This window comes from Pseudophryne corroboree, chromosome 10 (assembly GCF_028390025.1).
Source record: "Pseudophryne corroboree isolate aPseCor3 chromosome 10, aPseCor3.hap2, whole genome shotgun sequence".
Taxonomy (NCBI): Eukaryota; Metazoa; Chordata; class Amphibia; order Anura; family Myobatrachidae; genus Pseudophryne; species Pseudophryne corroboree.
Window position 1 is genome coordinate 365,617,218 of NC_086453.1, and position 144,179 is coordinate 365,761,396.

General features: G+C 43.5%; 1 protein-coding gene, 1 long non-coding RNA gene and 1 pseudogene across 2 annotated transcripts; 1 reads left to right on the forward strand and 2 right to left on the reverse strand.

The window, feature by feature from the left end:
* Positions 1 to 12,681: 12,681 nt before the first annotated feature.
* Positions 12,682 to 68,014, reverse strand: LOC134965384 (nicotinamide N-methyltransferase-like). The gene is made up of 5 exons (XM_063941848.1): positions 67,853 to 68,014; positions 65,634 to 65,699; positions 65,474 to 65,543; positions 64,791 to 64,998; positions 12,682 to 13,102 (listed from the first exon to the last, which is right to left on the reverse strand). Exons 1-5 carry the CDS (start codon positions 68,012 to 68,014, stop codon positions 12,682 to 12,684), a joined length of 927 nt encoding a protein of 308 aa, XP_063797918.1.
* Positions 66,063 to 66,182, reverse strand: LOC134967986 (5S ribosomal RNA; annotated as a pseudogene).
* An 11,066-nt stretch (positions 68,015 to 79,080) lies between the features above and the next one.
* Positions 79,081 to 80,744, forward strand: LOC134965676 (uncharacterized). The gene is made up of 3 exons (XR_010188490.1): positions 79,081 to 79,111; positions 80,391 to 80,477; positions 80,666 to 80,744. It is a non-coding gene; the product is annotated as an uncharacterized LOC134965676 (long non-coding RNA).
* Positions 80,745 to 144,179: the final 63,435 nt, after the last annotated feature.

The following is a 144,179-nucleotide window of genomic DNA, read 5'->3' on the forward strand; positions in this document are numbered from 1 at the left end:
ACGTGGGGTTATACCGACCTATCGTAGGTGAGTTGCGAACCCTGAATCCTCTAGGTATTAAATTGCTCCGATAATAATCGGACAGTGTAATTCCGTGATACAAGTAATCAATTTCTCTTTGTTTTAGTTTAGTCCATTTTCTGAACAAATCCTCATTAGTGCTTGTGGACGGTTCATCCTCCAGCCTTCTGGTTATCAAAATAGCACTTGCTTCAACATCAGAAAAGCTGAGACGTTCCCGTGCATCACGTTGTATCAGGTCCAGGGCTGCTTCTAAATCAGGATTAATTTCAGCCATAATGATATACTATATATTACACACTGTGCCCCAGTGTCCCATATGGTATGTAAACCAAGTGTGGTTAAAACCGCAGTCTGCACACTGCAAAAATATCCTGGTCCTGTGCTCAGGGATAAGGAATATAGATGATATAGATGAGAGGTGCCTTGGTAAGGGACGAAGCTAATCGGTCACTGGAACCTGCTGGCTTCACTCCCAATACAAACAAAATGGAACAGCCCGGCACTCCACTCCAACGATAAGCAACTGCTGCGGTGCCCTCCCGATGGGGAACACGAAGTCCCAGATAGACAAGCAGGGTGGTGAGGGCGGCACTCAGACAGACTTCTCAACATGTAAAAAGGTACTTTATTCGGCCAACATGTTTCGGGGACCAAACCCCGTCCTCAGGGCCAGACAAGGCGCAATGATTAACACAAACACTTATATAAGCAAATACAAAACAGACATTAGTGCAAATCGGACTCACCTGCTCCACGGCGCTGCCGCCCGCCAATCCGTCCGGCCACGCTGACACGTCGCCGAGCGATGACGTCACAGAGCGCTGTCCAGCAGGAGAGTAACCTAGGTAACCGAACGCTACCTCCGCTCGGTCACCTGAAAAGTGCAGAGAGTGCAAGATAAAAACAACAACGCAAGGGGTCTATGCTTTATATGGCCATTATATCAATTGCCCCTGATTCCTTAATGTAGTATGCACTTATGTTTTTATGGTATTCTTATATGTTGTTTTTATCTTGCACTCTCTGCACTTTTCAGGTGACCGAGCGGAGGTAGCGTTCGGTTACCTAGGTTACTCTCCTGCTGGACGGCGCTCTGTGACGTCATCGCTCGGCGACGTGTCAGCGTGGCCGGACGGATTGGCGGGCGGCAGCGCCGTGGAGCAGGTGAGTCCGATTTGCACTAATGTCTGTTTTGTATTTGCTTATATAAGTGTTTGTGTTAATCATTGAGCCTTGTCTGGCCCTGAGGACGGGGTTTGGTCCCCGAAACATGTTGGCCGAATAAAGTACCTTTTTACATGTTGAGAAGTCTGTCTGAGTGCCGCCCTCACCACCCTGCTTGTCTATCTGGGACTTCGTGTTCCCCATCGGGAGGGCACCGCAGCAGTTGCTTATCGTTGGAGTGGAGTGCCGGGCTGTTCCATTTTGTTTGTATTGGGAGTGAAGCCAGCAGGTTCCAGTGACCGATTAGCTTCGTCCCTTACCAAGGCACCTCTCATCTATATCATCTATATTCCTTATCCCTGAGCACAGGACCAGGATATTTTTGCAGTGTGCAGACTGCGGTTTTAACCACACTTGGTTTACATACCATATGGGACACTGGGGCACAGTGTGTAATATATAGTATATCATTATGGCTGAAATTAATCCTGATTTAGAAGCAGCCCTGGACCTGATACAACGTGATGCACGGGAACGTCTCAGCTTTTCTGATGTTGAAGCAAGTGCTATTTTGATAACCAGAAGGCTGGAGGATGAACCGTCCACAAGCACTAATGAGGATTTGTTCAGAAAATGGACTAAACTAAAACAAAGAGAAATTGATTACTTGTATCACGGAATTACACTGTCCGATTATTATCGGAGCAATTTAATACCTAGAGGATTCAGGGTTCGCAACTCACCTACGATAGGTCGGTATAACCCCACGTTTTGCCGTAGGTGGGTTGCGATCCTGAACAAATGTTCTATGGATCTGATCCTGCTGGTAGTGGAGGAGTCTACAAGGGAGCTGAACCTAATAAAGGAACAGATACAGGCGTTTGAGGGTGAACACAAGACGACTCTGTCATCTGATACTCAAACAGATTGGCCTGCGAAACTAGCCACCCAGCTGGAGTCATACCGGCAAGAACTTATACGCTTTAAGAAAGACAAACTCCTTACCGTGCAGAGGGACTACCAGCAGAGACAGGTCTATCCCTGGCTAGGAAGCACCAGACCAGGACAAGAACGACAATACTCTAACCGTCGACACCAGTCACGTCGACGAAGAGAACAACAGCAGGGAGCCAGCACATCGGCTAGTGACTCTGAATATACCTCTGAGGTAGTGTCCACATCAGAATCTCAGCCCCCTTTAGGGCAGGGCCCCCGGATCATACACACTCGTTCCAATCGTGTGCCCCCGCCAGGACGCGGACGCGGCAGAGGACGAGGAGGTCGGGGCAGAACCAAAGGGACATCAGGGCAAAAGCCTCCGAGGCCTTAAAGGCGACTGTTTTCAATTTATCCTCCACTCCCCTCACGGATGTTGAACATCAAGTGTTGGCTAAAGGTCTTTCTTTTATTCCCACTAATGCACCAGATGATTTGGAATGGAAGGTTGAGATGCTTCGCCTAAATAGATCTCTTAGACGAAGAGAATTCTTTAACAACAGACCACCGGGTCCTTCTTCTGAGCACATTCCTACACAACTTCAAGTAGTCACCCCTAGGTCAAATTTTGACCCGCCTAGCCTCAACCCGTCAATCAGGACTTTCGCACGCATGGTGGAGAAGGAGGGCACCATGGAAGTCATGAACCCCGGGCGTTCCAATATGTCTAAACCTGAGAAGCTTGCACTGAAGGATCTGTCTATCAGGAATGACATAGTGATCCGCAAAGCAGACAAAGGGGGGGCCACAGTATTGCAAGATCTGGGTGATTATATCAAGGAATGTGACCGCCAACTCAGTGACCCGGAGGTATACAAAAAATTGATTAAAGATCCTACTTCGGAATTCAAGAAGGAGCTGGACGCTTTGCTGAAAGAAGCTAATACTCATGGGACTATTGATTTACAAATTCTTAAGGCACTTACGGTGGAATCTCCTATAGCACCACTGTTTTATACAGTCCCTAAGGTCCATAAATCCTTGCAGGATCCACCTGGACGCCCTATAGTGTCTGCCAGGGGATCCTTGTACCATCCCATTTCCATTTACCTTGATGCATATCTGAATCCCTGTGTGCAAACCATCCCGTCATATCTTAAGGACACGACGTCCTTATTACTCCAACTCCAGGACCTAGGTCCTTTACCCATGGAGTTATTTTTGTGCAGCGCTGACGTTACTAGCCTCTATACCTGTATTCCACATGAATCGGGTATGGAGGCAGTAAGGTCATTAATTGTGGATAATCCTGCTTATCATGGGCCAGAGGTGGTTTTCTTTTTGTCCCTTTTGGACAAAATATTGAGACGAAATTATTTCGTGTTCAATGGGAAATTCTGGTTACAATTGTCGGGGTGTGCGATGGGGTCCCCAGTGGCCCCATCGTACGCAAATGCCTTTATGTACCAACTTGAGACACAGATGTTTTCTTTAGTCCCTGAAGTATCCTCACAGATTTTTTATTATAAGCGTTACATAGATGACTTGCTCATTCTATGGCAGGGCCCCAGGGATAATCTGGTGTCTCTTTTGGATAACCATAATGAAACTAGACACCCAGTACAATTTACCTACACTATACATGATGATGTCATTAATTATTTAGATGTGACCATAACTAAGAATAATGATCAATTGATTACATCTTTATATGTTAAGACTACTGATAGGAACACTACATTGAATTATCAGAGTTTCCACCCTGCCCCTTTACGCAGGGGCCTGCCGTACTCGCAATTTTTGCGAGTGCGGAGGATTACATCAGACCCTAGTGAGACACATAGGGCATTGGATGTCATGAAGCACAAATTTGCTGAAAGGGGATATCCGTTAAAGGAATTGGAAGTATCCAAAAAACGTGTTTTGGACATGACCCGCCAAGAAGCTTTGGAGCCCAACCATGCTCAGCATGAACATAGGAGGGAAGTTTTCCCTTGGGTCAATAAATATACCACTAAGAGCACACAAATAGTTAAAAAAGCCAAACAAATGTGGCCCATAATACAAACGGATGCAGCCATGTCCTCATTAGCTAACACCAGGTTATTACCAAGTCACACGAGAGGGAGGAACATTGGAGATCACATCATAAAATTAGATATAACTGATATGGCTAGTAGTGGGGAAGCACATTTTTTACGAGCCAAAAACGGGTGTTATCGCTGTTTGGGATGTGCCACTTGGAATACCCTGCTGGTGGGCACTTCATTTAATCACCCGTCCACTGGCCGAAAAATTCCCATTAGACACCGTTTAACGTGCACCACCACACATGTGGTGTATCTCCTCACGTGCCCATGTGGTCTAGCCTACGTGGGCAAGACCATTAGACAGTTCCGCGAGAGAATGGCACTACACAGGAGCGCAATAAAAAAAGGCACTTGAGAAAAGAGAAAGTGAACAACCCTTTGCCCGGCATTGTATGCGTATGGGACACGGGGTAGCCAGCATTAGGGCCATTTTAATAGATCATGCCCCTCGTAAACTTAGGGGAGGTAATAGGGACAGAGCACTTTTACAAAAGGAATCCAGGTGGATTCATAAATTAGGGACCTTGGCACCCGGGGGGCTCAATGAGAACCTTGGGCTCCAATGTTTCCTTTAAATTATTGTCATCTCAGGTTCTGTTTACCCATCATTTCCTTAACAAATTATTGTTTAAATGTCTAATGCTTGTTATATACTTGTGTGTTCCTTCATTATTACGCGGGCAAGGGGTCTATGCTTTATATGGCCATTATATCAATTGCCCCTGATTCCTTAATGTAGTATGCACTTATGTTTTTATGGTATTCTTATATGTTGTTTTTATCTTGCACTCTCTGCACTTTTCAGGTGACCGAGCGGAGGTAGCGTTCGGTTACCTAGGTTACTCTCCTGCTGGACGGCGCTCTGTGACGTCATCGCTCGGCGACGTGTCAGCGTGGCCGGACGGATTGGCGGGCGGCAGCGCCGTGGAGCAGGTGAGTCCGATTTGCACTAATGTCTGTTTTGTATTTGCTTATATAAGTGTTTGTGTTAATCATTGAGCCTTGTCTGGCCCTGAGGACGGGGTTTGGTCCCCGAAACATGTTGGCCGAATAAAGTACCTTTTTACATGTTGAGAAGTCTGTCTGAGTGCCGCCCTCACCACCCTGCTTGTCTATCTGGGACTTCGTGTTCCCCATCGGGAGGGCACCGCAGCAGTTGCTTATCGTTGGAGTGGAGTGCCGGGCTGTTCCATTTTGTTTATATATATATATATATTTTTTTTTTTTTTTTTAAATCACAATCTACAGTTACAGTGTTGCTCAAATGAGTCAAACATATGTAGAAGTATATTTTGTATCAAACACCGTTGGTTAAAGTGTCGCACAAATTAATCAGAAATATATATAATAATTAAACGCTGTGGTCGAGTACACCAACAACATCACACAATGTGTTCATGAGCAGGTAATAATATACTGAAGCCTGTCCAGCAGTGTCACGGTACAAATGAAATAAAAATAAAAGTTATATAGTACACTGGGGTACAGCACAAACAAAAAAAAAAAAAAATATATAATTATAATTTTAGGCTTTTTGTTTTTAGCTTTTATTATTTACATTTTACACTGGGTGAAGAACATGGATGGATGTACAAATCACCCCTTTAAAATACAGCTGACAGAGCTCCCCTTTCAAATATATAATAGAGATATATTTTTGGCTTTGGATCACACACAAAGGATATATAGCAGGAGTATACGGCAGCCGCTGTACTAGTAGTCAGAGTGAAGCACCAATAAAAATATATTTTTCGCTTTGGATCACATACAGAGAATATATAGCAGTAGTATAGGGCAGTACACAGCCCCATATAGACAGAGAACCACACCTGTTCCAATACACAGCCACAGTATGCTATATGCAGTGCACTGTCTACTAAGCAGAGCTCTAACAGAGTGACAGTCACAGCACACCTACACAAGCAGCAACCCAGGTTAACTCAACTCTCCTGCTGCAATCCCTCTGCTCTCTCCTGCCCCCCTTCCCTAACCTGTCTATACGATCACAACACAGAATACAGCACAGAGGGAATATGTCCTTACTGTGCACTCTCCAAGTCCGGAGTGAAGATGGCGCCGATCACCGGGACTATATAAAAAAAAAAAAACATGAGATCCGACAGCAGGATGATGAAGTTTTGCCTCATTTTTGGATCTGAGTTAGGAGCGAAAAACCGAGCCTGACTCGGATCTGGTCTTGGGTCTCAAAGTTCATGGGGTTCTGTTCTCAGGGAACCAAACCCGCTCATCCCTACTAATAAGCCACTTACCTTTACTGAAGCCATGGAAAAATATGGCATTTGTCCCCTTCATGAATTTCCATATTTTCAGGCTTCTCATTATTTACAATCCGTCCTGTCTAAACTACAAAAACAAGACTTTTTGAACCCTCTAGACATGGTTTTGCACTCTGGCACATATTCCATCTTGACCATATATGCCCGTATACGTACTGAGATTATCCCTGCATCTGACCTTACACAATTGGAATAATGGTCATCTCAAATTCCCTCCATGTCTCCTGAAACGATAATGGACAACTTTGCTGCGTCTTTGAAACATATTCTAGTGAGCATTTACCAAGAAATGTCTTATAAGATACTGCATAGGGCATACATATCCCCCAAAAGAAGTCATTTAATTGGCCTTTCTGACTCAGAAAAATGCATTAAATGCTCTGCACCAGATGCCGACATTATGCACTGCTTTTGGCACTGCTTCTGTATACAAAGATTTTGCAATGAGCTACAGACATATAGCACTTCTGTGTTGGGCATTCAATTTCACTGCACTGTCTCTTGAGCTCTCTTTGGCCATCCACTTGAGAAGTCAGACATCTCTCATTATGATAAAAAAACTAGTAACACTTCTTTCAGCTGTAGGGAGGAAGTCCATACTCCAGCAATGGATTCACGATACTGGTCCCACAATACCTATGGCGATTTCAAGAATACTTTTCCTGTTCTCAATGGACTGGTTAGAAACATCCCTTAACAAGGAGACTATGGGCGGGATTCAATTCTTTTCACCCCTTTCCACACTCGTTCTGTTTCTGCCCTCAGTGACGTTGTATCATTATTTCAGCTCGCTACCCCCGTAGTAGCGAGGCACCCACCCCTTTACACAGTAAACCTGATTACTATGGGCGCAATATGTGCGATAATGGAGATCATTTTAGAAAGGAAATTGGGCGTGATATATCATTTGAATCTCACCCTTTGACTCCTGCATTATTCCACTGTTGGGGCAAGTTTATTCATACATTGTCTCCTTCAAACAAATTAACAATAAAACAATGTTTCCACTCTACTACATGGTATTCTCATCAACTTTTAGATACTAGACCCCACATCTCCCTGCCATTGCCTCATCTCTATATGCTCATCATTCTTATATATTTTCTACTCTCCGTCACTTCTCATATCTGTCTCTTCCCTTTTCTTCCACCGCTTTTATTTTCCTCCTTTCATTTCTTGAATCTCCATCTTAAATGCTACTGTCCAATCAGTTGGTCTCTCCATGGAGGAAAAGGAGAAGAAAAAAAGAATGTATCTTTGCTGGCGCACAAATGATGATTAAAAATTAACCTTTAATAAATTCATTAAAATTGTCTAACCACGAAATAAAATAAAATAAATTTGTGTAATATAATTACCATATATAGTGAATGAAAATAAATTTATTAATACCAAGTTTCGCTACCTGTGTCGTGTCTTTATTGGTCCAAATTGAATGTATCAATTAGCCTAATATTGAATTACTAAATACTGTGTAATATTAATTGAATATGTATTAGTAATTCACTTGACAGATGTCAGAAATCTGGCAATGGTTCTACATATCATACACTACAGCATTCCTTCAACAATGATTCCCCTTAATCCAAGACAAATAATGTAATCTCCTACAGTAGCTATTCCTGTTATAGTACAATACAGTATGGTTACTAGGGACGGTTTTAATGAGAAGAAAGGGAGCATCTAATGTGTCTCCTTATGAGAGAAATGCTTGTAGACTTAATGCTATAAATAGCATCAACATGTAGATAAATGCTGAGTGTTGAATGAATAATGTAGATAAATAGGGATATCTGATAATTCCCCCACTGTTCTATCATTTTTGCACATTTATATATATCATCATAATTAGTGCAAAGTGTGTATTGTTCATGTGTCCCTACTATAACAATTATATGTGCATTTAAGCATGCCCCTATATATTTTCCAAAAAATGGGGCACTGAAAATCACAGTTGTATTTACTATAGAGATCACTTTAAGTGGAGAGAGATGTAGCTTTCCACAGTAACTGCATTTGTTACAATAAATAACATGTAGCTATTGAATTACTCCTGCAACAGTGACTTCCTTAATTGCAAGTCAGTTAGTATAGTCTCCCACAGTAGCTGTTGTTATTGTTGTAATAAGATACAATGTGGCTGCTGGGGAGAGCTTTTCATGAAAAGGGAGGAAGCACCAAGTGTGTCTTCTTATGAAATACTTATGAGCTAAATTGTTATTAAGCTGCTCTATGATGCAACCTGTAAATATAGTTGTTCTGCTGGAGAAATCACCTTAAGTAAAGGGAAATGTATCTTGCAACAGTAACTACATTTGTTACAATAGATACCATGTGACTATTGCATCACAATGTTGTGTGCAATCCCTGTAGCTCAGTAGCTATGCAGTAATTAGGTTATTCATATAGTTGATTTATGCTGATAGCTTGATACATATTAGAGCACACACATTTAAACAATAGATGGTTCTGATCTCTCATTAATTTTGATGGAGATCCTCTATTACAATAGTGCCCTATGTGCAATGTCTCCCATATATGATATGCTACACATTCACAACAATGATAATGCTTCAGTATCCTGTGTTTCCTATTCCTTCTCTACAATACATAAACTATGCCATTAAACATTGAATTAAATGCTATTTTAAATCTAGATACATTCATTTATGTTATATATAATATGACCAGGTAGCGGCCATGACGCCGCCGACACGTGTTTCGTGCAATTTAGACTTTTTCATGGCTGACCCGATTGTTTACCCTGGTTACCCTATATTGGCAACCGGTGTCCAATCGGTTACTTCCTAGTGAGTCATGTGATCCTCGTGGCCAATCGCGCGTCTCCTTGTAGGAAATGTATATCTATTTGTGTTATTGTTTATGTTTTTGGTTCTGTTCCTCACGTGGATGGATGCTCTTTCAGGTCCATCTTTTTGCTAACTCAGACCTGTCAATGACTTTTATGTTTACTACTGTGTTTTGGAATGGTTTATTTCTGTATATGTTGTATGTTGAAAAATGACAACATTTTGAGGTACTGGTTGATATTTATGGCCTCGATATATCTAGTATGCTATACTGTTTATTTATTGAATATGTCTCAAGTTCCTGTTTTTACTGCATACTGCTGTATTGTACGAACCTCAATAAAATATATATTGAAAAAAAAGAAAGTAGAAATAGAAAAGAAAAAAAAAGAGTAAGTTCATATTCAAATAATATAAAACAATACCTAAGAGATCACGGTGATGATAATCATAGTCCTTCAAATCTTCCAACTTGTTACAGTAGTTATTAATAAACCATAGTTTGGGTTCTCAGCTGTCTTTTTTTATGAGTGAAGATAAGTGTGCCCCTTACTGTTATAGCAACCAAGTATTGTGTTTTTTTTTGTTTAGTTTATTATGGTACCCCCCTCTTCCGTAATATCTTAGCCAAGTACTTGCTTTGCAGTTTAAAGGTGAGATCATTAGAGCAATTTCTCCATAATCTTATAAACACACAATTCAGGGCTTTTTGTATTGGTGGTGGAAAGTGATGGCTTTTGTAGTGAAGAAGGCTGTCTGATGCTCACGTCTATTAATTTACTGGCTCAGGAAGTCTGTTTATATTCACTAGGATACATTTATTTATATTACTCAGTAACCAGGATATCCGTGTTATTATATGATTGTTTATCAGCCTCAGGAGCTGTCATGGGAATGCAGGTGACCGTGACATTGTGATCATCTCCTAAAGCAGAATAAATCATCATACTAATTATTTTTTACATTTATATTTAAATATTGTAAAATATTTAAGCAAATTAATTAAAATATTTCTAGAGCAAACACATACTGTATACAGATATTGGGCCAGCCATTGTGGAATTCAAATTAAAAGCCATAGTCATTTGTTTGAAAAAAAAAATAAAGTTTGAAGAGTGAAAGAAGAATACTAATAATAGATACTGTAAGTTACTATTTATCCTCTTTTCTACTCCACTAGGTATTCAGATACTTGATGATTTAATTGGTTTTTCACACATTACCATGTCACATATACTGTATTGAAACGTTTTCTAATATTTTATTACGCATAGTGTTTCAAATGTCTGTACTATTGTTACATATCTTTTTTTATGTTATGATTGGCTGTAAACATTGAAATGATCAATACCATGTATCATTGTATATTACATCTTTCCATTATTCATTTTTAAAAAAAATTGCAGGAAAAAATAAATAAAGACGTGGGGTCTTGCTGTAAATGTACGTTGGCTGGAAGAACCGGGGAGTTACTTAGAAGAATCAAAGTTCTACAGTTTGTTTTGACAACATATTTCAATTGAAAATATTATAAGGTTACATTACAGTAATCCACAAACAGTCTCTTGTTCTCTGTGACATGAATCCTCACTATTGCTGGTCTCTATGTCATATATCAGCAAGGGTGGTCTTCAGGATGCCAAATGTCGGGATCCCGGCGCACAATATACCGGCACCGGAATCCCGACACCCAGCATACCGACACATATTCTCCCTCATGGGGGTCCATGACCCACCATGCCCGCAGCGTGGTGAGTGCAGCAAGCCTGCAAGGGGCTCATTTGCGCTCGCCAAGCTGTCGGTATGCCAGTGGTCAGCCTCCCTGCGCTGGTATGCTGGTCTCCGGGAGCCCGGCCGCTGGCATACCATACTACACCCATCAGGGGGAGAATAAAATGATATGTGGGTTATTGTAGTAACTACGAGTCTGCTGTGCGAATGACAACAATGATCCCTGGTGTTTGACAGGGGTCTACTATGATAACCCTGTTGTCGGGATGCCAGTGCCCAGCATACTGGCACCGTGATCCCGACCGCCGGAATTCCCGCATTGGGGTGATTTCAAAAGAGCCTATTGTGGGCTCACTGTGCTCGCACGCTGTGGGCACAGTGGCTAGCTATTTATTCTCCATTTAGGGTTGTTGTGGACACCCCAAGAGGGAGAATATTTGTTGGTATCCTGGCGACCGATATCCCAGCTCCAGTATGCTAAGCACCAGGATCCCGACAGCCGATTCCTGGGTTACCGAACCACTCACAGATCACACATGAATCTCAGACTCTTTAATCAAACAGTAAACATCAAAAAAATTATGAATCACTTTATCTGTTGATCAGCTCAATATAAATGTACAGTATTCTATGTTAAAGTTTATCATATGTAAATTGACAAGAAGAACTAGTATATCTATGTCAATTTGCATCTCAGACTTACAGTAGGGGCTGATCTGAGTCACACGCTGCGGCCGCTTCTGTTGGTGTAGTTGTATCTGTGACTATATGCTAATGCGGGTAATAGCCCTTCCCCTGGTGTACAAGCTGCGTCTGACTGTGCCAGGACTGAGACGCTGACCTCGTGCATCTGTAGACGCTGTAACACCGCTCAGTACATCATTACATGTCACCATCAGTCACACCATAGACACTTACCCCAGCCCCATGCTAAGTGCAGAGTTTCCATCGAAGTGTGACTTCCAATGTGAGCGACTAAATGTCTGTGTATGCTGCTACTTTAGTAATATGCCTGCAACACTTCCATGACGCTCTCATACATACCATCCAACACTCTCCATGGTGAAGTAAGGACTTCTGCACTCAAAAAGGCAACATGGACTGGGCAAAAAGGGGGCATGGCTTCACAGGAATGATGTGATCATGAGCCACGCCCCCTGTTTTCAAGCCCACACACCGCACACCCTGCACCCATATAATTATACTTATCACTCCCCTATCCCCGCACTGGCTGCAGAGCTGCAGAAATCACTGTGAAAGTGTCCACCATGGCCATTATCCTTGTGATTTGCGCACGCACAGTAGAGATTTTCCCTGGGAACAAGGCGCAGGTGCCATGTTCCCAGAGACCTATGCATGCAGAGTAAATTAAGGCACAAAGCCAGAGTCTACTGCACTGCCAGAGAGGAGGTGTCCCACACAGAAGCTGCACACGGGCCCCATCCTCTCTGAAACCACCCCTGGGAAAACCCAATGCATTTTCAATACACTTCTAAGTGTGTCAGCGCTACATCATCTCTGTACAAACACAATCAGGATGTATACACAGTGCAATTTAGACACATGCACAGTATAAAGAAAATGCTCAACTGCACCCGACACAGCATGTGACTCAGAATCAGGCCCTTATTACTCTCTGTGAGCTGTGATAAATATAACAGCCTCATAGTCTATATGGTCAATCACTGATGTTCTTTTCTGGACTGCACAGTGATCAATGACAAATCCTTCATCAGTGAGAACTTTTATTGCAAAGTTCTCATCATATTTGAACACATGTATCTTGTCCTGCCCAATCATCGCATAAGTTGTATTTAAAATCCCCAACAATATCAGGTGTCCTTCAGGTTTTAGCAGCTTCACAAATTTTCTGAAATTCCCTATATAATCATCTTCGTCTTTGCTGATGTAATCCAAAATCCATGCACTGATGACACAGTCTGCTGGTGGGAGCACCTCCGGGTCTGTGAGATTCTCATTGTCAATGACATATTTCATGATGTTTGTTATTGCCGTCTTCAATGTCATATGTTTATCCTGACACTGGTCACTGAAATATACAAACACAATAAGGTTGACTGGGATCTAGGACTAGACATGCCGCCATATGAGAAATATAATATAGTTTTATATGGAGATTGAATGGGTGGGAAGGTATAACTTAGAGAGGCATTGTTTGTTTTCTAGAAGGGTTCCTTGAAAGTGTCTGAGATTGGACATTATTCTACATTTTCAATCAGACACCCCTTTGATCTTTCAGGTGCATTTTATATGGCAGTGGTGGGAAACAGGTGGCCATTGGATACATCTATCTGGAACACTCATCTCCTTCCAGCTCTATTCCTTTGCTCAGACTTATTCTCTGCATAAAACCCATCTAGAATCAATTATAAAGCAGAGAATAAGACTGAAGATGATCAGAGCATCAGATTTCTTTATTGCTTAGCCTCATACAATACAAGGAGTGTATGTGGATCTCAGAGCATTTGTGCCACTTTTGGGTTAGTGGATGCATTTAATGGCATGTACAATTAAGATAGGCCTGTGGGTTGGTGTGAGGGTTCTAGGCACCCTAGACAAAGATTTACATTACTGCCCTAATTCCCCAATACAATCCTTCAGTCCATTTACATAAAACCACACTTCATCTATGACAGTTGGGGTGGAGTCATTTTTCATATGCACATCCATTTATCAACTCACCCTCACAGCACCCATTAACACATTTGTAAACACTGTCAGCAACCCCTATTCTACTGCTACCCAGCACCTACTAATCCATTCACCCTGAGAATTCATTAAGCCTCTCAAACCACAAATTACCTCCTACCCAACACCCTCCCAGCACATATTAATCATTTCACTCCAAGCACACATTAATCCCCCTTACAGCAAAAATTACCCCTCCCAGCACCTATTTATCCATTCATGCTCAACACCAATTAACCCTGTTATCTAGCACTTATTAATCAATTCACCCCCACCACTCATTAACTCCTCTTCTCACAGCAGCTATTAACTTCAGTCACTCATGAAGAACCCATTAAAGGTTCCCTTACCTGCCTAGCTCTGGCTGCTTATTCAGCTCCTCATTCTTTTACAGCCTATGGGTCAGAGTTTAACAATTGGCTGTGCGAGAGGAAAGGGGAGGAAAGGGAAAGGGAAGGAGGCAGCCTCAACAGGCTGCACTTTCAGGTACCAGTGCCCTTAGGCAGCTGCCTAAACCTGCTTAATGGAAGTTTAGCCCCTATATGTGGGGGCATTTGTGTTCAGTGGTGATTTGAGGGCATGTGGAAGGATTTTAGGGATAGGGCAGTGTCTGAGTTGCATATGAAAGATAAAGAAGATAGAGGATCCAATCAGGTTCCCAACAGTTGAGATCCCATTTGTCCAAAATACTGATGCCGGAATCCCCGACACTTCTCGGAATGCCAGTGCCAACATCCCGAATGGCATCACATTCCTGGTGCCAGCACTCTGACAGCTGGGATCCTGAAAGAGTAACTGCTAGGCCACCAGAGAGTTAAGGCTGAGGGGAGGGAGGGTTAGGTTTAGGCTGTGTGCTTACCTTGCTCCTGTCAGGATCACACCATTGGGAAGCTGCAGTTGGTATTCTGACTGCTGACATCCTCACTGCCGGCATATCAAACCCAAACCAAATATATTTTCATTTTGAAATGCAAGTGGCTGATGTGGGATTGTGGAAGTTATCTGGGAATTGTTTTTTTCCCCTGAGATTAAGGGCCTAATTCAGACCTGATCGCTCGCTAGCGGTTTTTTGCAGCGCTGCGATCAGATAGTCGCCACCTACAGGGGAGTATATTTTAGCTGTGCAAGTGTGCGATCGCATCTGCAGCCAAGCGGTACAAAAAGATCTTTTGCAGTTTCTGAGTAGCCCAGGACTTACTCAGTCGCTGCGATCACTTCAGCCTGTCCAGGACTGGAATTGACGTCAGACACCCGCCCCGCAAACGCTTGGACACACCTGCATTTTTCCAACCTCACCCTTAAAATGTTCAGTTGCCACACACAAATGCCTTCTTCCTGTCAATCTTCTTGTGATCGGCTGTGCGAAAAAGATTGTTTGTCAAACCCATCGCACAGCAATGATCTGCTTTGTACCCGAGCGACGCGCCTGCATATTGCGGTGCATATGCATGCGCAGTTCTGACCTGATTGCAGCACAGAAAAAAAATCTAGCGTGCGATCAGGTCTGAATTACCCCCTAAGTGCAGTCGCTGTCCCAGATCCGCACATGCACAGGAACCTGTTCTTTACACCATATCTGTGGCTTTTGTATTTTTATTTTTAGTTCATAAATGAATTTCCTTGCTCACTTATCTAGATTTCTGTGACATCTGCTGATTACATGGTAGTATCTTTAATTATGCAGTTTGCTACTTTGACATAATGCAATAATATCTTTATCTGAAAATGTATTACATAATGTAGCCTGTTGCTGAACTTGCTGTTCCACATGTGGTATTACATTTGCTGTGATTTTTTATTACCATCTGCAGTAACCAATTCAGTATATTTTCTTATGTTTGTCCCACTTATTAAATATTAAATGGCACTATTTACACATAGAAAATGTGAATACGTTGTGACAAAATATGTAGCGTTACCGGCGGCCGGGATGCCGGCTGCCAAGATACCGACAGCGGCATCCTGGCCACCATTATGCCGGCAGCAAAGCAAGCGCTAGTCAGCCTCTTGTAGAATTGTGATGACAGATAAGAAGCACTTGGCCCATCTCATCTGCCATGTACACACACACATGCACACACACACACACACACACACACACACACACACACACACACACACACACACTAGGGTTAATTTTGGTTTGGAGCCAATTAACCAACCATTATATCTTTGGGGTGTGGGAGGAAACCGGAGCACCTGGAGGAAACTCATGCAAGTACGGGGAGAACATACAAACTCCACAAAGGGCCGCAGTGGCAATCACACCCACAACCCACTGTCCACATTAATTGAGTCTAATATCTCATTTGACAGCTGAGGTATGTCATGAACCACAAGATTAGTAGTGTCTTCCATTCAGACAAGTTGCCTTTTATGTCTCTACAGAGTTCGGAAAAATGTGCCATATGGTATCATGGTAACCACAAGAGTGACCCCACTTAACCTCGCGGTCTACCGCAGACTGCAAAGTTCCCACCATTGGATATAATGTAGCGCAGCTACGATACATTGTATCCACAGTACTCCGCCTGACTGACAGTGCAGGAGCGCACAGCCAATCAGGAGAGTGCCATGACGTGGCGCTCCCTGATTGGCTTAAGGGACCCTCTTTGACAGGAGTCATGAGGGGTTCCGACATTCGGGGAAAGGGGATCCATGTGTAAACATAGATCCCCTTTCAGTTTGTGGGTCGGGTGAGCTGTTTGTTTTTTTGCCAAGTACGTGGATTATAACTTTTAAGAAGAGGAGCGATTTACACTGGATTCTTTGTAAGAATAATTTTATTTACAGGTACCCCGTGGATTCTACTGGACAATGGGACCGAATGCTTTCGGGTCAACATAGGTAAGTATGTGTGTATGTAAGTGTGCATGTATGTGCATTAAACTTTTACTTTCACGGTGTCTGTGTTTTGTTTTTAAGTATTTTTTGTAGTAGAACTACAGGTACCAGCGGGCCCATTCCCCGCCCGCATGATGGTATTTGTTGTTCTCCAAATACCAGCTTGTGGGAGAGGCTTGCTGGGACTTGTAGTTCTGCTACAATTTTTTTTTTTTTTTTACACAAAAGGCTATCAGCCTCCCATCCACACCATGGATGGGGGGACAGCCTCGGGCTTCATCCCTGGTCCTTGGGTGGCTGGAGGGGGGTACCCCTTGATTTAAGGTGTCCCCACTCCTCCAGGGTACCCAGGCCAGGGATGACTAGTTGAGGATTTAATGCCAGGGCTGCAGGGACCAATATAAAAGTGTCCCCCAGCTGTGGCATTATCTCTCTGACTAGTGGAGCCCGGTGCTGGTGTTAAAAATACGAGGGACCCCTACATCTTTTGTCCCCCGTATTTTTGGCACCAGGACCAGAGCCCGGTGCTGGTTGTTTAAATATGGGGGAACCCCAGTCAGTTTTTTCCCTGTATTTTTACAACCAGGACTGGCTCAAAGAGCCCGAGGCTGGTTATGCTAAGGAGGGGGGACCCCACACAATTTTTTTTTACATTTTTAACACTTTATAGACTTCTTTTAAGGTACATAATGATGCCCTGCACGGATCTCACTGATCCGTCCGGGATTCATTGTGTTAAGTCCGGCAGTGTTTTACTAATCACTCCCATAAAACACTGCCTGATATTACGAATGACATCGACATCAGAAAACACGAACATTCAGAATACGACAGCATAGTAAATGAGGCGTAAAAAAAACAAAAGTTGCAAATTCACACTACCGATGTCATTCGTGTTTAATCTCCCTCCAAATCCCGACAACTACGAATCTTAGTAAATATACCCATCTGTGTCTGAGAGACACGTTGAATGCTGGAAGCAATGGAGTCTCTGTGGCTGAGAAACACTTTGAATGCTGGAAGCACTGGAGTCTCTGTGGCTGAGAGACACGTTGAATGTTGGAAGCACTGGAGTCTCTGTGGCTGAGAGACACATTAAATGCTGGAAACACTGGAGTCTCTGTGTCTGAGACACACGTTGAATGCTGGAAGCACTGGAGTCTCTGTGGCTGAGAGACACATTGAATGCTGGAAGCACTGGAGTCTCTGTGGCTGAGAGACACGTTGAATGCTGGAAGCACTGGAGTCTCTGTGGCTGAGAGACACGTTGAACGCTGGAAGCACTGGAGTCTCTGTGGCTGATAGACACGTTGAATGCTGGAAGCACTGGAGTCTCTGTGGCTGAGAGACACGTTGAATGCTGGAAGCACTGGAGTCTCTGTGGCTGAGAAACACGTTGAATGCTGGAAGCACTGGAGTCTCGGTGGCTGAGAGACACGTTGAATGTTGGAAGCACTGGAGTCTCTGTGGCTGAGAGACACGTTGAATGCTGGAAGCACTGGAGTCTCTGTGGCTGAGAGACACGTTGAATGCTGGAAGCACTGGAGTCTCTGTGGCTGAGAGACACACTGAATGCTGGAAGCACTGGAGCCTCTGTGGCTGAGAGACACGTTGAATGCTGGAAGCACTGGAGTCTCTGTGGCTGAGAGACATATTGAATGCTGGAAACACTGGAGTCTCTGTGGCTGAGAGACACGTTGAATGCTGGAAGCACTGGAGTCCCTGTGGCTGAGAAACACGTTGAATGCTGGAAGCACTGGAGTCTCTGTGGCTGAGAAACACGTTGAATGCTGGAAGCACTGGAGTCTCTGTGGCTGAGAAACACGTTGAATGCTGGAAGCACTGGAGTCTCTGTGGCTGAGAGACACGTTGAATGGTGGAAGCAATGGAGTCTCTGTGGCTGAGAGACACGTTGAATGCTGGAAGCACTGGAGTCTCTGTGGCTGAGAGACACGTTGAATGCTGGAAGCACTGGAGTCTCTGTGGCTGAGAAACACGTTGAATGCTGGAAGCACTGGAGTCTCTGTGGCTGAGAAACACGTTGAATGCTGGAAGCACTGGAGTCTCGGTGGCTGAGAGACACGTTGAATGTTGGAAGCACTGGAGTCTCTGTGGCTGAGAGACACGTTGAATGCTGGAAGCACTGGAGTCTCTGTGGCTGAGAGACACGTTGAATGCTGGAAGCACTGGAGTCTCTGTGGCTGAGAGACACACTGAATGCTGGAAGCACTGGAGCCTCTGTGGCTGAGAGACACGTTGAATGCTGGAAGCACTGGAGTCTCTGTGGCTGAGAGACACATTGAATGCTGGAAACACTGGAGTCTCTGTGGCTGAGAGACACGTTGAATGCTGGAAGCACTGGAGTCCCTGTGGCTGAGAAACACGTTGAATGCTGGAAGCACTGGAGTCTCTGTGGCTGAGAAACACGTTGAATGCTGGAAGCACTGGAGTCTCTGTGGCTGAGAAACACGTTGAATGCTGGAAGCACTGTAGTCTCTGTGGCTGAGAGACACGTTGAATGGTGGAAGCAATGGAGTCTCTGTGGCTGAGAGACACGTTGAATGCTGGAAGCACTGGAGTCTCTGTGGCTGAGAGACACGTTGAATGCTGGAAGCACTGGAGTCTCTGTGGCTGAGAAACACGTTGAATGCTGGAAGCACTGGAGTCTCTGTGGCTGAGAAACACGTTGAATGCTGGAAGCACTGGAGTCTCGGTGGCTGAGAGACACGTTGAATGTTGGAAGCACTGGAGTCTCTGTGGCTGAGAGACACGTTGAATGCTGGAAGCACTGGAGTCTCTGTGGCTGAGAGACACGTTGAATGCTGGAAGCACTGGAGTCTCTGTGGCTGAGAGACACACTGAATGCTGGAAGCACTGGAGCCTCTGTGGCTGAGAGATACGTTGAATGCTGGAAGCACTGGAGTCTCTGTGGCTGAGAGACACATTGAATGCTGGAAACACTGGAGTCTCTGTGGCTGAGAGACACGTTGAATGCTGGAAGCACTGGAGTCCCTGTGGCTGAGAAACACGTTGAATGCTGGAAGCACTGGAGTCTCTGTGGCTGAGAAACACGTTGAATGCTGGAAGCACTGGAGTCTCTGTGGCTGAGAAACACGTTGAATGCTGGAAGCACTGGAGTCTCTGTGGCTGAGAGACACGTTGAATGCTGGAAGCACTGGAGTCTCTGTGGCTGAGAGACACGTTGAATGGTGGAAGCAATGGAGTCTCTGTGGCTGAGAGACACGTTGAATGCTGGAAGCACTGGAGTCTCTGTGGCTGAGAGACACGTTGAATGCTGAAAGCACTGGAGTCTCTGTGGCTGAGAAACACGTTGAATGCTGGAAGCACTGGAGTCTCTGTGGCTGAGAGACACGTTGAATGGTGGAAGCACTGGAGTCTCTGTGGCTGAGAGACACGTTGAATGGTGGAAGCACTGGAGTCTCTGTGGCTGAGAGACATGCTGTATGCTGGAAGCACTGGAGTCTCTGTGTATGAGAGACACGTTGTATGCTGGAAGCACTGGAGTCACTGAAGCTGAAAAGAACCCATTGGATGCTAGGAGCACTGTGAGACATGAGCCTGGGGGGTAGCACAATAGCGATGATACTCAGGCACCGGGTTTTGCCTGGCATCTCCTTTTGAACCTCCCACCCTCTTCTCTGATTACGTCACTAGCCCCCTCGGGGCACGCTGGAGTCCAGGAGACGGCAGTGAGAGAGACCGCCCGGAGACCAGCACACCCAGAAGGGTAAGCACGGCTGCTGCTGCTGTGCGGTCATGACATTGCGTAAGTGAGCTGACAGTTTCCATGCAACTCTGTTTGCACTGGGCATCTTTTTTTGCTGAAATGCATCTTATTTGCATCACGATCTGAATAGTACCCATAAGCAGACACTGCTGATTAGAATGATATGTGTGTGTGCGGCTGTATCTGCATACAAAATGGTATGTTACAGTTTTTACTAGGAAAACACTGTAATATAGCATTTCATGTGCAGATACAGCCGCAGTCGCACACAGAATATAGGCATGCTGCATATCATTTTACTCAGCATAAGCTGTTTGTTGCGGCATATTCACATTGGTTTAAATAAGATGCATTTGAATGGAAAAGCTACACATAAACAAACTCATTGCTACAAGTCATGCCACGGCATGGCGTGACTAGAAGGGCTGTTTAACATGCAGGGAGGCTAGATGTGAACAGGGCAGCCAAGAGAAATCCTGGGCCCCGGTACAACAATTTTCTGGGGCCCCCTGCCCCCACTGGAGGGGGTGTTACCACAGCATGCTGAGGGCATGGCCATTCCTCTTTGGGGTGTGTCTAGCACATCAGAAGCACCCACTCACAGGAGCATGGCATGCCTCCCAGCCAGGGCAGTAGAGAGCCTGGCTGGGCTCCGGTACTTTTCAAGGGGCATAATCGAATCAAAGGGGGCATGGACCTGGGATCCCACAGGGCCCCTCTATCAGACCTGGGACCAGTTAATTTGTATCCTCTCCCCACATCTCTTGACACCACTGGATATGAGTGGACACTTCTTTATCTCCTGCACTTCTGTAAGCAAGTAATGTAACTTGTGTCACGTCCCAGTTACAGTAAGATCACACTAGAGGACTTTATCAGCTCAGTACTGTGTTCATATTTCTCTGTCTCTGATTATTCCAGTATTTCCCTGCACATTAATACAAGCTATTCCAGTTCCTGTCTGTTACTCAGTTCCCAGTTCAGTTCAACCTCGCAGCACTTAAACTTTCTCAGCAATTCTGATCCTAGTTTAGATTTACTTGAACCATTACACCACTATACCCAGCAATACCCAGCATCAAGCTAATCTGGATCCAGTCTGGGTTTTGGCCATTCCAGTCCCAGTCCGGTATCCTGAGAGGCCGGTTTCAGTCTGATCAAAGTGTTCTCTCCATTTTCCAATGTATACCTGCTCTGTACTAGGAACCCAGGCAGAGGACTGCAACCTGCATGCTGGGCACAACGTAGTCAACACTTCCTTGCCGGGGACCCTGGCAAACACCACCAGCACATTAGATGCCGCGCCTCTGCACTGGGTTAAGCCTACTCCTAGTACAGGAAAGACCATATTTCCATCCAAGGACTGTGACATAGAAGATGGTATATTGTTCTGTCTATTTTACTCTCTAATCAAGAAAAAGATAAAAGTAAAAAAGTATCAGCAATAACACTTGAATACTACAGAGAAGCCTTGTCGAGGCCTAGTGGATTAACCATATATTTATAATCTCTGAATTTGCTATTATCCTGTAGTGTTCAAGTTATTTCTGATACCCCTTGGTGTGCTGGGAGAAACTTTTTCTTTTTCTTGTTTAGAATAACCCCTCCCTTCATGCACATGAAAATTATTACTAAATTGCTTGAGCAGCTTCCATTTTATATTCCTAGTTTACTCTCTACTGTGCATCATGTACAGTAAATGGTTGTGCAGGAACTATTGGTTGCAAAGGAGCTTTCAAAAGTATAGAGCTATCAAGTCACAAAGTAGAGTGACTCTTATCATGGAGAAAGAAGGAGGATCTGACACAACAACTGATGCTATATTAGTCCTTGCCGGAAAGAGAGTTATATTTATTTAAATGAAATCGTTTTGAGAATATGCCTTATAGGATAGGGTGTGAAATATTTGGCAGAGTTATTTTATTATTGACCATTTAAGTGTCTTACAAATTATTTACCCTAGATCAGAGGTTCCCAAACGCGTTCCTCAAGGCACCCCAACAGTCCAGGATTTAAGAATATCCATGGCTCAGCACAGATGGTTAAATCAAATTGACTGAGGTGCTAATTAAGTCACCTGTGGACAAGCATGGATACATTTAAAACCTGGACTGTTGAGGTGCCTTGAGGACCGCGTTTGGGAACCTCTGCCCTAGATGTTTCCACAATACTAGCCATGGTGGGATTCAGCCAATGATAACAATACCTTTAGGCACAAAGGATAGCTTTCTGAATAATTTTGAAGAAATTAGATTTGTTTATAGTTGAAAGCATAAATCAGAACCAAGGTAAGTACATTAGAGATGTAAAAGAAGAAGAGAGTAAGTAGTTTATCAATTTCTATTAAAGGTTTATCACTTTATTGGTTTGCACTAAAATATCTCATTATTTCATTGCTAAAACAGTGAAATATAAAATAAAGGATAGTGAAAAAGAAGAGAAAAGTGTGTATGATATAAAATGATCCAATATTTACTGATATCTATTTTGGGTTTTTAAATCAATTCTATGCGAGCACAGCGGCTATTATCTCTCACAAATTATCTTGTTGCTCTTATATTCCACTAAGTCCATATGCCTATTAGTGTTCTTCAGTTTTCATAAGAGGTAACAATTGTTGCAATTGATTCCGGTGTGACAGTTTCATACACAAACTCTATCTGAAGTGTTCTATTATCACACAAGAGATGCCGCCATTAGTAATCAGCATGGGTAGCATAGCTCTGCACTTCCATGAGAGCAGGCCTGGCCATGCACCGCACATCAGATTCATGTCTGCTCGCCCACTGGTCACTGCTGCTCCATGCTGCCTGTTTCCAAAGCTTCTCACTTCTCCCCACTGAAAGGGAAATATTCCAGGATACCTTTATACAGGTATATATATATATATATATATATATAAAAGCAGATATTGTGGAGCGGTGCTCACAGCATTATTTAGGAAGAAACAAGAAGGAAACTGTTACGCACACCAGTGCTAACAGTAGTATACCGGTGTATGAACAGAGAGGGATGCAAAGCAAACGAACTTACAGACAGTATAACACAACATACACAGGAGGTGATGGAATAACTAATAAACACAAAGTGAACGGGGAAGCCCAAGGGCTCAGGAATTGGGTGTCTCCCTAGTGTCAGGAATGCTCAGATGGAATAGAGCGGACAATGAAGCGAGATGTAGTGATTTAACATGTGGAGCACCCGAAATGATGTTGCTAAGAGCAACAGAAAAAACCCCAAAGGGTTACCAACGGGTGTGGGAATAAACTCCTTGGTCAGAGATAGAAATAAAGACACAAGGAGAGTATCCACAATCCTAACCTCCACTTGCAGGGCACACGTTCAGCTTACTGCCACTAAACTGACACCTGGACGCCCTGCACAGTGAGGGAGGATTAAGCAAGCAGGTCTGAGAGTACAGCCGCAAACCTGCTGGGTTCACAGAATAGCAAAAGAACCCCAGCAGGTTAAACAACTGACTCCAGTCTTACTGCTAGGTCCGGATTGGCAGAATGAAGTACCGAATCCCAAGGCCTATTCGCAGTAAGCAACAAGTAAATACAAAGTCACACAGTACTAGCTAACTCTCTGGAACTGACTAACAAACAAAGATTCAGCAGCATTTGCCTAGCCTGAGAGGATGGTTTATATAGCAGGTGCTGTCCACGCCCCACTCAGACCTCACAGACTGTGAGCAAAAAACCAGCGCCGGATTCCCTGCCGTGCACAGAGCCTGTAATCACTACACAGTAAAAACCCGGACCGGAGTATAATCTGCGCTCAGGTTACTTCGCTAACACTTGCCTCCCGGTTGCCATGGCGACGTGGCAGCACAGAACAGGAGATCCTAACAGTACCCCCCCTCTGACGAGGGGTCAAAGAACCCCTACCACCGGGTTTATCGGGGAACTGCGAGAAGAAAGAGCGTATCAGTCTTGGGGCATGAAGATCACAACTGCGCACCCACGACCGCTCCTCCGGACCATACCCCTTCCAGTGCACCAAAAATGACAGCCGACCCCGAACCATCTTGGAGTCAAGAACCCTTTCAACCACAAACTCCCTCTGACCCCGTATCAGAAGAGGAGAAGGTCTTCCACTGGAAGAAGGATTACTAACCACCAGTTTTAAAAGGGAACAATGAAATGTTTTATTGATACCCAATGAACGGGGCAGATCTAACTGAAAAGCCACCGGATTGATAACCCTGGTGATCTTATAAGGGCCGATGAACCGGGGGCCTAACTTATGAGATGGCTGTCTCAACTTCAAAATCTTGGTGGACAACCAGACGAAGTCTCCTAATTTGAAGCTGCAGGGTCTTCTCCGCTTATCAAAAACCCTTTTGGTCACTAATGACACAGACACAAGGGCTTTCTTAACTTTCCTCCAAATACCCCTAAGGGTCAAAACCACAGATGAACCACCAGGCGTGGAATCCAGGGGGTCAAAAGAATTGGCCTTAGGATGATGCCCATACACACAAAGGAAGGGAGAGATCCCTGTAGCAGAGTGAGCCGCGTTGTTATAGGCAAACTCCGCCATGGACAGATGAGCAACCCAGTCAGTATGACACTTGGAGACATAACACCTGAGGAACTGCTCCAAGGACTGGTTCACCCTCTCAGTCTGCCCATTAGACTGTGGATGGTAGCCTGACAACAAGCTCACATAAATATGGAGATCAGAACAAAATGCCCTCCAGAATTTGGCCACAAACTGGGATCCACGGTCAGAGACCACATCAAGTGGCAACCCGTGGAGGCACACAACATGCTGCATAAATAACTCAGACAGGCGTCTGGCCGATGGCAACCCAACCAGTGGAACGAAATGCGCCATCTTCGAAAACCTGTCAACAACAACCCAAATGGCTGTCATCCCCGAGGATTTGGGCAAGTCCACCACAAAATCCATGGAAATGTGGGTCCATGGCTTAGATGGAATAGAGAGTGGATGTAATGGGCCAACAGGAGTTTTATTTCGGGCACAAACGTCACATGCCCGAACCCACTGATCCACATCCCTAGCCACCGAGGGCCACCACACCGCCCTAGACAGCAACTCCCGAGTTCTGGCAATACCCGGATGCCCTGCCGACCTCTTGGCATGGAATTCCAGGAACACTCGCTGTCTTAACCTAGGAGGCACAAACAAGAGACCTACCGGAAGGTCTGGAGGAGCCTGCTCCTGTGCTCTAAGAACTAATGACAAGAGGTCCTGGGTAATGCCCACTTTAATACATAAAGGGGACACAATGGGCAATGGCTCCTCGGTTGTCTCTTGGACAGGAGCAAAACTCTGCGAGAGCGCATCAGCCTTGATGTTTTTTGACCCAGGGCGATATGTTATCAAAAAATTAAAGCGAGCAAAAAACAAAGCCCATCGTGCCTGCCTGGCATTGAGCCGCTTCGCTGACTCTAAATATGCAAGATTCTTATGGTTGGTGAGAATTGAGACCACAAACTTAGCCCCCTCAAGCCAGTGTCTCCACTCCCCGAGTGCATCCTTTATAGCCAACAATTCCCGGTTACCCACATCATAATTCATCTCGGCAGACGAAAATTTACGGGAAAAGTAAGCACAGGGATGAAGGCGATTATCAGACACCCCCATCTGAGAGAGCACTGCCCCAATACCTATCTCAGAGGCATCCACTTCTACCACAAAAGGACGCTCTGGATCTGGGTGTCGCAGCACCTTGGCCGAGACAAATGCTCTTTTAAGATGGGCAAAGGCCGCTTTGGCCTCACAAGACCAGTGAGCAACATCCGCCCCTTTCTTAGTGAGTGCCACCAAGGGGGCCACTAAAGACGAAAATCCAGCGATAAACCGTCTATAAAAATTTGCAAAGCCCAGAAAACGCTGAAGCGCCTTCAAACTAGTGGGCTGCACCCAATCCAGGACTGCCTGTACCTTAGAACCCTCCATTTGGAAACCTTCTGAGGAGATAATATACCCTAGAAATGCGATTTGCTGGACTTCAAATTCGCACTTCTCCAGCTTCGCCCCAAGCTGGTGGTCTCTGAGTTTCTGGAGGACTAAGCGTACATGCTTCCGATGTTCCTCCAGGGAATGGGAGAAGATTAGGATGTCATCTAGATAAACAACTAAGAATCTATCCAAATATTCCCTGAGCACATCGTTCATGAATTCCTGGAAGACTGCCGGGGCATTAGAGATCCCAAAAGGCATCACCAAATATTCATAATGCCCTGAGTGGGTATTAAAGGCAGTCTTCCATTCATCCCCCTCTCTTATTCGGATTAGATTGTAAGCACCGCGTAGGTCAATCTTAGAAAAAATGGTGGCAGTACGAAGCTGGTCAAACAAAACCGAAATGAGAGGCAGTGGGTACGAGTTTTTAATCGTGATACGGTTCAATTCCCTGAAGTCGATGCAGGGTCGCAAAGAACCGTCCTTTTTACCCACGAAGAAGAACCCCGACCCAACTGGGGACTGTGAGGGTCTGATAAATCCCTTAGCCAAGTTCTCCTGAATGTACTCTGTCATAGCCTGAGTCTCAGGACGTGACAGGGAGTACAACCTGCTCTTGGGAAGCTTAGCATCCGTCAACAAATCAATGGCACAGTCACAGTGGCGATGGGGAGGTAGTACCTCCGCAACTTTTTTGGAGAACACATCCGCAAAATCTGCTTAACATCCTGGCAATCCTGGCAAACTTAGCTGCGAGAGCCTGACTGGAAGGCTCAAGCAACTCCTGAAACAATCACTACCCCAAATAAGAATCTCCCCAGAGATCCTGTCAAATTGAGGGTTATGGGCCCTTAACCAGGGTAACCCCAAAACCAATGGGGCAAAAGAACAGACAGTCACATAGAAAGACAATTTTTCAGAGTGTGTGGCTCCAATAAACAAAGGAATTTGGCTGGTGCAGGAGGTAATTTTACCCTGGGACAATGGTTCCCCATTTAACCCACAGATCTCAATCTCTGATGCCAAAGGTACTGAGGGAACAGAGTGTTCTAGGGCAAATTGACGGTCCATGAAAACCCCATTGGCCCCACTGTCAACAAAGGCCTCAGTCTTGACAGTTTGACCGAGGATCTCCAAAGTCACCAGAATGAGAAAAGTCTTTTTGGGAAATTCTGACTTCTGGCCTGAGAGGATATTTCCCATCACCCTCAGGCTCTGAAGTTTTCCGGCTTTTCTGGGCATGATACTACAACATGACCTTTATTCCCACAGTACAAACACAAACCCTGCTGTCTCCTCCGCGTCTTCTCACGCGAGGAGAGGCGGGTAGCCCCAATCTGCATAGGCTCCTCGGAATATTCCTCAGAGTCTGAGGTTTCCTTGGGAAAAAAGGAAACTGCAGTCTCCCTTTCAAGCCTACGCTCTCTCAGCCGTCTATCCACCCGGATGGATAACTGCATGAGCTGATCTAAGCTATCAGGCGAGGCATATTGTACCAGTTGGTCCTTTATCTGGTCAGAAAGGCCCCTTCGGTACTGGTTTCTCAGGGCTGGGTCATTCCACTGGGTATCATGAGCCAACCTCCGAAACTCCGTACTATAAACCTCAGCTGGCCGTCGCCCTTGCTTAAGGACCGTAATCTGAGCCTCGGCTGAAGCCATCTTGTCAGGGTCATCATACAAAATGCCCAGTGCCGTAAAAAAAACATCAACACTTTTAAGCGACGGACAGTCAGGCTGCAACCCATATGCCCAGACCTGTGGGTCTCCTTGTAGCAAGGAAATCACCATGCCCACCCGCTGAATCTCCGACCCAGAAGACTGGGGCCTAAGCCTGAAATATAGCTTACAGCTCTCCTTGAAACAAAAGAACTGCTAGCGATCTCCAGAAAAACGATCAAGGAGATTTACTTTCGGCTCCTTAACCCCTAAACTTGCCGCTGCTGCTGCGGGAGCTCCGCTAGCGGCCTGCGGGGTGTTCATTTTAATGGACATCTCATTAAATTGTCGAGTCAGGACCTGCACCTGATCGACCACCTGTTGCAAAGTATTTTGAGGGGTATGCTCCATATTCCCACAAAATTTCAACAGGAGTATGGCTGCTGAATATGTTACGCACACCAGTGCTAACAGGAGTATACCGGTGTATGAACAGAGAGGGATGCAAAGCAAACGAACTTACAGACAGTATAACACAACATACACAGGAGGTGATGGAATAACTAATAAACACAAAGTGAACGGGGAAGCCCAAGGGCTCAGGAATTGGGTGTCTCCCTAGTGTCAGGAATGCTCAGATGGAATAGAGCGGACAATGAAGCGAGATGTAGTGATTTAACATGTGGAGCACCCGAAATGATGTTGCTAAGAGCAACAGAAAAAACCTCAAAGGGTTACCAACGGGTGTGGGAATAAACTCCTTGGTCAGAGATAGAAATAAAGACACAAGGAGAGTATCCACAATCCTAACCCCCACTTGCAGGGCACAGGTTCAGCTTACTGCCACTAAACTGACACCTGGACGCCCTGCACAGTGAGGGAGGATTAAGCAAGCAGGTCTGAGAGTACAGCCGCAAACCTGCTGGGTTCACAGAATAGCAAAAGAACCCCAGCAGGTTAAACAACTGACTCCTGTCTTACTGCTAGGTCCGGATTGGCAGAATGAAGTACCGAATCCCAAGGCCTATTCGCAGTAAGCAACAAGTAAATACAAAGTCACACAGTACTAGCTAACTCTCTGGAACTGACTAACAAACAAAGATTCAGCAGCATTTGCCTTGCCTGAGAGGATGGTTTATATAGCAGGTGCTGTCCACGCCCCACTCAGACCTCACAGACTGTGAGCAAAAAAACAGCGCCGGATTCCCTGCCGTGCACAGAGCCTGTAATCACTACACAGTAAAAACCCGAACCGGAGTATAAGCTGCGCTCAGGTTACTTCGCTAACACTTGCCTCCCGGTTGCCATGGCGACGTGGCAGCACAGAACAGGAGATCCTAACAGAAACTATATAGAGAAACCTTGAGTTTAGTTATTTCTTTCTAAATAATATTGTGAGTGCCGCTCCACAATATCTGCTTATACAAATTTCACTGAGGGCACCCGGCTACATTGAACCAGAGGAAAGGAGAGTGCCGAGTGCCGGAAGTATGTATATGTGTATATATATATATATATAATATATATATATATATACAAAGATACTCACTTCTCAAGCGATGCAGAAAAAGTAAACAATCCAGCACTCACGTGTAGATGAAAAGAAAAATAGGATTTATTCCTTAACCAAACGGCATGTGGAAGTACAGCAAATACAGCAAACACAGCCCGACAGCTGTTTCAACTGACTGGTCTTCCTCAGGGGTTAACTACACTGTTCTCAGAGTATGCATATAAACCTAAAATGGCGCCAAAATCAACACAGAAGCGTCATGACGTGGGCGGAGACAGAACAGGACATGCCTAATGCATCTCCTCCTCCCGCTCCGTGATGCTGGTAACCAAGGTACACAAACCCAGCGCTGTGCTTAGCAACGGCTCCAAAACACGGCATAAAAAGCAGCGGGTGGTCTCAGCAGCCTGGCTGTTGAAGGGAAACCCCACACGAAGCACAATGCCCGGTCCATTGTGGTATTAAGTGAGTGATGTACAACACCCAGTATTCCCAGACCGTCGCTAGAGCTGGTACTGACTGGGCTCAACATTGCTTCGTTTCCAAGATCGGCCGGAATTGGACGTTTGCCAGTGTGGTGTGGCTGTAAATATCACTAAACCAGCAAATATTTTGTGCTGGGGAACCTCATACAGGCTGCTGGATTTTGGTGCTACTAAATTGTGAACACCAAAGGTGGAAGACAGAAAAGACGGTTTTGACCAAGAGGTCCTTGAGATTCGGTCCTCGTCTATAAGCAAATCTTGGTATTGAAGATAAGACTTTTTTCAATATTGGATCACTGGAGATCAAGTGCCAATGTTCTCTGATTCGGTAACGAATAAAGGCTGATGCCGTGGTGAACATACAGATGTGTCCACAATTATCTTGACTAGTTTTCTGAGCCAAGTCACAACATGATTTATTAGCATAAATTCTTCATCTATTGTTCTCAACTGCAATACAATACAGAGAACAATACAGCAGGGGATTATGTCATTACAGCAGGGGATTAAGTCTGACTGGCCAGTCACAGTTAACCTTAAAAGTTGAGCCTATCCCGATCTTTATTGGTAGGGTCAGTCTTTGCATGTAGAAGTTCAGTTCTGTTGAGTTTCTCAGTCCTAGATAAAGCATTGTCAATTTCGTTCTTAGAGTACCCTCTGTTCAAGAATCTCTGGCACATAGATGCCAGGGCCCCTGGTAATTCAGTTGGGTTAGAGGTGATGCGTATCACCCTCAGCAATTGGGAGAAAGGCAAACCCTTTTTCAAAGGTGCTGGATGAAAGCAGGAATGTAATAAAAGAGTAGTGATGAGCGGGTTCGGTTCGTCGGAATCCGAATCCCCCCGAACTTCACCCTTTTTACACGGCTCCGAGGCAGACTCGGATCCTCCCGCCTTGCTCGGTTAACCCGAGCGTGCCCAAACGTCGTCATCCCGCTGTCGGATTCTCACGAGACTCGGATTCTATATAAAGCCGCGCGTTGCCACTATTTTTCACTCGTGCATTGGAAATGATAGTGCGAGGACGTGGCTGGTGTCCTCTCACTTTGTTTCAGGGGGCTGCAGTGCAAATATCTTTATTCTGGGGACCAGCAGTATTATAGGAGGAGTACAGTGAAGAGTTTTGCTGACCAGTGACCAGTATTATACGTTGTCTGCCTGAAAAACGCTCCATATCTGTGCTTAGTGTGCTGCATATATTTGTGCTCACACTGCTTTATTGTGGGTACTGGGGACCACCAGTATATTATATAGAAGGAGTACAGTGCAGAGTTTTGCTGACCAGTGACCACCAGTATACGTTGTCTGCCTGAAAAACGGTCCATACCTGTGCTCAGTGTGCTGCATATATCTGTGCTCACACTGCTTTATTGTGGGTACTGGTTACCACCAGTATATTATATAGGAGGAGTACAGTACAGAGTTTTGATGACCAGTGACCACCAGTATTATACGTTGTCTGCCTGAAAAACGCTCCATATCTGTGCTGCATTGTAGTATATAGTAGGAGTACAGTGCATAATTTTGCTGACCACCAGTATATAATATATAGCAGTACGGTACAGTAGGTCACTGCTCTACCTACCTCTGTGTCATCAAGTATACTATCCATCCATACCTGTGGTGCATTTCAGTTTTGCACAGTTTGCTGACCACCAGTATATAATATATAGCAGTACGGTACAGTAGGCCACTGCTCTACCTACCTTAGTGTCGTCAAGTATACTATCCATCCATACCTGTGGTGCATTTCAGTTGTGCGCAGTATATATAGTAGTAGGCCATTGCTATTGATACTGGCATATAATTCCACACATTAAAAAATGGAGAATAAAAATGTGGAGGGTAAAATAGGGAAAGTTCAAGATCCACTTCCACCTTGTGCTGAAGCTGCTGCCACTAGTCATGGCCGAGACGATGAAATGCCATCAACATCGTCTGCCAAGGCCGATGCCCAATGTCATAGTAGAGAGCATGTAGAATCCAAGAAACAAAAGTTCAGTAAAATGACCTAAAAATCAAAATTAGAAGCGTCTGAGGAGAAGCGTAAACTTGCCAATATGCCATTTACGACACGGAGTGGCAAGGAATGGCTGAGGCCCTGGCCTATGTTCATGGCTAGTGGTTCAGCTTCACATGAGGATGGAAGCACTCATCCTCTCGCTAGAAAACTGCAGTGCCACTCCTAGATGGGCCAGGTGTTTGTGTCGGCCACTTGGGTCGCTTAGCTTAGTCACACAGCTACCTCATTGCGCCTCTTTTTTTCTTTGCATCATGTGCTGTTTGGGGACTATTTTTTTGAAGTGCCATCCTGTCTGACACTGCAGTGCCACTCCTAGATGGTCCAGGTGTTTGTGTCGGCTCTTGGGTCGCTTAGCTTAGTCACACAGCTACCTCATTGCGCCTCTTTTTTTCTTTGCATCATGTGCTGTTTGGGGACTATTTTTTTGAAGTGCCATCCTGTCTGACACTGCAGTGCCACTCCTAGATGGGCCAGGTGTTTGTGTCAGCCACTTGGGTCGCTTAGCTTAGTCACACAGCTACCTCATTGCGCCTTTTTTTTTCTTTGAATCATGTGCTGTTTGGGGACAATTTTTTTGAAGTGCCATCCTGTCTGACACTGCAGTGCCACTCCTAGATGGGCCAGGTGTTTGTGTCGGCCACTTGGGTCGCTTAGCTTAGTCACACACCTACCTCATTGCGCCTCTTTTTTTCTTTGCATCATGTGCTGTTTGGGGACAATTTTTTTTGAAGTGCCATCCTGTCTGACACTGCAGTGCCACTCCTAGATGGGCCAGGTGTTTGTGTCGGCCACTTGGGTCGCTTAGCTTAGTCAAACAGCTACCTCATTGCGCCTCTTTTTTTCTGTGCATCATGTGCTGTTTGGGGACTATTTTTTTGAAGTGCCATCCTGTCTGACACTGCAGTGACACTCCTAGATAGGCCAGGTGTTTGTGTCGGCCACTTGGGTAGTTTAGCTTAGTCACACAGCTACCTCATTGCACCTCTTTTTTTCTTTGCATCATGTGCTGTTTGGGGACTATTTTTTTGAAGTGCCATCCTGTCTGACACTGCAGTGCCACTCCTAGATGGGCCAGGTGTTTGTGTCGGCCACTTGGGTCGCTTAGCTTAGTCATCCAGCGACCTCGTTGCAAATTTTAGGACTAAAAATAATATTGTGAGGTGTGAGGTGTTCAGAATAGACTGAAAATGAGTGTAAATTATGGTTATTGAGGTTAATAATACTATGGGATCAAAATGACCGCCAAATTCTATGATTTAAGCTGTTTTTGATGGTTTTTAGTAAAAAAACACCCGAATCCAAAACACACCCAAATCCGACAAAAAATTTTCAGGGAGGTTTTGCCATAACGCGTCCGAATCCAAAAAACGTCTGTGGAACCAAATCCAAAACCAAAACACAAAACCCGAAAAATTTCCAATGCACATCACTATAAAAGAGTGTTACGGTCAGAGTCATTGCTGTAAATTGAAGTTAGCAATGTATTATTCTCCTTTTTGATGGTTCCCCAGTGCAAAATATTTGATGGTTTAGTGATATTTACAGCCACACCATACTGGCAAATGTCAAATTCCGGCCGATCTTGGAAACTAAGCAATGTTGGGCCCAGTCAGTACCAGCTCTGGTGACGGTCTGGGAATACTGGGTGTTGTACATCACTCACTTAATACTAGAGATGAGCGCCGGAAATTTTTCGGGTTTTGTGTTTTGGTTTTGGGTTCGGTTCCGCGGCCGTGTTTTGGGTTCGACCGCGTTTTGGCAAAACCTCACCAAATTTTTTTTGTCGGATTCGGGTGTGTTTTGGATTCGGGTGTTTTTTTCAAAAAACCCTAAAAAACAGCTTAAATCATAGAATTTGGGGGTCATTTTGATCCCAAAGTATTATTAACCTCAAAAACCATAATTTCCACTCATTTTCAGTCTATTCTGAATACCTCACACCTCACAATATTATTTTTAGTCCTAAAATTTGCACCGAGGTCGCTGTGTGAGTAAGATAAGCGACCCTAGTGGCCGACACAAACACCGGGCCCATCTAGGAGTGGCACTGCAGTGTCACGCAGGATGTCCCTTCCAAAAAACCCTCCCCAAACAGCACATGACGCAAAGAAAAAAAGAGGCGCAATGAGGTAGCTGACTGTGTGAGTAAGATAAACGACCCTAGTGGCCGACACAAACACCGGGCCCATCTAGGAGTGGCACTGCAGTGTCACGCAGGATGTCCCTTCCAAAAAACCCTCCCCAAATAGCACATGACGCAAAGAAAAAAAGAGGCGCAATGAGGTAGCTGACTGTGTGAGTAAGATAAGCGACCCTAGTGGCCGACACAAACACCGGGCCCATCTAGGAGTGGCACTGCAGTGTCACGCAGGATGGCCCTTCCAAAAAACCCTCCCCAAACAGCACATGACGCAAAGAAAAAAAGAGGCGCAATGAGGTAGCTGACTGTGTGAGTAAGATAAGCGACCCTAGTGGCCGACACAAACACCGGGCCCATCTAGGAGTGGCACTGCAGTGTCACGCAGGATGGCCCTTCCAAAAAAACCTCCCCAAACAGCACATGACGCAAAGAAAAAAAGAGGCGCAATGAGGTAGCTGACTGTGTGAGTAAGATAAGCGACCCTAGTGGCCGACACAAACACCGGGCCCATCTAGGAGTGGCACTGCAGTGTCACGCAGGATGGCCCTTCCAAAAAACCCTCCCCAAACAGCACATGACGCAAAGAAAAAAAGAGGCGCAATGAGGTAGCTGACTGTGTGAGTAAGATAAGCGACCCTAGTGGCCGACACAAACACCGGGCCCATCTAGGAGTGGCACTGCAGTGTCACGCAGGATGTCCCTTCCAAAAAACCCTCCCCAAACAGCACATGACGCAAAGAAAAAAAGAGGCGCAATGAGGTAGCTGACTGTGTGAGTAAGATAAGCGACCCTAGTGGCCGACACAAACACCGGGCCCATCTAGGAGTGGCACTGCAGTGTCACGCAGGATGTCCCTTCCAAAAAACCCTCCCCAAACAGCACATGACGCAAAGAAAAATAAAAGAAAAAAGAGGTGCAAGATGGAATTGTCCTTGGGCCCTCCCACCCACCCTTATGTTGTATAAACAAAACAGGACATGCACACTTTAACCAACCCATCATTTCAGTGACAGGGTCTGCCACACGACTGTGACTGATATGACTGGTTGGTTTGGACCCCCCCCAAAAAAGAAGCAATTAATCTCTCCTTGCACAAACTGGCTCTACAGAGGCAAGATGTCCACCTCATCATCATCCTCCGATATATCACCGTGTACATCCCCCTCCTCACAGATTATCAATTCGTCCCCACTGGAATCCACCATCTCAGCTCCCTGTGTACTTTGTGGAGGCAATTGCTGCTGGTCAATGTCTCCGCGGAGGAATTGATTATAATTAATTTTAATGAACATCATCTTCTCCACATTTTCTGGATGTAACCTCGTACGCCGATTGCTGACAAGGTGAGCGGCGGCACTAAACACTCTTTCGGAGTACACACTTGTGGGAGGGCAACTTAGGTAGAATAAAGCCAGTTTGTGCAAGGGCCTCCAAATTGCCTCTTTTTCCTGCCAGTATAAGTACGGACTGTGTGACGTGCCTACTTGGATGCGGTCACTCATATAATCCTCCACCATTCTTTCAATGTGGAGAGAATCATATGCAGTGACAGTAGACGACATGTCCGTAATCGTTGTCAGGTCCTTCAGTCCGGACCAGATGTCAGCATCAGCAGTCGCTCCAGACTGCCCTGCATCACCGCCAGCGGGTGGGCTCGGAATTCTGAGCCTTTTCCTCGCACCCCCAGTTGCGGGAGAATGTGAAGGAGGAGATGTTGACAGGTCGCGTTCCGCTTGACTTGACAATTTTCTCACCAGCAGGTCTTTCAACCCCAGCAGACTTGTGTCTGCCGGAAAGAGAGATCCAAGGTAGGCTTTAAATCTAGGATCGAGCACGGTGGCCAAAATGTAGTGCTCTGATTTCAACAGATTGACCACCCGTGAATCCTTGTTAAGCGAATTAAGGGCTCCATCCACAAGTCCCACATGCCTAGCGGAATCGCTCCGTGTTAGCTCCTCCTTCAATGTCTCCAGCTTCTTCTGCAAAAGCCTGATGAGGGGAATGACCTGACTCAGGCTGGCAGTGTCTGAACTGACTTCACGTGTGGCAAGTTCAAAGGGCATCAGAACCTTGCACAACGTTGAAATCATTCTCCACTGCGCTTGAGACAGGTGCATTCCACCTCCTATATCGTGCTCAATTGTATAGGCTTGAGTGGCCTTTTGCTGCTCCTCCAACCTCTGAAGCATATAGAGGGTTGAATTCCACCTCGTTACCACTTCTTGCTTCAGATGATGGCAGGGCAGGTTCAGTAGTTTTTGGTGGTGCTCCAGTCTTCTGTACGTGGTGCCTGTACGCCGAAAGTGTCACGCAATTCTTCTGGCCACCGACAGCATCTCTTGCACGCCCGTGTCGTTTTTAAAAAAATTCTGCACCACCAAATTCAAGGTATGTGCAAAACATGGGACGTGCTGGAATTTGCCCATATTTAATGCACACACAATATTGCTGGCGTTGTCCGATGCCACAAATCCACAGGAGAGTCCAATTGGGGTAAGCCATTCCGCGATGATCTTCCTCAGTTGCCGTAAGAGGTTTTCAGCTGTGTGCGCATTCTGGAAACCGGTGATACAAAGCGTAGCCTGCCTAGGAAAGAGTTGGCGTTTGCGAGATGCTGCTACTGGTGCCGCCGCTGCTGTTCTTGCGGCGGGAGTCCATACATCTACCCAGTGGGCTGTCACAGTCATATAGTCCTGACCCTGCCCTGCTCCACTTGTCCACATGTCCGTGGTTAAGTGGACATTGGGTACAGCTGCATTTTTTAGGACACTGGTGACTCTTTTTCTGAGGTCTGTGTACATTTTCGGTATCGCCTGCCTAGAGAAATGGAACCTAGATGGTATTTGGTACCGGGGACACAGTACCTCCAACCAGTCTCTAGTTGGCTCTGCAGTAATGATGGATACCGGAACCACGTTTCTCACCACCCAGGATGCCAAGGCCTCAGTTATCCGCTTTGCAGTAGGATGACTGCTGTGATATTTCATCTTCCTCGCAAAGGACTGTTGGACAGTCAATTGCTTGGTGGAAGTAGTAAAAGTGGTCTTACGACTTCCCCTCTGGGATGACCATCGACTCCCAGCAGCAACAACAGCAGCGCCAGCAGCAGTAGGCGTTACACGCAAGGATGCCTCGGAGGAATCCCAGGCAGGAGAGGAATCATCAGAATTGCCAGTGACATGGCCTGCAGGACAATTGGCATTCCTGGGGAAGGAGGAAATTGACACTGAGGGAGTTGGTGGGGTGGTTTGCGTGAGCTTGGTTACAAGAGGAAGGGATTTACTGGTCAGTGTACTGCTTCCGCTGTCGGCCAAAGTTTTTGAACTTGTCACTGACTTATTATGAATGCGCTGCAGGTGACGTATAAGGGAGGATGTTCCGAGGTGGTTAACGTCCTTACCCCTACTTATTACAGCTTGACAAAGGGAACACATGGCTTGACAAATGTTGTCCGCATTTCTGGTGAAATACTTCCACACCGAAGAGCTGATTTTTTTGGTATTTTCACCAGGCATGTCAACGGCCATATTCCTCCCACGGACAACAGGTGTCTCCCCGGGTGCCTGACTTAAACAAACCACCTCACCATCAGAATCCTCCTGGTCAATTTCCTCCCCAGCGCCAGCAACACCCATATCCTCCTCATCCTGGTGTACTTCAACACTGACATCTTCAATCTGACTATCAGGAACTGGACTGCGGGTGCTCCTTCCAGCACTTGCAGGGGGCGTGCAAATGGTGGAAGGCGCATGCTCTTCACGTCCAGTGTTGGGAAGGTCAGGCATCGCAACCGACACAATTGGACTCTCCTTGTGGATTTGGGATTTCGAAGAACGCACAGTTCTTTGCGGTGCTACTGCTTTTGCCAGCTTGAGTCTTTTCATTTTTCTAGCGAGAGGCTGAGTGCCTCCATCCTCATGTGAAGCTGAACCACTAGCCATGAACATAGGCCAGGGCCTCAGCCGTTCCTTGCCACTCCGTGTGGTAAATGGCATATTGGCAAGTTTACGCTTCTCCTCCGACAATTTTATTTTAGGTTTTGGAGTCCTTTTTTTACTGATATTTGGTGTTTTGGATTTGACATGCTCTGTACTATGCCATTGGGCATCGGCCTTGGCAGACGACGTTGCTGGCATTTCATCGTCTCGGCCATGACTAGTGGCAGCAGCTTCAGCATGAGGTGAAAGTGGATCTTGATATTTCCCTAATTTTGGAACCTCAACATTTTTGTTCTCCATATTTTAATAGGCACAACTAAAAGGCACCTCAGGTAAACAATGGAGATGGATGGATACTAGTATACAATTATGGATGGACTGCCGAGTGCCGACACAGAGGTAGCTACAGCCGTGGACTACCGTACTGTACTGTGTCTGCTGCTAATATAGACTGGATGATAATGAGATGTAGTATGTATAAAGAAGAAAGAAAAAAAAAACCACGGGTAGGTGGTATACAATTATGGACGGACTGCCGAGTGCCGACACAGAGGTAGCTACAGCCGTGGACTACCGTACTGTACTGTGTCTGCTGCTAATATAGACTGGATGATAATGAGATGTAGTATGTATAAAGAAGAAAGAAAAAAAAACCACGGGTAGGTGGTATACAATTATGGATGGACTGCCGAGTGCCGACACAGAGGTAGCTACAGCCGTGGACTACCGTACTGTACTGTGTCTGCTGCTAATATAGACTGGATGATAATGAGATGTAGTATGTATAAAGAAGAAAGGAAAAAAAAACCACGGGTAGGTGGTATACAGTTATGGATGGACTGCCGAGTGCCGACACAGAGGTAGCTACAGCCGTGGACTACCGTACTGTACTGTGTCTGCTGCTAATATAGACTGGATGATAATGAGATGTAGTATGTATAAAGAAGAAAGAAAAAAAACCACGGGTAGGTGGTATACAATTATGGATGGACTGCCGAGTGCCGACACAGAGGTAGCTACAGCCGTGGACTACCGTACTGTGTCTGCTGCTAATATAGACTGGTTGATAATGAGATGTAGTATGTATAAAGAAGAAAGAAAAAAAAAGCACGGGTAGGTGGTATACAATTATGGACGGACTGCCGAGTGCCGACACAGAGGTAGCTACAGCCGTGGACTACCGTACTGTACTGTGTCTGCTGCTAATATAGACTGGATGATAATGAGATGTAGTATGTATAAAGAAGAAAGAAAAAAAAAACCACGGGTAGGTGGTATACAATTATGGACGGACTGCCGAGTGCCGACACAGAGGTAGCTACAGCCATGGACTACCGTACTGTACTGTGTCTGCTGCTAATATAGACTGGATGATAATGAGATGTAGTATGTATAAAGAAGAAAGGAAAAAAAAACCACGGGTAGGTGGTATACAATTATGGATGGACTGCCGAGTGCCGACACAGAGGTAGCTACAGCCGTGGACTACCGTACTGTACTGTGTCTGCTGCTAATATAGACTGGATGATAATGAGATGTAGTATGTATAAAGAAGAAAGAAAAAAAAAACCACGGGTAGGTGGTATACAATTATGGACGGACTGCCGAGTGCCGACACAGAGGTAGCTACAGCCGTGAACTACCGTACTGTACTGTGTCTGCTGCTAATATAGACTGGATGATAATGAGATGTAGTATGTATAAAGAAGAAAGGAAAAAAAAACCACGGGTAGGTGGTATACAATTATGGATGGACTGCCGAGTGCCGACACAGAGGTAGCTACAGCCGTGGACTACCGTACTGTACTGTGTCTGCTGCTAATATAGACTGGATGATAATGAGATGTAGTATGTATAAAGAAGAAAGAAAAAAAAAACACGGGTAGGTGGTATACAATTATGGACGGACTGCCGAGTGCCGACACAGAGGTAGCTACCGCCGTGGACTACCGTACTGTGTCTGCTGCTAATATAGACTGGTTGATAATGATATGTAGTATGTATAAAGAAGAAAGAAAAAAAAAACACGGGTAGGTGGTATACAATTATGGACGGACTGCCGAGTGCCGACACAGAGGTAGCTACAGCCGTGGACTACCGTACTGTACTGTGTCTGCTGCTAATATAGACTGGATGATAATGAGATGTAGTATGTATAAAGAAGAAAAAAAAAAAAAAACACGGGTAGGTGGTATACAATTATGGACGGACTGCCGAGTGCCGACACAGAGGTAGCTACAGCCGTGGACTACCGTACTGTACTGTGTCTGCTGCTAATATAGACTGGATGATAATGAGATGTAGTATGTATAAAGAAGAAAGAAAAAAAAAACCACGGGTAGGTGGTATACAATTATGGACGGACTGCCGAGTGCCGACACAGAGGTAGCTACAGCCGTGAACTACCGTACTGTGTCTGCTGCGACTGGATGATAAATAATGATATAAAAAATATATATATATCACTACTGCAGCCGTACAGGTATATATTATATAATGACGGACCTGCTGGACACTGTCTGTCAGCAGAATGAGTTTTTTATTTTATAGAATAAAAAAACACCACACAAGTCACACGACGTGTGTTTAACTTTTACAGGCAGACAGTCAATCACAATACAATATAGTATACTATACTGGTGGTCAGGTCACTGGTCAGTTACACTGGCAGTGGCACTCCTGCAGAAAAAAAGTGTGCACTGTTTAATTTTAATATGTACTCCTGGCTCCTGCTATAACCTAACTGCTCCCCAGTCTCCCCCACAATTAAGCTGTGTGAGCACAGTCAGATATTATACATAGATGATGCAGCACACTGGGCTGAGCACAGATATGGTATGTGACTGAGTCACTGTGTATCGTTTTTTCAGGCAGAGAACGGATTATATTAAATAATATAAAACTGCACTGGTGGTCACTGGTCAGTCACTAGTATAACTAACTAATACTATCAGCAAAATTCTGCACTCTCTGTCTGAGTACTCCTCCTAAGCTCCAGTAAATGAAGTGTCACTGTCTCACTCTGTCACTATAACTAACTAATACTATCAGCAAAATTCTGCACTCTCTGTCTGAGTACTCCTCCTAAGCTCCAGTAAATGAAGTGTCACTGTCTCACTCTCATTCTCCTATCTATTTCTTCTCTAAACGGAGAGGACGCCAGCCACGTCCTCTCACTATCAATCTCAATGCACGTGTAAAATGGCGGCGACGCGCGGCTCCTTATATAGAATCCGAGTCTCGCGATAGAATCCAAGCCTCGCGAGAATCCGACAGCGTCATGATGACGTTCGGGCGCGCTCGGGTTAACCGAGCAAGGCGGGAAGATCCGAGTCGCTCGGATCCGTGTAAAAAATCATGAAGTTCGGGCGGGTTCGGATTCCGAGGAACCGAACCCGCTCATCTCTACTTAATACCACAATGGACCGGGCATTGTGCTTCCTGTGGGGTTTCCCTTCAACAGGGCAGTCTGGAATTCTTGCACACAAAGCCTCTTATGTATAATGGCTGTTGCAACAAGTGGGCATTGTTCTTTAGTGGTTCCCTCCGTGTCACTTACTATTAGACCTTTATTCATTTCCTTTGTATATTTTACTATCTAGCATAATACCTTTAGGGAACCTAGTCCTGCTGAACTTTATCATTCTTCAACTTTATCATTCCTTCCCTAGCACACTTCATTTCATTCATGCACTATTCTTTGCACTGCAGTTTTGGCATACAGCATCCTTGTCATTCCCCTCACTATCTGCATGCCAGGTGACCAGCCAGGCTGCTGAGACCACCCGCTGCTTGTTATGTCGCGCTCCGGAGCCGTTGCTAAGCACGGCATCGGGTTTGTGTACCTTGGTTACCAGCGTCACGGTGACTAGATTGCTAGTGACTAGATTGCTTAGATTTTAAGTAGTGATCTCTCTGTGTGTACCTCTCACAGCAATAGCGATGCGCAGCCCCGCGCATCGCTATCGGTGGTGCTAGACTGGCCTGCATGCAGCCGCTGGATGAAATGAGCGCCCCCGCTCCCCCTGCACGCTCAGCACACATCTCTCCCCACATCTGCCAGTGAGTACTTGCCTTTAGCTGACTATATGATAATTCATCAAGTACACAGTACAATACCAATATCACAGTCAATCAGGGAACCCCTTCTCCCTTGCTGGTGCACATGTAAAGAATCCTTTGGAGGTTATTGGGGTCATACGCTAGCTATTTTTTGCAACACTGAGATCAGGTAAAAACTCGGCAGAACTGCGCATGCGTATGCACCGCAATGCGCAGGCGCGTCGTACGGGTACAAAGCAGATCGGTGCTGGGCGATGGTTTTAACGAAGAATCCATTTGCACTGCTGATCGCAAGAAGATTGACAGTAAGAGGGCGTTTATGGCTGGCAACTGACCATTTTTAGGGAGTGGATGGAAAAATGCAGGTGTGTCCAAGCATTTGCAGGGCAGGTGTCTGACATCAATTCCGGGACCGGACAGGCTGAAATGATCGCAAGGGCTGAGTAAGTTCAGACCTACTCAGAAACTGCACAAAATATTTTTGCAGAGCTCGGCTGCACATGCAATTGTACACTTGCAAAGTTAAAATACACTCCCTTGTGGGCGGTGTCTATGCATTCGCATGGCTGCAAAAAACAGCTAGCAAGCGATCAACTTGGAATTACCCCTTATATCTACATTAAATGAGTCTTATTTTCCTCTGAAACAGTTCCCGGTTAAAAGGCACCAGAGGGTATAAATCTACAGTGATTGAAGGGGTTAATGTGTTCTAGCAATAATAGCAGATGTAGCAATATAACCCTGCTCTATCTCTGCCTGTTCACTGAGAGAGTAGAAAAGGGAACAGTAAAGTAGCAGTCTCCTGACTAACACCGGTAAGTGCTGCTCCTCACAGGAGTATTTGAAGATGAATGGTTTATTAAGAGTTCAGTGCCTATTATCAGCAACTTTATAATCCTGACTGATAGAGATGTGCACCGGAAATTTTTCGGGTTTTGTGTTTTGGTTTTGGGTTCGGTTCCGCGGCCGTGTTTTGGGTTCGAACGCGTTTTGGCAAAACCTCACCGAATTTTTTTTGTCGGATTCGGGTGTGTTTTGGATTCGGGTGTTTTTTTCAAAAAACCCTAAAAATCAGCTTAAATCATAGAATTTGGGGGTCATTTTGATCCCAAGTATTATTAACCTCAATAACCATAATTTCCACTCATTTTCAGTCTGTTCTGAACACCTCACACCTCACAATATTATTTTTAGTCCTAAAATTTGCACCGAGGTCGCTGGATGACTAAGCTCAGCGACCCAAGTGGCCGACAAACACCTGGCCCATCTAGGAGTGGCACTGCAGTGTCAGACAGGATGGCCCTTCCAAAAAACACTCCCCAAACAGCACATGACGCAAAGAAAAAAAGAGGCGCAATGAGGTAGCTGTGTGACTAAGCTCAGCGACCCAAGTGGCCGACACAAACACCTGGCCCATCTAGGAGTGGCACTGCAGTGTCAGGCAGGATGGCCCTTCCAAAAAATACTCCCCAAACAGCACATGACGCAAAGAAGAAAAAAAAGAGGCGCAATGAGGTAGCTGTGTGACTAAGCTCAGCGACCCTAGTGGCCGACACAAACACCTGGCCCATCTAGGAGTGGCACTGCAGTGTCACGCAGGATGGCCCTTCCAAAAAACACTCCCCAAACAGCACATGACGCAAAGAAAAAAAGAGGCGCAATGAGGTAGCTGTGTGAGTAAGCTCAGCGACCCTAGTGGCCGACACAAACACCTGGCCCATCTAGGAGTAGCACTGCAGTGTCACGCAGGATGGCCCTTCAAAAAAACACTCCCCAAACAGCACATGACGCAAAAAAAAAAGAGGCGCAATGAGGTAGCTGTGTGAGTAAGCTAAGCGACCCTAGTGGCCGACACAAACACCTGGCCCATCTAGGAGTGGCACTGCAGTGTCACGCAGGATGGCCCTTCAAAAAAACACTCCCCAAACAGCACATGACGCAAAGAAAAAAAGAGGCGCAATGAGGTAGCTGTGTGACTAAGCTCAGCGACCCAAGTGGCCGACACAAACACCTGGCCCATCTAGGAGTGGCACTGCAGTGTCAGGCAGGATGGCCCTTCCAAAAAATACTCCCCAAACAGCACATGACGCAAAGAAAAAAAGAGGCGCAATGAGGTAGCTGTGTGAGTAAGCTAAGCGACCCTAGTGGCCGACACAAACACCTGGCCCATCTAGGAGTGGCACTGCAGTGTCACGCAGGCTGGCCCTTCAAAAAAACACTCCCCAAACAGCACATGACGCAAAGAAAAAAAGAGGCGCAATGAGGTAGCTGTGTGAGTAAGCTAAGCGACCCTAGTGGCTGAACACAAACATCTGGCCCATCTAGGAGTGGCACTGCAGTGTCACGCAGGCTGGCCCTTCCAAAATACACTCCCCAAACAGCACATGACGCAAAGAAAAATGAAAAAAAAAAGAGGTGCAAGATGGAATTGTCCTTGGGCCCTCCCACCCACCCTTATGTTGTATAAACAGGACATGCACACTTTAACCAACCCATCATTTCAGTGACAGGGTCTGCCACACGACTGTGACTGAAATGACGGGTTGGTTTGGACCCCCACCAAAAAAGAAGCAATTAATCTCTCCTTGCACAAACTGGCTCTACAGAGGCAAGATGTCCACCTCATCATCATCCTCCGATTCATCACCGTGTACATCCCCCTCCTCACAGATTATCAATTCGTCCCCACTGGAATCCACCATCACAGCTCCCTGTGTACTTTGTGGATGCAATTGCTGCTGGTGAATGTCTCCATGGAGGAATTGATTATAATTCATTTTAATGAACATCATCTTCTCCACATTTTCTGGAAGTAACCTCGTACGCCGATTGCTGACAAGGTGAGCGGCGGCACTAAACACTCTTTCGGAGTACACACTTGTGGGAGGGCAACTTAGGTAGAATAAAGCCAGTTTGTGCAAGGGCCTCCAAATTGCCTCTTTTTCCTGCCAGTATACGTACGGACTGTCTGACGTGCCTACTTGGATGCGGTCACTCATATAATCCTCCACCATTCTTTAAATGGGGAGAGAATCATATGCAGTGACAGTAGACGACATGTCCGTAATCGTTGGCAGGTCCTTCAGTCCGGACCAGATGTCAGCATCAGCAGTCGCTCCAGACTGCCCTGCATCACCGCCAGCGGGTGGGCTCGGAATATTGAGCCTTTTCCTCGCACCCCCAGTTGCGGGAGAATGTGAAGGAGGAGATGTTGACAGGTCGCGTTCCGCTTGACTTGACAATTTTCTCACCAGCAGTTCTTTGAACCCCTGCAGACTTGTGTCTGCCGGAAAGAGAGATCCAAGGTAGGTTTTAAATCTAGGATCGAGCACGGTGGCCAAAATGTAGTGCTCTGATTTCAACAGATTGACCACCCGTGAATCCTTGTTAAGCGAATTAAGGGCTCCATCCACAAGTCCCACATGCCTAGCGGAATCGCTGTGTGTTAGCTCCTCCTTCAATGTCTCCAGCTTCTTCTGCAAAAGCCTGATGAGGGGAATGACCTGACTCAGGCTGGTAGTGTCTGAACTGACTTCACGTGTGGCAAGTTCAAAAGGTTGCAGAACCTTGCACAACGTTGAAATCATTCTCCACTGCGCTTGAGACAGGTGCATTCCACCTCCTATATCGTGCTCAGTTGTATAGGCTTGAATGGCCTTTTGCTGCTCCTCCAACCTCTGAAGCATATAGAGGGTTGAATTCCACCTCGTTACCACTTCTTGCTTCAGATGATGGCAGGGCAGGTTCAGGCGTTTTTGGTGGTGCTCCAGTCTTCTGTACGTGGTGCCTGTACGCCGAAAGTGTCCCGCAATTCTTCTGGCCACCGACAGCATCTCTTGCACTCCCCTCTCGTTTTTTAAATAATTCTGCACCACCAAATTCAAGGTATGTGCAAAACATGGGACGTGCTGGAATTTGCCCATATTTAATGCACACACAATATTGCTGGCGTTGTCCGATGCCACAAATCCACAGGAGAGTCCAATTGGGGTAAGCCATTCTGCGATGATCTTCCTCAGTTGCCGTAAGAGGTTTTTAGCTGTGTGCGTATTCTGGAAAGCGGTGATACAAAGCGTAGCCTGCCTAGGAAAGAGTTGGCGTTTGCGAGATGCTGCTACTGGTGCCGCCGCTGCTGTTCTTGCGGCGGGAGTCCATACATCTACCCAGTGGGCTGTCACAGTCATATAGTCCTGAGTCTGCCCTGCTCCACTTGTCCACATGTCCGTGGTTAAGTGGACATTGGGTACAACAGCATTTTTTAGGACACTGGTGAGTCTTTTTCTGAGGTCTGTGTACATTTTCGGTATCGCCTGCCTAGAGAAATGGAACCTAGATGGTATTTGGTACCGGGGACACAGTACCTCAAACAAGTCTATTGTTGGCTCTGCAGTAATGATGGATACCGGAACCACGTTTCTCACCGCCCAGTATGCCAAGGCCTCAGTTATCCGCTTTGCAGCAGGATGACTGCTGTGATATTTCATCTTCCTCGCAAAGGACTGTTGGACAGTCAATTGCTTGGTGAAAGTAGTAAAAGTGGTCTTACGACTTCCCCTCTGGGATGACCATCGACTCCCAGCAGCAACAACAGCAGCGCCAGCAGCAGTAGGCGTTACACGCAAGGATGCATCGGAGGAATCCCAGGCAGGAGAGGACTCGTCAGAATTGCCAGTGACATGGCCTGCAGGACTATTGGCATTCCTGAGGAAGGAGGAAATTGACACTGAGGGAGTTGGTGGGGTGGTTTGCGTGAGCTGGGTTACAAGAGGAAGGAATTTACTGGTCAGTGGACTGCTTCCGCTGTCGCCCAAAGTTTTTGAACTTGTCACTGACTTATGATGAATGCGCTGCAGGTGACGTATAAGGGAGGATGTTCCGAGGTGGTTAACATCCTTACCCCTACTTATTACAACTTGACAAAGGCAACACACGGCTTGACAAATGTTGTCCGCATTTCTGTTGATATACTTCCACACCGAAGAGCTGATTTTTTTGGTATTTTCACCAGGCATGTCAATGGCCATATTCCTCCCACGGACAACAGGTGTCTCCCCGGGTGCCTGACTTAAACAAACCACCTCACCATCAGAATCCTCCTGGTCAATTTCCTCCCCAGCGCCAGCAACACCCATATCCTCCTCATCCTGGTGTACTTCAACACTGACATCTTCAATCTGACTATCAGGAACTGTACGGCGGGTGCTCCTTCCAGCACTTGCAGGGGGCGTGCAAATGGTGGAAGGCGCATGCTCTTCACGTCCAGTGTTGGGAAGGTCAGGCATCGCAACCGACACAATTGGACTCTCCTTGTGGATTTGGGATTTCGAAGAACGCACAGTTCTTTGCTGTGCTTTTGCCAGCTTAAGTCTTTTCATTTTTCTAGAGAGAGGCTGAGTGCTTCCATCCTCATGTGAAGCTGAACCACTAGCCATGAACATAGGCCAGGGCCTCAGCCGTTCCTTGCCACTCCGTGTGGTAAATGGCATATTGGCAAGTTTACGCTTCTCCTCCGATGATTTTATTTTAGATTTTTGAGTCCTTTTTTTACTGATATTTGGTGTTTTTGATTTTACATGCTCTGTACTATGACATTGGGCATTGGCCTTGGCAGACGTCGTTGATGGCATTTCATCGTCTCGGCCATGACTAGTGGCAGCAGCTTCAGCACGAGGTGGAAGTCGATCTTGATCTTTCCCTATTTTTGGAACCTCAACATTTTTGTTCTCCATATTTTAATAGGCACAACTAAAAGGCACCTCAGGTAAACACTACTAGTATACTTATGGATGACGAGTGACTGCCGAACAGAGGTAGCTACAGCCATGGACTACCGTACTGCGTCTGCTAGTATAGACTGGATGATAATGATATAAAAAAAATATATATATATCACTACTGCAGGACAGGTATATATTATATAATGACGGACCTGCTGGACACTGTCAGCAGCAGACTCCTAAACTACTAGCATGAAGAAGATAGAAAAAAAAAAACCACCACAGGTAGGTATACAATTATGGACGAGCACTGCCGACACAGAGGTAGCTACAGCCGTGGACTACCGTACTGCATCTGATAGTATAGACTGGATGATAATGATATAAAAAATATATATATATCACTACTGCAGGACAGGTATATATTATATAATGACGGACCTGCTGGACACTGTCAGCAGCAGACTCCTAAACTACTAGTATGAAGAAGATAGAAAAAAAAAACCCACCACAGGTAGGTATACAATTATGGACGAGCACTGCCGACACAGAGGTAGCTACAGCCGTGGACTACCGTACTGCGTCTGCTAGTATAGACTGGATGATAATGATATAAAAAATATATATATATCACTACTGCAGGACAGGTATATATTATATAATGACGGACCTGCTGGACACTGTCAGCAGCAGACTCCTAAACTACTAGTATGAAGAAGATAGAAAAAAAAAACCCACCACAGGTAGGTATACAATTATGGATGAGCACTGCCGACACAGAGGTAGCTACAGCCGTGGACTACGTACTGCGTCTGCTAGTATAGACTGGATGATAATGATATAAAAAATATATATATATATCACTACTGCAGGACAGGTATATATTATATAATGACGGACCTGCTGGACACTGTCAGCAGCAGACTCCTAAACTACTAGTATGAAGAAGATAGAAAAAAAAAACCCACCACAGGTAGGTATACAATTATGGACGAGCACTGCCGACACAGAGGTAGCTACAGCCGTGGACTACTGTACTGCGTCTGCTAGTATAGACTGGATGATAATGATATAAAATATATATATATATCACTACTGCAGGACAGGTATATATTATATAATGACGGACCTGCTGGACACTGTCAGCAGCAGACTCCTAAACTACTAGTATGAAGAAGATAGAAAAAAAAAACCCACCACAGGTAGGTATACAATTATGGACGAGCACTGCCGACACAGAGGCAGCTACAGCCGTGGACTACCGTACTGCGTCTGCTAGTATAGACTGGATGATAATGATATAAAAAATATATATATATCACTACTGCAGGACAGGTATATATTATATAATGACGGACCTGCTGGACACTGTCAGCAGCAGACTCCTAAACTACTAGTATGAAGAAGATAGAAAAAAAAAACCACCACAGGTAGGTATACAATTATGGACGAGCACTGCCGACACAGAGGTAGCTACAGCCGTGGACTACCGTACTGCGACTGCTAGTATAGACTGGATGATAATGATATAAAAAATATATATATATCACTACTGCAGGACAGGTATATATTATATAATGACGGACCTGCTGGACACTGTCAGCAGCAGACTCCTAAACTACTAGTATGAAGAAGATAGGAAAAAAAAACCCACCACAGGTAGGTATACAATTATGGACGAGCACTGCCGACACAGAGGTAGCTACAGCCGTGGACTACCGTACTGCGTCTGCTAGTATAGACTGGATGATAATGATATAAAAAATATATATATATCACTACTGCAGGACAGGTATATATTATATAATGACGGACCTGCTGGACACTGTCAGCAGCAGACTCCTAAACTACTAGTATGAAGAAGATAGAAAAAAAAAACCCACCACAGGTAGGTATACAATTATGGACGAGCACTGCCGACACAGAGGTAGCTACAGCCGTGGACTACCGTACTGCGTCTGCTAGTATAGACTGGATGATAATGATATAAAAAATATATATATATCACTACTGCAGGACAGGTATATATTATATAATGACGGACCTGCTGGACACTGTCAGCAGCAGACTCCTAAACTACTAGTATGAAGAAGATAGAAAAAAAAAACCCCACCACAGGTAGGTATACAATTATGGACGAGCACTGCCGACACAGAGGTAGCTACAGCCGTGGACTATCGTACTGTGTCTGCTAGTATAGACTGGATGATAATGATATAAAAAATATATATATCACTACTGCAGGTATATATTATAATATAATGAATGACGGACCTGCTGGACAATGTCTGTCAGCAGAATGCGTTTATAGAATAAAAAAAAAAAACACCACACGAGTGTTTAACTTTTTCAGGCAGACAATATACTGGTGGTCACTGGTCAGTCACACTGGCAGCAAAAGTGTGCACTGTTATGTACTCCTGCTATAACTGCTCCCCAGTCTCCCCCACAATTAAGCTGTGTGAGCAGTGAGCACTCAGCACAGTCAGATATACATAGATGATATTATCATGCAGCACACTGAGGCTGAGCACAGATATGGTATGTGACTGTGTATCGTTTTTTTTCAGGCAGAGAACGGATTTTAAATAATAAAAAAAACTGGTGGTCACTAGTATAACTATCAGCAAAACTCTGCACTCTCTGAGTACTCCTAATGCTCCCCAAAATTACTAAAATTAAATTACTAGTAAATCAAGTGTCTCACTCTCTATCTAAACGGAGAGGACGCCAGCCACGTCCTCTCCCTATCAATCTCAATGCACGTGTGAAAATGGCGGCGACGCGCGGCTCCTTATATAGAATCCGAGTCTCGCGATAGAATACGAGCCTCGCGAGAATCCGACAGCGGGATGATGACGTTCGGGCGCGCTCGGGTTAGCCGAGCAAGGCGGGAAGATCCGAGTCTGCCTCGGACCCGTGTAAAAAGGCTGAAGTTCGGGGGGGTTCGGATTCCGAGGAACCGAACCCGCTCATCTCTACTGACTGACTCTTGGTGTAAATAAGCCGATGGAAGAAGAAGCTGTGGGTAAATGACAGATGGAAATCACATCTTTTAGTGCTGGCTGCTGAGGAAATAGATTTATTGTCTGAAAATTCTCAAACTATTATAACTAGTGATGAGAACTGGAAATTTTTCGGGTTTTGTGTTTTGGTTTTGGATTCGGTTCCGAGGCTGTGTTTTGGATTCGGACGCGTTTTGGCAAAACCTCCATGAAATTTTTTTTGTCGGATTCGGGTGTGTTTTGGATTCGGGTGCTTTCTTACAAAAAACCCTCAAAAACAGCTTAAATCATAGAATTTGGGGGTCATTTTGATCCCATACTATTATTAACCTCAATAACCATAATTTCCACTCACTTCCAGTCTATTCTGAACACTTCACATCTCACAATATTATTTTTAGTCCTAAAATTTGCAACGAGGTCGATGGATTACTAAGCTAAGCGACCCAAGTGGCCGACACAAACACCTGGCCCATCTAGGAGTGGCACTGCAGTGTCAGACAGGATGGCAGATTAAAAAAATTATCCCCAAACAGCACATGATGCAAAGAAATAAAGAGGCGCAATGAGGTAGCTGTGTTACTAAGCTAAGCGACCCAAGTGGCCGACACAAACACCTGGCCCATCTAGGAGTGGCACTGCAGTGTCAGACAGGATGGCACTTCCAAAAAATAGTCCCCAAACAGCACATGATGCAAAGAAAAAAAGAGGTGCAATAAGGTAGCTGTGTGACTAAGCTAAGCGACCCAAGTGGCCGACACAAACACCTGGCACATCTAGGAGTGGCACTGCAGTGTCAGACAGGATGGCACTTCAAAAAATAGTCCCCAAACAACACATGAAGATAGAATTGTCCTTGGGCCCTCCCACCCACCCTTATGTTGTATAAACAGGTCATGCACACTTTAACAAACCCATCATTTCAGTGACAGGGTCTGCCACATGACTGTGACTGAAATGACTGGTTGGTTTGGGCCCCCACCAAAAAAAGAAGCAAACAATCTCTCCTTGCACAAACTGGCTCTACAGAGGCAAGATGTCCACCTCCTCCTCATCGTCCAATTCCTCACCCCTTATCACTGTGTACATCCCCCTCCTCACAGATTATTAATTCGTCCCCACTGGAATCCACCATCTCAGGTCCCTGTGTACCTTCTGGAGGCAATTGCTGGTGAATGTCTCCATGGAGGAATTGATTATAATTAATTTTAATGAACATCATCTTCTCCACATTTTCCGGAAGTAACCTCGTACGCCGATTGCTGACAAGGTGAGCGGCTGCACTAAACAATCTTACTGAGTACACACTGGAGCAGGGGGGGGGGGGCAACTTAGGTAAAATAAAGCCATTTTCTGCAAGGGCCTCCAAATTGCCTTTCTTTCCTGTCAGTATACGTACGGTCTGTTTATCGTGCCTACTTGTATGCGGTCACTCATATAATCCTCCACAATTCTTTCAATGGTGACAGAATCATATGCAGTGACAGTAGACGACATGTCAGTAATCGTTGGCAGGTCCTTCAGTCTGGACCAGATGTCAGCACTCACTCCAGACTGCCCTGCAGCGGGTGGGCTCAGAATTCTTAGCCTTTTCCTCAAAGCCCCAGTTGCAGGAGAATGTGAAGGAGGAGTTGTTGATGGGTCACGTTCCGCTTGACTTGACGATTTTCTCACCAGCAGGACTTTAAACCTCTGCAGACTTGTGTCTGTCAGAAAGAGAGATACAACGTAGGTTTTAAATCTACGATCGAGCATGGTGGCCAAAATGTAGTGCTCTGATTTCAACAGATTGACCTCCCGTGAATCCTGGTTAAGCGAATTAAGGGCTCCATCCACAAGTCCCACATGCCTAGTGGAATCACTCTGTTTTAGCTCCTCCTTCAATCTCTCCAGCTTCTACTGCAAAAGCCTGATGAGGGGAATGACCTGACTCAGGCTGGCAGTGTCTGAACTGACTTCACGTGTTGCAAGTTCAAAGGGTTGCAGAACCTTGCATAACGTTGAAATCATTCTCCACTGCGCTTGAGTCAGCTGCATTCCCCCTCCTTTGCCTATATCGTAGGTAGCTGTATAGGCTTGAATGGCCTTTTGCTGCTCCTCCATCCTCTGAAGCATATAGAGGGTTGAATTCTACCTCGTTACCACCTCTTGCTTCAGATGATGGCGGGGCAGGTTCAGGAGTGTTTGCTGGTGCTCCGGTCTTCGGCACGCGGTGGCTGAATGCCAAAAGTGGCCCGCAATTCTTCGGGCCACCGACAGAATCTCTTGCACGCCCCTGTCATTTTTTAAATAATTCTGCACCACCATATTCAATGTTTGTGCAAAACATGGGACATGCTGGAATTTGCCACATGTAATGCACGCACAATATTGGTGGCGTTGTCCAATGTCACAAATCCCCAGGAGAGTCCAATTGGGGTAAGCCATTCTGCGATGATGTTCCTCAGTTTCCGTAAGAGGTTGTCAGCTGTGTGCCTCTTATGGAAAGCGGTGATACAAAGCGTAGCCTGCCTAGGAACGAGTTGGCGTTTGCGAGATGCTGCTACTTGTGCCGCCGCTGCTGTTCTTGCTGCGGGAGGCAATACATCTATGCAGTGGGCTGTCACAGTCACATAGTCCTGAGTCTGCCCTGCTCCACTTGTCCACATGTCCGTGGTTAAGTGGACATTGGGTACAACTGCATTTTTTAGGACACTGGTGACTCTTTTTCTGACGTCTGTGTACATTTTTGGTATCGCCTGCCTAGAGAAATGGAACCTAGATGGTATTTGGTACCGGGTACACAGTACCTCAATCAATTCTCTATTTCCCTGTAAATTAACGGTGGATACCGGAAACACATTTTTCACCACCCAGGCTGCCAAAGCCTGAGTTATCCGCTTTGCAGCAGGATGACTGCTGTGATATTTCATCTTCCTCGCAAAGGACTGTTGGACAGTCAATTGCTTACTGGAAGTAGTACAAGCGGTCTTCCGACTTTCCCTCTGGGATGACGATCGACTCCCATCAGCAACAACAGCAGCGCACGCAGCAGAAGGTGTTACACTCAAGGATGCATCAGTGGAATCCCAGGCAGGAGAGGACTCGTCAGACTTGACAGTGACATGGCATGCAGGACTATTGGCTTTCCTGTGTAAGGAGGAAATTGACACTGAGGGAGTTGGTGGTGTGGTTTGCAGGAGCTTGGTTACAAGAGGAAGGGATTTAGTGGTCAGTGGACTGCTTCCGCTGTCACCCAAAGTTTTTGAACTTGTCAATGACTTCTGATGAATGCGCTCCAGGTGACATATAAGGGAGGGGGCGTGCAAATGGTGGAAGGTACCACCTCTTCCCATCCAGTGTTGGGAAGGTCAGGCATCACAACCGACACAATTGGACTCTCCTTGGGGATTTGTGATTTAGAAGAACGCACAGTTCTTTGCTGTGCTTTTGCCATCTTAACTCTTTTAAGTTTTCTAGCGGGAGGATGAGTGCTTCGATCCTCAGGTGAAGCTGAACCACTAGCCATGAAAATAGGCCAGGACCTCAGCCGTTCCTTGCCACTCCGTGTCGTAAATGGCACATTGTCAAGTTTACGCTTCTCCTCAGATGATTTTGATTTAGATTTTTGGGTCATTTTACTGAGCTTTATTTTTTGGGATTTTACATGCTCTCTACTATGACATTGGGCATCGGCCTTGGCAGACGACGTTGATGGCATTTCATCGTCTCGGCCATGACTAGTGGCAGCAGCTTCAGCACGAGGTGGAAGTGGATCTTGATCTTTCTCTATTTTACCCTCCACATTTTTATTCTCCATTTTTTAATGTGTGGAATTATATGCCAGTAATATTATATATATCAATACCAATGGCCTACTAATATATATACTGCACACAAAAACTTAAATGCACCACAGGTATGGATGGATAGTATACTTGACGACACTGTGGTAGGTAGAGCAGTGGCCTACTGTACCGTACAGCTATATATTATATACTGCTGGTCAGCAAAATTATGCACTGTCCTCCTACTATATATATACTGTGCAAAACTTAAATGCACCACAGGTATGGATGGATAGTATACTTGACGACACAGAGGTAGGTAGAGCAGTGGACTACTGTACCGTACTGCTATATATTATATACTGGTGGTCAGCAAAATTATGCACTGTCCTCCTACTATATATACTGCGCAAAACTTAAATGCACCACAGGTATGGATGGATAGTATACTTGACGACACAGAGGTAGGTAGAGCAGTGGCCTACTGTACCGTACTGCTATTTATTATATACTGGTGGTCAGCAAAATTATGCACTGTCCTACTACTATATATATACTGCGCACAAAGACTTAAATGCACCACAGGTATGAATGGATAGTATACTTGACGACACAGAAGTTAAGTAGAGCAGTGGCCTACTGTACCGTACTGCTATATATTATATACTGGTGGTCAGCAAAATTATGCACTGTCCTCCTACTATATATACTGCGCAAAACTTAAATTCACCACAGGTATGGATGGGATAGTATACTTGACGACACAGAGGTAGGTAGAGCAGTGGACTACTGTACCGTACTGCTATATATTATATACTGGTGGTCAGCAAAATCATGCACTATCCTACTACTATATATATACTGTGCAAAACTTAAATGCACCACAGATATGGATGGGATAGTATAATTGACGACACAGAGGTAGGTAGAGCAGTGGACTATTGTACCGTACTGATATAATTCTGGTGGTCACTGGTCAGCCAAATTTTGCACTGTCCTCCTACTATATACTACAATGCAGCACAGATATGGAGAGCTTTTCAGGCAGAGAACGTATAATACTGGTGGTCAATGGTCAGCAAAACTCTGCACTGTCCTCCTACTATATAATACTGGTGGTCCCCAGTCCCCAGAATAAAGCACACTGATCACAGATATTTGCAGCACACTGAGCACAGATATGGAGCATTTTTCAGGCAGAGAACGTAGATATTTGCAGCACACTGAGCACAGATATTTGCAGCACACTGAACATAGAAACTGAGAGAACGCCAGCCACGTACTCTCACTATCATCTCCAATGCACGAGTGAAAAATGGCGGCGATGCGCGGCTCCTTATATAGAATATGAATCTCGCGAGAATCCAACCGCGAAATGATGACGTTCGGGTGCGCTCGAGTTAACCGAGCAAGGCGGGAGGATCCGAGTCTGCTCGGAACCGTGCAAAAAAGGATGAAGTTCGGTGGGGTTCGGATGCCGAGGAACCGAACCCGCTCATCACTAATTATAACCTGTAGTCTGTTAATTTCTTCTTCTGTAATCTTACTGATGTTTCTGTTTCTGTGCTGCTATTGTGAAATGGAGATAGTATATAAGCCATCTATTAATTTATTGTGCTTGAGATTAACTATACACTTGAAACTAGCTTATCAACTAAAATAAAGACACAGACACAACTGCGTTGGATTAAATGGTCATTGAATTTATTAATTGGAATGACCTCACTCGTAGTGGGTGTCAAGGTAGACGCTTAATGTGACACTACATACCCAATAGGTCCAATCCTCATATATCAAAAAAGCTCCAATGTTGGAGATATTCAGACGGACAAATGGCTTGACAGGCTCTTAAATAGCGAACCTAATGGACCAATTAATTGGTATTATTGGTTACATATTGGACCTTAAAAGGAAAATGAGGAGAACTACTGCTACACATTAGAAAAATGGATCACTTAAGGAAGTATGTGAACACAGAAATGATCTAGTCAAATCCAGGATGATAATTCACTCCATTAAAACTAGCGGACAAAAAGAATGGTCCAAAGCACTACAGAATAGAGTACCTCTTTTACCTAAATTCTCTATATGTGAACAATCCTTATGAAATAATCTATTTAGATGGAATCATAAAATTACAATTTTGCATTTGTAGGCAAAACCAACATACCTTATAAACAACTAGGGGTATATATTCCTATATGGAGAGAAATTATCCTCACCAACTATCCTCACCAATTCATAAAGATGTGGAACCTAATGGGTTAAATGAATGGCAGAATATTTAACATCCAGAAACCTTTACAAGGCATACTGTGAATTGAAAAAAACACAAACTAGCAGGTGAGTAGTGCTTTCACAGTGAACAATGTGTTTTAAAAATAGCAATATATAATAAATTCCATATCCATACATAAGTATTTTTTATAATGATTTCATATAACATACTATAATAGATCCAAAAACATGTGTAATAGATTAAATAAATGGAGCCCTGTTCAATTCAAAATGTGAAAGAAATCCTTACTCTCCAAAAGAAAGTCAGTGGTGGCCCAGCATCAATGCAATGAAGCATATGGGTCCTGGCCACCCTATTATAGTGAAAAGGTGGTGACATCACTTCCTTGAACTTACGTGATTGGTACAATAATTACTGGCTTGAAATCTTAGAACTATGCTGGGTTTCATATTATAATTGGTATAGAATTATACTACTAATGTGTAAAAATTATTACACATTAGTAGTATAATTCTAAACCAATTATAATATGAAATCCTACATAGTTCTAAGATTCTTTTTGTCCGCTAGTTTTAATGGAGTGAATTATCATCCTGGATTTGACTAGATAATTTCTGTGTTCACATACTTCCTTAAGTGATCATTTTTTCTAATGTGTAGCAGTAGTTCTCCTAAATTTCCTTTTATTAAGGTCCACTATGTAACTAATAATACCAATTAATTGGTCCAGTAGGTTCACTATTTATGAGCCTTTTGCGCCATTTGTCCGTCTTAATATCTCCAACATTGGAGCTTTTTTGATATATGAAGATTGGACCTATTGGGTATGTAGTGTCACATTAAGCCCTATGAATTAGGCACTAATGTATAATGTGATAGTTTTAAAATTAATTAATTCTCAATTAGGCTGGATTGATATCATTACAAGTGATGTGGAATTCTTCCTTCTAACATCCCTGACTGATTATTCAAGTCCATTCTAGTCTGTCGATCCTAATTTGCCATTATCAGAGGTATGTCTTGCGTACTATTGTGACACTGTCCAACTCTCCACTTTTTCTCCATCTTCATTTACTTATTCTCCATTTTAAATGATATTGTTTATGATCATTATCTTAAATGTTCATTATTTTAATATTCAACTATTCCATGTCTTGTATATTTTCTGTATGTGGTAGTGTACCAAATGTAATTTCAAACTTAACACTTGTATAAACATTTTTATGTGTTGATTAAGTTGCCCTACTATTTTAGATATACCCCTGATGAAGTCTTGGTACAAGACGAAACGCGTTGGTTTATCATTCTGTTGTATCAGATGTAACTCCCGAATTCTTTGATAAGGAGGAAGAAGAGTAGAGATCTACCCATACCTTTCCTTGTCTTCAATGAATTGATTAATGCGGGAGATTCATACTATGCCATTATTGACATGTTATGGACACTAATCTTAATATTTTGTTTTAATAAATTTTATGAAGGAACATTTTGACCATTATGTTTTAAACCTGTTGACACTTAGTTGTGGAACCGTAAAAGGGTTTTTCTAATTTCTGGGGTTAACATATCCTGGGGGTGCCAATTCCTCTATTTTTATTTTATATGTATATATGTGGTTATGTATGTATATATGTGACTGTGTGCATATATGTGGTTATGTGTGTGGGGGAGGGAGGCAACATTGTCTCTTCCACCTCCAGGGATCTGGTATGAACTTACGCCCCTGGCTTGACGTAAGCTGTAAAACGAGGAACTCTACGTGCCGTACTGTGTAAAATGGGGACTCTGTAAGTCGTAATGTGTAAAAAGAGGGACTCTGTCTGCTGTAATGTGTAATAAGAGGGACTCTGCTGTACTGTGTAAAATGGGGACACTGCTGTACTGTGTAAAAAGAGGGACACTGTCTGCCGTACTGTGTAAAAAGAGGGACACTGTCTGCCATACTGTGTAAAAAGAGGGACACTGTCTGCCATACTGTGTAAAATAGGGACTCTATCTGGTGTAGTGGCACTACTGTTCAGCGTAATTTGAATAATGGAGACTACTGTGCAGCGTAATATGAATTGGTATGATTTTGTGGCCACACCCCTTCACCGTGAAGCCACACCCCTAGATTTTTAAAGCGCATCTGAGGCGTGCACTGGCTCTGTTGTTAATAAGGAGGGGGGGTGCTCCGATGCTGTTTCTTGCACACAGCGCTATAATGTCTAGTTACGACACTTCCACACACCGTAATGCCCCTTACACATTGCGCCACACACCGTAATGCTTATTACACATTATGACAGACATCAAAATGCCCATTACACATTACGCCACGCACCTTAATGCTTATTACACATAATGCCACAGACCATAAAGCCCATTACACATTATGCCAGACACCGTAACACCCATTACACATTATGCCACACACTGTAATGCCTTACATATTATACCACACACCATAATGCCTATTACATATTATGCCACACACAGTTATGCCAGTGACACCATTTTATGTCTTACACACAAAAATGCCCCTTATAAATTATGCCCCAGCTGGGCTGGTGGTAGTGAATACTAACACCATATTTCTTAATGGTACTCTGTACCACCCTACTTTCAGCACTACACACTCCTGTCCACTGTCACCAATGTACGAGGGACACTCTATGCATTTGTAGATATTAATAAATAAATATACCACAACAACACATAAGACAAATATATGAGTACAAAAAAGACATTCCACAGTGAATATGAAAAGGGAAAGTGTTCTTTTGCTGGGGTGCCACATATTTTCCTGACTGTCCGCTCCACAGCTGCCTCATTTAGAGGTCCATTTATTAACATTATTTTCACTAAAATATTGTGAAAAGGGCTGTTTTCTGTTTTCACACCCTTTCACATTATTTTAGTATCACCTGAATGTATTAAGGGGCATTTGGAGCAGTTTTCATGAAAAGCTACTCCAAACCCTTTAAATCACTTTTTTTAGTAAATCACATAGCAATCCCCATACTTGTAATGGAAAATGCGATGTGGCCGAATTTACTAAAAAAAATGTGAAAAAATACCGCAGTGTGCCCTGTGATAATTTTCCCAGCTCAGGCTGGTGAGATCACAGGGCAGCACTCTGATAGGCAGTCATTTCCCCAGCTTTCTCTGACCCTGTTGGTGGGGGCAGAAAATGCACAGCAGGACATCGGGGTATTTTTTATGAAAAATACCCAGATGATGCAGCGGAGTGTCATCGCAGAGACTGAGCTTTGCTCACAAGCTTTGTACCTACATGCGATAATTGATACATCCCTGCGATGTAATCAATTATCGTGGTGTGACTTTGGGCGATGACAACCGCATCCAAGGATGCATAAGGTGATAAATAGGCCACTTAGTCCTCCCTGCATATATCATAATTTCCTCCCCCAGAGCTGCCTCTCATTACCCCCTCTATAGCTCTCATTCTCAGTCAGTTCCTTCCATATTACACTGAGCCACTTGCAGCACTCACTGACCTCATAGCTCACCCACTGACCCCTCCCCCACAGTTTACTCACTGACCACACAGCACACACTGGCCTCACTGTACCAACAACAGCACTCACTGTCCACCTCAGAGACACCCTCACTGGCCCCTTACATCATTCACTTTCTCCTTCACTGTCTACCATGTGTCACCCTTGTCCCTTTCAAAGTTCTCCTCACAGCCCTCCCCTTTCCTCTACTATCCACATTACAGCACCACCCTTCCACAGCCCCTTCTAACAACCACCCACAGCACTCCCTAACCCTTTTAATGTCCACCTCACATCAACACCCCACAGCAGGCCCCATCAGTGTCCACCCCATAGCACTTTCCCTCTCTCCAACACCAGCAATCTCGCTGGTTTCTCCAATAACCACCCATCATCAGCACAAACAAACTTACCCGCTCTACTTTTGATACAAACAGAAAGAAGAAGACAACTCTCTATGTTGGGGCACTCATTATGAAGTTAAAACATAACTTTTATTGACTTCAAAAAACTCACATAAACATTACAACATATAACATAAATAATAAGGCACCAACAGAGGCCTTATACCATTAGCACTCCCCTGTTAATCAAATTGTATTTTACCTATAAAGGGTAATTGATCTAAACAACATTTCAGGTAATTTATTAGAAGGGTTTAAAGCATAGTAAATATTCTCTATTTGCAGATCTTCCTATGACAAATGATTACTTTGTATCTTATATTGTAGCCACTAATGTCCTGTTGTGACAGGATGTGGCTTTTTTATCAAATTCTAAACCAATTCTTTGTAGTATGTTGCTGTTCAATAGTAACTAATATATCGTAACACTGTAACTTATTCTGCTGTTGCCTGAATAATATCTGGCAAGGATTGTTAATAAATGCCATATTATTTGGAAATAACTTACTAAATTGTTGCCACAGATAGGGTAAAGTTCAGAAGGAAGAGGGTAACAGGTGTGCCTAGTTTCTGCTTTTGTAGAACTGCTAATAAGCATTGAATCCACAATGAGAGAACTGTGATTGGCACATATGTATTCCCCAAGAGCTGTATCTGCTTTCAACCTTCCCTGAGTTCCTGAGTTGGCAAAGAATGATGAGAGTACAGGGGAGAGGTCCCTAATAGGGGTCCTTAATTGGATTCAAATCAGTTCCCAACGAAAATATTATTACTAAAACACCTTGTTAATCATTTCAATTACCTTGGATGAAATTAATCTCCAAGTACCCCTAAAATAGGAAAACTAGAAAGAAGTTTTATGATTTCATTAAATATTAACACTCAATCAATCCCCTCCAGCTGATATTTGGAACTAACTGAAAATGATATTTTTCCTCTGCGTCCTTATCCCTGCAGATGTTATCTAATATATAGATGTTTTTTCAGGAATATGCTTAGGGATAATCACATGTCAAAACGTACCAAGGAACTGCATCACCTAAGTTAGACACAACTGGCTAAGTCTATAAAAAGAATAGACCTCAGGAGTAACAATTCATATATTTACATACAAGTACATGCATCTTTTCTTCATGATAAATTGAATGCGAATACCAACTTATTAAAGGGATTGTAGTACAGAGAGATATTACAAGTATAGAGAACTTAAAATTAAATTCCCTATTAGCGGCAAGCTTAACATAACCTTTTTTTCATACAGTATTTAGTGTCCTATTTTAGGAAAGTAAAAGCTCCCTATCCCAATCTGTACAGTAACTCTCAAGGAGTGAACAGCGACTGTGTAAGCCCTAACTCCTGGATTCCATTAAGCTTTGACTGTGTGGAACAGTCAATTATGCCTCTTATTTCTGTACCATAATTTCCAGCATTATTATGAATGATTTCTTGCCCTAATATCCAGGTATTCCTGAACAGGGTAATAATTCATACAAGTGGAAACAAACTCTTCTTCGTGATGTATTAAATATATATAGCACAATTCTAAATTGAATTATTGTGCAATTGTACAATTCATATGTAATACCCATCTCCAACCAATTTTCATTTTGCCATATTTTTAGGACCTTAGGACCTTTGTGGACAATACCTATGATATAAATTCCTCATTATTTCTATGCCCTCTCATTGGTAATCTGATTCAGAGACACCAACAGTAGAAGCACACTTCTTCCTTGGAGAAGCACCATACATTCTTACATTAGCAATCCGATGTCATTTGATATGATTGCAGACAGTAGAAATCGGTGATGCCACCTCCTTGGGAAACTTCTTTCTAGTTTTCCTATTTTAGGGGTACTTAGAGATTAATATCTTCCAAGGCAATTGAAATGATTAACAAGGGGTTTTACAGTAGTAATAATATTTTTGTTGAAAGCAGATACAGCTCTTGGGGTATACATATGTGCCAATTACAGATCTCTCATTATGGATTCAATGCTTATTAGCAGTTCTACAAAAGCAGAAACTGGGCACACCTGTTACCCTCTTCCTTCTGAACTTTACCATATCTGTGGCAACAATTTAGTAAGTTATTTCCAAATAATATGGCATATATTAACAATCATTGCCAGATATTATTCAGGCAATAGCAGAATAAGTAACAGTGTTACGATATATTAGTTACTATTGAACAGCAACATACTACAGAGAATTGGTTTAGAATTTGATAAAAAAAGCCACATCCTGTCACAACAGGACATTAGTGGCTACACTATAAGATACAAAGTAATCATTTGCCATAGGAAGATCTGCAAATAGAGAACATTTACTATGCTTTAAACCCTTCTAATAAATGACCTGAAATGTTGTTTAGATTAATTACCCTTTATAGGTAAAATACAAATTGATTAACAGGGGAGGGCTAATGGTATAAGGCCTCTGTTGGTGCCTTATTATTTATGTTATATGTTGTAATGTTTATGTGAGTCTTTTGAAGTCAATAAAAGTTAAGTTTTACCTTCATAATGAGTGCCCCAACATAGAGAGTTGTCTTCTTTCTGTTTGTATCAATTTACTCTACAACTCCTGGAGCAAAGCCGGCTTAAGTTGATCATTCATAATTAAGTGTTCATCGCAGAATTAAAAATTCTTGTCTCAGATTTTATTTATGATACCGGTTCTTGTAATTAAGCAACCCAGTGCGCTATTTCTATTTCCCCTACCAACCTGTTATTCTGCTCTACTTTGGCCTAGTGTCCTGTTGCTGCTCAGCTCCCCAGCAGGGGTGCACAGCAGCCTGATGCACATGCATAGTCAAACCTGACTGTAAGTGAGAGAGGGAGGAGCTCAGGGAGGCGGAGCTACCAGGCCAGCTTCTCTTACTGTGTTATAGTGCAGAGAGGCCAGGCAGGGAGCATCCTCTCTACCTACCTCCTTCCTGCCTCCCACAGCCAGCCATGTGCAAGCAGAGTGTGGCTGCAGGTGGCCCCGGAGCTAAGATGGCAGATGGCACCATGCCCCCCATCCCAGCCCGCCACTGGCTGCATCCCACCTATAAAAGTAGATGCCAGTATTTTAATTGATCTGACTTAATAATATGTTCATTCATTGACCACAAGAGACCAATAACGAAAACCCAACAGAATGGTTCCCCATACTGCAGCCAGACTCATGACGGGTATGTGCTATAAGGCTCCTTCTAATTAATTCATGTCTATATTCTGCAAAGAGCAACTTCATGTCCCTCAGTAAAGGTTTTTTATTTTTACCTATTGCTCTCCTTCAGGAGAGAACAGAAGAAGAATCCATATAGATTTAGGCGATGAATGAAATAGAAACCCAGGGATTTGGACAAGTTGTTTATTTCAAATGAAAGAGTTATACAGTAATGTGTTTAGTAATATTAGCTAAGTCTGGTGAAATACATATAACAGGAGACCATGGAGGTCATTCAGATCTGATTGCTGGGCTGTGTTTTTTGCTGTCTTGCGATCACATTGTCGCCGCCTACAGGGGGAGTGTATTTTTGCTGTGCAAGTGTGCGATGCTATGTGTACGCCGAGCTGCTAAAATTCTGTGTGTGCTGTCTCTGCGTATCCCAGGACTTACTCTTCCAGTGCGATCGGGGCCAGAGCTGATGTCAGATACCCTCACTGAAAATGATTGGGAATGACTGCGTTTTCCAGACTATTCCCAGTAAACAGTCAGTTATCACCCACAAACTGCTTCCTCCTGTCAATCACCTTTCGAACGCCCATGCAAATGGATTTTTTGCACAATCCCGTCACTGACAGACGATTCCCTTTGTTGCTGTCCGATGCGCATGCACATTGCGTTGCATACACATGCACAGTTAGGACCTGATAGCCGCTGTGCGAAAACGCACAGCAGTGATCAGATCTGAATTACCCCCAATGGCATGAGCTGTACAACAGATATTTATTTCATCCCAAGATAAATAATGGTCAGTGTAAAGCATTTGGAATAGGTTACTGAGTACTGACACTGGGGTTACACTTGATAAATGTTTTGGAAAATATGTTTTCTTACCTGTTTCCTTCTGTGCATTTAATATATGGCATTACGTGAGACCAATCAAATGCTCCTGTATGTGTGTTAATCCATTTGTTCAGCTCCATAATACATTGCTCAGAGCACTTCAGCACAAGGATCTGTTTGAAATATCCACTGGCTGTATAGAGATGATGAATGATGGATCCAAAACTGATGTCAATCAAAAGGTCTCCCTTAATGTGACCTGCAGGGAAAGATCCCAGTGATTACAGAGTGTAATATAATATGTAGCATCTACAGTACTCTACTATGCATCACTCTGTAATGTCCTGTTACTGGTAGACATGTGCGGGTTCAGATTTACCCTTTATTTTTGCAAAATGTATTTAAAGTTCGGATTTATCCAGATTTATCTTATTGGTTATTCAAAACAAGTGGGAACCTGCATATCCCTAGATACAGGTAAGCCACTTCCTCACAACACACCTGTTGCTGCTTCACTGTAATGTATGAGGTATGTAAGTACTTCTTTGATCAGCATTTCCAGTAACTGGAGTCACCTTTCCAGCATATTCACACAGACATTTACAGACCTCAGAAGTGTCCATAATTTGCCATAATGTAAACTCTTAGGAAACATACACACTTAGATATCACTGATGCCTGGCGTGTGTGAGTTACCAGTTCCCTCTGCTAGTGTCTATTACAATGCAATGCACCTAGCCCATTCCAGGAGACTGTGCTGAGTAATATGATATACAACACTTGTATAGCTGTGTGAAAATGAGTCTGTATGTGAAGAACAACAGAACTTGGCATTTAAACAAAGTGTTGCCACTGCATTGTAGCACTTATAAAACAGATTTAGAGACTCATTACCTGGACACAGACTTGTAGAACGTGACTGGAGAAGGAGTAAGACTCTCTTTTGAGTGCACTCTTAGGCTGATAAACAATGATCAAGATATAGGTAAGTATATTAAAACTTGACTTTTAATGAGAATAATTAAAAGCTGGTATCCAAAATTACACACACAAACATACAAATAACATAAATATAAAAAATATATCTTTGGTCTTCAATTATGATAGGCGGTATGATCCTAAATTGAGTTATGAGACCAAAGCTGCCAATTCCGCATGCTGGTATCAAAAATAGAGGCACTGGATTTGTGCCAGTTAGCTCAGCCCCAAAAATCACAAATGATAGCTTTTTGTGCAGGACAAATAATAATGTAGAAAAGTGAATAGATTGAAGGAAGATAAGAGCAGTGATTCTGCTGTCAGTGTTAGGCAAGGAATAAGAGAGTTCTACTAAACTCGGTATTCCCTGGCGGTCACCCATCCAAGTACTGACCAAGCCCAACACTGCTTAGCTTCCAAGAGCGGACGGTATTGGGTGTCTTACAGTGTGGTATGATAGTAGGTTGTCCGAACTCATCAGCTCCCTGGATCACTGATGAGAGATCACTATAAGGAAATTATTTGTACCAGATAAAGTGAGAAAATAGAATAAAGGTGGATCGGCTGCCAATGTTAGGCGGAGATGAGACTGGAGTATTACAATCGCCCGTATAGGTACTCCAGATCATTGGTGAGAGTCCATGGATGGAGGAAAAGATGCTGGTTTTAGATAACAAATAGAATAAAGTAAATTGTACACTTGTGTATGCAGATATAGAGATCTATCAAAAGAAATGCGCACAATGATTGCTGGCCTGTATAATCAAATATACAGCAATTCAGACCTTCAAGAAAATAGCAATATTAAGCAGTATATTCATCTGTGAAAAATAATGCATGTACAATCTTTTTTGATAAGGTCCTTAAATGAGACACAAATAATGTTCGGCATCAACATTTGCTAGCAGCACAATGGCTAGAGGTAACAACCCTTAATATTGGGAAATGAAAAAATGCCTGTTCTAATATGTGGAAATTAAGTGTCACCGATCAGCTATCCTGCCCTCCTGCAGCTGGCTCCCAGACTCACGGCCTCCCTATCTCCCACCGGACAGGTTCTGCAGCCACAGTGCCGTCAGACCTCCTATCATAATTGAGGACCAAAGATATATTTTTTTATATTTATGTTATTTGTATGTTTGTGTGTGTCATTTTGGATACCAGCTTTTAATAATTCTCATTAAAAGTCAAGTTTTATTTTTACTTTTAAGTTTTACTTGTCATCTGACATTGATATTACACAGGGTTCTTCAATCCTCACTCAATACACTGTAACTACAGTATGTAAGTGGGCAGATCTAATGATGTAATACATACAGATGGAGCCTCACTCATCTATCCGTCTCTGGCATTTGGCGTATGGCATTACTGGTGAGTGTAATACTAGTGATAATCCACAAGATTTTGCTTTTAAAAATCACCGTTGTGCATGCATGAGGTGTCAAATAAAATACTATAGTGCAAGAATCACCATTGTGCATGTGAGAGGTCTCCACTGAAATACACTATAGCACTAGATATACTATACTGTACAGTAATGTATGTTATATAGACATGTCAGTGGACAGATATAATGATGTAATGCATATTCCTAACACTCAATGGCAATCAGTATGTACTGTACACAGTCATGTTCCGTCATCAAAGAAAGAGTCATAGGCATTGCATTTAGCAAATTAAAAAAGTTATTCTTCACTTTAACAACTGCATAGAAATATATAATCTTAGATCCATCATAAAGTATCATTATAAAAATGTATTTATATAGTCCAAGCATTTTATGAAGTGCTGTACAGAGAATATATTTGTCATGCACCCTGCCCCATTAGAGAATACAGTCTAAATTCCCCAACACACACCTGTACACATGCAATCACTCACACTAGGGTAAGTTGGTCAGTACAGTATACATACTGTCAGTATAATATACATACCCTCACTGAAAGCACGGTGTAAACATTCCATTGGAAATTTAATTGAATCGTCTCCAAAGGTCATGTCTGGTTTGTTAGAAAAATATGTTTCCAGATGTTCTCTAGAATCAATGCCATGTACAGGATAGAATTTATGGGCGCTGGAATCCATCTTGTATTACTGTGTCACAGGCTGTCTGACACTCACGTCTATTAATTTACTGTCTCAGGAATTCTGCTTATATTCACCAGGATCCAGTTACAGTATGTATATTCATCAGTAACCAGGATATCCGTGTTATCATATGATGGTTTATCAGCCTCAGGAGCTGTCTTGAGAATGCTGGTGACAGAGTGATCATCTCCTACAGCAGAATAAATCATCATACTATTTATTTTTTAATTTATATTTAAATATTGTAAAATATTTAAGCAATTTAATTAAAATATTTCTAGTGCAAACACATACTGTATACAGATATTGGGCCTGACATTGTGAAATTAAAATTCAAAGCCATAGTCATTTGTTTGAAAGCAAGTTTGAAGTTTGAACAGTGAATGTATAATACTAATAATATTTCTCTTATGTCCTAGAGGATGCTGGGTTCCACATTAGTACCATGGGGTATAGACGGGTCCACCAGGAGCCATTGGCACTTTAAGAGTTTGAGAGTGAGGGCTGGCTCATCCCTCTATGCCCCTCCTACCAGACTCAGTTTAGAAAATGTGCCCGGAGGAGCCGGTCACAGCTAGGGGAGCTCTACAGAGCTTTTCTAGAAAAGTTTATTTTAGAGTTTATTTTTTTACAGGAGGCTGTTGGCAACAACCTGCCTGCACCGAGGGACTAAGGGGGGGAGCAGTGTCCGTCCTGTGGGGTCTGAGCCACTGACTCCGCTGACTGGACATTGAGCTCCAGAGGGATCGGATCGTTCTCCGCCACAGGGGAACGCTCGCCCCAGCAGCATGTCGCCAACCCCTGACAGAGCTGAAGAAGTGGTGAGTCAACGACCCCCCTAGGAAGCGGGGGGCCGGTGTGAAGATGGCGGCAATGGGGAGGGAGCACAGTATTAACTGCGCTCCAGGAAGGTACCAGAGGCACATAGTGCGGCGCTGTGAGGGGCACCCTAGGCCAGCGCTTACCACCCACACTGGTCAGCAAGCCTGTCAGGGTCCACGGATCTCAGCCAGCAAAAGTCCTCAGGCCAGTATAATCATCTGAAGAGTGGGAAGACAGTGCCATTAAGGGGGCGGAGCTTCTCCTCAGAGCGGACCCAGCAGCGTTCCAGCGCCATTTTCCTGCCTTCACAGCACTGGGAGGAAGAACAGGTCCCTCCACAGCAACTCCAGCTTACTGTATATGGTACCAGGGGGTTGTAGAAGGGAGTGGAGGCTGTAATTAGACTGTGTGTCCTATTAAGGAGCACAGCCAGCGCTAATAAGGGGTCTCCCTTTGCTAGAAAGCGCTGTGTGTTGTGTTTGCTCCAATCTCTGTCTCTCTCGCTTGCCATTCTTGGGGGGGAAACTCTGTCTTCCCCCACCTGTGTATGTGTGTGGAGTGTTTGGGGGTCTCCTTTAGCTAAGTCCAGGGACACTGTGCCATATGCTGCAGAGGATTTATCCTCCCAGGATGATCCCATTCCATGTAATCAGGGTAGCACTGGTTTAGCACAGATACCAGCAAGGGAACCAGAGTGGTTTTCCTCTATCAAAACTTGGATTTCTCAGATTTCTGACAGGGTTGCCAGTAATGAGTCTGCAACCCAGGTATTACAGAGCTCTATGGCTGTATGCACCATGTCTGCTACCTCAGGACACCCTGCTATATACCCCCACAAACATGCGCTGGTACATGTCACACAAGACGACACGGATACCGATTCTGACACCACAGATGGTGATGGGGATGTGTTGCGGGGGTCCGCATCTCTTGCAAGGGGGGTGCAATTGTTGATAGAGGCTATCAGGGATGTGTTAAATGTTAATGATACCACACCTGAGCAGGTTGAGGAGGCTTTTTCTCTGAAAATAAGAAAGCTTCGCTAACCTTCCCTGCGTCAAAGGAGCTGAATGTTATACTTGAAAAAGCATGGGTTAACCCCGAAAATAAGTTTTAGATCCCTAAGAGGGTTCTGGTGGCCTTTCCTTTCCCTGAAGAGGACAGGAAAAAGTGGGAAAACCCGCCGATTGTTGACGCATCTTTATCCAGACTCTCAAAAAAGGTGGTTTTACCTGTTCCGGGATCTACCGCCTTAAAGGAGCCGCAGATAGAAAGATTGATAACACACTTAAATCACTGTATACTGCGTCTGTGGCCATATTACATACCACTATTGCTAATGCATGGATTGCAAAGGCAATAGTGAAGTGGTCGGCTACCTTGCTTGAGAATTGGGATACGATGAATAGGGATGACGTTGCACTATATTTACGCAACATACAGATGGATCCATGTTTAACTTGGCCTTTAATAGGATTAAGTGAGCCAGGTCAGTCAGACTTAATCCCCTGCTGTATTGTTCTCTGTATTGTATTGCAGCTGAGAACAATAGATAAAACGCTTATGTTAATAAACCATGGTACAGATGTAGCCACCTTTCTCTTGACTGTTTCTCCGCCGAGATGGGCGTTTAGTCACGCTAAGGCGATAGCTGAGTTTAATCACAGGTAGGCGCGTTGAGGCGATCTAGATACTCATCATGCATTACACATCTCCACCACTGTGTGGCTAATGCTCCACTAATCCAGTACTTTCGATCGTACAGTATAGCAGCGGATTGATCTACAGCTCTGGCAATACTGTAGGCGTAACGGGAGGCGGTGGAAAAAGATGGTGACCTACAGTACTGTATGTAGAGTACTGTACTGTATTGTATGGAGTACTGTACTGTATGTGTATGGAGACGTAACTACAGTAATTGTGTAAAAGGAAGAATGTACAGGACAATGTATAAACACCGTGCTTTTAAAATACAGGAGCGTCTGAGTTCGCTAATGCATAATGGGAATGGAGCGCTAGCAGGAGGCGGTGGAAAATACCGTGCTTTACAAATGCGAGCGTCCGAGTCCTCTAAGGCATAAAGCAACACCAATGGGGTGGGGGCTGGGCGCTGTGTGCAGTACTTTCACACATGAAATTGGGAATCTCTCATGAGGCGTCGTGGGCTAGGGGTGAAGGCTCCCACCTCCCACGCTGGGGGTCCAGGGTTCGAGACCTGATGTGCTTTCTTTTTTTTTTTTTTTTATTGTAAAAATACACTGTATTATTTTATTTACATTGTAAGACAGTCAATGGAAAGGTGCACACAAGTTACATATAAATCAGAGTACATCTGCAGGAGCGATTCTTTACGCTAAATGCACCTAAACAGCGTGAATGAAATGAGTGTATTCTGACGCTACTAACTGAGCAAAACAGTACTGTACTGTAGATCTTCAGCGTTTGTGTATTGCACATGACCTGAATTCCCTCCCTGGGGAGAAGGGCGATGGGGGTAGGGGGAGACGATGGAAAATACTGTGCCTTTGAAATGCAATTATATGAGCGTCCGAGTCCACTACGGCATAGTGTAAACCAACACCAATGGGAAGGAAGTGCCAACCTTTTTTTTTTATGTGTTCCCGTGACATTCATTTTAAAAAATTCTTTTTTCTCTCTAATACTGTACATCCAATGGAAGGATGAACACAGGTTTCACATAAATCAAAGTACATCTGCAGGAGCGATTCTTTACGCTAAATGCAACTGCACAGCGGCAATGAGTAGGAATGAGTGTATTCTGACGGTACTAAGTGAGCAAAACAGTACTACAGTATACAGTAGATATTCGGCGTTTGTGTATTGCACATGACCTGAATTCCCTCCCTGTCTCTTGCATGATCTGTGCAGGCTCCCAGGGGGGAAGGGCAACAGGCTAGCAGGAGGCGGTGGAAAATACCGTGCTTTACAAATGCGAGCGTCCGAGTCCTCTAAGGCATAAAGCAACACCAATGGGGTGGGGGCCGGGCGCTGTGTGCAGTACTTTCACACATGAAATTGGGAATCTCTCATGAGGCGTCATGGGCTAGGGGTGAAGGCTCCCACCTCCCACGCTGGGGGTCCAGGGTTCGAGACCTGATGTGCTTTCTTTTTTCTTTTTTTTTTAATTGTAAAAATACACTGTATTATTTTATTTACATTGTAAGACAGTCAATGGAAAGGTGCACACAAGTTACATATAAATCAGAGTACATCTGCAGGAGCGATTCTTTACGCTAAATGCACCTAAACAGCGTGAATGAAATGAGTGTATTCTGACGCTACTAACTGAGCAAAACAGTACTGTACTGTAGATCTTCAGCGTTTGTGTATTGCACATGACCTGAATTCCCTCCCTGGGGGGAAGGGCGATGGGGGTAGGGGGAGACGATGGAAAATACTGTGCCTTTGAAATGCAATTATATGAGCGTCCGAGTCCACTACGGCATAGTGTAAACCAACACCAATGGGAAGGAAGTGCCAACCTTTTTTTTTTATGTGTTCCCGTGACATTCATTTTAAAAAATTCTTTTTTCTCTCTAATACTGTACATCCAATGGAAGGATGAACACAGGTTTCACATAAATCAAAGTACATCTGCAGGAGCGATTCTTTACGCTAAATGCAACTGCACAGCGGCAATGAGTAGGAATGAGTGTATTCTGACGGTACTAAGTGAGCAAAACAGTACTACAGTATACAGTAGATATTCGGCGTTTGTGTATTGCACATGACCTGAATTCCCTCCCTGTCTCTTGCATGATCTGTGCAGGCTCCCAGGGGGGAAGGGCAACAGGCTAGCAGGAGGCGGTGGAAAATACCGTGCTTTACAAATGCGAGCGTCCGAGTCCTCTAAGGCATAAAGCAACACCAATGGGGTGGGGGCCGGGCGCTGTGTGCAGTACTTTCACACATGAAATTGGGAATCTTTCATGAGGCATCGTGGGCTAGGGGTGAAGGCTCCCACCTCCCACGCTGGGGGTCCAGGGTTCGAGACCTGATGTGCTTTCTTTCTTTTTTTTTTTTAATTGTAAAAATACCCTGTATTATTTTATTTACATTGTAAGACAGTCAATGGAAAGGTGCACACAAGTTACATATAAATCAGAGTACATATGCAGGAGCGATTTTTTACGCTAAATGCACCTAAACAGCGTGAATGAAATGAGTGTATTCTGACGCTACTAACTGAGCAAAACAGTACTGTACTGTAGATCTTCAGCGTTTGTGTATTGCACATGACCTGAATTCCCTCCCTGGGGGGAAGGGCGATGGGGGTAGGGGGAGACGATGGAAAATACTGTGCCTTTGAAATGCAATTACATGAGCGTCCGAGTCCACTACGGCATACTCAAAACTAAGGGAAGCACAAAGTACATTAACTACGTTGAATGCCTGCACGACGTCTGAGACGCACGACGTCTGAGACGCTCATTGAGCATAAGGACGGTGTCATGGCTGCTGGAAGGGACCGTCCTTACTCTATGGGTGAGCTGCGTCTCCTCGTTTGCTGGCGGGACAGAACTCTCGCCAGCAACGAGGAGAAAATGAGGGCGTACCGGAGGGCCAGCAGGGACATCCTCCGGAGGTATAACCGGAGGAGAACGGTGAGGTCACTCCAGAGGAGATGGAGTGACCTCGTTAGGAGGACCCCAAGACGCCTGCAGGCCATAAGGGATTGTAAGTACAGTACATTACTGTAGATTACTGTACTTTAAGTTACTGTAGTTACAGGTACAGTACATTATAGCAGGGGCTGCTGTAGCAGCAGGTATCCGGTCTATACAGCACTGTATTTGTGGTAAACAAATGGTTAAACAAGGACCAAACATTAACCCGGGTCAAAAGGTCAATTTGTTTTTTGGTGTCGACCTAGATGGTGCGGCTTTTGAAATTGGTTGACACCAGTTACTGTAGGTTGACATGGTCGTTAAGTTGACATGGAAGAAGATCGACATGAGTTTTACAAAAACAATTATTACTTTTTTAAACTTGTATATACAGTATACAGTAGTTCTTTACAATCCACGTGGTCTACGATTGTGCAGTGTACAGTATCATGCAGTGTACAGTATATGCAGTGTATCACAGTGTATCGTGCTGCGTAATTGCAGCGTGTCATGCAGTGTACATTCAGTATATGGTATTGTGCAGTGAGTGTAATGCATAGTGAATCACAATCACATCGTGCAGTGTACTGTATACACATGTGGTACTGTAATTGCAGTTTTTTGTGCAGTGTACATTGTATCATATTTTGCAGGGAAATGTTGTCGTATCACGCAGTGCATACAGTATGCAGTGTCGTGCAGTGCATTGTGTGGTTTAATTGCAGTGTGTCATGCAGTGTACCTGCAGCGTATTGTGCAGTGTATCGTACATTATCATTCAGTGTAACGTGCAGCTGTAATTGCAGTCTCCTGCCTCCCACGCTTAGAGTACCGATTTTTATACCCAAAGTTCAAGTACAGTAACTATTTTTTTAGTAGATTTGTGTTTCAGATAGTACAGTGTTCTAAGGGACGTTACTGTGGTAGAAATTATTCTAAGGGGTGTTACAGTGGCCTAATGTGTTCTGACGTGCATTACTCTTGCATAATGTGTTATAAGGTTCATGACTGTGGCAGATCTCTACTTTGTGACGTAATGTGGATATACTACTGCACTACTGTGATGTACAGTACAGTAACTTGAATAAGGTGCTCTACTGTGTGACACAACGTGAATCAAGGACAGTACTGTGACGTGAATACGGTGCTCTACTGTGTGGCACAACGTGAATCAAGGACAGTACTGTGACGTGAATAAACTGCACTACTGTGACATGACGTGAATAAGATGAATTCAGGTGAGTGCTGCATCATCTGTCATGGAATCAATTTATACTGTAATGAACAGTACTGAGATGGTTAAGGGTGGGAGGGCTGCATGCTGATGTGTGTCATAATGTTTATAAGGGCAATGCTAATGTGTGTTACAATGTCTATAAAGGTAGTGTTCTGTCTAATACCCTCGACCTACTGTACTGTAGCGATACTGTAAGTGTACTGTATGTCACATTTAGAAATGTCCCCCTTAAGTTTTGAAGACAGTACAGCACACTATGCCCTCCTGAGTGATTAGGTGCAGGGTACTAGAATGAACAATTCCATTGATTGTGATGTCATAAAGATGCTGTCAATGTTGAATTTCATTGACTGTACAGTATGCTGCCATTATACTGTATATATATTTTTACAGGGCTGGTAGCACGACGGCACAGGAGGCGGAACAGGCGCCGCCAAGCTGGTAAGTATTGTCAAATACAGTAGTGTACAGTACATAGTGATTTCTATAGTCCCACCCCCCTGTCCTGACCATCACAGATAACTCGCTGCAATCCGGATGGGAGGGAGGGTGGGACACTTCCTGTGAGATCAGGTGGCCCGTGATGTTAAGAATGTCTGTTTACAAAACTAACTGTAAATATTAAACACACAGTATAAATAACATTGTAGATAGCTGAATACCCGTGCTGCGCTACGGGATGAGGATGGTAAATTACAGTGATAGTTGTTTGTTAATTTACGTTTGACAGCTTCACTTACAGCACTGTTATTTTTTTTCTCGCAGTACCACCACCACCACCACCACCACCACCACCTGCGCTGCCAGGTATTGTGTAACGAGAATTCTGGTGTGACTGTCATCGTTACACTACTGTACATGTGTCCTGGATACTGTATAGTACATGTTACAAATTGACAGCTTCACTTACAGCACTGTTGTTTTTTTTCTCACAGTACCACCACCACCACCACCACCACCACCACCACCTGCACTGCCAGGTATTGTGTAACGAGAATTCTGGTGCGACTGTCATCATTACACTACTGTACATGTGTCCTGGATACTGTATAGTACATGTTACAAATTGACAGCTTCACTTACAGCACTGTTGTTTTTTTTCTCACAGTACCACCACCACCACCACCACCACCACCACCACCACCACCACCACCACCACCTGCGCTGCCAGGTATTGTGTAACGAGAATTCTGGTGCGACTGTCATCGTTACACTACTGTACATGTGTCCTGGATACTGTATATTACATGTTACAAATTGACAGCTTCACTTACAGCACTGTTGTTTTTTTTCTCACAGTACCACCACCACCACCACCACCACCACCACCACCTGCGCTGCCAGGTATTGTGTAACGAGAATTCTGGTGCGACTGTCATCGTTACACTACTGTACATGTGTCCTGGATACTGTATAGTACATGTTACAAATTGACAGCTTCACTTACAGCACTGTTGTTTTTTTTCTCACAGTACCACCACCACCACCACCACCACCACCACCACCACCGTCTGACCAGCAGAGCTCCGGAAGTGGTAATCATTATTTTTGTTACAGACACACTAGTTTCCTACAGTATTACTGTAATTTTTTTATTTTACAATACTTGTTATCTTGTACACACAGACCGCCTCGTTATTGATACGGAGCCAGAGGAGGAGGAGGAGGAAATGGGGGAGCCTTCAGGCCAGCCTGGTAAGAATTGTAATCTACTGTACAGTACTCTACTGTACTGTATTGTACATTTATTATTTATTGATTTATTAACAGTAACAATGGCTTGGGTTTGCGTGACCAGTGGTCAGGATTCCAGCAGTCAAGTGACCGACAGCGGTATCCTGATTGCAGAAATCCCATTGACTTTTCTTTTTGTTTTTTTTTATATTCAACACAGATGTCACTTACGTGGACTCTGAGTCGGAGGAGGAGCCACAGTATAGTAAGTACAGTAGGATTTTCTCAAGCCCATTCTTAAAAGTATTGACCAAGTCCACTTTTATTACTTTTCAGGCAGGGAATTCGAAACGTACAGTATTTCCCTCACTGTGAAGACCCCTTTTCGCCTCTGTATGCGAAATCTCCTCTCCTCCAACACTGTACATTGTGTTAAACCAATGCATTGGGTTTACGTGACCAGCAGTCAGGATTCCAGCGTTCAGGCGACAGACAGTGTCATCCTGATTGCAGCAATCCCAACAGGGTGAGGTACGGTATCCTAAACCTCTTCCACTAACCCCTAAATCTGGCCTCGACATTCTCGTCTCTGTGTGCAAAATCTACTCTCCTCCAACCTGACTGAATTTTTGTTATACTGTATTCAACACAGAATACAAAAGTACAAAAGTATACAGTATTTCATGTAATTTTTGTTTTCACAGGCCCTACACTGTCACAGGCCGTGGTGGAGGAGGAGGAGTACTCCCTGTCCCCCACCACACTGCACCCATCAAGTAAGTCCAGTCTGGTACATCTTGACTCTGTAGAGCCAGTTTGAGCAAGGAGAGATTGATTGCTTCTTTTTTTGGTGGTGTCCCAAACCAATCAGTCATTTCAGCCAGAGTCGTGTGGCAGACCCTGTGGCTGAAATGATGGGTTTGTTAAAGTGTGCATGTCCTGTTTATACAACACAACGGTGGGAGTGCCCAAGGACAATTCCATCTTGCGCCTCTTTTTTTTTTTTTTTTTTATCTTTGCATCATGTGATGTTTGTGGCAAATTTTTATAAGTGCCATCCTGTCTGACACTGCAGTGCCACTCCTAGATGGGCCAGGTGTTTGTGCCGCCCTCTTGGGTTACTTACAGTAGCTTAGTCATCCAGCGACCTCGTTGCACATTTTAGGACTAAAAATAATATTGTGAGGTGTGAGGTGGAAATTATGGTTATTGCGGTTAATAATACTATAGGCTCAAAATTTCACACAAATTCTATGATTTAAGCTGTTTTTGAGTATTTTTTTTTTTTAAAAACACGTCCAAATCCAAAACCAAACCACAAAACCCGAAAAATTTCCGGTGCACATCTCTAGTTTTAATAAAGTCCAGGAGGGAAACATTCTCCTAATGAAGACACTGCAAGCAATAGGACACGAGGATGTGCACAGAGACTGGAGGGGGGCGAGGTTCAGGGGGAATTTTAAGAAAAATTACTTCACAGAAAGTGCAGTGGACAAGTGGAATAGCCTCCCATCAGAGGTGATAGAGCCTAAAACAGTAGAGCTACAGTATTTAAACATGCATGGAAGAGACATACATAAGGATATCCTTACAAAGAAATAAGGATCAAATAAGGTTTGATGTAAAAAAAAGGGTAAAAAAAAGAGGCAGATTAGATGGGCAAAGTGGTTCTTACAGTATTTGTAGTCAAATTCTATGTTTCTGTATGCAGACCCTCCAACATGACCCGCCGCACTGCTCTGTTTCTAGACTTCGCCTCTTAATTTATGATTTCCATCACCTGTGTTGAACTAGTTAAATGATAAGAAAGCTGTTTCTTCACAGGTGATGGCAATAATAAATTAAGAGGGAAGTCCAGAACCAGAGCATTTTGTACCTAGTGGGGCGGGTCATGTTGGAGGGTATGTGTATTTCCTGGAATGAACCTTTTTTTTCTCATTAATGTTTTTTTTCACAGGCCCTACACTGGAACAGGCCACTGAGGAGGAGGAAGATGATGATGAGGCGGCATTTAGTGGTAAGAATTATTACTGACATTGATCTGATGCCATCAGAGTAGCACTTTTCATCAGATTTTTCTGGCAAATGTGTAGAAATCGGATGACAATTGTTTTTGTTTGAACTGGTGATATTGCCCATACAGTAGCAACCGATCACATTCCACATTAACATTTACAGTATCTAGTTACACTTACAGACGATAATACAGTACAGTAGGTAATATTTGATTGGTTGCTACTGTATGGACAACATCACCTGTTCTAAAAAAAACACCCATCTTACTAAATTTCTCTCTCTCTCTCTCTCTCTCTCTCTCTCTCTCCCCCCTTGTCACTGTCTCTCCATTCATCTCTCTCTATAGATACTGTCAGTGATGAATTTCCCATTAGGCACGAGAGGCACGTACTGTACCTATTGGTGGCATCTGTTTGGGGGCCTCAGTTGGATGCTTACAGTATGCTAATACTGTCATCCCAAAAATTACCACTACAGTAACTGCTAAATATTTTAAGTGTACTGTACAATATGCACATACAGTACTGTACAGTATACATAATTCAAAAGAAAAAAGAGTTGCTACCTTATTCTAGTCAGAATCACCGGCATACGGGCCACTCACAAATTTTCTGATGGTCTCGGTGGGGTCCCTTGGAATCACCATGCCTGTCACAAGCATACCTTTTTTTACCCACCTGTCACTGGGCCTGGACACTAGTGTACTATTACTATACTTTTTACTGTATACTGTATCTTATAATATTCTTCTCTTTTACCCACAGACGATGAGCCAGAATACATTTTTGGTAAATATACTGTACAGTAGCAATAGTTGGTACTGTAATTACAGTATTTTTTTTCTCCAACATTATTTTAAGTCAAACTGATATGACTAACTGTATTTTATCTTTTTACAGTCCGTCGCCAACCAGTGGAGGAGACACCTGGTAATAAAATATAAATACATAATGCACTGTACTGTATTCTAACTTACTGTAACATGTATAACACTGAGCTGATCATCTTCACACCCTCTGACATAACCTTACAGTACATACTGTACTTTCTCTCTTTTTTCACCCTCTTCACTCCACAAATGCATGCTGCGTTTCCTGACTACTGATATAATAGTGTGCAGAGCGTAGCAAGGCACCGTGCCCACCGCGTGGCGAGCGAAGCAAGCATGCAAGGGGCTGCGTTCCGCTCGCCGCCCCTGTCGGGATTGTGTGGTCGGGATTCCGGCATCTGTATTTTGACCACTGGGATCCCGTCCAGCGGGATTACGTACTGATCTCCAGTCTGAGCCTGCCCTAGGCATAGGCATACTTGCCAAATGCCTAGGGGCACAAGCAGCTTCTGCTGATTAATATGATATGCAGCATGCCTACAGTATATTCTGTGTGTGACTGCGTCTGTATCTGCATACAAAATGCATTACTTATGTGCAGCATTATGTGTATAAGGGGTACTACAGTACTTTGCTGTGTAACATACTGTAGCAAGGGCACTACTGTGTGGTCTAATGTGAACAAAGAGCAATATGATGTGATGCAATGTGAATAAGTGGGAATACTTTGAGGAGTAATGTGGTACTATCCTATGATGTAACGAGAATAAGAGACACTATTGCATGATATGTTGTGAATAAAGTTGCAGTACTGTGTGGCGTCATTTCAGATTAGGGAATTACTGTGTGGCCATGCCCCTTCCCAGCAAGAACATGCACCGTTTTGGGATGCACACCGAATGTGCACACTGTTCCTATTTTAAACATACAGTAGGTTGAAGGAGCACCAAAATGAGGACTGCTATGGTTGAGGGGTGATGGTGCTGGGAAAGGGGTACAGGGTCAGAGGCGGAAATAGCGTCTGTGCAAGGGGGCACCATCCAAAAACTTGACTAGGGAATCATATTGGTTATGGCTGGCTCTGAGTACAGTCCTCTATTATTGATAGTACTCCCTACAACACCACCTACAGTACTGTAACCCTCTTTTTTCTGAAGCTGTCATGAAATGTCATGACTGCTAATACATAAATGTCTACAGTATTTGTACTGTGGTGTTTTATTCCTTTGACAATTTGTTTATGACCTGTTGAAGCTAAACTCTTGTACAGTACTTTATGTTTTGAATACCAGCAATACAGTATAATACTGTACCTACAGTATACAGTAGTAATTGTATAGTATTTGAATGTGACTAAATGTTTTTTTTCTCCAATATAGTGCCAATGATTTATGGGGGCCCTAGACAGGGGCAAGATAGGTGGGCTGGCCCAGAAGCGGGCAGGCAGCAGCCCACTTATACAAGAGGTAAACTAAAGCAATGTTTAAATTACCTCGACAGCATACAGTAGTGTTCGATTTACTGTACTGACAATACAGTACTGTACATTGTAAATAACAAGATTGTCTAATATAGAGTAAAGTACTGTATTGCCATTACTACACTGTAAAGTATTCAGTATTTGTTTTGTAATACTGTCCTTTTTTTCCCACAGAACAGTTGCAGCGTGCCATTCTGCTCCTGCGGGTGGTGGTCCACCTCTTAGTGGACCACTTTTTTAATTTACTTTTAAGATTTATTTAATTTTATTTTGTTCAATAAATATATTTGCTATTGTACTCCATTGTATAGTATCTTTTTTCTACTGTATAAGCTAGGCATACTGTACACCATACAATTATCTGGCAGATAATCTGCCAGATCTGGCTGTTTGTAATGAAATTCTGGTAATGGATGAGAGCAAATGACAATCATCCATTACCATAATTTCATTCCAAACAGCCAAAGTACAGGCAGCAGTTGATTGATACTGTATGCACACTTCTCCGTCTTTTTACTGTTTTATGCTGTACATCTACCCCATGTGTGCTTTACAAGGAATGCAGAAAGATGCATCAAGGGACATGGCAGCAGTACAGTACAGTACAATGCAAGGGACTAGGACAATATCTCTCAGTAGATTGAGCATACTGTACATTGTAGCAATAGCATACAGTAAGTGTGACATGTACAGTATAATACAGTGGGTGGCATGTACAGTATCACTGGGAAACTGATTAGGATCAACTGGTAATGTACAGTACCAATGGTAACCTACTGTACTGTATATACAAAGTTGTATGTACTACAAAGTGTTAGTACAGTAACAGTATGACCCTGCCTGGATGAAGCCATCAGAAGCCATAGACTCATGCCCAGTAACAGAGGGATAAAATGGGGGACACTTCTACCATGCCCCTGAAATGCCCAAGTATTCTGCCCCTCAGCAAGCTTGTGCATACAGTACAACCCCTTCTCTTGAGTCACAGTGCTCCCCAGGCCGCCACAGACACCAGTGAAACAAGATGCCTAACCAAGTTGTTTTACATACAGTATACCACTCTTAATTGAATTCCCATCATACAGTAGTACTAATTTATACAGTACAGGAAGTTGGGAATACAAACATTGGAAACCACGTCATGTTTATTTTAAGAAACACTTTATTTACGGACAAAATCTGTAGGAACATGTAACATCACACATACTGTATTGTAATAAGAAAGCCAACATCACACATACTGTACGGTACTTTAATCAAAAGGTAACAGCACAAATACAGTAACAATATCAACTTTAACATTTTTATAATTTGTTTTTTTGTGGTGGGGGTGCGGGGTAATGGTTTTTGTACTTTATTTTTTTATTTTTAGGTTTTGCTTTTTTGAATAATTTTTCGTTTTTGTCTTTTGCTTTTTAACACTGTCGCATACGGACACCAGAATAGAGGACTGACAACAGCAGCCCCTGGATGGAAACGCAGCCCAAGGCCCCAGATGGACACAGCACAATGGACTCGGCTGCTACTGGATAGATACAGCAGCGCCCAAAAAATCAACTGGTGACAGTGAAATAAAAGGGGCAACTTGTACCAGGCCCTTACATTACCAGGAATGTGGTGAGCCAAGTTCATGCACTCCCCTTTGAGTAACCGTGCTGCTCCAAGTGGATTCAGCACAGTGCATGCAGCCCCAGAAAATGTACAGGTCATACAGGTACAGTGACACAATTTTTTAGCTTCAGCTGTGTGAAGCTGATGTGCTGAAGCTAGGAGGTAGGTAATGATCTGGTTTCATCATAGTGGAGCTTCCAAGTCATTTTCCTCTTCATTCTCAGCGCAGCGTTTATGGTATCCCTTATCTTCCTCTTTTCTGGATCACCAATCCTCACGCGGCGTTCACACCTAGCCATGATGTCATGTACCAGATTTTTGGGCAGCGGAAGTTTGCCCTTGGAACCATCAAAGTTCACACGATTGGCCCACGTCAAGTATTTGTCGTATTGTACATGGTACTGGAACAGAGAATATGCATATTTCTGAATATGTCCATTTGAAGCTCTGTACAGATGGTCGTCCAGGGAAGTTGAGATGACAGCCAGGGCAATATTGTTCAGAGAGCCTCCGAATGTATTGAGAAGTGGCCTGTGAGCAGGTGTGCTGGTCATCATTGGTGTTCCTGGCAACAGCACACTTGAATCCAGGCCTCTGCGGTCGTCCAGCCCGCTGCGGTCGTCCAGGCCTCCTCTGCGGTCGTCCAGGCCTCCTCTGCGGTCGTCCAGGCCTCCTCTGCAGTCGTCCAGGCCTCCTCTGCGGTCGCCCAGGCCTCCTCTGCGGTCGTCCAAGCCGCTGACTTTGTCCAGTCCGCTGCAGTCGTCCAGGCTGCTGCGGTCGTCCAGGCCTCCTCTGCGGTCGTCCAAGCCTCCTCTGCGGTCGTCCAAGCCTCCTCTGCGGTCGTCCAAGCCTCCTCTGCGGTCCTCCAGGCCTCCTCTGCGGTCGTCCAGGCCTCCTCTGCGGTCGTCCAGGCCTCCTCTGCGGTCGTCCAAGCCTCCTCTGCGGTCGTCCAGGCCTCCTCTGCGGTCGTCCAGGCCTCCTCTGCGGTCGTCCAGGCCTCCTCTGTGGTCGTCCAAGCCGCTGACTTTGTCCAGTCCGCTGCGGTCGTCCAGGCTGCTGCGGTCGTCCAGGCCTCCTCTGCGGTCGTCCAAGCCTCCTCTGCGGTCGTCCAAGCCTCCTCTGCGGTCCTCCAGGCCTCCTCTGCGGTCCTCCAGGCCTCCTCTGCGGTCCTCCAGGTCTCCTCTGCGGTCGTCCAGGTCTCCTCTGCGGTCGTCCTGGTCTCCTCTGCGGTCCTCCAGGCCTCCTCTGCGGTCGTCCAAGCCGCTGACTTCGTCCAGTCCGCTGCTGTGGTCCAGGCCTCTGCGGTCCTCCAGGGCTCCTCTACGGTCGTCCAAGTCTCCTCTGCGGTCGTCCAGGTCTCCTCTGCGGTCCTCCAGGCCTCCTCTGCGGTCGTCCAAGCCGCTGACTTCGTCCAGTCCGCTGCGGTCTTCCAGGCCTCCTCTGCGGTCCTCCAGGCCTCCTCTGCGGTCGTCCAAGCCGCTGACTTCGTCCAGTCCGCTGCGGTCGTCCAGGCCTCCTCTGCGGTCGCCCAGGCCTCCTCTGCGGTCGTCCAAGCCGCTGACTTTGTCCAGTCCGCTGCAGTCGTCCAGGCTGCTGCGGTCGTCCAGGCCTCCTCTGCGGTCGTCCAAGCCTCCTCTGCGGTCGTCCAAGCCTCCTCTGCGGTCGTCCAAGCCTCCTCTGCGGTCCTCCAGGCCTCCTCTGCGGTCGTCCAGGCCTCCTCTGCGGTCGTCCAGGCCTCCTCTGCGGTCGTCCAAGCCTCCTCTGCGGTCGTCCAGGCCTCCTCTGCGGTCGTCCAGGCCTCCTCTGTGGTCGTCCAAGCCGCTGACTTTGTCCAGTCCGCTGCGGTCGTCCAGGCTGCTGCGGTCGTCCAGGCCTCCTCTGCGGTCGTCCAAGCCTCCTCTGCGGTCGTCCAAGCCTCCTCTGCGGTCCTCCAGGCCTCCTCTGCGGTCCTCCAGGCCTCCACTGCGGTCCTCCAGGTCTCCTCTGCGGTCGTCCAGGTCTCCTCTGCGGTCGTCCAGGTCTCCTCTGCGGTCCTCCAGGCCTCCTCTGCGGTCGTCCAAGCCGCTGACTTCGTCCAGTCCGCTGCTGTGGTCCAGGCCTCTGCGGTCCTCCAGGGCTCCTCTACGGTCGTCCAGGTCTCCTCTGCGGTCGTCCAGGTCTCCTCTGCGGTCCTCCAGGCCTCCTCTGCGGTCGTCCAAGCCGCTGACTTCGTCCAGTCCGCTGCGGTCTTCCAGGCCTCCTCTGCGGTCCTCCAGGCCTCCTCTGCGGTCGTCCAAGCCGCTGACTTCGTCCAGTCCGCTGCGGTCGTCCAGGCCTCCTCTGCGGTCGTCCAAGCCGCTGACTTCGTCCAAGCCGCTGACTTCGTCCAGTCCGCTGCGGTCGTCCAGTCCGCTGCGGTCGTCCAGTCCGCTGCGGTCGTCCAGTCCGCTGCGGTCGTCCAGTCCTCCTCTGCGGTCGTCCAGTCCTCCTCTGCGGTCGTCCAGTCCTCCTCTGCGGTCGTCCAGTCCTCCTCTGCGGTCGTCCAGGCTGCTGCAGTCGTCCAGTCCTCCTCTGCGGTCCTCTAGGCCTCCTCTGCGGTCCTCCAGTCCTCCTCTGCGGTCCTCCAGGCCTCCTCTGCGGTCCTCCAGGCCTCCTCTGCGGTCGTCCAGGCCGCTGACTTGAACCGCTTGGTGGTGTGTTGCAATTATGGTGCGGCAAACTCCAACTTGCCATTCTTCCCTTGTTTGTTCAATGACTTTCTTCATGGCTTCTACCATCTGTTCCTTTATGCCTTCTTTAAGGCCAGCCACATCGGTCTGCAGCTGATTGACCTGTCCACCAAGTTCTGACTCCATATTGGTCACCTTACTGAGTAGCTCCTTTAGTAAAACAGGACAGGTACACTGGCAGTCCTGCACTTTGGTGTTCACATCTGTGAAATGCAACCTTCTTCGTGGTGAATGTGTCATGTCTTCTTGTCCAGGGGTGGCTACATGGTCCAAAAAAGAAGCTTCCTGATGCAGCGTGTTTGTCACGTCCTCTAGCACCGGTATTTCCAGATTCATTGGCTGAACACTGTGATCTGCAAGAGATGGAACAATGACATCATTTGCCACACCACATATCAGCCCCAACTTATTATTCTTTGCCTTGGCATTTTTTCGTGGTTTCACCACATTTTCTTTCTGAGCCGCCTTGGCAGTTTTCTTCTTCTTTTGTGGGACTAATGCAGCAAGTTTCTGTGCCACTGATGGGTGGGTTTTGGCACTCCCGTAAAATCTGGTAGTCTGCATTCTTTGTCTTTTGTCTAAAAATATAAAAACCACAATAAGAAAACATGTAAAGCACAGCATGCTAAAAATAGCAAACAACTGTACATTTTCAAATAAAGTGCACAACAGTAAAGTGCAAATACTGTACAGTATTATACTTTTTTCCCTGTGCCTCCCAACATGAACCTCTGCAGGAGGGACAGAATGCTCTGTTACGGACTTCAGTTTAAATATACAGTATGATTACCATCACCTGTGCGAACAACTATACTGTACAGTAGTTACTGTATTTGATAAGATAGGTGTTTCACCACAAGTGATAGCAATCATTCAGTACTACTGCACATAGTACACCGGGATAAGCGAGGTCTATGCACATTACGTTATACCGAGCTGGATCGCTTAGCAACCTGACAAAATGGCCGCCGACCGTGAACTCCCAGCACGTGGCAGCGCTTGGATATGGAGTGAGATACAGTATGGTATACATTTTACAGTCCAGGGGGCAATGCTGAAGGAGCGTCACAATCCCCTAGCTCAATTACCAGAGCCGTCTTAACAGCAGTGTGGGCCCCTGGACACAGCAATGCACTGGGGCCCCTACCCACCCACCAGCGGAAGGGGTGGGGGGAGCTATCAGCGGCAGCTTTGATGTTCCGCGGGGGATAGGGGGGGTTCTATCTTTCGCTCAGTATGTACAGTAGGACCTGGAGAAATAATTTCTGCTAATTATTCCTTTACTGCACAGATGGGGCAGGAAGGAGAACACTAAACTGTAGAAGGGGGCATTGTGCTGAATGAAGGGGCCCTGGTACATGACTTCCAGGGTGGTAGGGGGTGTTTAATACACAGGGGAGGAGTGGATAATGGAGTGGGCTTAATATTCATCATTTTCCGGGGGTCAGGGCAGCGTGCTTTACTGCAGATACAGTATCTCCAGTTCCTGGAAATAGATTTCTTAGCTTTAATGGGAAAAAAAAAAACTAGAGTCCCACCTGTCAGGAGGTACTGGGGACACTTGTCAGGAGATACTGGGGACACCTGTCAGGAGGTACTGGGGACACCTGTCAGGAGGTACGGGGGACACCTTTCAGGAGGTACTGGGGACACCTTTCAGGAGGTACTGGGGACTTGGGGATCAGACTTTAGAAGCCAGAGCAATCCACCGACAAAAATATAAAACTGCATATTAGGAGTGTGGAGCTGGAGCAGGGAACAGCTGCTTGAAGGCTGATATCTCTGGTTCTGGGCATAGTAGAGACAAGCTGCCAGTGTCCACTGAAAGGGGGGAGTCACAGCTTTTAGAGTATACCCTCCGAAAAACTCTAAGTCAAAAAGAAACCGAGATATCTGGCTGGGAAAAACAATTAACAGGCTTGGATGGGGACCACTGCTTTGAAGTCTGATATCTCTGGTTCCCCAGGGCCGATTTTCAAAAATCTGGTACCCCTGGAAAGTGGGGACCCTCAGCTATCAGACTAGGTCCCTTTTACTCCTGGGGCCCTTGGGCAAGAGCCCATTGAGCCCATACGAAAAGACGGCCCTGTCAATTACACCGGCGAGGTCTATGCACATTACGGTATACCGAGCTGGATCGCTTAGCAACCTGACAAAATGGCCGCCGACCGTGAACTCCCAGCACATGGCAGCGCTCGGATATGTAGTGAGATACAGTATGGCATACATTTTACAGTCCAGGGGGCAATGCTGTAGGAGCGTCACAGTCCCCTAGCTCAATTACACCGGGATAAGCGAGGTCTATGCACATTACGGTATACCGAGCTGGATCGCTTAGCAACCTGACAAAATGGCCGCCGACCATGAACTCCCAGCACGTGGCAGCGCTCAGATATGTAGTGAGATACAGTATGGTATACATTGTAGAGGCCAGGGGGCAATGCTGAAGGAGGGTCACAATCCCCTAGCTCAATTACACCGGGATAAGCGAGGTCTATGCACATTACGGTATACCGAGCTGGATCGCTTAGCAACCTGACAAAATGGCCGCTGACCGTGAACTCCCAGCACGTGGCAGCGCTCGGATATGTAGTGAGATACAGTATGGCATACATTTTACAGTCCAGGGGGCAATGCTGAAGGAGCGTCACAATCCCCTAGCTCAATTACACCGGGATAATCGAGGTCTATGAACATTACGGTATACCGAGCTGGATCGCTTAGCAACCTGACAAAATGGCCGCCGACCATGAACTCCCAGCACGTGGCAGCGCTCGGATATGTAGTGAGATACAGTATGGCATACATTTTACAGTCCAGGGGGCAATGCTGAAGGAGCGTCACAATCCCCTAGCTCAATTACACCGGGATAATCGAGGTCTATGCACATTACGGTATACCGAGCTGGATCGCTTAGCAACCTGACAAAATGGCCGCCGACCGTGAACTCCCAGCACGTGGCAGCGCTCGGATATGTAGTGAGATACAGTATGGCATACATTTTACAGTCCAGGGGGCAATGCTGAAGGAGCGTCACAGTCCCCTAGCTCAATTACACCGGGATAAGCGAGGTCTATGCACATTACGGTATACCGAGCTGGATCGCTTAGCAACCTGACAAAATGGCCGCCGACCATGAACTCCCAGCACGTGGCAGCGCTCAGATATGTAGTGAGATACAGTATGGTATACATTGTAGAGGCCAGGGGGCAATGGTCACAATCCCCTAGCTCAATTACACCGGGATAATCGAGGTCTATGCACATTACGGTATACCGAGCTGGATCGCTTAGCAACCTGACAAAATGGCCGCCGACCGTGAACTCCCAGCACGTGGCAGCGCTCGGATATGTAGTGAGATACAGTATGGCATACATTTTACAGTCCAGGGGGCAATGCTGAAGGAGCGTCACAATCCCCTAGCTCAATTACACCGGGATAAGCGAGGTCTATGCACATTACGGTATACCGAGCTGGATCGCTTAGCAACCTGACAAAATGGCCGCCGACCGTGAACTCACAGCACGTGGCAGCGCTCAAATATGGAGTGAGAGATGGTATACATTTTAAAATACACCGGGATAAATTGTACAGGCCAGGGAGCAATGCACAGGGACATTCATCATTTACGTATTTAAATAATTGTAAACCGTGAATGAAAGAATTACCGGTCAAATACTGTATGACAAAACTGTGTCAATGAGCTGGAACACGTGAGCCTAGCAGAAGTTTTCGAAGGCAGAAACAGAGAGCAAATTATCAGGAGATTTCTGAAAGGTCGGAGAAGATCCACACATCAAGTCTGCTTACGAGGAAACAGCTTTGCAAAGTGGGTAGCGGGCGGTGACTGAGACGCTCTTTTATTCACATTCAAAGTACAGTATGCTCTGTGATTGGTGTAGGGATGAATGCGCCTATATTGGCACCAATCACAGCGGTAAGAATTCCTTTTGTGTGAATGTGAATAAAAGAGCGTCTCAGTCACCGCCCGCTACCCACTTTGCAAAGCTATTTCCTCGTAAGCAGACTTGCTGTGTGGATCGTCTCCGACCTTTGCGAAATCTCCTGATAATTTGCTCTCTGTTTCTGCCTTTGAAAACTTCTGCTAAGCTCACGTGTTCCAGCTCATTGACACAGTTTCGTCATACAGTATTTGACCGGTAATTCTTTCATTTACGGTTTACAATTATTTAAATACGTAAATGATGAATGTCCCTGTGCATTGCTCCCTGGCCTGTACAATTTATCCCGGTGTATTTTAAAATGTATACCATCTCTCACTCCATATTTGAGCGCTGCCACGTGCTGTGAGTTCACGGTCGGCGGCCATTTTGTCAGGTTGCTAAGCGATCCAGCTCGGTATACCGTAATGTGCATAGACCTCGCTTATCCCGGTGTAATTGAGCTAGGGGATTGTGACGCTCCTTCAGCATTGCCCCCTGGACTGTAAAACGTAGGCCATACTGTATCTCACTACATATCCGAGCACTGCCACGTGCTGGGGGTTCACGGTCGGCGGCCATTTTGTCAGGTTGCTAAGCGATCCAGCTCGGTATACCGTAATGTGCATAGACCTCGCTTATCCCGGTGTAATTAAGCTAGGGGATTGTGACGCTCCTTCAGCATTGCCCCCTGGCCTGTAAAATGTATACCATACTGTATCTCACTCCATATCCGAGCGCTGCCACGTGCTGGGGGTTCACGGTCGGTGGCCATTTTTAGTGTGCATAGAACTCGCTTATCCACATAGGCCCCTGTGTTTTTAACTACTATATTGAGATGCACATTTCTAGGCCTACAGTATTTAATATACAGTAAGCAGCATTGTTGTTAGGCAATAATTGAAGAATTTACATACAGTACTGACATGTACTGTATGTAATGCTTGTACATCATGTCAGTCGACCCTTATGCTGTACACTACTGTAAGTCTCACAGGGCCCATGCACTTCCAAGGAGGGTTATTTACTGTACTGTATCTGTTTCATACAGGAAACTAATTGCAGTCCATAACACTGAAGTGGTATTTTCAGTACTGTACAGTATACAATACTTAAATTTGAACATCAGGTACTGGATAGTAAACATGTACAGTATTAACTTCTATCATAAAACTCTTATGCATTTTCAGATGTGTAAATTTTAGACTACAGTATTCACAAATGTTTTTTCTCCATACAGGAATTATAGTTGGACAACATGCCAGTAACTATCAACAAAACGATGAGCAAGATAATCGCCAACATGAAAAAAGAAAATAAAACCATCAAAGAGATCCATGCATGGCTCAAGGAAAGTGGCATTATAGTCACTTTAGAAACGGTGCGCTATCATGCATTCGAGAGAACAACGCCCAGATTTGTATTTCCTACAAAATGCACATGGTATGTACTGTACACTACTGTAATGTTTAAATGACTTGCTTTATACCATAGACAATTTTTTGGAAATAAAATAAAAACTTCATCTATTGTAACTGTGATTGTGCTGTTCATGAATTCATATTTTTCATACTGTATTGTACTGTAGGAGAGTGCAACAAATTGTGGAGGAACTAACTCGTGAGGATGATGAGCGTACTGCTTTGCAAATAAAACGAATTCTCCATTCCAAGTATGACCTGGACATATCGGCCACCAGCATCAGAAGGATGCGACGGAAAATGGGATGGACCTTTGCAACAACAAGGTTAAATACTGAAAGCAGTATAAACCATACAGTAAATGCACTGTTAATAATCCCTTGATACGTGATATAACAATGCCATAAATCATTATACAGAGTGTGTACTTTATACTATATACAGCATGTGTGTGTGTATATACTGTATATATTCTATCCCAAAAGAGATACCTACTGTATAGGCACTCAGAGACAGCAATGAAGCATTGCCGGCTTATTGTGATGATTACATACTGTATACTGTGTGTGTGTGTGTGTGTGTGTGTATGTACAGTATGTATATAATTATTACTCTGTATGTACCTTAATGTATGTACAGTTTAATGTATACAGTAGGTATATAATACAGTATACTGCACATACAGTCTACTGTATATACAGTAATCTGTAAATCTGTAATTTCATAACTGTATCTGATTTCATTATTTTTGGCTCTTCACAGGATATCTCCAATGATAAGAGATGTGAATAAAGAAAAGAGAGTGGAACAGGCACGGCGATGGATTGAGAGTGGTGAAACATTTGATGATGTCATTTTCACAGATGAATCGTCTGTTGCCCTTGAGCGGTTCTCCAGAATGTCATTCAGGAAACGTAACCATATCTCATTAAAACCATGCCCAAAGCATCCATTGAAAGTCCATGTATGGGGAGGCATATCACGATTAGGAGCTGGTCCCCTATTATTTTTCGAAGGTACAGTACTATACTTTATTCTGTGCCTGTGTTCTGTAAAAATACATGCTGTACTGTAGAGTACATGTAACTGCACAATAAAAGGAGTTGCTTATTAATGAACAACATTTTTTGATTTCTGTAGGGATCATGGATAAGAAATTTTTCCAAGAAACAATAGTAGAGGAATGTATGGTGCCATTTGTGAATAAATATTACCCAACTCACCATAGGATATTCCAAGACAATGATCCTAAACACTCCGCCTCAGCCAAATTTATGGAAGAGAAAGGTATGAATTGGGAACGCACACCACCAGAGTGAGTATTCTTTCAACAGTGTACAAGTAAAATTTTGGATAGCACTCTAGTACTGTAAATTTATTTTTTTGTTTAATAAACAGTACAATATTGTATGTTTAATTTTCTCTATTTACTGTAATGTCATTAATTTTTTCTATACGCTTTATTTTTATTTTTATATAGATCACCAGACATGAACCCAATCGAATTAGTGTGGGCTCAATTGAAGAGGTACATTAGGAGTGTTGCAAAGCCAACAACAAAACAGCAACTGTTGGATGGGATAAAGAAATTTTGGCTAGAAGTACTCACACCTGAACATTGTAATAATTATATAAATCACCTGTATAAAGTATTACCTGTTGTAGTCGAAAGAAATGGTCAAGCCACAAATATGTAGTTCTGTACTGTATTTTCTGTTTAAAATTTTAAATTGGTGCATTATTAAAAAAAATTATAAAATTGCCTTTGTCTGATTATTGCATAAACTAATGTAGAATATTATACAGTAGTAATGTTATTGATGTGTATGAACAGTTATTTTCAGTTTTATAAGTCCTGAATAAGAGTACTGTACATTTTGATCAGTGCAGTACATGGAATCGGATGTTGTAATAAATACTTTTTTTTACATTAATATTGATGCTTTTCCAATAAATATTCAATTTTACAGTATGGTACGGTACAGTACATGAGGGTACCTGTACAGTATGATACGTCATTATGGGGGAGAAATACTGTATCCACTAAATGTACAGTAAAATGTTTTTTTCTTATTACAAACACACAAATGCATCTCAGATGGAAATATGCTATACACAGCAGACAGCTTATGGTGACAGAACTTCCCTACTGTATCCCCACCCATAGTCGTGGTATATTTTAGATTGCCTAATGAGACACTCCTGCAGCATTGCCAATGATTCATGTAAAACCTGTGTGCAAACAGTATCTGTATTGAATGCAAAGTACAGTAAGAGTACAGTATACAGTATTATCAGAGCCAAACCTGACCAACATGATGCCCTAGGCTAGATTTTGGCTGATGCCCTCTTGCACAGATGCTACGTAGTTCCGCCTCTAACCCTGCACCCCTTTCCCAGCACCATCACCCATTTTGGCGCTCCTACCCCCTATAATCTAAATAAGAACAATGTGCACATTTAGTGCCAGCCCAAAACAGTGTACAGTATGTTCTTGCTGGGAAGGGGCATGGTAACACAATAATACCCAAAGATGAAATGACACAACACAGTACTGCAACTTTATTCACATTATATCATGCAGTGGTGTCTCTTATTCTCATTACATCATATCATAGTACCACATTACTCCTAACAGTAATGCCCCTTATTCACATTACACCCCACCACATTCATCTTTATTTACATTAGACCACAGGTTCTCAAACTCAGTCCTCAGGACCCCACACAGTGCAGGTTTTGCAGCTCTCACAGAATCACAAGTGAAAAAATTAGCTCCACCTACTGTATGGACCTTCTAAAATGTGTCAGTTAGTAATTAATACACCTGTGCACTTGCTGGTTTACCTGCAAAACATGCACTGTGTGGGGTCCTGAGGACCAAGTTTGAGAACCACTGCATTAGACCATGCAGTAGTGCCCTTTCCTTATGTTACACCAGAAAATATTGTAGTACACCTTATACACATACAGTACAGTAATGCCGCACATGCATTTCATATTTACATTTTCTGATTTAATTTCATAGAGCCGCAGTCACTCACAGAATATAGGCATGTACTGTAGCATCTCATTTTATTCAGCAGAAGCTGATTATTCCCGTTTGGCTAGTTTGCCGCCTCTGTACAGTATATTACAATAGAAAAAAGTTATAGTGTCAGTGAAAAAAGCACCTCATGACAGATACTGTACACAAGCTCATGTCTAAATACTGTATAATGTAAGCAGTGACATTAAGGGGTACAGTATATGCAATTGCGGTCGAATTCCGGCAGGAATACGGAAAAAATGGACACGGGATCCCCCATCTTTTTAGAACCAGCACCGGGCTCTGCGCCTGGTCCTGGTGCAAAAAATATGGGGGACAAAAAAGCGTAGGGGTTCCCCATATTTTTTGAACCAGCACTGGGCTCCACTAGCTGGACAGATAATGCACAGCCGGGGAACACTTTTATACCGGTCCCTGCGGCCATGGAATTAAATACCCAACTAGTCACACCTGGCCGGGGTACCCTGGAGGAGTGGGTGTCCCTTAAATCAAGGGGACCCCCCCTCCAGCCACTCGATTATCTCTATCGCCCCTGTGTATTGTAGCTAGGGGATTGTGATGCTCCTTCAGCATTGCCCCGTAGCCTGCAAAATCTGTGCTGTTATTTGCTCTATAGCTGAGTGCCTCCTAGGAGCTAGGAGTCACAGGCGGTAGCCATTTCAATTGAGTCTGCCCTGCTATAGAATTGTATGTGTACAGTACCGTACGGTGCATAGAACCTTTACAGTAGAAACACTCCTGCAGCTTTGGCCTGCTTTATGTAAAACTTGTGTTTTGTCAGTTTGCTATGCGATCGAGCCCGGTGTAACGTACTGTAATGTGCATAGACCTCGCTTATCTCTGTGTATTTTGGCTAGGGGATTGTGACGCTCCTTCAGCATCGCCCCGTAGCCTGCACAGCTTATGCCATTTCTCATTCCATACCCGACTGCTGCCTGCCACGAGGTGGGGGTTCAGAAGGTGGGGGTTCAGGGGTAGTGGTCATTTTGACAGTGTGCTATGCGATTGAGTCCGGTGTACCGTAATACTGTATGCAATCCTACAGTAGCTTATCCCCATCGCCCCTGTGTATTTTGGCTAGGGGATTGTGACGCTCCTTCAGCATTGCCCCATAACCTGCACAAGGGTTCAGGGGCGGCGGCCATTTTGCCAGTGTGCTATGTGATCGAGTCCGGTGTACCATAATGTGCATACTGTGTATTTTAGCTAGGGGATTGTGACGCTCCTTCAGCATTGCCCCATAGTCTGTACAATCTGGACTATTACTTGCTCCGTAGCCTAGGGCCTCTGTGGGGCAAGGAGTCATAGGTGGTAGCCATTTCTATTCAGTCTGCCCAGCTACAGAATTGTATGTGTACTGTACGGAGCATAGAACCTTAACCTGCATAGAACCTGCACATTATGGTACACCGGACTCGATCGCATAGAACCGCTCATGCAGCTTTGCCCTGGTTTATGTGAATAAAAAAAATAATAAAGTGTTTGAAAAAAACTAACATGCATTCGTACTTAAGGAATCGAACCCGGGACTCTGAGTATAGGAAGCGAAACACTTCACCACTTCGCCGCAGACAAATGTATAAATCCATTGGTTTTGATTATGCTGTAATGGCTACGGGATTAGGACGATAACATACTGTACAAAATTCCTAATCTTGAGAGGCAATAGTGAACTTCTAACACACATCCATTTGCGACAGTGTACACTACTGGTTTTACAGTATGTTTTGTCTGCGGGACTTGGACGCTCACATACAGTATTCATAAAGTATTGTAGATGGATCATATACTGTATGCTGTACTATTTGCGTCTGTGTCGTATATACAGTACTGTATTAAATAATGCAGCATAATGAGTATTTACTGTATGCAGCGTAATGAGACGCCTTAGTAAAGTAGTCCTTATTATGTATTTCAGTATTGTATTTTACGGGAGACCACACGCATGCGCAGTGGTGATTGTAAAAAGCGACATCTGGTGGCTGATCGCAGGTATTACACGTAAAGGTAACGCCAAACGCCATGTCTGCCTCCGTGCGATTAGGTACGCCTCTCTGTGACTAGGCGCGCCTCCCTACGCTGCATATGCTCGATCGGGACAAACGCCTCAGCCACTCAAGATAAAGGTGGCTACATCTGTACTTGTCCCTTTGTAACCTGAGTGCGCTCACTTCACCATTCCTTGGGATACCGTTTCACCATCGGTAACATGGTACAGACCATGTAAATGATTTGGAGCTGCATTTTTTTTCGAAAAAACTTAGAAGGGAATTCAAATAACTGCGGTAATTTAACATGGCTAATGCATCCCCTGGAGGTTATCCAATCAGCACTTAAAGCCAGTGGAATTGAGGATTTTTTTCACCTGACTGGAGGGGGGGCAAAGAAAATTCTTGAGAACTGACCTGAGAAAAACCCTAAAAACTTACTCGTTTTCACAACTCATGAAAATACATGGATTTGGGAACTTATCCCAGACCATGTGTTTTTGCAAGAAAATTGGTCAGTTTTCATATGGCAAAAACAGGGCTTAAATTGAGTTGAGTAACCAACAGACCAATGGGCAAAAACTGTGGTTAAAGTCCATTTTTTTAATGTCAAGAATGAATGGGCACAATTGAATTCCCCACTTAACATGTGCTAGTAAATTTACTGATGGCTGACATACAGAATTGTGGTAAATTAACAGACAACATAAAGTAAATAGCATACTCCCCTGACAGTCCCACGTCTCATGTACCTGATTACAGCTGCCTAGGAGGGTAGGACCGATTAGAAAGACGTGGGGTACTACTTGCTGTAAATCAATGTTGGCTGGAAGAATTGGGAAGTTACTTAATCGGTTCAAAGTTCTAAAGTATTTTGATAACATACTTCAATAAAAAATGTTATAAGGTTATATTACAGAAATCCACAAACAGTCTCTTGTTCTCTGTGACATGAATCCTCATGTACTCCTTGTCTCTATGTCAGATGTCAGTAGGATAATAAAATATGTGGGTATTGTAGTAACTATGAGTCTGCTGAGCGAATGACAACAATGATCCCTGGTGGGTGACAGAACCACTCACAGATAACACATGAATCTCAGACTCTTTATTCAAATAGCAATCTACAAAAAAAAATGACAATTACTTTATATGTTGATCACGGTTTAACATCAGCTCAATACAAATGTACAGTAATATATGTGATTATTTATTATTTAGGTTTATCATTTGCAAATTGTCATGAAGATCTGGTGTATTTATGTCTATTTGCATCTCAGACTTACAGTAAGGGCTGATCTGAGTCACACGCTGCGGCCGCTTCTGTTGGTGTAGTTGTTTCTGTGACTATATGCTAATGCGGGTAATAGCCCTTCCCCTGGTGTACAAGCTGCGTCTGACTGTGCCAGGACTGAGACTCTGACCTCCAGCATCTGTAGACACTGTAACACCGCTCAGTACGTCTTTACACATCACCATCAGTCACACCATAGACACTTGCCCCAGCCCATAGGCCTTTCTATAATGGATGAACTCATATGGCAGCCCTTCTGTGTGGGCACAAATCACTCAGAAAATGGCCACCGTAGCCATTTCTGAGTGATTTGCGCATGTGCACTGAAGGTGTTTCTGGGAACAAGGCGTGGGCGCCATGTTACCAGAGACCTGCGCATGCAGAGTAAACTATGGCTCAAAGCCAGAGTCTACTGCACCACTAGAGAGGAAGGGGCCCGCACAGAGCCTAAACACGGGCCCCTCTCCTCTCTGAAACCACACCTGGGAACACCTAAGACATTTTAAATACACTTCTATGTGCGTGTGTCAAAAGCTAATTTATCTCTGTACGAACACAATCAGGATGGATGCACAGTGCGATTTAGACACATGCACAGTATAAATAAAATGCTCAACTGCACCTGACACAGCATGTGACTCAGAATCAGGCCCTTATTACTTTCTGTGAGCTGTGATAAATATAACTGCCTCATAGTCAGTAAGGTCACTCACTGTGGTTCTTTTCTGGACTACCCAGTGGTCAATAACCAACCCTTCATTGGTGATAACTTTTCTTACAAAGTTCTCATCATATTTGCACACATGCATCCTGTCCTGCCCAACCATCACATAAGTTGTATTTAAAATCCCCACCAATATCAGGTATCCTTCAGGTTTTAACAGCTTCACAATTTTCCTGAAATTCCTTATATAATCATCTTGGTCTTTGCTGATGAAATCCAACATCCATGCACTGACGACACAGTCTGCTGGTGGGAGCACCTCCGGGTCTGTGAGATTCTCATTGTCAATGTCACATTTCATGATGTTTGTTATTGCTGTCTTTAATGTCATGTGTTGGTCCTGACACTGGTCACTGAAATATACAAACACAATAAGGTTCACTGGGATCTGCGACTTCCGGTTCCGGCATGGGAGAGTGAGCAGCTTCTCCTCACGGCTCCGCTCCCCACACTGGCCCGCACAACTACCCACCCTGTCAGCCCCACGCACACTCACCGCTCCCGCTCCCACCGCCGCTTGGTAGCGACGATGGACAAATTTGTAGCAGTCCAAATGCCGCTGAAGCAACATCCCACGCCGCAACAGCAGCGACAAGAGAAGCGGCGAGGAGACCACAATATGGCGCCGGACACTGACAACGCCCAGGGGACGCCCGTGGCAATGAAGCAGATCTCAGGCCCTGATTGCTCCCCCATCAGAGACACAGCAAGCGCAAGTATTTCCTCCTTGTCTTATGCAGACTTAGTATACGCGATACAAACCACCATGTCATCCTTGCTTCAGAAAGCAGTGACTGACATTTCTGAACAAATCAGTCACCTCACCAACAGGGTGCAAGTAGCGGAAACACATATAGGAGAAAACATGGATAACATACATGTTTTGCAGACATCAGTACGCAATTTGGAACTTGATAATAAACGCCTATCCGAAAAAATAGATAATATTGAAAACAGGACACATAGAAATAATCTTAGGCTTTCTGGGTTGCCTGAGTCGGTAAAGGGCCAGCAGCTGGATCATTTCGTATATAACACACTTTCCAAACTGCTGCACATTGAATCAACTTGTGCTGACATGGTAATAGAAAGGGTCCAAAGAATTGACAACCTTACATCTCAAACGCCACAAAGACCGAGAGTGGTGATATTTAAAACCCTGAATTTTCTACATAAGCAAGCCATTTGGTCGGCCTCCAGAAAGGGTAATATTCAGTGGGAAGGATGTAACCTACGCATATTTCAAGACTTTTCTGTTGAACTTTCCAGGGCCAGACGTTCTTTTTCAACAGTCTACACTGCATTGGTACAAGCTAAAAGCAAATTCTATATGATGTTCCCTGTAAGACTCAGAATTTTCACTGATTCTGGTTTTCGTGACTTTACTACTGCTGATGATGCTGAAGCCTACATGAAGGAAGAAAGTGCCGGATGTGGCTCTGAAGACATTGCAGACTTTTCCCCTGGATAGTCATTGCTCTCCACTCCCCCCCCCCCCCTCCCCCCGCCTGATGGCTGTCGTTATCAAAGCAGTAATAGGATATTTTCTTACTGTTTATATTATCATTAGATGCTTGCCTAATTCTCACTATGAGACAGACGTAATGACGTAATAACGTACAACATATGACTAGGAGAGAGTTTTGCTATTGCATTTAAAATCCTAATTTGGGGAGGGGTATGTTTCCATTGTTTCAATTGTTTCCATTGTCTCAATGATCTCAATTACTTTGATTTCTTTAAATATTAGAATATTTATGGATGTGGGTTTTCCGTAAATTTTACTGTTCTTATAGTTGTGGTTTGAAGCGGGGAGTCGGAACCTAGCCGCTCTAATTGGGTTGTGAGGATTATCACAACATGTCTACTAGGTGCATTCTGGATAGTGCTGATTCTAGACTATTACTGGAAGTTATTGATTACTTTAAAATCATCTGCTCAATTTATGTTTTCATGTCTGTCTCTGTATCTTACCCTCCTTATTTTTCTTTCCTTCCCCGTCCCTGGTTCAAGGTGCTTTGCGACCCGCAATTATCTATTATTTTTCAGATGTTCAAATGTCACTTAAAATAGGTTCCCTCAATATACGAGGTATTCACACGCCAGCAAAGCGTAGGAAATTGTTCACATATCTCAATAAGCAAGCTATAGATATAATTTGTCTGCAGGAAACGCACTTGATGCCCATTGAAGTGCAAAAGTTACAAATGATGGGTTGGTGTCTTTTGGGCTCTGCTTCTTTAAATGCTAAATCCTGTGGAGTAGCAATATTAGCAAAAAAATCTCTGAATGCTCAGGTGTCTTCCATATATGCAGATCCTCAGGGCAGATTTGTGATAGTTGGTATAACTGTTGGCAGTCATGTTTTCACTACATGCAACGTATATGCGCCTACTCAGTATAAGAAGTTTTTTTTTATTACATTAATGTCCAAATTACACACATATGATCCTTCTACATTATTCCTATGTGGTGACCTTAACTTAATAACTTCCCAAAACATGGACAGGTCTGCTGCTCCGAGACGCATGTCATCCCTGCCTAAAATTGGTGTACCCTTTCTGGTTAAATCTTTCATTTTGGTGGACACTTGGCAAGCTCTCAATCCTACAGACAGGGAGTTTACCTGCCTATCTCTGACACACAATACCTGGTCTCGGATAGATTACATACTGATTCCAGAACCTCTTTTCCCTTCCCTTATTTCAGCCTCCATAGACCCCCCAATTTTATCTGACCATGGACTGGTATGTATTATTTTATACCTTGGAAGGTCTACTAAATGCGCACCCCAGTGGAAATTCCCCTCACACTTATCTCAATCCCCAATACTACATGACAAACTTCTTTCCGCATGGAACGATTATAGCTCCTCGAACATAACTGTTGCTACGTCCAATCCCCCCATTTTTTGGCAGACTGCGAAAGTTGTACTTAGAGGTGAACTGATGTCTTATGACTCTCATGTTAAGAAACAGCAAAAACACACTTATCTTGATTTACAGAGTCAGTTGTCAGAAGCATTTCAACTGTACAAATTGACCCCATCGGCTGAAACTAAAACTAATTACCAGAAAGCTAAACTACTTTATAATGAATTTCTTCAGTGAAATGGGGATAAATACATGTTTAACGTTCATTCTAAATTTTATAAATTTGGAAACAAGGTTGCAGATTGCTCACTGGCCTTCTGCAGGGCCCTAGGCAGCGAACTACGGTCCACCCTCTTTTATCAAAGACAGGACATCTCACTACCTCTGATGCTCAAATTGTGAATGTTATGAGGGATTTCTATGAAAACTTATACGCTACCACAGAGAATAACCCGACTGGCTCATATCCCTCAATTTCTTCTACTACACCCCTTTCACCTTCACACCCCCTTTCTTATTGGAATTCGTTATCTCTACCTCAAGTACCTGACTTAATGGCTCAAAAATTAGTTGCGCCTATTTCACCTACGGAGGTTTCTTGGGCTATAGGGAAATTGGCATTATCTAAAGCACCGGGACCAGATGGTTTTTCTAATGAGTTTTACAAACTCATGGTCCCCCAACTTATATAACCACTGACAGATTGTTTCAATGTTATGATAAAGCAGGACTCCCTACCATTATATTTTTCAGATGCTGTAATAAAGGTTCTATCAAAGCCTGGACGCGGCCTTGCACAACCCGGCTCATATAGGCCGATCTCTCTCCTTAATACTGACTACAAAATCCTTACAAAAATAATGGCGGAGAGACTGAAGCCCATCTTGCCTTTAATCATTCATAAAGACCAGACGGGATTCATCTCTGGACGTCATTCTATGGTCAATGTCAGACGTGTACTTGCAGCTATACAACATGTTAACTCAGCCTTTTCCCCCCCTCCTCCTCCTCTAATTTGGTGCTGACATTAGATGCAGAAAAGGCTTTCAATTTAGTTTTATGGCCTCACCTATTTCGAACCCTGGAAAATTTTGGTTTTCCTCCCTCTTTTATAGGTTTACTAAATACTTTATATTCCTCCCCTCAATCGTGGGTAGCCTGCAATGGTATTCTTTCCCTCCCCTTTGTCTTAGGTAGAGGGACACGACAAGAATGCCCACTTTCCCCCCTCCTCTTCGTGATTGCCATAGAATCTCTTGCTGTTGATGTCCGTACTTCACCTATCATACAGGGTATCACTATTCATTCTGAAGAACTAAAGATAGCCCTTTTTGCGGATGATACCCTGATATTTCTTTCTAACCCCGTTCATTCATTGCCCGCTCTGCTTAAACTCATTGAGTCATTTGGGTTGCTCTCGGGGTATAAGGTTAATTTAACAAAATCAGAGATATTGCTGCTTGGAAGTACTACTTCTGACTTTTTGGAAGATCTTCATATTCCACTCTCTATAGCACATGCTTCCTTTAAATAATTAGGCATCCAGATATGTTCTAATTTCGAAGGTAATAACTCAAATTGCTACTAAACTGGAAGCGTGGTCTGAACTCCCGGTATCTCTGCTGGGAAGGGTAGCAATTATTCAGTAAATTATCTTCCCAAAAATTTTATATTTTATGCAGATGCTGCCTATTGCCCTGCAGAGGCCTGATATGGCTAGACTAGATAATTTATTTTCAAAGTTCATCTGGCAAAATAAACGGCCTCGCATTGCCAAGGCTAAAATGAAAACTCCTAAAGCAATGGGTGGATTGGGATGCCCAGATTTAGCATCATATTCGTTGTCCATATTTCTTAGATATATAAGTGATTGGATGTTGAATAACAATACATACACTGACTCAGACCTAGATCGAGCTGTATTCCACCCATTCACACCTGGGGCAATGCTTCAAACTATACATTCTAACATCCCAGCGAGGATAAAAACACACATCTTGTTTAAAGACACATATCACTCATGGCTCTCGATCAACAAATGTTGTCACAGAAACCCTCACTTATCTTGCTATATACCTCTATGGGGCAATCCATCTTTTACTTCATCGCTAACTAATTTTCTGTTTCGCTTTTGGAAAAGTAAGGGATTGGATTCTTCACATAAAGTATTTGACCCAGGAGGGACCATATTTGAATTCCATGTTTTGGCCCGTCAATATCAATTACCCTATTCGCATAGGTTTATGTATTTTCAAATGAGACACTACCTCACCACTATTAAAGCCTATCTACTTTACCTCCAACTATCACTTTATCAACTATTGATTCTGTGGATCATTTGCTACATTACCTGCTGAATAAGAAATACAAACTTAAACTATTCTACACACTACTTATGCAATCCTGTTTTGAAAATCACAGTGGGAATTGCTACTCTACAAATGGAAAAGAGACATCTTGTCTGTACTTACGTTAGAAGATATTCTTTCCTACCAACCGATGTCTCTCCACGTCCTGCAGTCTAGTTATCTGCAGGAAGTGGCCATACGCACACTCCATAGGGCCTACATCACCCCTCATCAGAGACGCCATATGTCTGCTGACGAGGATGGCAGTTGTCTCAAATGTGGAAAAACATTTTCTGATTTCTCACACTGTATGTGGGATTGTTTTAAATTAAGACGTTTTTGGTGTAAAGTAATTTCTTTTCTCAACACTATTTTTCACAGACATTTTCAGCCTGACCCCTTAGCTTGTATGGGACTGAATTACAAATCCTGGTCTTTTTTCACTATCAAATCACCTGGATTTACACTCTTAACTACAATCCTAACGATTGCTAGAAAATGTATTTTAATACACTGGACTCAGAAATCAGCTCCACAACTGGCGGAAGTAAAGCAGAAAATGTTACAGATTTTGTATTTCGATAGAAAATATGCACGATTAGACATGCAATCTGGCAGACATACATTTTTACTGAAATGGTCACTATTTATTGATATCCTTGATGCACACACGCAATCGCATATTCTAACTTTATAATTGAAATTACATTGTTTCTACTTCTGGCTCATCACTAGTGTCGCAGGATTATTACTAGCATTGCAATGATGATATATGGCTAATCGAACTCACCTTAAACTGTGAACAACATGCACTTCTTTCTATTGCTTTCTTTTACAGTTAAGCGTCAGTGCCTTATCCCCCCCCTATCTCCCCCCTCCCCCCTCCCTGCCTTGTCTTGTCTTGTCTTTGTATGTCCGACATGTCCTGTTTGCTAGTTGGTTAGGGGTCATTCTTCTTTAGCTATCACTATTCATGTTTATGCTGTCGTGTCGCATTTTTAGGCAATTCTTTTTGTTGATGTTACTGAGAAGGTCCTGAAGCACCACGTTTTCTTTTTCTATCCTTCACAGTAATGGGACCTCATTGTCACTTTTGGACACTTTGTACAAATTGCTCTACTTGTCCTCATTGTCTCTTTTGCATAATGCTACCACTTTGTATTTTATAGTCACATTCGATACATTTTATGCAATTCATGTTTATTCGTGTACATGTCTCTTTATCTAAAAAATTCAATAAATATATTTAAAAAAAAAAAAGGTTCACTGGGATCTAGGACTAGCCATGCCACCACATGAGATATAAAATATAGTTTTATAGGGAGATTAAATGGGTGGGAAGGTATAATGTAGGCATTGTTTGTTTTCTAGAATGGTTCCTCGAAAGTGGTAGAGATTGGGCATTATTCTACACTTTCAATGGGGCACCCCTTTCATCTTCCAAGGAAGAGATCAAGCACGCCTGATGGACGAAACTAGTCTCCCGGCGGCACCAGGCAGCAGGATCATACAGGTGCGCACTCTCTTACAAGGACCAACTCGGCTGTGATCCGCAAATGGCTCCTACCCGCTCTCACCCCGGTTACTTTACACATTGTTATATTGAGTGGTACGCATTCAATTTACCCTCCTGGCCAGACTATGCTATCTGCACAATAGGGCATGCTTTGGCGGGGCATATTACGAATCTTTCTATGTACCCAGCACTTTAAATTATTATTGATATTTAGTACTACATAAGGGATAGTCCCTATTTTGATTTTTCCTGAAACGGTGATTCTGTTACAATCAGCCAGCTGGATTTGTATCAGACGGTACTCCTATGTTTTACAGCACTCAGGGTGTTTAAGGTGTTATAACTTTTAAAGCACTACGATATGTTTCAATGTGGCACTGTGTAAAATTCTAAATTGCATAAAATGATCAAGATAGCATTCCCTTAAACCACACTGTCTATCCATGTGCTCTATATAGTTAATTCTGTGTGTGGAATTTTCATAGCTGTGCAATATCTGTATCAGCTAGGCATTAACAAATATTATCTAGCATTTGCTACTTTTGTGTCAACACCATTAGAGCAAAGGACACAGGTGCTTTTATTATTTTCCTTAAATTGTTTCCATTTATCACTTTGTAACACTCTCAGCTGTGCAACAATATAGCCAGCTAGATACAATATATTCTCGTCTGCCTTAGACAGTAATTTCATACTTATATCGCTAATTCATGTTTTTTGTGAAGACATTGCCATTTATTCTCAACACATGTCATTGTTTGACAATCTCAGGTGCGTGCACATAACCTGATTAGCTGGAGAATTAGTACCTAAACTCAGATAGCAATGGGGGTCATTCCGAGTTGTTCGCTCGGTAAAAATCTTCGCATCGCAGCGATTTTCCGCTTATTGCGCATGCGCAATGTCCGCACTGCGACTGCGCCAAGTAAATTTGCTATGCAGTTAGGAATTTTACTCACGGCTTTTTCATCGTTCTGGCGATCGTAATGTGATTGACAGGAAATGGGTGTTACTGGGCGGAAACAGGCCGTTTTATGGGCGTGTGGGAAAAAACGCTACCGTTTCCGGAAAAAACGCAGGAGTGGCCGGAGAAACGGGGGAGTGTCTGGGCGAACGCTGGGTGTGTTTGTGACGTCAAACCAGGAACGACAAGCACTGAAATGATCGCAGATGCCGAGTAAGTCTGGAGCTACTCAGAAACTGCTACGAGGTGTGTAATCGCAATATTGCGAATACATCGTTCGCAATTTTAAGATGCTAAGATTCACTCCCAGTAGGCGGCGGCTTAGCATGAGCAAATCTGCTAAAATCCGCTTGCGAGCGAACAACTCGGAATGACCCCCAATATTCACAAGTCACTTTTACTAACCTATGCGTTTTGTGTAAATTTATATATTTTTTCTCCTTCTTTTCTTTAAGTTGTGTAATAACATTGGCATGTGGATATTAATATTATTCCCTTAGACATCATCCCTTTAATTCAAGAAATATTGAATTTTTGACACATGTGCTGTGCAATAATTTAGCCAGTTAAAGGTAATCTTTTGTTTTTTGATCTAGATAGCAATTTTGTGATCTTTATTGCTAACCCATGTCTATTACGATTGTACTATTGGGGGTCATTCCGAGTTGTTCGCTCGGTAAAAATCTTCGCATCGCAGCGATTTTCCGCTTAATGCGCATGCGCAATGTCCACACTGCGACTGCGCCAAGTAAATTTGCTATGCAGTTAGGAATTTTACTCACGGCTTTTTCATCGTTCTGGCGATCGTAATGTGATTGACAGGAAATGGGTGTTACTGGGCGGAAACAGGCCGTTTTATGGGCGTGTGGGAAAAAACGCTACCGTTTCCAGAAAAAACGCGGGAGTGGCCGGAGAAACGGAGGAGTGTCTGGGCGAACGCTGGGTGTGTTTGTGACGTCAAACCAGGAACGACAAGCACTGAAATGATCGCAGATGCCGAGTAAGTCTGGAGCTACTCAGAAACTGCTACGAGGTGTGTAATCGCAATATTGCGATTACATCGTTCGCTATTTTAAGATGCTAAGATTCACTCCCAGTAGGCGGCGGCTTAGCATGAGCAAATCTGCTAAAATCCGCTTGCGAGCGAACAACTCGGAATGACCCCCTTTTATCTGTTTCTAAATCTGTCATCTCTAAACAAATCGGGGTGTGCTGATATAATTTTGCTGGCTAGATTATTCATTATTTTGATTCAGTCAGTATTACTTATAAGCCTCTTTTCTAACCAATGTTGTTTTGCTTTGGGATAACATTCCTGCTGCATTCCTCTAGCAGGGTAACAATCCTGATATTTGGGTATTTATGCTATTCTGTTTGATATTCTTCTTGAATAAAGAAAGAATATACCTATATATTTTTTGAGACTTTTCTATATTCAGGACTCTCATTGGTGATTCAGTGAGGTCCTTTTTGGTTGATAACTGACAGGACAACTCACAGTCTAACACCAAAAGCAGATCCTCTCTTTTTTATCTGCCACTAAATACTTTACCTTTACTCTTATTCATGAACTCTCATCAACGATCATGGGTAAGATACAGGAGGTGTTTCTACTACTAAACCACACTTAAAATGACCAACTTTGTCAGATCTTGGATTTGATAAAGTGCTGGGCCGGACCAGTACCTGATGGGTGACCCCCAGAGAATATCTGGTGTAGTAGGTCTTAGGTTAAATCCAAAATCCAGCCTAATGTTACATCAGATTCATACATTTTCTTACTTCTGTCTTTTTCTTCTCTCATATTTATTACCATTAGAATGTGTTGGTTCTAATTGTGAATTTTTCAATATATTTTTCAATTTACTGACTAGTGTATTCATAATATATATATATATATATATATATATATATATATATATATATATATACATTTCTTGAGGGCTCTGCACTGTAAATTCCCTAATATAGGATCTGATTGGTATCCTGCTGCCTATTGGGTTATTTTTGCCCTAATTAATTCATATTTTCAGATTGTAATGCTGCATGGTATAATGAACAAAGGGCTTATTTAGTAGTTTTCATAAAAAGGTTTTTATATGGTTGCTAATAAAAGTTAGGTTTTATTTTACATATGGTTCATAATGAGTGCACCAACAAAGGGTCTTTAATTCTTGCCTTTGGCACATCGACTGTCAGTAGTAATAAAATGTACCCTGGTGCACCACCAACTAAGTATAACTGGCAATATTAGCATGTAGAATATCTAGAGTTGGTTTCACAAATACAATACTAATCTTTGCTCTGATTGTTTATTGGTGCAGAAACATACTGTACTATAGCAAGTGTATTTTATGTGGCAGTGGTGGGGAACAGGTACTGTAGAGATCAGGGACGTGCAGTCAGGGTAGACAGGGGAGGCAGTGCCTCCACTGCCATTAATGCTTTAAATAATATAAAAAAGATACTTATTACACATATTCTGTGTCATAACTATCTGCTTAATAGTAGTTTAAGCATTTTAACATTTAAGTTGGCTTTTGGAGGCACCAATAGTGGTGCCTCCCATTGTCAATAGGAAAGCGGCCAACGTGGGGGGCTGTGGGTTGTAAAAGCCCATTGAAAATACATGAAGAAGTGGCACCACAAGAAGTGCCTCTGTGACACAGTGGCATGCTTTCACCCATATGAAAGCATGCCCCTGTCAGTGAGGATGATGTGATTTGCCAGCATAACCATCACTGTGTGGGTGCGGGCATATGCGGCAGTGGTGCAGGCAGTATGGGCATTAGAGGTGGTGGAGATGCGTGGAGGTGTGGGCATTAGCAGCAGCACTGGATACAATAGGATCCAGTCCCTGCCTGTTATTCAGCATTGATGCCAAATTCAAAAATGGCACCTCAGCATCATTTTTGAAATATAAGATGGCCATTGTGACAAAATTGACTGTCCCCAGCTCAGTCTTACAATGTTGTAGCACAGAATTGATCAGTCAGTTGTTGTTCTTAAACAGGGCCAGGTGTGATGTTTTATTCTGGGCCAGTCATTTCCTGTAAATACACTAAGAACAGGAAGCTGGTAGCAGCTGGAGCCCCTCTGATGTCACATGAAAACAGCAGGGGAGAATCGTCTCATGACTCATCTCTTTTACAGATCCTCATTGAGCTCTGCCAATCAGGGGATACCTTTTCCTAAGACCACCCTTTGCAGAAGGGACTTTAGTAGTGGAATTTAGAATCCACTTTTAAAAAGAGAAGTCAAGAGATCTCCAAGGTGTTGGTGTTTTTGCTTCTGAAAGCTATTGGTCTTGGAGTCTGGGTTCCTGCCAGTGTGCTGAGGATTGTGCCTGGGAGCATGGTGGCTACTGGATTACAAACTTCTACTTGGATTGCAGAATTGATTGTTCTGCCTGGTTTATGCTGCAATTGTGGACTCTGCTATACAGAAACTTCATCAAACTCCTGTGATACTGCACAATTACATTGCATCTGGACATGACAGTGTGGGAGAATAAGAGGAGTCTGACAGTAAACTGGTATTTATTGGAACTTGCTCTAGTTTAATTTAATATGTGTTTATCTTATAGCTGATTTAGAGAACTTATATTAATGAAATCTCTAATAAATATATTGTTTTATCTTTATCTGTCTCCTGTCTGCGTGACCTGACCCAGAAGTAATGGAGTATACTCTGTGCATTTACACTCTAATACTCTGGGTCTTCCCAAATGGTGGCAAGCAGTGGGGTCATGCAGTGACATTCAGTGGGAGGAGCACAAGGTGCTGTATACTGATACACCAAAGCTCTACAGGAACAGGTTCAGTAAAAAGTAGACAAGAAACATCAGTCCCATTAGATAACCCAAGAAATATCCCAGGAAGAATGGCAAGTGAAGCTGCAATAGCCGATATGAGGGAAGCAGATACATTTTACAGGAGGAGAAGGAAAGAGCAGTTGTTTGAGTTAAAGAAGATACACTGTAATGGAAGTGAACAAAAGGATGAGTTAATCACTCTGCTATTGGAGTTTGACTGAGCTCACCCAGAGGAAATTTATCTAAGTGATGAGGAGGATGAGCAAATTCCAGAAGTCAGGATAAGAATGGAGAGAATGCAGAGACCAAAGACATCTCCTGAAACATTGGAGTGGTGGATGAAAGCCCTAGGGAACAGAGCTACTTCTAGGGAGAGGGCAGGAGTAATACAAACCATGCTGGGGGTAAATATCTATCCGGAAATAAGAGCTCGGCATGCTGAACAAAAATAAGAAATAAGAAAGCCACTGCTAAGATATGAGGATGTACCCAGATTTAATGAAGGAGAGATGGATATTGATACTCATCTGCAGGTTTTGATAAACTGATGATAGTGCACCTAATTGATGAGGAGTAGTGGGCTTGTTATGTGGGACCCAGCTTAATGGGCAAAGGTCAGCAAGCCTATCAATCTCTGAGCAAATTAAGATGTGTGGAACTTCCAACTTATTAAGAAAGACCTGCTGGCAAAATTCCAAGTAACCCCCGAATCCTATCAGGCCAAGTTCCACATTCTAAATCATAATAATTGAAGAGATCATGCAAGCAGTGGTCGGGTGGATGACATGTGTATTCCCCTGAACAAATCCTGAATAAAGTGGTGCTGGAACAATTATTAAAAATGGCACCAGAGGTTCTAGGGTGGGTGGCTGATTATAAACCTCCTAACCCAGAGTCAGCAGCCCGAATGCAGATGAGTATCTAGCTAACCAGGTCAGATGGAAGGCACCCAGTGAACAGCGACTTTGGACACGGAGAATGGGAATGAGAGAGACTCAGAAAACCAGACCATCATCTGCCCCAGACTACTAGAGGGATGCAGTACCTTGACAACCACTAGTGCAACAAGCCTATCCCGGAAGATGTTTCCGATGTAATCAGCCAAGGCACATGCAGAAGGATTGCACCCAGTCTCAAGGACCTTATGTGGGAGCTCATCCTGCTCCAGTTAATGTGGTCTACCAACCTGCTGAGGAATTTGAAGGAGAATATCTCCCTCCTGATGCACCAGAGGGGATGGATAGGGTGAATGTGGTAGACCAGGTAGTGGGGAAGGGATGCCAAACTCCCAGAAAAATGAAGGTTCATTTGCAGTCTGTCTTGATGGATGGCCTGGAGGTACAGGGTTTGAGAGATTCAGGAGCCACTCTTGCCCTCATAGAACCTGAACTGGTGTCGATAGACAAGATCCTGCAGTACCAAAGGGTCCATATCACTACAGCAGGGAATCACATCTGGGATATTCCAGTAGCACGTGTGCATCTAGACTGGGGAGAAGACCATGGCCTTATATACTTAGGAGTTTTCAGTGGCCTACCCATGAAAGTCATTCTGGGAAATGATCTAAGACAGGGATTATTCACCCATTTTGTTTAAGTGGTGGCCAGGAGCCAAGCCGAGAAAATTACCCACCCAACCAAGACTATCTACATATCTACTTCCATGCTGGGGCCTGCTGTTACTCATACTCATATGTGTACAAACCCAATCCATAGGCACTGAGTACTCCCATTTTTGATAATGATATGTGTATGAATGGCAGTACAGCAGTTGACCTGGGGGAGGTGGATAGGAGTGAATTCAGAAAGCTGAAAAAAAAAACTGATCCAACCTTAACCAAATTTTACAGTGCAGCAGATAGTGTGTTTTCCAACTCAAAAGGTAACATAGTAACATAGTATTTAAGGTTGAAAAAAGACAATTGTCCATCGGGTTCAACCTATTTGTGGTCTCCTATGCACGATTATTTTGTATAAAATTTTGACTGAAGTTGCTGACTGCCGTTCCGATTAACCCCTCTTTTTTATAATAACCATAGTGTGTGACTATGCCCCGTAACCCTGGATATCCTTATCCATTAGGAATTTATCTAACCTATTCTTAAAGGTGTTGACTGAGTTGGCCATTACAACTCCCTCAGGCTGGGAATTCCAAACACGTATCGTCCTTACCGTAAAAAAAACTTTACGCCGTATTGTGTGTAATCTCCTCTCCTCTAACCTGAGAGAGTGTCACGAGTTCTCTGTGTTGATATAACCAAAAACAGGTCCCGCGCAAGATCTGTATATTGTCCCCTTATATATTTGTAAATGTTGATCATGTCCCCTCTAAATCTCCTCTTTTCCAGTGTAAACATGCCTAGTCTTGCAAGCATTTCCTCATATTCCAGCATCTCCAAACCCTTAATTAGTTTGGTCGCCCGCCTTTAAACCTTTTCTAGCTCCAGGATATCCTTTTTGTAGTAAGGTGCCCAGAATTGTACACAGTATTCAAGGTGTGGCCTCACAAGTGATTTATATAATGGGAGTATAATACTCTCGTCCCTAGCATCAATTTCCCATTTTCTGCATGCTAATATCTTATTAGCCTTCTTTGCTGCAGTCCTACTTTGGGTACTACTGCTTAGTTTGCTATCTATGAGGACACCTAAGTCCTTTTCCAGTACAGAATCCCCTAATTTTACCCCATTTAGTAGGTAGGTGTTATTTTTGTTCTAGTTACCACAGTGCATTACCTTACACTTGTCTGTATTTAAGCGCATTCTCCATCTAGCTTCTAATTTCACTAAGTCATTTTGAAGCGACTCAGCATCCCCCTCCGCATTTATAACTTTACACAATTTGGTATCATCTGCAAAAATTGACACCATGCTCTCAAGACCTTCTGTTAGGTCTTTAATGAAAATATTGTACAATAGCGGTCCTAATACTGAGCCTTGCGGCACACCACTTAGCACTTCAGTCCAAGTTGAAAAAGATCCATTAACCACAACGCGCTGCTCCCTATTACCTAACCAGTTTTTGACCCAAGTGCATATTGTGCTTCCTAGCCCTGATTCTTGTAGCTTCTATACAGTGGGTGAATGGGCTGTTGTAAAGACTGTCTCCTCATGCTGATGATCAGGACCACGGTACTGTCTTAAAGCAATTGGTGGTTCCCCAGAGGTATAGACAGCAGATGTTAACTTTAGCACATGAGGTCCCAGCAGCTGGGTATTTTTTGGTCAGGAAAATGCTTGCTCAAGTTTTTTTTTAGTTTTTTTGGTCCAAGGTGTCCCATGATGTGAAGCATTAACGAGCCATCTGCGATACCTGTCAGAGATTGGGCGGTGTACCCTGAGAAATCCTTTTACATCCTTTACCTATAATCAGGGAGCACTTTCAGTGAGTAGCCATAGATATAAGTAGATAAAGAGTAACTTTTTATCAAGTTAATTGTTTTTGACAGGTCCACGCCCCCCTACCACCTCCCTGGCTCATCTCCTTTTATACCCTTTGATAAGCACTTAACATAAAGTTTATAAAGCTTGATATCAAACTGTATGAAAAGATAATTGATTTGAAGTTGTAGCAATGGTCCCAAAAATTCTGACTAGATAATCAGTGAGTTATTATGTTAAATACATCACTGTTAATTTTAACATCAGCACTTTAACACATTATGAAGCGATTAAAGATATCTTTTAAAATAACACAATTGTATTAACCTTACAACATGTTATCCTAATAGAGACCAGACTGGTTATTCTGACATCCTCTGGTTAATATTTAATATTAGCCATATATATGGAATGCTTTAAGGATATCCGATATAATCTGAAAAGAGTGCTGATTTTAATTACCAGGTCAATGCCTGGATAATACACACAGCTCACATTATAAAAGGCTTAGATGTCCATAGTAGAGACTGACAAACTAAAACCAGCATAATTAATGTGGACAGCACACAGGCTAGCATGACCTATATCCAATAGAGGTCCTGCAGGGTGGGAATTAACTATAGCCTACCTGGCACTGTGCCTGTTAATGACACGCAAAATAACAAACACAGCTGGTTTTAATAAAAGTACATAGTGTGTTTGTGCTGTGCAAATCTTTAAAAAAGACCATCAGTGCCATCTACTGGTCTATGTTTTGAACCAGAATTAAATTTCTAAATACATCACTGGTAATTTCTCTGACGTCCTAGTGGATGCTGGGGACTCCGTCAGGACCATGGGGACTCCGTCAGGACCATGCTGGGGACTCCGTCAGGACCATGGGGATCAGCGGCTCCGCAGGAGACAGGGCACAAAAATAAAGCTTTAGGATCAGGTGGTGTGCACTGGCTCCTCCCCCTATGACCCTCCTCCAAGCCTCAGTTAGGTTTTTGTGCCCGTCCGAGCAGGGTGCAATCTAGGTGGCTCTCCTAAAGAGCTGCTTAGAAAAAGTTTTTAGGTTTTTTATTTTACAGTGAGTCCTGCTGGCAACAGGCTCACTGCAACGAGGGACTTAGGGGAGAAGAAGTGAACTTACCTGCGTGCAGGATGGATTGGCTTCTTAGGCTACTGGACACCATTAGCTCCAGAGGGATCGAACACAGGCCCAGCCATGGAGTCCGGTCCCGGAGCCGCGCCGCCGACCCCCTTGCAGATGCCGAAAAGTGAAGAGGTCCAGAAACCGGCGGCAGAAGACTTTTCAGTCTTCATGAGGTAGCGCACAGCACTGCAGCTGTGCGCCATTGTTGTCACACACTTCACACCAGCGGTCACGGAGGGTGCAGGGCGCTGCAGGGGGCGCCCTGGGCAGCAATGAAAATACCTTGTTCTGGCTAAAAAATACATCACATATAGCCCCTGGGGCTATATGGATGTATTTAACCCCTGCCAGGTCTCAGAAAAACGGGAGAAGAAGCCCGCCGAAAAGGGGGCGGGGCCTATTCTCCTCAGCACACAGCGCCATTTTCCCTCACAGAAATGCTGGTGAGAAGGCTCCCAGGCTCTCCCCTGCACTGCACTACAGAAACAGGGTTAAAACAGAGAGGGGGGGCACTTATTTGGCGATATGATTATATATATTAAGATGCTATAAGGGAAAAACACTTATATAAAGGTTGTCCCTGTATAATTATAGCGTTTTGGTGTGTGCTGGCAAACTCTCCCTCTGTCTCTCCAAAGGGCTAGTGGGGTCCTGTCCTCTATCAGAGCATTCCCTGTGTGTGTGCTGTGTGTCGGTACGTGTGTGTCGACATGTATGAGGACGATGTTGGTGAGGAGGTGGAGCAATTGCCTGTAATGGTGATGTCACTCTCTAGGGAGTCGACACCGGAATGAATGGCTTATTTAAGGAATTACGTGATAATGTCAACACGCTGCAAGGTCTGTTGACGACATGAGACGGCCGGCAAACCAATCAGTACCTGTCCAGGCGTCTCAAACACCGTCAGGGGTGTTAAAACGTCCTTTTACCTCAGTCGGTCGACACAGACACAGACACGGACACTGACTCCAGTGTCGACGGTGAAGAAACAAACGTATTTTCCTTTAGGGCCACACGTTACTTGTTAAGGGCAATGAAGGAGGTGTTACATATTTCTGATACTACAAGTACCACAAAAAAGGGTATTATGTGGAGTGTGAAAAAACTACCTGTAGTTTTTCCTGAATCAGATAAATTAAATGAAGTGTGTGATGATGCGTGGGTTTCCCCCGATAGAAAATTATTGGCGGTATACCCTTTCCCGCCATAAGTTAGGGCGCGTTGGGAAACACCCCTTAGGGTGGATAAGGCGCTCACACGCTTATCAAAACAAGTGGCGGTACCGTCTCCAGATAGGGCCGCCCTCAAGGAGCCAGCTGATAGGAGGCTCGAAAATATCCTAAAAAGTATATACACACATACTGGTGTTATACTGCGACCAGCGATCGCCTCAGCCTGGATGGGCAGCGCTGGGGTGGCTTGGTCGGATTCCCTGACTGAAAATATTGATACCCTTGACAGGGACAGTATTTTATTGACTATAGAGCATTTAAAGGATGCATTTCTATATATGCGAGATGCACAGAGGGATATTTGCACTCTGGCATCAAGAGTAAGTGCGATGTCCATATCTGCCAGAAGTTGTTTATGGACACGACAGTGGTCAGGTGATGCAGATTCCAAACGGCACATGGAAGTATTGCCGTATAAAGGAGAAAAAGACAACGTCTTTTCAGCCTCAGTCCTTTCGTCCCCATAAGGGCAAGCGGGCAAAAGGCCAGTCATATCTGCCATGGGATAGAGGAAAGGGAAGAAGACTGCAGCAGGCAGCCCATTTCCAGGAACAGAAGCCCTCCACCGCTTCTGCCAAGTCCGCAGCATGACGCTGGGGCCGTACAAGCGGACTCAGGTGCGGTGGGGGGGTCGTCTCAAGAGTTTCAGCACGCAGTGGGCTCACTCGCAAGTGGACCCCTGGATCCTACAAGTAGTATCCCAGGGGTACAGATTGGAAATTCGAGACGTATCCCCCTCGCAGGTTCCTGAAGTCTGCTTTACCAACGTCTCCCTCCGACAGGGAGGCAGTAGTGGAAACAATTCACAAGCTGTATTCCCAGCAGGTGATAATCAAAGTACCCCTCCTACAACAAGGAAAGGGGTATTATTCCACACTATATTGTGGTACTGAAGCCAGACGACTCGGTGAGACCTATTCTAAATCTGAAATATTTGAACACTTACATACAAAGGTTCAAATCAAGATGGAGTCACTCAGAGCAGTGATAGCGAACCAGGAAGAAGGGGACTATATGGTGTCCCGGGACATCAGGGATGCTTACCTCCATGTCCCAATTTGCCCTTCTCACCAAGGGTACCTCAGGTTCGTGGTACAGAACTGTCACTATCAGTTTCAGACGCTGCCGGTTGGATTGTCCACGGCACCCCGGGTCCTTACCAAGGTAATGGCCGAAATGATGATTCTTCTTCAAAGAAAATGGACGATCTCCTGATAAGGGCAAGGTCCAGAGAACAGTTGGAGGTTCGAGTAGCACTATCTCAAGTAGTTCTACGACAGCACGGGTGGATTCTAAATATTCCAAAACCGCAGCTGTTTCCGACGACACGTCTGCTGTTCCTAGGGATGATTCTGGACACAGTCCAGAAAAAGGTGTTTCTCCCAGAGAAGAAAGCCAGGGAGTTATCCGAGCTAGTAAGGAACCTCCTAAAACCAGGAAAAGTGTCAGTGCATCATTGCACAAGGGTCCTGGGAAAAATGGTGGCTTCTTACGAAGCGATTCCATTCGGCAGATTTCACGCAAGAACTTTTCAGTGGGATCTGCTGGAAAAATGGTCCGGATCGCATCTTCAGATGCATCAGCGGATAACCCTGTCTCCAAGGACAAGGGTGTTTCTTCTGCGGTGGCTGCAGAGTGCTCATCTACTAAAGGGCCGCCGATTCGGCATTCAGGACTGGGTCCTGGTGACCACGGATGCCAGCCTGAGAGGCTGGGGAGCAGTCACACAGGGAAAAAATTTCCAGGGAGTGTGATCAAGTCTGGAGACTTCTCTCCACATAAATATACTGGAGCTAAGGGCAATTTACAATGTTCTAAGCTTAGCAAGACCTCTGCTTCAAGGTCAGCCGGTATTGATCCAGTGGGACAACATCACGGCAGTCGCCCACGTAAACAGACAGGGCGGCACAAGAAGCAGGAGGGCAATGGCAGAAACTGCAAGGATTCTTCGCTGGGTGAAAAATCATGTGATAGCACTGTCAGCAGTGTTCATTCTGGGAGTGGACAACTGGGAAGCAGACTTCCTCAGCAGGCACGACCTCCACCCGGGAGAGTGGGGACTTCATCGGGAAGTATTCCACATGATTGTGAACCGTTGGGAAAGACCAAAGGTGGACATGATGGCGTCCCGCCTGAACAAAAAACTGGACAGGTATTGCGCCAGGTCATGAGACCCTCCAGCAATAGCTGTGGACGTTCTGGTAACACCGTGGGTGTACCAGTCGGTGTATGTGTTCCCTCCTCTGCTTCTCATACCCAAGGTACTGAGAATTATAAGACGTAGAGGAGTAAGAACTATACTCGTGGCTCCGGATTGGCCAAGAAGGACGTGGCACCCGGAACTTCAAGAAATGCTCACAGAGGACTCATGGCCTCTGCCGCTAAGAAGAGACTTGCTTCAGCAAGTACCAGGTCTGTTCCAAGACTTACCGCGGCTGCGTTTGACGGCATGGCGGTGGAACGCCGGATCCTAAGGGAAAAAGGCATTCCGGAAGAGGTCATTCCTACCCTGGTCAAAGCCAGGAAGGAGGTGACCGCACAACATTATCACCACATGTGGCGAAAATATGTTGCGTGGTGTGAGGCCAGGAAGGCCCCACGAAGAAATTTCAACTCGGTCGATTCCTGCATTTCCTGCAAACAGGAGTGTCTATGGGCCTCAAATTGGGGTCCATTAAGGTTCAAATTTCGGCCCTGTCGATTTTCTTCCAGAAAGAATTGGCTTCAGTTCCTGAAGTCCAGAAGTTTGTCAAGGGAGTATTGCATATACAACCCCCTTTTTGTGCCTCCAGTGGCACTGTGGGATCTCAACGTAGTTCTGGGATTCCTCAAATCACATTTTAAACTGCTCAAATCTGTGGATTTGAAATATCTCACATGAAAAGTGACCATGCTGTTGGCCCTGGCCTCGGCCAGGCGAGTGTCAGAATTGGCGGCTTTGTCTCACAAAAGCCATATCTGATTGTCCATTCGGACAGGGCAGAGCTGCGGACTCGTCCCCAGTTTCTTCCTAAGGTGGTGTCAGCGTTTCACCTGAACCAGCTTATTGTGGTACCTGCGGCTACTAGGGACTTGGAGGACTCCAAGTTGCTAGATGTTGTCAGGGCCCTGAAAATATAGGTTTCCAGGACGGCTGGAGTCAGGAAAACTGACTTGCTGTTATCCTGTATGCACCCAAAAAACTGGGTGCTCTTGCTTCTAAGCAGACGATTGCTCGTTGGATTTGTAGCACATTTCAACTTGCACATTCTGTGGCAGGCCGGCCACAGCCTAAATCTGTCAAGGCCCATTCCGCAAGGAAGGTGGGCTCATCCTGGGCGGCTGCCCGAGGGGTCTCGGCATTACAACTCTGCCGAGCAGCTACGTGGTCGGGGGAGAACACGTTTGTAAAATTCTACAAATTTGATACCCTGGCTAAAGAGGACCTGGAGTTCTCTCATTCGGTGCTGCAGAGTCATCCGCACTCTCCCGCCCGTTTGGGAGCTTTGGTATAATCCCCATGGTCCTGACGGAGTCCCCAGCATCCACTAGGACGTCAGAGAAAATAAGATTTTAGTTACCGATAAATCTATTTCTCGTAGTCCATAGTGGATGCTGGGCGCCCATCCCAAGTGCGGATTGTCTGCAATACTTGTACATAGTTATTGTTACAAAAAAAATCGGGTTGTTATTGTTGTGAGCCGTCTGTTCAGAGGCTCCTACGTTTGTCATACTGTTAACTGGGTTCAGATCACAAGTTGTACGGTGTGATTGGTGTGGCTGGTATGAGTCTTACCCGGGATTCAAAATCCTTCCTTATTGTGTACGCTCGTCCGGGCACAGTATCCTAACTGAGGCTTGGAGGAGGGTCATAGGGGGAGGAGCCAGTGCACACCACCTGATCCTAAAGCTTTATTTTTGTGCCCTGTCTCCTGCGGAGCCGCTGATCCCCATGGTCCTGACGGAGTCCCCAGCATGGTCCTGACGGAGTCCCCATGGTCCTGACGGAGTCCCCAGCATCCACTACGGACTACGAGAAATAGATTTATCGGTAAGTAAAATCTTATTTTTAACATCAGCACTGTTACACATTATGCAGCGATTAAAGATATATTTAAAAATAACACAAATGTATTAATCTTACAACATATTATCCTAAAAGAGACCAGACTGGTTAGTCTGACATTCCTTAGGTTAATATTTCATACCAGCCATACATATGGAATACTTTAAGGACATACGATATACTGTAATAAAAATAACTGTACAAATATGACCCTATATACAAGCTAATTATATCATTGCTTTGTTTGTTTTTAATACATTTTTAATTATTATTAGATATTGGTTTTAAAAATTGTTTTTTATTTATTTATCAAATCATTTTTATGCATTATAAGCGGCATTATTATGACATCATTTTTATACATGATAAGCAGTATTATTATTAAAACAAATTGTTAGGACTCGTTATAATGCTTATAAAACCTGTCTAAAGTGCCATTTGTCTAGAATGATAGCAAAATAGAAAAACTATTATTGTTGTTATTATTGTGCTAACTTGAATGTGACATGTTTAATGGTTTGTTATTTTATCATTATTATTGTTATAGAGTTAACTTGATTGTGACATTTTTAAGGGTTTGTAATTTTCATCATTATTATTATAGCGCTAAATTGACTGACACGTCTATGGTTTTGTAATTTTTATTATTATTATTATTATTATTATTATTATTATTATTATTATTTTTTTTATTATCATCTGTGGTGTTGTTAAAAAAATATAATATGGGTGAAGTACTGTATGCATTGTATGGTGGATTTAGAGCAGTGTTTCATGCTGATGTGGCAATAGTGCCATCTAGCTGTGTGTTTTGGAAAATAATTTAATATATATATATATATATATATATATATATATATAATTTCAATAATTTAAACGGTGATGCATTTTTTCATGTAAATTGTTTGATGGCTTATGCTATATGTAGTCTCATACTTTACAAAATTATGTTTGAAAAGATATTTTAACATATATACATTTTAACCAACACATAGATTAAAAGAACACAGCCATTAAACTTATCTCATTATCATTATTGTTTTAGCGACAAACAATGCAGACCATTAGCTGCAAAGGTAACATCATGTATTTTTCTGATTCTGAAGATGATTTGCCAAGTTATCAAATGAATTATGGTAAGCAAAGCCTGTTGAAATAATTTACACATTTTTACTTATTTTTTAAAAGTTTAAATACTACGAACATACAGCAAGGGGCTACAAGTTGTTAATTAAATATTATTATTTTTTAAAAGTTTAAATAGGATGAATTTACAGCAAGGGAGTACCAGTTGTTAATTAATTTCTATTTATTTTTAAAAGTTCAAAAAGCATAAAACTACAGCAAGTGGGCTACAATGTTGTTATTTCATTTATTATTAAACATTTTATTTCTCACAATTAAACAACAGATGCCACAAACAAAGAGAATTGTGCTGAGGCTGGTGGAGTTCTGTTTGGTTCAGATTACAACGTCGTTCCAGATTACACTATGATTTCAGGATCGCAAATCTCATGTGAGTAACTTCAAAAAGACTATATTTTAAAAGAAATTAAAAATGGTGACATTAAATGGCTGTAAGATTTTAAGGACAAGGTACAAGTTGTACACTCTTAATGTTCTCAATAACGACTCTCTTTTTCATGTTATTCTAATTTTAATCTGTATGTAATAATTTATTATTTTTTCTCGGATAGAGAATCCACAATAATGAATAACGCAAAAACGGCTTAGCTGTTTTTCATGAATAGCAAGTGGATAAATGCAAACATTTTTAATTGCCATAACAGAATATGTATAAAGTAACATATTAAAGAAGCAAATTAAGAAAAATCCCAAGGCATGGCTAAATCTCTGCGTCTAAGGCATGCAAAACTGTGCCATACATGGCAGGATATAGCAAAGATGTATTTGGACACATCTGTACCAGCACCACAAATCTATAAAGCAGCATTCCAGAAACATTTTAAACAAGGTTAGTTAATCAAACATTATCATGTTGCATAGTGTTACACAGTGACCGTCTTCATTGCTGTTTTTCGTGCATCTGTGTGTGTATAATTAATTGATAATATATTACAGATGATGCCATGGCAATCTGTTACGACTCTGCTATACAGTATGGCAACACATCTGATGAGCAAACTATATGGAAAATTGCAAAAGTAAAAAAAAAGTGCAAACATTCAAATTTAAACAAGGTGTGTAATCAAACATAGTTCTACAACATAAATGCAGTTACTTCACACGTCTTTGAGTGTATAGCTAATTTAGAACATATGTACTACAGATGACGCTGTAGCACAACGATATACTCCAAGGATACCAGGGGACAACGCTGCAGATATGCAAATGTACAGGCATAGCACAAGTGGGAAAACAACAATTCGCACAACCGTTGCTGAAACGGAAAACCAGCAATTTGTAATGCTGTTGATCGGGCATTAATTATGGTGAGGTATCACGGTGGTATCAAACCAAACAAACACAGGATGACTCGACCAAGAATGACAAACAAAGGTTATAATTCAGTAATTACTGATCTTAAAAGAAAATTGGCATATTCCAAACATGAAACTCCTCAGCGGAGAAGAATTGCGTTACAAACTGTATATAACGTAAGTAATGATGTAGCTGATCCCAACGTACTAACTGCAAAACCCACACCATTTGACATTGCAGACCGGGACATTGCTGGTAATACAAAGACTGAAAAGGTTAAATGGGCATCAAGCCTCTCAAGAAGGAAAGTTAAGCTGCTGGTATAACCTGATGTAATAATAATTTCAGATACACAGGGTTGCTCTGAAATAGAAACACAACACATATCTGGTAATCATAAGTTATCAAATATTGAGGACATAAATGTACTAGAGTTTTTAACCCCCCATGTAGAGATGCCAACACAAGACCGGCAGAATAGTGCTGATGAGGTGTTATCAGCGGTTGCACGAATTCCTGATAATACTACAGCTGTTGATTGTGCAACATTAATACCCTATATTTTTACCTCGGTGATGGGGAATTCACATCACCCAATGCCCCTTCACACATAGTATCACCTGACATAGTTTACAGGAGTCAAAATGCAGAACAAGTAGGCCAAGATGCTGAAATACAATTTTATGCGTTTATGGGAAAGATACGGGAAGATGTTGAGAGCATGGTTCTAAATGTAAACAAGACATTATTAAAGAAGTTGTTGAGATGTATATGAATGTCACGTCAAAATTCATATATCGGGCATTTAAGACAAATGCATTTATTAAAGACAATATACATCATTTTGCAAAAATAATTGAAACCGATCCATGACTTGGCATGTTAGGCTACGGATTGAAATGTGTTTTAAATTTAAATGACTGTAAAAAAAACCCACAAATTAAACCCTGTGTCACAGTTATGTCATCATGCAAAGGTGAAACAGGCTGTAACAATGTTATCCAGATTGAGAAAGCGCAAACAACACAGGGACCTGAGTGCATGGGCTGTGGACTTAGTGCATTTGCCAGCCCATGTATTATTGTTTGAACCACCACAGCTTGACAACATTGAACATGCTGAAACACCCTTACATAATGATGCACGCCGGTAATGACGAAGGTCGGTGATATGTATACTTAGAAGTGATTAACAAGTATGACCAACACCATCCTAATTTCAGAGCCGTGGAGTTCCACAACCATTATTGGTTTGTTCATTTGCACAGGGTTACATAATTTGTAGAGGGGGTTTGAGCCATTCATATGGCTATACAGGCCATGCTCAATGGATTCCTAATTGGTGTTGACCCTAATGACCACGTGCAGTTAACATTAGAGGGCTGTGGTTTACTCAACACCATCTATTCGCAACGTAAGCCGCAAGAAACATGGAAACAGAGTTGATCGCAGCAGCAAATTTGTTAGCAGTTATGCAAAACCATGTGCACTGCATGGGGGCAGATATCACATGTGCAGAGAAAGCTTTGGGTGGGGTGTGTTCAAACTGAAATCTAAATTGCAGTGTAAAAATAAAGCAAATATTGTCTATAAAATATAAATTATTTTAGAGGGCGCATTATCCATACACCTGTTGGTTAATTTGTAATTAAGGTGAGGAAAATGCTTATTGGCTGCCAAACACCATAAACACTGCAACAACTAAGCTTGGAGATTACCTTCCAATTAAACTGACATCCCTTATATTGGTGAAACACGTTAAGTTTGAGGGACCGGAACTGCACATTTGGGAACCCTGTTTGTCCACATGATACAGCCGCAGTGCTGATTCTGCATACAATCCATCCACCTTCAGTCGTGCTACTCTTTCCACCCCATGACTCTCTCTACAGTGACCGCCGCACCTGTTACTGCCGCACTGCTCAGGAGCTCTGGAACTGGCAGCTACATATCGCCACAGCGGTGAGCTACATTTCCATCAGGCAGCAGTGGGGGGGTTGTAGCCTAACTACAGGCTGACAGAGGAGATTCAAACACCTCCAGGCGGATTCATATATATGTGATTTTCTTAAGTAACATTGTTCAATGCTATTGAGAGGAGTAAGTGGACCTGCTATGGTTCTATTATTAAACACAAGTTAATTATCATTACCATTCAGGTGGGACATTGAACATCATCTCTCCTTCTCTGTCTGAGAACAATTGAATTTTTTTTTTATATCAGGATGGGACTAAAAGTTTTTTTATCCTGTGCTTTTTAGTGGTTTTCTATTAGTGCGGTTCTTCTTATCTATTATCTATTAATACTGTATTTTAATTGGTTATCAATATAACAATTCATTGTATATATTTTTTATTATCTATGCTCTCTCTAAAAGTGTTTATATTTTATAGACATTATTAGTTTTGTATACTAGGGTTCTCAAAACACACAATGAGAGCAGCTGTTGTTAAGTAATTGGTTTATTCTATTCGATTTGTGTGGATTATAATAGTTGGAGCGCTTGATTTGTTTTCCTTTATTAAGGATTCTTTAGTAAAAATAAAGCAGCCAGTATTTACCCTGCACGGAAAAAAATAACCCTCACAAATCTAACTCTCTCTGCACATGTTATATCTGCCACACCTGCAAAGCACATGGTTTTGCCCAACTGCTAACAAATTTGCTGCTGCGGTCAACTCTGAATTACCCTAATTAGACGCAGCAAGTTTTTTAAATCAGATTACAAACACACTTCAAAGTAACGCTGAATTCTTATTATCCACAGGTTTAAGGTTTGTGGTCACTGTTTTTAGAAATAGTTCGGAGGCGGGGCTAACAGGCCGAGAATTGAGACACACTCCATAAAGCCTTGTTATTGAAAAACGCAGACATTACTTATACAATTTCAAAAACATTGGTAATAACGTGTATTTGGTGGCTAGTGTCTGTAAACTTCTGGATAAAGGTAACAATGCCAATGACCATGTAATACAAGAGAGAGCGATCCAACTACATAAAGCTTTGAGTCTACCACTTGATAAAGCGCTCAGCTTTAGGAACTTTGCATTTTTTTAAAATCACTTAAAAGCTACAATTAAATTACTACATTACAATATTGGAGACTGGTGGTACCATTGTACAGACAGCCATTACAATGACACACTCTTTGTGCTATATCACGATTGTCACTTTTATTGGATACTCGATTATCAAAGCGTTTCTTGGTGCCCGAATTTATTGCATTCATTGTCATATCCCTTTCCATCATAGAAATAATCACAATTGCCTTTTGCTTTTGTAAGGCTTATCACAGACTGGATTGTATTGATGTCGGTGTGTCACCCTTAACGTGTTCGGTATGTAGAGTATTCTGTTGATCAAATGACTGTTTAGAGCTGCACAAATCGTTAGCTTTTGTTCACAATATAGCCTATCGTAAACATGTATATTGTGACAAGTTCTGTCTCTACTGACGCATGGACCATAACTGCAGGGGCAAAAGGGGTCCCATCTGTAAGGTAAACATTGATGGGTTTGTGAGGCATTTGTATTATATACAAACCATCAAGCAAGAAGAACCCACTAAGAAATACATATTTTATGATTTTGAGTGTATGCAGGAGACAGGGGTACAACATAACAAACTACTGTTACGCTTAAACATTAATGGGTGAGAAGGACTGGGAATTTAAGGGTGTTGCATGTATAGAAGATTTTGTAAAGACATTCATGAAACCAAAATGTATACATTACATTCGTAGTCCAAAATGCTGGCCAGTATGAAGCATATTTTGTGATATGCTAGCTGATTAAGGAGAAACTATCCAGATGCAGCAACATAATGTGCATCACATTGAAAGATTTGAAGATAAGATTTTTCGACTCTTTACATTTTTTACCCTTGTGACTTAGCAGATTACCATAGGCAATAGGCTTTGACAGTACCAAGGGCATTTCCTACATTTTTTTAACACCGCAGATAACCAAAATTACACAGGTGCTATGCCCTCAATAAAGTATTTTGGTCTACAGTACATGATACCTGAGGAAAAAGCTGAATTTACAGATTGGTAAAATAAGAGTCAACATATGCCGTTTAACTTTAAAAAAAAACCTCATCCAATATTGTAAAGATGATGTAAAAATATTCAAAAAGCTTGTAAGGATTTCAGGTCAGCTGTTATAGCCATGACAGAACAGGAGTTTCTAATAACTAAGGAAAAAAGAGATGTTGTAGTTAAGTCTCACATAGATCCTTTTCAACTGACGACTTTTGCGTCTATTTGCATGGCTATGTACAGTTGTAAATTTTTTACAGGAAAACACACTGGCCCTTGTATCAGGCGATAACTATCACAAGACTCAGAAACTTTACTCAGTGCCAGCCATATAGTGGTTAAAACACAAAGAAGGCGTGAGTATAAGACACATTTTACAAGGGGTTAAGAAGAAAGTCTGTAATTACAGCCTGTATGGTTACGCCGTGATTAAAGGCTTAACCACCACGTTTGAATTCCATGGTTGTTTTTATCACAGTTGTGGAGTGTGTTACAATGCCGATGAGGTAAACAAACTAACTAAAACAACCTACAGTTAACTGCACCACAAGACGCAGGTGAGATATGTGAAATCTGGGATTGTGAATGGAAGACTATGCTGAAGTCTGATGAGGATCTACAGGCTTTTCTGAAGGGTAAATAATTACCCAAATCCTTGGAATCACGTGATTCTTTTTACGGCAGATGCACGAACGCTGTAAAGCTGTACCACAAAATAGATTGTGATGAAAAAATTCACTATTTTGACTTTAACATCCCCTACCCTTTTGTTAACAAAACCAAAACATACCCTATACAACACCCATCAACAAAAGTATTTCAGTTTTGCCAGGGTTAAAGTTTACCCACCTCGTGGGCTTTTCTTTCTGGTTCTGCTGGGTTAGAGCATAAAGGGGATGGGGAAACTATATGTTCTGCACCAGTTGAATATTTCATTTTAATATTTGAAAAAGGGGAAAACCCTGGCTAATGTCCATCAGTAGATTATCAGTTTTTCACTGGACGCTCGGGGGTGCTACCAGAGACAAGTTAGATTATGCAAGAAAAAAGAGGGAAAAAGAATGTCTCTTTGTTGGTGCACAAAAAATGATTAAAAATTAACCTTTAATAAATCCATTAAAATTGTCCAAACACAAAATAAACCAGTTCAATACACCATGTGAGACACTTATCATACACCGCGAAATAAAAAAAAAATGTTAAAAGTCAAGGTTCGCTACCTGTTTTGTGTCTTTATTAATCCAGTTTGAATATATCTTAACGGGCTACAATCCGTTTATACAATTCACTATTCAGATAGTTTTCTTATTGGTTCTCAATAACTATTCTAGTATTGAGATATTAGATGCTGTATGATATTTGTTAGGAGTGTATTAATGATTTGCTTGTATACAATGTTATACTGAACTCATATAACTACTGACTTTAACAAAGCTTATCCAGCATATGATACAGATGTATCCACATTTATCTTGACGGTTAATAGGATTAACTGTGATTGGTCAGTCAGACTTAATCCCCTGCTGTAATGACTTAATCCCCTACTGTATTTTTCTCTGTATTGTATTGCAATTGAGAACAATAGCTGAAGGGTTTATGCTAATAAGTCATGTTGTGACTAGGCACAGGACCTACTCAAGATAAAGGTGGATGCATCTGTACATTCAGCAATGGTTTGAGTGTCCTTCAGTGTAACATCCCTTCAGCAATATCTTCCCTTGCAACAAATCAGTACAGATGTAACTTTCTGCAGTAACTATATTGGTACAATGGAGTACAATGTAGCTATTGGAGAGGATCACTAAGTGCATCCCCTATAATGAAGTGCACTATAGCTTACAAGAGGGATCACTATGTGTGTCTCCTATGATAGAGGCTGCTTATAGCAGCTAAATAAGTAGTGAAAACATATACATAAATGCTGGATATTGAATGGTTCCATTGCTAATTAATAGACAAAGCAGTTTTATATATATATATATATATATATATATATATATATATAGTTGTAATTATAATGTGAGCATATAAAGATATTTAATAGCTCACCTGCTGATTTATAAATATTCAAATAGAATAAAGGGTCGCACAGACAAAATAATAAATATTCACAAATAAACCTAAATTTATATATTAGTTCATTCCAATTTCTGTTAATTTGTATCACAATCCAATTTGAGGTGCTCATGGAATAAAAGTAAACATGTACAAACAACTCAAAAGAGCAAAGTATTCCTTGTTTATGGCACTCATAAACTAATATATTTTCTCTAAGCCACACACCAGATTGGTGTATGACCATTAATTGTTAATAAAATTAAACTTTTATTTCTCATTTTTAAAACAACAAACAAAATACAATGTAAATGAGGAGTGACATAAATGATATATGTAAATGTAAAAATAAAAAATATTAATAAATAACTAAACCACTCTGTTTATTCTATAGTCTGTCCAGATGTTGTGATAATAATTGCAGTAATAGCTGGTTGGTAAAAGTTGTGGCCACTGAATTATCTTGTTAATTCACTATGGTTACAAAAGTGGCTGTATTATAAATGTTTGGGGATAACAGTAGTGTGTGCATCACTATCCCGCATTCACCACAACTCTGTGTTAGGCAACTGTGAAATTGAACGGCTACACGCTGCACTGCCAGTTAATGAACTCCCGATATAACAACAGGGAGATATATTATCTTAATAGGATATGGCTCACTGTACCAAATTATTTTAGATTATCAAGGGACAGGAATTGATACCATTCCCTTCTTGTAATTTGTGAGATTATAATACTCCTACGCTGAATACCAATATATAACCCACCTAGTAACTATTCTGCACTTTGAGCATTTATATTAAGGAAACCGTGTAACACTACAGCTAGTCTTGGGAGTTGTCATCAGAAAAAAAAACCCTTGTGATTTACATTTGGGGTTACGTATACATCTGTAGCCATATTAATATCAAGGGAGCCGGTTACTATATGTATCATGAGAGCGGCTTATCAGAAAATCCCCTTATATCTATTTTAGTGAATTAGGCTTCTATAAGTAATAAATTGATGCTAATCAACCCCACCATTTGAGTGGTATTATACATGCTTTATGGTAGCCTGCTGGGAATGGATTATCAATTAGATTATTAGACTGCCAGTTATTACACACCATATAACCTCTGCAGTAGATGTTTCACATATATGTGGTTAGCTTTCACATTCTCTGGAGATATAATCAGCAATTTAGGACACGGATTGAAAGTCCAAGGATCCCTGAATAAAAATATTAGAGTTGTGGTGAATGGGGGATAGTGATGTGCACACTACTGTTATCCCCAAACATTTATAATACAGCCACTTTTGTCACCATAGTGAATTGACAAGATAATTCAGTGGCCACAACTTTTACCAACCAGCTATTACAGCAATTATTATCACAACATCTGGACAGACTATAGAATAAACAGAGTGGTTTAGTTTTTTATTAATATTTTGATTTTCATATTTTCATATATTACATATGTCACTCCTCACATTATATTTCGTTTGTTGTTTTAAAAATGAGAAATAAAAGTTTCATTTTAGTAACAATTAATGGTCATCCACCAATCTGGTGTGTAGCTTAGAGAAAATATATTAGTTTATGAGTGCCATAAACAAGGAATACTTTGCTCTTTTGAGTTGTTTGTACAGATTTATAAATATATCAATTTGGTACGCACTGTAATTATTATAGACTGTGTATTATTTGTGTGTCCGCATTAAATTTATTATATGTATGAGCTAAATATATTCTCATACATTTAAGGGACTACTGATGTACACAGTTTTTTTTACTGGAGGCATCCCTCAATTCAAATAGAAAGAGATGTCATTTTCTGCAGTAGCTTTGTTTGTTACAATGGATACCATAAAGCTATTGAATGAAATTACTATGTGCAATCCCTATACCTTGGTACACATGTAATAATTATGGTGCTCACAAATTGAATTTGTTGCTGGTAGCTTGGTATGAGTGGAAGTACACAGTTAAATGCTCAGCAATAATAGCTCACATGCTATGCAAGAGCTGCAATACATACACACTATGGTGACTGGTAACTGTGTATTGTTAAGTAGACCCAGTAGATGGCCCTACTGAATTACTTAATTATTAAAGCTTCTAGTGGGTCTTTATGCTGATCCCATTAATTCCAGAGGGATCCACCTGTTACTATAGCAGTCTGTGTTCAGTATCTCTTATCTGCAAAGTAACAGTTGTATAGATAGCAGCATTAAACATTAGAATTAACTGGTGCTAATCAGATCTCTCTTTGATTTCCAGAGAGGTCCTTCTATTGCTATAATGTTCTATGTTCAGTATCTCTCATCTACAGTACAACAATTTCACAACTCTACAGTACAAAAATTTCACAACAGCAATAGACATTGATATTGACTTATGCTAGCCAGATCTCTCATTAGTTTCCAGATAGATCCTCCTATTGCTGTGTTTAGTATCTCCTATCTACAATGCACTAATATCATAACAGCATTAGACAGTAATTACTTCATTTATATTTAGATATATTCATTTTTACAATGGGCATTAGTGAGACCAGGTAGCGGCCATAACGCCGCCGACATGTGTTTCATTCTATTGGACTTTTTCTGGTTCCTTAATGTATGTTTCACTGGGAGGGCTTGTTCACAAGGAAGGCATGCAACCCCAATCCAACCCTTTCTGCCTCTTCCATTGCCTGGTTGTTAGGATCTCCTGCTCTGTGCTGCCACGTCGCCATGGCAACCGGGAGGCAAGTGTTAGCGAAGTAACCTGAGCGCAGCTGATACTCCGGTCCGGGTTTTTACTGTGTAGTGATTACAGGCTCTGTGCACGGCAGGGAATCCGGCGCTGGTTTTGTGCTCACAGTCTGTGAGGTCTGAGTGGGGCGTGGACAGCACCTGCTATATAAACCATCCTCTCAGGCTAGGCAAATGCTGCTGAATCTTTGTTTGTTAATCAGTTCCAGAGAGTTAGCTAGTACTGTGTGATTTTGTATTTACTTGTTGCTTACTGCGAATAGGCCTTGGGATTCGGTACTTCATTCTGCCAATCCGGACCTAGCAGTAATACTGGAGTCAGTTGTTTGACCTGCTGGGGTTCTTTTGCTATTCTGTGAACCCAGCAGGTTTGCGGCTGTACTCTCAGACCTGCTTGCTTAATCCTCCCTCACTGTGCAGGGCGTCCAGGTGTCAGTTTAGTGGCAGTAAGCTGAACCTGTGCCCTGCAAGTGGGGGTTAGGATTGTGGATACTCTCTTTGTGTCTATATTTCTATCTCTGACCAAGGAGTTTATTCCCACACCCGTTGGTAACCCTTTGGGGTTTTCTCTGTTGCTCTTAGCAACATCATTTCAGGTGCTCCACATGTTAAATCACTACACATCGCTTCATTGTCCACTCTATTCCATCTGAGCATTCCTGACACTAGGGAGACACCCAATTCCTGAGTCTTTGGGCTTCTCCGTTCACTTTGTGTTTATTAGTTATTCCATCACCTCCTGTGTATGTTATGTTATACTGTCTGTGAGTTCGTTTGCTTCGCTTCCCTCTCTGTTCATACACCGGTATACTCCTGTTAGCACTGGTGTGCGTAACATATTCAGCAGCCTTACTCCTGTTGAAATTTTGTGGGAATATGGAGCATACCCCTCAAAATACTTTGCAACAGGTGGTCGATCAGGTGCAGGTCCTGACTCGACAATTTAATGAGATGTCCATTAAAATGAACACCCGCAGGTCGCTAGCGGAGCTCCTGCAGCAGCAGCGGCAAGTTCAGGGGTTAAGGAGCCGAAAGTAAATCTCCCGGATTGTTTTTCTGGAGATCGCTCGCAGTTCTTTTGTTTCAAGGAGAGCTGTAAGCTATATTTCAGGCATAGGCCCCAGTCTTCTGGGTCGGAGATTCAGCGGGTGGGCATGATGATTTCCTTGCTACAAGGAGACCCACAGGTCTGGGCATATGGGTTACAGCCTGACTGTCCATCGCTTAAAAGTGTTGATGCTTTTTTTACGGCCCTGGGCATTTTGTATGATGACCCTGACAAGATGGCTTCAGCCGAGGCTCAGATTACGGTTCTTAAGCAAGGGCGACGGCCAGCTGAGGTTTATAGTACGGAGTTTCGGAGGTTGGCTCATAATACCCAGTGGAATGACCCAGCCCTGAGAAACCAGTACCGAAGGGGCCTTTCTGACCAGATAAAGGACCAACTGGTACAATATCCCTCGCCTGATAGCTTAGATCAGCTCATGCAGTTATCCATCCGGGTGGATAGACGGCTGAGAGAGCGTAGGCTTGAAAGGGAGACCGCAGTTTCCTTTTTTCCCAAGGAACCTCAGACTCTGAGGAATATTCAGAGGAGCCTATGCAGATTGGGGCTACCCGCCTCTCCTCGCGTGAGAAGACGCGGAGGAGACAGCAGGGTTTGTGTTTGTACTGTGGGAATAAAGGTCATGTTGTAGTATCGTGCCCAGAAAAACTGGAAAACTTCAGGGCCTGAGGGTGATGGGAAATATCCTGTCAGGCCAGAAGTCAGAATTTCCTAAAAAGACTTTTCTCATTCCGGTGACTTTGGAGATCCTCGGTCAAACTGTCAAGACTGAGGCCTTTGTTGACAGTGGGGCCGATGGGGTATTCATTGACCGTCAATTCGCCCTGGAACACTCTGTTCCCTCAGTACCTTTGGCATCAGAGATTGAGATCTGTGGGTTAAATGGGGAACCATTGTCTCAGGGTAAAATTACCTCCTGCACCAGCCAAATTCCTTTGTTTATTGGAGCCACACACTCTGAAAAATTGTCTTTTTATGTGACTGTCTGTTCTTTTGCCCCATTGGTTTTGGGGTTACCCTGATTAAGGGCCCATAACCCTCAATTTGACTGGGTCTCTGGGGAGATTCTTAGTTGGGGTAGTGATTGTTTCAGGAGTTACTTGAGCCTTCCAGTAAGGCTCTCGCAGCTAAGTTTGCCAGGATTGCCAGGATGTTATGCAGATTTTGCGGATGTGTTCTCCAAAAAAGTTGCGGAGGTACTATCTCCCCATCGCCCCTATGACTGTGCCATTGATTTGTTGCCGGATGCTAAGCTTCCCAAGAGCAGGTTGTACTCCCTGTCACGTCCTGAGACTCAGGCTATGGCAGAGTACATTCAGGAGAACTTGGCTAAGGGATTTATTAGACCCTCACAGTCCCCAGTTGGGTCGGGGATCTTTTTCGTGGGTAAAAAGGATGGTTCGTTGCGACCCTGCATCGACTTCAGGGAATTGAACCGTATCACGATTAAAAACTCGTACCCACTGCCTCTCATTTCGGTTTTGTTTGACCAGCTTCGTACTGCCACCATTTTTTCTAAGATTGACCTACGCGGTGCTTACAATCTAATCTGAATAAGAGAGGGGGATGAATGGAAGACTGCCTTTAATACCCACTCAGGGCATTATGAATATTTGGTGATGCCTTTTGGGCTCTCTAATGCCCCGGCAGTCTTCCAGGAATTCATGAACGATGTGCTCAGGGAATATTTGGATAGATTCTTAGTTGTTTATCTAGATGACATCCTAATCTTCTCTCATTCCCTGGAGGAACATCGGAAGCATGTACGCTTAGTCCTCCAGAAACTCAGAGACAACCAGCTTGGGGCGAAGCTGGAGAAGTGCGAGTTTGAAGTCCAGCAAATCGCATTTCTAGGGTATATTAACTCCTCAGAAGGTTTCCAAATGGAGGGTTCTAAGGTACAGGCAGTCCTGGATTGGGTGCAGCCCACTAGTTTGAAGGCGCTTCAGCGTTTTCTGGGCTTTGCAAATTTTTATAGACGGTTTATCGCTGGATTTTCGTCTATAGTGGCCCCCTTGGTGGCACTCACTAAGAAAGGGGTGGATGTTGCTCACTGGTCTTGTGAGGCCAAAGCGGCCTTTGCCCGTCTCAAAAGGGCATTTGTTTCGGCCAAGGTGCTGCGACACCCAGATCCAGAGTGTCCTTTTGTGGTAGAAGTGGATGCCTCTGAGATAGGTATTGGGGCAGTGCTCTCTCAGATGGGGGTGTCTGATAATCGCCTTCATCCCTGTGCTTACTTTTCCCGTAAATTTTCGTCTGCCGAGATGAATTATGATGTGGGTAACCGGGAATTGTTGGCTATAAAGGATGCACTCGGGGAGTGGAGACACTGGCTTGAGGGGGCTAAGTTTGTGGTCTCAATTCTCACCGACCATAAGAATCTGGCATATTTAGAGTCAGCGAAGCGGCTCAATGCCAGGCAGGCACGATGGGCTTTGTTTTTTGCTTGCTTTAATTTTTTGATAACATATCGCCCTGGGTCAAAAAACATCAAGGCTGATGCGCTCTCGCAGAGTTTTGCTCCAGTTCAAGAGACCACCGAGGAGCCATTGCCCATTGTGTTCCCATCATGTATTAAAGTGGGCATTACCCAGGACCTCTTGTCATTAGTCCTTAGAGCACAGGAGCAGGCTCCTCCAGACCTTCCGGTAGGTCTCTTGTTTGTGCCTCCTAGGTTAAGACAGCGAGTGTTCCTGGAATTCCATGCCAAGAGGTCGGCAGGGTATCCGGGTATTGCCAGAACTCAGGAGTTGCTGTCTAGGGCGGTGTGGTGGCCCTCGGTGGCTAGGGATGTGGATCAGTGGGTTCGGGCATGTGACGTTTGTGCCCGAAATAAAACTCCTAGAGGGGTTCCTGTCGGCCCATTACATCCACTCTCTATTCCTTCTAAGCCATGGACCCACATTTCAATGGATTTTGTGGTGGACTTGCCCAAATCCTCGGGGATGACAGCCATTTGGGTTGTCGTTGACAGGTTTTCGAAGATGGCGCATTTCGTTCCACTGGTTGGGTTGCCATCGGCCAGACGCCTGTCTGAGTTAATTATGCAGCATGTTGTGCGCCTCCACGGGTTGCCACTTGATGTGGTCTCTGACCGTGGTTCCCAGTTTGTGGCCAAATTCTGGAGGGCATTTTGTTCTGATCTCCAGATTTCTGTGAGCTTGTCGTCAGGCTACCATCCACAGTCTAATGGGCAGACTGAGAGGGTGAACCAGTCCTTGGAGCAGTTCCTCAGGTGTTATGTCTCCAAGTGTCATACTGACTGGGTTGCTCATCTGTCCATGGCGGAGTTTGCCTATTACAACGCGGCTCACTCTGCTACAGGGATCTCTCCCTTCCTTTGTGTGTATGGGCATCATCCTAAGGCCAATTCTTTTGACCCCCTGGATTCCACGTCTGGTGGTTCCTCTGTTGTTTCGGTCCTTAGGGGTATTTGGAGGAGAGTGAAGAAAGCCCTTGTGTCTGTGTCATTAGTGACCAAAAGGGTTTTTGATAAGCGGAGAAGACCCTGCAGCTTCAAATTAGGAGACTTCGTCTGGTTGTCCACCAAGAATTTGAAGTTGAGACAGCCATCTCATAAGTTTGGCCCCCGGTTCATCAGCCCTTATAAGATCACCAGGGTTATCAATCCGGTGGCATTTCAGTTAGATCTGCCCCGTTCATTGGGTATCAATAAAACATTTCATTGTTCCCTTTTAAAACTGGCGGTTAATAATCCTTCTTCCAGTGGAAGACCTTCTCCTCTTCTGATACGGGGTCAGAGGGAGTTTGTGGTTGAAAGGGTTCTTGACTCCAAGATGGTTCGGGATCGGCTGTCATTTTTGGTGCACTGGAAGGGGTATGGCCCGGAGGAGCGGTCGTGGGTGCGCAGTTGTGATCTTCATGCCCCCAGACTGATACGCTCTTTCTTCTCGCAGTTCCCCGATAAACCCGGTGGTAGGGGTTCTTTGACCCCTCGTCAGAGGGGGGGTACTGTTAGGATCTCCTGCTCTGTGCTGCCACGTCGCCATGGCAACCGGGAGGCAAGTGTTAGCGAAGTAACCTGAGCGCAGCTGATACTCCGGTCCGGGTTTTTACTGTGTAGTGGTTACAGGCTCTGTGCACGGCAGGGAATCCGGCGCTGGTTTTGTGCTCACAGTCTGTGAGGTCTGAGTGGGGCGTGGACAGCACCTGCTATATAAACCATCCTCTCAGGCTAGGCAAATGCTGCTGAATCTTTGTTTGTTAGTCAGTTCCAGAGTTAGCTAGTACTGTGTGACTTTGTATTTACTTGTTGCTTACTGCGAATAGGCCTTGGGATTCGGTACTTCATTCTGCCAATCCGGACCTAGCAGTAAGACTGGAGTCAGTTGTTTGACCTGCTGGGGTTCTTTTGCTATTCTGTGAACCCAGCAGGTTTGCGGCTGTACTCTCAGACCTGCTTGCTTAATCCTCCCTCACTGTGCAGGGCGTCCAGGTGTCAGTTTAGTGGCAGTAAGCTGAACCTGTGCCCTGCAAGTGGGGGTTAGGATTGTGGATACTCTCCTTGTGTCTATATTTCTATCTCTGACCAAGGAGTTTATTCCCACACCCGTTGGTAACCCTTTGGGGTTTTCTCTGTTGCTCTTAGCAACATCATTTCAGGTGCTCCACATGTTAAATCACTACACATCGCTTCATTGTCCGCTCTATTCCATCTGAGCATTCCTGACACTAGGGAGACATCCAATTCCTGAGCCTTTGGGCTTCTCCGTTCACTTTGTGTTTATTAGTTATTCCATCACCTCCTGTGTATGTTATGTTATACTGTCTGTGAGTTCGTTTGCTTCGCTTCCCTCTCTGTTCATACACCGGTATACTCCTGTTAGCACTGGTGTGCGTAACACTGGTGTAATTAAGGATATCTCACCCCAAATTTGATGCCCTGGGCATATGCGGGGTAGCAGAATCCCCAAACCAACCCAGTAGCCATGCCTCTTCTCTCATAAATGAGTGCTGATATCCTGTTGAATATACTTTGAGAAATCTCGATCACTGTATCCTAATTGACCAGTTTATTTGGAGTACCTGTGTGTCATTTTAAATACTGTACATGTTGTGTATATGTGTTTTTTCAACCAGATGTGATTATATGAAAATACTAATGTTGTCATTTTTTGGAACTGAATATGTATTGCTTTACCTATAGATATATGAGTATGGTTAATATTGTGCTTCAGTCTACACATACCCTGAACAATCAACTATAATCAAGCATTTGGAACTTCATCTATGTGCACCTGTGAACAATTAATTATAGCTCCACACCGATTGATCACCTATAGATTTATATACTGACTCCAAACACACTGGCTCACCTTCTGATGAAACGATTAATTTGAGATAACGGATAAATGTGTAAAAGACTTCCTATACCACCTGCATATCATCGATGATGCCTATACTCCCAAGCTGGAGAATTCCATTCATCACTACTTGCTACAGCCCTGGGTTGAGAGCTGTGTCCTCCCTCCCCATGGACATACCAGATACCGCTGCTCCCACACAGAGACACTGAACCAGCAAGCAGACTGCTGGTCCCACTGAGACAAAAATAGTCTGTGGGCTGCAGGCTGGGTGGCCTTGTCCTGTGATCAGAGGCCCCAAGCATGCAAGCAAAAAGGATAGTAAATTCTGTTGTTTAACAGAATTTACAATCCTTACTGAATAGGGTCCTATATCCTTTCCTCATATACTGGTTCCCACTAATGCAGAATGCAGCATCCTGGCTGACAACTTTCAGCCTGGGGGGTAAATGCAACCAAGTGGCCCCTGCTTTCCTCCCAGCCTTTACCCACATATCTTCCCTCCCTGTCCCCTCCAAAGCCGTCTCTCATTACTCCCTCTATAGCTGTCCATCTCAGTTAGTTCCTTCTTTATTATTATTATTATTATTATTATTATCATTTATTTATATTGCGCCACATGGGATCTGCAGCAAAACATGAAGATAGTGACTAACAACTCAATACAATATACTGTAGGACAAGTAGAGGGTATATAAATATAGCTGCACCAGTAAACAACACTAAAATAAGTGTCAGGGCGGCAGAAAACCAATGGAGTATTGAAAAGAAGATAGGTTAAGTAAAATATATAAAAGCAAAATAAAAGAGGGCCCTGCTCGGGAAAGCTTATATTCTAAAGGGTAGGGGCCCACAGTCGAAGGTGACACAGATGGGGTAGAAAGTGAGCATGAACCACAGAGGGGTTAGAATGAGGGATGGCTGGGTTTGGTGAAGAAATGGTTCTTGAGAGCCTGATTGAAGTTTTGTAGAGAGGTGAAGAGTCTGAGGGGGAGAGGTAGAGGAATCCAGAGAAAGGGAGCAGCACTTGCCAATCTTGGAGGTAGGAGTGGGAGAAGGTAATCAGTAGGCAGGAGAGTTGGAGTGCATTATCAGAGTGAAGAGGACGGGCAGGAGTGTAGAGTGAGATAAGGTCAGAAATGTAACTGGGTGAGAAATGGGTTAGGGCTTTGTAAGTTAATGTGAGAAGCTTAATATGGATTCTGAAGGGGAAGGGTAGCCAGTGTGGGCTTGTAAGAGAGGAGAGTTGGATGTAGTGCATTTGGTGAGGAAGATGAGCCAGGCTGCAGCATTGAGTATAGATTGGAGTGCAGAGATTTATGTGTCAGGATGACACTGAGCCCCTTGCAATACTGACTTCACAGTTAACCCACTTATCCCTTCTTCCACAGTTCAGTCAGTGAACACACAGGACTATACCAACAACAGCACTCACTGTCCACCTGAGAGCACTCACTGACACCCTAACTGGCCCGTTACAGCCCTTACTGTCTTCTTCTCTGTCTACAATCCCATCTCTTTCAAAGTTCACTTCACAGTCCACCACATTCTCTACAATCCAAATCACAGCACCCCCTTCCCCTTCTTACAACCACCCCACAGCACCTCGGCCCCATCAAAATCCACCTCACAGCTCTCCCATTTGAGCCTTCACTGTCCATCCTATGCACTCCCTACCTTTAATAACTACCTCATAGCCCCCCTGCCCCTCCAATGCACACCACCCGGCACTCACCCGCTTCCATGTCTACCACAAAGCACCCCATCCCCTTTTTCTGTCCAGCTATTACAGAACTTACAATTCACTATCTAGCCCACAAAACACCCCCTTACAATGTCCATCTCACATCACTGCCTAACCCTTTCAATTTCCGCCTCACAGCATCTCCCATCAATGCACTCCCCCCTTCAACAACCACCACACATAAACCTCCTACCCAGGCCCCTCAGTGTCCACCCCACAGCACCTGTTTAATGTCAGACCTGTCAGTGAGAGAAGAGCTGAGGGAGGTGGAGCTGCCCTGCCAGCTGCTCTGATTGTGTTTTAGTACAGAGCAGCAGGCACTGAGCATCCTCTCTGCCTCCTCCTTCCTGCCTCCCACAGCCAGCCTTTGCAAGCAGAGTGTGGCTGCAGGTGGCCCAGGAGCTCAATATATATACCGGCCTGGGAGGTATATGACACCATGGCCCCCATCTCAGCCTGCCACTGGCTGCATCCCACTTACAAAAGTAGATGCCAGCAGTTTAATCAATCTGACTTAATAATATGTTCATTTATTGACTACAAGAGATTAATATTGAAAAGCCAACAGAATGGTTTCCCATACTGCAGCCAGAGTAACGACTGTTATGTGCTACAAGGCTCCTTTTAATTATTTAATGTCTATATTCTGCAAGGTGCAACTTAATGTCCCCCACTAAAGTTTTTTTTTTTATTACCTATTGCACTACTTCAGGAGAGAAGAGAAGAAGAATCCATATGGATCTAGGTGATTAATTAAATAGAAACTCAGGGATTTGGGCAATTTGTTTATTCCAAATAAAAGATTTAAACAGTAAACGGTTTAGTAATATTAGCTAAGTCTGCTGAACTACATGTAACAGGAGCACATGTCATGAGCTGTACAACAGAGATGTTTCTTTCAGCCCAGGCTAATTGACACCCAGTGTAAAGCATTTGGAATAGGTTACTGAGTACTGACACTGGGGTTACAGTGATAGATGTTTTGGAAAATACGTATTCTTACCTGTTTCCTTCTAGACATTTAATATATTCCATTATGTGAGACCAATCAAATGCTCCGGTAAGTGTGTTAATCCATTTGTTCAGTTCCATAATACATTGCTCAGAGCACTTCAGCACAAGAATCTTTTTGAAATATCCGCTGGCTGTATACAGATGATGAATGAAGGATCCTTTACTGATGTCAATCAGAAGGTCTCCCTTAATGTGACCTGCAGGGAAAGATCCCAGTGATTACAGAGTGTAATATACTGTAATATGTAGCATCTACAGTACTCTACTATACATCATTCTGTAATGTCCTGTTACAGGTAGAGAGATGTGTGGGTTCCAATTTACTCAGTTCTTTTTGCCAAATTTATTGCAAGTTTAGATTTATCCATATTTATCTTATTGGTCATCCAGCACATCCCTAGATACAGGAAAGCCACTTCCTCACAACACACCTGTTGCTGCTTCAGTGTAATGTATGAGGTATGTAAGAACTTCTCTGATCAGCATTTCCAGTAACTGGAGCCACCTTTCCAGCATATACACACCAACATTTACACACCTCAGTAGTGTCCATAGTGTGCCATAATGTAAACTCTTAGGAAACATGCACACTTAGATATCACTGATGCCTGGTGCGAGCCACCATTTCCCTCTGCTAGCGTCTATTACAATGCAATGCACCTATCCTGTGCCAGGAGACTGTGCTGATTAATATGATATGCAACACTATATATCCGTATGTGACTGTATATAAAGCACAACAGAACTTGGAATGGAAACAAACTGTTGCCCCTGCTATTCCTAATCATATGACAGTGTAATTACACAGGATTCTTTCATCGACACTTAATATACAGTAACTACAGTATGTCCTTGAGCAGATCTAATGATGTAATGTTTATTCCTAACACTCAATGGCAATCAGTATGTACTGTACACAGTCATGTTCCGTCATCAAAGAAAGACTCATAGGCATTGCATTTAGCAAATTAAAAAACGAATTCTTCACTTTAAAAACTGCATAGAAATATATAATCTTAGATCCATCATAAAGTATCATTATAACAATTTATTTAAATACAGTAGTTCAACCATTTTATGCAGCGCTGTACAGAGAATATATTTGTATTTCTAACCAGTCCCAGCCCCATTGGAAAACAGTCTAAATTCCCTAACACACACCTGTACACATGCAATCACTCACACTAGGATAAGCTGGTCAGTATAGTATACATACTGTTCCTTTCTTATTTGTTTTGCTATTTTGTAGCTGACTTAGATATGCCAGCAGTGTATCAACTTTGTATCAATTGATACTGTATTTGTTACTATGTGGGAGCCACAGTTGATAGAGTTATAAACACCAAATATTTCCTTTTATATTCAGTATCCAGAAAGGAATCCAATATATTCAATCAGTACATCATTTGTTAGTCTGGCCAGACTCAATAAAATATATAGTGGTCTCACCACTCGTCAAACTACTCATCTGTAGAGAAGTGGTCCTCCATGGCTGCTGGTGCTGTTAACCTTACGTTGCAGACATCTCTGTAAGACTACTAGTATAAATTCCCAGGTCTGGTATACTGCAGTGTTTTGTGAATTGGTCTGATCGAGTTGTGTAAGTCATTTGAGTAACACCACCCAACCGGACCAACTCACACAACATTCTGCAGTATACAAGACCTGGGAATTTTTATCAGTAGTCTTTGACAGTAACTAGGTCGACATGGATTTAAGGTCGAAAGGGTTTCTAGGTCGCCATGTTCTAGGTCGACCAGTCAAAATGTCAACATGAGTTTAAAAAAAAAAACATTGGTGTTGTTTGCTCTGTGTAGGGACCGGGAAACCCAATTAGTGCACTGTGTCCCCTTGCATGGCAAGCGCTTTGGGCAAGGTGCCTCGCTCTGCTACCGCTGCACTCGGCACAGGTTACCATTCCCAATTGTAGACCACATGGATCGTTAAGTATGAAGACGTTTAAAAAAAGAAAAAAATTGTGAAAAACTCATGTCAACCTTTTAAATAGTCGACCTAGAACACGTTGACCTAGAGACCCTGTAGACCTAGAAACACTGTCGACCTAGTTACTGTCAACCAATAGTGGTCGACCTAGACACTGTTGACCTAAGTGTGGTCGACTAAGAGACCGGATACCGAGTGGTGAGACCACTATATATTTTATTGAGTCTGGCCAGACCAACAAATGATGTACTGAATTAATATATTGGATTCCTTTCTGGATATTGAATATAAAAGGAAACATATGGTGTTTATAATGCTGACTATGGGCCTAATTCTGAGTTGATTGCAGCAGCAATTTTGTTAGCAGTTGTGCAAAACCATGTACACTTCAGGAGGGGCAGATATAACATGTGCAGAGATTTGGGTGGGGTGTATTCAAACTGAAATCTAAATTGCAGTGTAAAAATAAAGCAGCCAGTATTTGCCCTGCGCAGAAACAAAATAACCCACACAAATCTAACTCTCTCTACAAATGTTAAATCTGCCCCACTTGCAGTGCACATGGGGGGTAATTCCAAATTGATCGCAGCAGGATTTTTGTTAGCAATTGGGCAAAAGCATGTGCACTGCAGGGGAGGTAGATATAAAATGTGCAGAAAGAGTTAGATTTGGGTGGGTTATTTTATTTCTGTGCATGGTAAATACTGGCTGCTTTATTTTTACACTCCAAATTAGATTGCAGATTGAACACATCACACCCAAATCTAACTCTCTCTGCACATGTTATATCTGCCTCCCCTGCAGTGCACATGGGGGGTAATTCCAAGTTGATCGCAGCAGGATTTTTGTTAGTAATTGGGCAAAACCATGTGCACTGCAGGGGAGGCAGATATAACATGTGCAGAGAGAGTAAGATTTGGGTGTGATGTGTTCAATCTGCATTCTAATTTGGAAAATAAAGCAGCCAGTATTTACTCTGCACAGAAATAAAATAACCCACCCAAATCTAACTCTTTCTGCACATTTTTGTATCTGCCTCCCCTGCAGTGCACATAGTTTTGCCCAATTGCTATCAATAATCCTGCTGCGATCAACTTGGAATTACCCCCATGGTTTTGCCCAATTGCTATCAAAAATCCTGCTGCGATCAACTTGGAATTACCCCCAAGGTTTTGCCCAATTGCTAACAAACTTGCTGCTGCGTTCAACTCAGAATTACCCCCAATATCAACCGTGGCTTCTACATAGTAACAAATGCAGTATTCAGATCAACACATGTGAAATCAACTGATACTAAATTGAGATACTGCTGGCATATATCTAAGTCAGCTACAAAATAACAAACCAAACCAGAAAGGAACTGTTATTAAATCTGCTGCGCCTTTTGCTAGACCAATGATGTGCAGTTTATATCACTAGTTTTCTATTGTGGAAATGTTACCTGGATGGTCAATGTAGTTCATTGTTTTTTATATATATTTCTTATAAGTTTTAAATAAATTGTATGCACTCAATTCCTGTGCGCTGTAATACTGTTTTGTACTGTTTCTTTTGTATATATGTAAAGGGTTGAGTAACCCCTATATTACTAGCTGTACAGGAATTGTTTTTCGATAAGCGCTTGGTCAATTTTTGTATGTATTGTTTTTACTTAGTATACACACTGTCAGTATAATATACATACCCTCACTGAAAACATGGTGTAAACATTCCATTGGAAATTTAATTGAATCGCCTCCAAAGATCATGTCTGGTTTGTTAGAAAAATATGTTTCCAGATTGGCTCTAGAATCAAAGCCGTGTTCAGGATAGAATTTATGGGCGCTGGAATCCATCTTGTATTACTGTATCACAGACAGGCTGACTCTCACGTCTTCCCTCTTATATGTGACTGACCCAGGATATCTATGTACAGTATATTCACCAGGACCTAGTTATTTATACTCATCAGTAACCAAGATATCAGTGTTATCACAAGATGGGTTATCAGCCTCAGGAGCTGTCATGGGAATGCAGGTGACAGTGTGATCATCTGAAACAATTTATCATCATTCTAATGATTTTTACATTTTACATTTAAATATTGTCAAATATTTAAGCAATTTAGTTTAAATAGTTTTAGTGCAAACACATACAGTGTACAGATATTTTGTCTGTCATTGTGGATTCAAAATTCAGTGAAGCTCCTTTAAATTCCTCCAGGGATTGAACTTCCTCAGCAGAGGTTAAATAATAATTCATGGGTAGAAGAAGATTCTGAATGAGAAAACTGGTGGCAGAGTAATGTGGTGTCGGATAGGGATGTTAGTCCACACAACAGCACTTAACAAGGATGATTGGTTTATTTGGACAATAGAGATAACAGCTTGTAGTACATAGAAGAGGTTCTGCAGTAGCAGGAGCTCACAGTATACATGTGAAGCAGTACAGCAGTAACACAGCATCTCAGTACACACAGGGTGCAGCTGTGGGGAAGACTAGGTTGCACACTCAGGAGAGCAGAAGCTGCATGTCAGTACAGTTGTCTCTTCAGGAATAACTCTTTTAGACTGAGGACTAAGAACCTCCTACTACACTGAGCTAACACTAGGAGGGAAAACACTAGAGCAGGGAAGCTGCCTCTAGTGCTGGGAACAGAGACAGACCACAGAGTGATCCGCTGTCTAACACCCCCACTTTATCAAGGCTGTCTCCGGTTACATACATTTGCATAACACTTTATCAAAAAATGTCTTAAAGTTTTCCTGTAACTGAAAACACATTAATAAAGCATAGTAAGCAAACAGTAAAACAAAGCAACATTTCTCAAAAATATTCCAGTTCACATTTTGTCATGTACATGTTTAGCAAGTGTGATGACAGTCCCTTTGTCAACATGTCAGCAGCATTGCTCTCGCTTGCTATGTAATCCACATTGACAGACTTGTTCTCCACTAACTCATGGATAAAGTGATGTCTAATGGCAATGTGTTTGGACCGTCCATAATACTTGGTGCTTGAAGACAAATCATTTTCTCTCTTGTTATCACATGTAATGTTGATAGTCTCACTGTGGTAAAGAAGGCTAAGCTCATATAAAGTCTCCTTTATCCATAAAGCTTCTTTTGCAGTTTCTGTAAGTGCCATGTACTGCATCTTACTGGTGGATAGGGCAATGGAGGGTTGCTTTCTGATTGCGCAGCTAATGGCTGCACCTGTCAAAACAGACAAATATCCTGTGTAGGAACAACAGTCATCCTCATCTGATCCCCATTCGGAATCACAGAAAACTC

Excerpts from the sequence above, each read along its gene's own strand:
- LOC134965384 (XM_063941848.1), bottom strand. The coding sequence starts at position 68,014 with ATGATTTATTCTGCTGTAGGAGATGATCACTCTGTCACCAGCATTCTC. Across the intron at positions 65,700-67,852 it reads TAAGCAGAATTCCTGAGACA|CCTAAGAGTGCACTCAAAAG; the intron begins GTAAATTAATAG and ends ATTGTTTATCAG. Across the intron at positions 65,544-65,633 it reads TTCTACAAGTCTGTGTCCAG|ACTCATTTTCACACAGCTAT; the intron begins GTAATGAGTCTC and ends CTTCACATACAG.